The 142,306-nt window shown below is 45.1% G+C and overlaps 6 protein-coding genes and 1 long non-coding RNA gene across 14 annotated transcripts; 4 read left to right on the top strand and 3 right to left on the bottom strand.

Moving 5' to 3' along the window:
• The first annotated feature begins 427 nt into the window (after positions 1-427).
• GSC2 (goosecoid homeobox 2) lies at positions 428-4,567 on the top strand. Of its 2 annotated transcripts, none has more exons than XM_033174661.1 (3): positions 428-803; positions 3,562-3,812; positions 4,271-4,567. In XM_033174661.1, exons 1-3 carry the CDS (start codon positions 488-490, stop codon positions 4,373-4,375), a joined length of 672 nt encoding a protein of 223 aa, XP_033030552.1. In that variant the 5' UTR covers positions 428-487; the 3' UTR covers positions 4,376-4,567. The 2 variants fall into 2 exon arrangements, with proteins under 2 accessions (XP_033030552.1, XP_033030553.1); XM_033174662.1 differs by having other exon boundaries at positions 3,565-3,812.
• A 4,982-nt stretch (positions 4,568-9,549) lies between these two features.
• Positions 9,550-18,969, top strand: ESS2 (ess-2 splicing factor homolog). The gene is made up of 10 exons (XM_033174840.1): positions 9,550-9,812; positions 10,713-10,881; positions 11,412-11,507; positions 11,754-11,923; positions 12,396-12,516; positions 12,961-13,094; positions 14,741-14,843; positions 15,339-15,448; positions 17,209-17,324; positions 17,818-18,969. The coding sequence occupies exons 1-10, from the start codon at positions 9,663-9,665 to the stop codon at positions 18,101-18,103; spliced, it is 1,455 nt and encodes a 484-aa protein (XP_033030731.1). The 5' UTR covers positions 9,550-9,662; the 3' UTR covers positions 18,104-18,969.
• Positions 18,970-24,903: 5,934 nt separating this feature from the next.
• Positions 24,904-26,101, bottom strand: TSSK2 (testis specific serine kinase 2). Its single transcript, XM_033136104.1, has one exon. The coding sequence runs from the start codon at positions 26,056-26,058 to the stop codon at positions 24,904-24,906; it is 1,155 nt and encodes a 384-aa protein (XP_032991995.1). The 5' UTR covers positions 26,059-26,101.
• Positions 26,102-33,593: 7,492 nt separating this feature from the next.
• On the bottom strand, positions 33,594-35,065 carry LOC117061773 (testis-specific serine/threonine-protein kinase 1-like). Its single transcript, XM_033174730.1, has one exon. It carries the CDS (start codon positions 34,914-34,916, stop codon positions 33,906-33,908), a length of 1,011 nt encoding a protein of 336 aa, XP_033030621.1. The 5' UTR covers positions 34,917-35,065; the 3' UTR covers positions 33,594-33,905.
• Positions 35,066-35,110: 45 nt separating this feature from the next.
• LOC117039303 lies at positions 35,111-36,901 on the top strand. Its single transcript, XR_004425742.1, has 3 exons — positions 35,111-35,165; positions 36,661-36,767; positions 36,872-36,901. It is a non-coding gene; the product is annotated as an uncharacterized LOC117039303 (long non-coding RNA).
• A 4,007-nt stretch (positions 36,902-40,908) lies between these two features.
• LOC117061792 (testis-specific serine/threonine-protein kinase 2-like) lies at positions 40,909-41,952 on the bottom strand. The gene has a single exon (XM_033174763.1). The coding sequence runs from the start codon at positions 41,872-41,874 to the stop codon at positions 41,035-41,037; it is 840 nt and encodes a 279-aa protein (XP_033030654.1). The 5' UTR covers positions 41,875-41,952; the 3' UTR covers positions 40,909-41,034.
• A 10,871-nt stretch (positions 41,953-52,823) lies between these two features.
• Positions 52,824-106,280, top strand: DGCR2 (DiGeorge syndrome critical region gene 2). 7 transcript variants are annotated; one of them, XM_033174189.1, is made up of 11 exons: positions 52,825-53,172; positions 73,268-73,300; positions 83,802-83,924; positions 89,455-89,580; positions 90,130-90,349; positions 91,230-91,306; positions 93,876-94,052; positions 95,258-95,461; positions 104,010-104,162; positions 104,975-105,211; positions 106,003-106,280. In XM_033174189.1, the coding sequence occupies exons 1-11, from the start codon at positions 53,094-53,096 to the stop codon at positions 106,242-106,244; spliced, it is 1,671 nt and encodes a 556-aa protein (XP_033030080.1). In that variant the 5' UTR covers positions 52,825-53,093; the 3' UTR covers positions 106,245-106,280. The 7 variants fall into 7 exon arrangements, with proteins under 7 accessions (XP_033030086.1, XP_033030080.1, XP_033030081.1 ...); XM_033174190.1 differs by having other exon boundaries at positions 90,139-90,349; XM_033174193.1 differs by lacking the exon at positions 83,802-83,924.
• The last annotated feature ends 36,026 nt before the right edge of the window (positions 106,281-142,306 follow it).

Raw genomic sequence — 142,306 nt, forward strand, 5'->3', positions numbered from 1 at the left:
CTTGAGATAGAGAAATCAGATTTCCTTCCAGAGTCATTTCTGTAGGATTAGCTAAATCTTAGATCCACACTAACCCTTCACAAAGCTGTCAAGATTAGTTAGAATTTATTTTATTCCAGCAGGGGGTTTATGGTTTCCTTTCCAAGAAGGATTATATAGATATATACGTATATATTTAGGGTGCCGTAGGTTACCAAGCAGCTCGCTTAGGTGGGGAGACAGGGGGTTGGTTCTGGGATATATATGCATGTGATCTTGTTTGTCTGCGAGCATATATAATAAAAAAAATGGCCCAGGAGGTTGGATAAGAAGCTGAGCTCCCCCCCGACACACACACACACACACACAACCCTCCAAGAAGCCAAAACGTTAGTTCTGCTCCATATTTTCCCTTTGTCGCCGTTTTGAAAACTAGTTTCTTGGTTCCATTCCCAAAAAGTCAGCTCTCTCTCTTGCAGGACGGCGTGGCTGAGGTCCCTTGAGCAGGATGTCTTCCGAAGCTCCTTCAGGCATAGTAGACCTTGGGAAGAGGACCCTCAAGAAACCGTGCTCCTTCACAATTGAGAACATCCTCTCCGGCTCGGCTGAGCGAAGACCCCCTGTCCTCCTCCCGTTCTGCTTCCGAGGGATCTTGGACTGTGAGCCCAAGGGGCTGTGCTCTCTGGGGGGAATGGCCGCTGGCCCCCTGCAGCAGCAGGAGGAGGAGGAGGTGGAAGAGGCAGAGGTGGATGCTGTGCCTTGCGGCTGCTGCTGCTGTGTTCATAGCGGTCCCTACTCCTGGCAGGACGCTGCAAACTGGCTCAGTGAGTATCCCTGTTCGCTTGCCATCAAAGCCTGAAGCTGGCTGCTGCAGGGAGCTGTCAGCCGAACTTTGGTCTTTGTGTTGAGCTTCGCAGCTGCGCGCGGGATTCATTTGCCCTACTCTGTATAGTGTAAAGGGGAGGGGGAGAGAAGTTTGGGAGAGGGTCATTGGGTCAGCTAAGGATGTGGGAGAAATTCCATTCAGTTTGCGTTTCAAGTCGCAGCTCCGCAATGTGCAGCTTTCCGAAACTATACCCAAACAGGAATGCAGCGACCCTTTGAAATTTGCACTTGGCAGGAGAACTGCGTTGTAAAATGGATAGAAGTGTGTTTATTTATATAACAGCTCCCAGAGTCCCTGGGAAAGGGGATCGATCATTAAACCACGGTGGGAGTTGTAGCTCTGCTGATGACTCCCAGCACCCTTCACAAACGACAGCTCCCAGGATTCTTTGGGGAAAGTCATCACGCAAGGGTGCTTCACATGTACAGTGCAGATGGGACCTTTGAGTCGTGGGTAAAGGGAGAGACAAAGGTAAGCTGGCTTATCCATCACACACATGGGGTGTAAATGGCCTGTGCATTTTAGAGCTCTTGGTCACTCAAGACCCCTCCTCTACTTCAGTTAATGCTGTTTCCTGCAGTTCACAACTTTTCTTTTTCCCTACTTTAAATGTTATCACGAATCCGCTGCAGGCTGACATAAAGGGGATATCGCAATCAGATAAAATCATTCAAACCTTTCCCTCTTCTCTCCGGTAAAACTGACAAGGTTGGAAACCTCTCACAAATAACCGATTTGTCAGCCTCACTGGAGGGCAGAGGAAGGGTGGTTGTGAAAATGACAATATAACCCGCCAGGGAGAAGCTGTTTTGGGCAAAAGTGAGACCAAAATGTGTAGAATTTACTGGGAGAGGGGAAAGTTGGGTGGAAAATGCTCTCTAGGTACAGTGTACCTTTTCACCTGTTTGTTGAGCTTTCCGTCCCAATTTGTTAGCAGGGAGACTAGATGATGTTGCCTGATTAATAAGCATTCATTCTGATTTGTTTACAGAGAGGTTAGATGTTGTGTTGTTATCCCACACTTTCCAGTGCATTTCTCTCTCACTTTCCGTATCACAAATACTCTAATCTCTTGGGGAAAGTAGGTTTGTTGTGCAAGACCTCCCAATCAACTATAAATAAGCAACCGACATTTGCTGGTATGAGATTAAATCTCCCACCTGAAAACAGCAACAGCCTGGAGGCACCCAGTATCTGGTAATGAAGAGAAACTGCAGCTCATTTTTGAGGCAATATCTACCAAGTAGAATATAGATATAAAAGGGGTGCAATGTGGTCCCATAGATACAAACATATTGCTGTACACAGATATTGTAGTGTAGTAGTACTAACAATATCTTCCCCTGGAAAATCTTAAAGAAGTTATGAAGGTGTGTAGCAAGATATCAGGCTATAAAATAATTGATGATAAATCAGAATGGCTTGGGGTAAATATCACAAACAATTAAAAAAAAGATCTTATGGAAGCAAGGAAAATTGCATGGATAAATGAGCAAAATGGAAAATATTTAGGAATATGGGTTGTGAACCACTTAGATGAAATAATAAGGACTGGTTGTCAAAATCTGTATATAGAAGTAGAAAAGGAACTGGGATCATTACATACATCATGGTACGGGTGATTATAGACCTTGAAGGTGTAAGTATTACTGAGAAACTGCAATTAAGCTGCATGGGAAGATACATCAAACAGAATTTGGGTTCTGTAAACGTTTTAGGGTGCTGGCTAACTCCAGCAGGGATGGGAAACTGGTTGTCCTCCAGATATTGATGAACAACAGTTCACATTTGCCCCAGCCAGTATGGCCAGTAGCCAGGGATGATGGGAGATGCAGTCCAAAAACATTTGAAAAGTCAAAGGTTCCCAAGCGCCACCCTAGATATCTGAAATGTGGGTTGGTGGGCTCCACCTCTCTTTTGGGGAGTTTTTAAGCTTAACTTTCCTATTTGCAAGTGTTACAAAATGCCAATAAACCACCCCAGGGAACTCCTTCCAAAGGGAATCAAGGCCAGGCAAGCACAGGGCCTCTGCCATGTCTGGCATAACACGATGGACCAGGTCATTAAACAAAAACATGTTTTGCTTTTTGCATAAAAGGCAGAGGCGTAGGAAGGGGAGTGCGATGGAGGCGGACTGCCCTGGGTGTCATCACTGAGGGGGGTGACATTTGGCGCGCCACCCGCCCGCAACTCCCAAGACGTTGGGAGAAGTGGGGAGCTGCGCCACTTTGCCAGCCACCTTCCCCCCCTTCTCCCTTCGTTTTGACAGCTCAGGGGAGGCTTGGGAGACATGGGCAGGTGGTGCACCATTGCCCCGCATTCCCAGGCTGCTGGAGGAGGCTGGCAGGCAGGCAGGGAGAGGAAGGAAGGAGGCAGGCGAGCAAAGAAGCAGAAGGGGTAAGGAAGGAGAGAAACAAAAGCTCCCTCAACTCAGGACCCAAACCCTGGAACGTACCGGAGGAGAGGTGGGATGTGAGAACAAAGTTAGGGGGGGAGTTTTAAGTGCTTATGCTGACAATGTTAAGTAAATAAAACAGAAAATACTTGCAACTGTAAGTATCTTATTTTTCCTTTTTTAAAAATAATTTCAATTTGTGTGGGGGAGGTGACAAAAAAATTTCCGCACCAGGTACCACCTGGCCTTGCTACGCCTCTGATAAAAGGCAAACCTGCTGAAACCCAAACTTTCCCTTTAGCAGACGCAAGGTTTCCCTGGCCCATGCGGGTTTTCCATCCCGTCGGCAGGCCGTGCAAGAACCCTCGCGGGAGCCAGAGCGAGCTGCAAGCTTTCCACCAGATTCAGCGCCGGACCCGTCGCCACCGCACCATCTTCACTGACGACCAGCTGCAGGCCCTGGAAGCCCTCTTCCACCAGAACCAGTACCCAGATGTCATTACCAGAGAACACCTGGCTAACCGGATTCACCTGAAGGAAGAGAGAGTGGAGGTAAGCACAGTGGTACCTTGGTTTACGAATTTAATCCGTTCTGTAAATCCGTTCTTAAACCAAAGAGTTCTTAAACCAAGGCATGCTTTCCCATAGCAGCAGGGGACTCAATTTACAAATGGAACACACTCAACGGGAAGCGAAACATGTCTGCTTCCAAGGCATAGAGTGGGTGGGGTAGAAATAATAAATTATTATTATTATTATTATTATTATTATTATTATTATTATTATTATTATTATTATTTAACCTAGGTTCATCAGTTTCAGTGAGTCTACTCTGAGTAGTGCTAACATTCGCTATGGCCCATTGAAATTAATGAACCTAGGTTAGTTGTGCCCGTTCACTCTAATACTGGATAAAACCCATAGTATCTTTTAAAGAGGAAAATCATGTGTCGGATTGTGGACCAATTTTTCCTCTCTTTGTTGTGGGGGCACTTTTATGAAACACACAGGTTTGGTTTAAGAATCGGCGAGCCAAGTGGCGGCATCAAAAGAGAGCTTCGGCTTCGGCGCTCGTCCTTCAAGGTGCCAAGAAGTCTTCTGAGGGAAACTGCTGATGACTGGGAATGAAGGCTGGATTTGGCAAGTGCTGAAGGTCCCATTGGCTTCTGCGCATCTCGGCGGGAGAGAGGGAGGAGAAACGGAACAGCGATACGAAACGGGGAGGAATCGTCATGATTTATTAAGAGGAGAAAGAAGAGATGGTATATTTTCAAGGAGGGGCGGAATATAATGTGTTCAACCCACTGTAACAAAAAATTAATAAAATAAATGATCCCTAAGACATGTTTGATCTTTTAAAGCTTAAAGTAAGGGTGCGACTTAGAGCTCCTTCTGCTTTGGATGCAGAAGTCCCAGGTTCAACCCCTGACACCTGTCTGAAATCCTGGAGAGCAGCAGCTGCCTGCCAGTGTAATCAATGCTGAGCTGAATGGGCCAATATCTGACTCCATATAAAGCAACCTCTCCTGTTTCGATTTAATTCAGCCCTTTGTTTTGAGCCAAAAGGTTCAATCCCATGCATCTCCAGGTAGGGTTGCAAGTGACCAAACAGCACTGGGCAGTCATACCGACCAGCCATTTTAATTTCCCACAATGCCCCAGGAGTGAGGCTACATCGGGGCATTGTGGGAAACAAAAAGGGCAGCTCATTGCAGAACTCCGGTACTGCTAGGGTCCAGTGTCAGAGGAGGGGCCTATAAGTAAGAGCTTGGCCCAGGGTCCCATCTATCTGAAGTCCACCCAATGCCAGATATCAAACTTGGGGACCTTCTGTGTGCAGATTGTGTGCTTTGCCACTAAGCCATGACCCCTCCCCACCTTTTAAAGTATAGTGGTACCTTGGTTCTCAAACTTAATCCATTCCAGAAGTCTGTTCTAAACCCAAAGCGTTCCAAAACCAATGAGTGGTTTCCCATGGAAAATAATACAAAATGGATTGATCCATTCCAGACTTTTAAGAACAACCCCTAAAACAGCAATTTAACATGAATTCTACTAACGAGACCATTGATCCATAAAATGAAAGCACTAAACAATATACTGTACTAGAAAATAAATAAAACAGTATTGTAGATGATAATTTTTTTTCCTTAGCTGCACTGAGGATAGTCATTGTTTGGATGGGGGGCTTTTATCCATTTCCGCAGTCACACAATCAATCAATCAATCAATCAATCAGTAGCTGAACCTGGTTCCACGAAGTCACAAAAACAAATTAATTGAGAAAGCCTCAAAAGCAGAAACGCAAAATAAATAACAAAAACAAAAGCGCCAAACTTAATCAGTTCTGGAAGTCCGTTTGACTTCTGAAATGTTCAGAAACCAAGGCACAGCTTCTGATTGGTGCAGGTGCCCCGGAAACAATAGCTGACAGCTGCATTGGACATTCAGCTTTCGAAAAATGTTCGGAAGCTGGAACACTTACTTCCGGGTTTTCGTTGTTTGGGAACCAAGGCGTTTGAGAACCAAGGTACCAATGTACATGAAGTGGGACCTACATATCTCCTTCTGCCATCAGATGCCCAATCCCTGATTTGGGAATGGTCTTTTAAGAGAGGCCCCATGGAACATGTGTACTCCGTATCCACGGGGCCTCTTTTAAAGGACTCACACTGTACATGGGGTAGAGAAGAACATAGGAAGCTGCCTTATACTCAGTGCCAGATTTACATATTATTGCTAAAAACTGGCAGTGATCTACCCCCTTTTTGGGGGGTTTAGGTCAAAGTTGCTGAGCTTTTTTTAGGGAGGCAAGCCCTGCTTTTGGGGTTCAGCCGTTTTTATGGGCTGCAGGGCTAAAATGTTGGGCTTTTTTAGGGGAGCCAAAGTTGTTGAGCTTCTTTGGGGGGAGCCAGTGGTCTACCAGTGATCTACCAGAGACGTCCAGTGATCTACCAGTAGATCACAATCTACCTGTTGGTCGTGCCTGAGCTATAGCTTAGGGCCAATTCTTCTTCTTCTTCTTCTTCTTCTTCTTCTTCTTCTTCTTCGCATTCTCCTCTTTGCAGAAGTATGACTACTGGGCCAAGCAAAAGGCATTCCTGTTACGTGTATGAAGCCCTTACATGTTCACCTTAAATGTTCACTTGCCTGCTTCGATCTGCTGAACTGGCACTATTGCAGGTGCTACAGGTTGCTCACCCTGAAGTAAGCAGGAGTATTCTGATAAATGACAGACAAATAGAGTTCAAGGGAAATCACCTTCATTTGATAAGTTATGGTCCCCAGTCCAGGCGGACTGAGGCAAAGTATGCAGCTCAGTCCAGGCTTTTATACATTTCGAAAGTGTCAGGGAACTGTCCCCAGCGCAGCACAAGGTGGTGGAAGGGCTCTCAGGATGCTACAGAGAGCCCCGATCTACAGAGAGACTCTGGGATATTGCACACGGTGACTTGCGATGTCGATCACACACAGTCTGCAGTCCGCAGTCCGCTGGCAGTGGGAGTGCAGTATGGGCATGCCTTTAGGTTGACATCTTATATTACAAATATGACATTTCCAAAGTACTGAAAGCTATTTACAAAAGACAGACTTAATGTCTTCCCTTCTGCAGTGCTGGATGGCAGAATGAGACGAGTTCCTTACCAGGACAGACTATGCTTGTGTGACCAAGACATTGACTCTATAAAACATATTTTGCTGCACTGTGTGAAATTTGAACAAACCAGGGCTGAAATGATATTATCAGAGGCTTACTATGTCAGCTTCCTACTGGAAGACCGGACAAATGACAGAACATTAGCAGTGGCGAAGTTTCTATCGGTGGCGGCAAGAACCAATAATCCCTATTCCAAAGTCTGTACAAAATGCTTATGTAACCTGAAGGCGGGCTGTCGAAATTGGGCACTGTTTTTAATGAATTGTTGGGTCGCTGGACCGTAATAAAGATTGTTGTTGTCACATTTTAAAAAGGTTACTGTAGTGGTAGAAAAGGTTCAGAAAAGGGCAACCAAATTCCATCTAGGGCTTGGAGCTACTTCCCTATGGGGATAAGTTACAGCATTTGGGACTTTTCAGTTTAGAGAAAAGATCTGCAAGAGGTGACCTGATAGAAGTTTATACAGTTCTGCTTTGCTTGGAGAAAGTGGATATCCTTTCCTCTCCCATGACGCGGAAGTCGTGAATATCCCATGAAGCTGGATGTTGGAAGATTCGGGACATACAGGTAAAACTAAAAAAATTAAAATATCGTGGAAAAGTCCATTTATGTAAGCAATTGTTTTCATTAGCTACTGGAGTTTAATATATGAGATAGACTCATGACATGCAAAGCGAGATATGTCAAGCCTTTATTTGTTATAATTGTGATGATTATGTCGTACAACTAACGAAAACCCCAAAGTTGAGATTGTTAATTTGGGGTTCTCATCAGCTGTACGCCATAATCATCACAATTATAACAAATAAAGGCTTGACATATCTTGCTTTGCATGTCATGAGTCTATCTCATATATTAGTTTCACCTTTTAAGTTGAATTACTGAAACAAATGAACCTTTCCACGATATTCTAATTTTTCGAGTTTCACCTGTATATGAATCAGCACATCGTTCATGCAGCACATACCGTATTTTCTGGCGTATAAGACTACTGCGTGTATAAGACGACCCCCAACTTTTCCAGTTAAAATAAGGAGTTTGAGATATACTCGACCGCAAATTCTCCACCCAGCGTATAAGACGACCCCCGACTTTTGAGAAGATTTTCCTGGATGAAAAAGTAGTCTTACATGCCAGAATATACAGTAGTTACTCTCACTCCCACAGGAGGCAGGGATGGCCGTCAATTTGCATGGCCTTGAAAGAGGATTGGACAAATTCAGGCAGGATGAGGCTATCAGTAGTGACTGCCCAGGATGGCTAGGTTCTTCGCAAAGTGTCAAATTAGCTCATTACAAACATGATCCACGTGAACACAAACATTGAAATATCTACTTCGGCTTCCTTGTCTTTCTTTCCATATTGTGTAGAGACGTGGTGGCAGGGAGATAATTTATTTTGGTTTGCATTTTAATGAGAGGATCCCAAATTTGCATGTCCCAATGCAAATGCATGAATCAAAACTCTGCTCTCCTTTGAAATCTGCACTTCTCCAAATCTAACAATGCAGTTCTTGAACCGCAGATGTAAAGAACATGAACATTCGTGGAAAAATAAATACAGAAATAAATTTTATAAAGAGGAGGCTGTCTGCAATCGTGCCTATACTACACTAAACTGTTTACAAAATACATCTATTAGGAGAAACAAGCATGAAAATACATTTGAATTTTCAGACAGACGGAAGAAGAATTCAAGACGAATAAAAGAAAGCACTTCAAGCAGCACAGTTAAGCTGTGGAACTGGCTCCCAGGAAGAAGGCTGTGGCGTTCACCCCTATAGGTTCTCCAAGGGTTAACTTGGCAGGGAGGAGCTCGGCCAATGGGAGCTCTCCAGGCAATTAGAGTGTGGAAGGATGGCAGTTAGAGAGGATAGAAAAGGCAGTTAGAGGTTAGAAGTGAGACAGTTGAGTTGAGTTAGGGAAGGATAGAGAGAGGGAGATAGAGCCAATGAGCAGAGCTAGAGCAGGTTTAATACTAAACAGGAGGCATTAGGGATAGTTATTGGAATACTGGGTTGAGAGTTGAAATATACTTATCTGAATAACCATACAGTTATACTAAACATTTCACCAAGTCATTTGAAACCATTACGCTTTGTACAACAATAAAGAAACTTATGTTTTATTTTACCAAAATCTGAATCTGAAGTAAGTTATTCATTTGCCAGAGTGAATATACTGGCTGGTGGCAGCGGAGATACCATATGTCGTTGGGGCAGTTACCAATAGACCGTTAAACGTCCGGGGGATCAATCAGGGTGAGGGGTGTGGCCTGGGGAGATTTTAGAGGACTGGACAGAGAGACTTGGAGGGCCACATTGGATCCCAATTGGACTCCAAGTGGCGCCAATGGAAGAGATACTCCAACCCTGCAATGCCGACCAGCTGAACCTCGGCTTCCAAACAGACCCGGAAGCTGCATTTGTTTGGAAACACCTAACGGCTTACACTTCTATGGCGACGGATGGAGCGAGGCGTCGTTTCCTGACTAGGCGATTTCCCCTCTCACAGAGACTACAAATCCCGAAGGCCTTTGCGGTTCTCCACGCCCTTTACCCTGCAGTGGGGAGGAAAAAAGGAGGTGGGATCTAGCCGCCCCGCTTCCGGGCGTCGGGGGTCGCTGTTTCCGGAAGTGAAGGCGCGTCGCTCCGTCCGGGCCTCTGCGTGCGAAGGACCCCCCGGCTGCGTTGCTAAGGGCGACCGAGGCGCCGTTGCTGGGATTTTCTGGGCCTGGCGGGAGAGATGGGCGAGCCGGGCCCCGCCGCCGCCGCCTCGGCCAGAGCGCTGGTGCCTGTCCCGGCCGAGGCGGGCGCCGTGGCTGTGGTGAAGGAGGCGGCCCAGGAGGCCCCCAAGAGCAGCAAGAGGGTCCTGGACGAGGAGAGCTACATCCAGGCGAGCGAGGGGAATGGGAGCGGGGGGTCTGGCGGGGTGGGGGGTCCGGTGGGAGGGGGGGTCTGCCGGGGCCTTTCCTCGTCCTTGGTTTTTGGAGAGACAGTTGTGCGGGGTGGTATTGTTTATTTATTTATTGTAGTGTGGGTTATTGGGGTTTTTTCATTTTTATCATGTATTTTGTGGTTCTATATATTGATTTTATTCTGTGAACTGCCCAGAGACCCCTGGGTGTAGTGCAGTATGTGTGTGTGTGTGTGTGTGTGTGTGTGTATGTATGTGTGTGTGTGTGTGTGTATATATATATATATATATATATATATATATATATATATATATATATTAATACATACATACCGGTACACTAGAGGGCAGTAAGGAAGGCAGCATTGCAGAGCAACCAACAAACTTGGACCTTCAGGTGTTGGCTTGCTTTAGAAGCAATATCCTGCACATATTTCTTTAGAAGATAAATAAGTAAATGTGGGTGATGCCAACAGACAGACCTTATAAAGTTGTAAGTCTGCTCGTCATGATGGCTGTTTTCTGTATCCACTGGTGACGACGGTTACATTAATTTAGGCCAGCTGAGTTTTGGATCAAAACATTTTTTTTCTTGGGGTGCAAAACAAGGCATTTATTTATTGATTTTATTTAATTTATATGCTGTCCTATACCTGCAGGTCTCAGGGTGGTTTCTTGAGTACCTTGTAAGATGGAATACATTGCTAAGGTGTCACAGCACAGGGTTGAAGGTTTGACAGGCCTGGGCCAGCAAGCTGCTTTACTTAAGCTAAATTTCTGAGGATCCTGCCACGCAGACCACAAAATTATATTATGTGTTCCTTAATTTTTTTTATTTTCCTCCTACCCTGAAACATTGTTAATTTGGTGTTTTAACAGAGTTTGGAGAAAATAATCCAAAGGGATTTTTTCCCCGACGTTGAGAAATTGCGTGCTCAGAAGGACTATCTAGATGCTGAAGAAAGTGGTGATTTGGAGAAAATGAGACAGATAGCCATCAAATTTGGCTCTTCCTTGGGGAGAACTTCCAAAGACACCCCTGCACCGTGTAAGGATTTATTTGGATCTTTGGATTATTGGTGTTGATGTTTATTGTATAGTTTTGAACATGTTCCTTTGTCATTTTGGGGGTGTCTTTATGATTTGCAAAGAATACCCAGTAGAGCAAATTTATACGCATCGCCAAAACCTGCACATAATGCTGCTGAATACTTTTTGGGTTGTTTTGCTTTTTTTTTTTTTTTTGGTTTTCATTTCATTCTTTTCTGTTTCTTGAAATAGTTAGAGGCAGCATTTATGGAACCTTTGGCCCTACAAGTGTTGCTGACCTACAGCTCCCATCAGCAAGTGTGGCCAGGGGTGATGGGATTTGTAGTTCAGCAACATCTGGTGGTCCAAAGGTTCCCTACACGTGATATATGATATCCCCCTTTTATCCTGTGAGGTAATTAGGTGGATGGGGGATGTGCTAATCAAGTACACACTCTGTACTTTGTGGCTCAGTGGATATTTCAACCGGAGCCTTGTCGGAACAATACATTCCTAAATCATTGCTTTTTCAAAAACACTTTTGAACAGATGTTACTCCAGCCACGTTTGAAACACCTGAGGTTCATCCCGGTGACCCCTCCACATTGAATAAACCCAAGCTCCCAGTAAAAACTACAGAGGAAGGTAAGAAATTCTCATTTTGCTTGTTTGGGTTGTTCTATAAGTTGCTGTTTGGTTTCAGGGCTGAGGATGTGAAACAATTCCTTCTGGCATCCCTAGTATTAAAAATTGGGAGCAGCTGCAGTTTGGTGACACAAGAGCACATGGTTTACATGCAAAAGCATGGGGAAATCCATCCTTTGAAGGACTGAGGCAGGACTTCCAAGTCTTATCTGTGTGTGTCCCCCCCCCCCCCCGGGCTTCCTACAGGTGAAACGGAGGAAGAAGAGAGCAAAGATGCTCTGCCCAGCCTGGACAGCTTCTTGGCAAAACACACCAGCGAGGATAACGCTTCCTTTGAGCAGATCATGGATGTGGCAGAAGAGAAGGAGAGAGCCAGGCATTCATGGCTCTATGATGCAGAAGAGGAATTTGCCCAGGTGCAGGAAAGAGCTTTGTGTATCTCCATTATTTAAATAGCTCCATGTAGGAGACTGATCTTCCCTTGGTAAGAGAGGACCACCAACACAGCCCTCCCTTAAGACTTTTAGATTGCGTTCTCTTCTGAAATGATCACCTATTTCCCTGAAGCATATGCAGCAAACTCACTCTAGCTAAGCAATCTGGTCATGGTCAAGTGCTTGGGGCCTGTAGATGAACCGGTATGTGCCATACACACAGTCTTGACTTCTAGTGGAAAAAAATGGGATTGAGCCCTGTTTCGACACAAAGCGATACACAAAGTAATAAAGTAACAAAGTAAGGCATGCATTCTCCACACTGAAAAGTAAGATACTAATTATATACCGGTACTCCCCAAGTAAATTGCAGGCCCACTGAATTTGCACCTTTTCACTCTTATGTGCTACCGTTTGTGCCCATCACTGAAGATCTTTGTCAAATCTGTTTCAGCGGCACCAGGAGCAGATGGCACTTCCGTCAGCAGAAGAGCAGCAGGCCCTGGCGAATGGGAAAGCTGGGGTGGAGACATGGGAGTACAAGGCTAAGAATTCCCTCATGTATTACCCACCAGGTGAGCTCAGTGATGTCGCAGGAGTCTCCAGCAAATGGAGACGGCCAAATGGACCGATAGCTGTAAGTGTGTGTTTGTATGTGCACACACACACCGGCAAGATTCCCTGCAGCTTCTTCCCTGTGTGTCTTCTCATCTTTCAGTACCTTTTCAAAATTAATCATTTTGTTGGGCCTAATTGATCATTGCTGCCTTTGAGGTGCTCCTTCTGAGTTCTAATATTATGGGGTGTGTGTGTTGGAATATTGATTCATTCCCTGCACCACTGAGAGATGAGCATGAAAGTGTAATTATGAGAAAACGCATCCTTGGTTCTTCTATTTGAGTTTTCATTCTTAACTTACGGGAGTACATTTTTCTTTTAAAAATTGCAAATGGCAAGACTTTTGTTTACAGCTTTGATATCAGGTCTTCGGTCTGATGCTAATGTTCTGCCTTTTCCAGGTGTTCCTGAAGAGGAGAATGTGTTTAAAAAGCCACGGGAAATTGTCCACAGAAACACCCGTTTCCTGAAGGATCCGTTCAGCCAAGCCTTGAGCAAATCCCAGCTCCAACAGGCAGCAGCACTCAATGCTCAGGTTGGAGAGCTGATTTAACTTTCCCACATCCACTTTATTTGAAATTGGCATATTTTCCACATTTCCTCTACTTACAGATGGATACATATAAAATTATATATTCCACCCCCCCCCCAATACATGCAGCTGAGGGAAAATTCTACCCTTACTAGCTTTAAGCAGAGCATCTTTAAAGTCCTTCAATTGATTAAATGCAATTTTAAATAGGAAAGAGGGCTGGTGAGTTCCAGTGGAGAGAGCCTCTTGCAGAAGACTTTGCTGTTCTCTGTTTATATTGACCGTCAGTGGTTGCATTTGCATTTTGCAGAAAACCATGGTGAATGAACAGGAGGGAACCACAGCAAGCCATGGATGCAAACACCTTTGCTCCTTGTTCAGCTGGGAGGATGACTTTGGAAGCTTTTTCTCCTCCCCTATTAATCACAGCTTGCCATATCACCCAGACAGGGGATCATGATCAGTTGCAAAACAGCTTCAGATGTGGGTGTTGAAGGTGACTGGATTAAAAACTATTGTATTGTGTTTAATGCCTTTCTATACTGCTCAATGCCTTTCTATACTGCCTTGTCGTGGCGAAGGGGCTTGAATTACTCAGGGAAGCTATGAGCTATGCCGTGCAGGGCCACCCAAGATGGACAGGTCATAGTGGAGAGTTTGGACCAAACGTGATCCACCTGGAGGAGGAACTGGCAACCCACTCCAGTATCCCTGCCAAGAAAACTCCATGGACAAAGTGAAGGATAGGCGTGCCTGGCGTGCTCTGGTCCATGGGGTCACGAAGAGTCGGACACGACTGAACGACTGAACAACAACATACTGCTCAACTGTTGGCCTTTGCCAGCGATGTACATAAAAATTAACCATGCTGAGAATAACTCAATAAAAACCGTAAAACCAAACAGAAACGCAAACACTACCTTTTAATGCCTGCTTGAATAAGAAAGCCTCTGTCGTGCATCTTAAGTTCAGCAGGGAGGGCACCTGTCTAATTCACTTTGGAGGGAGTTGCAAGGCTTATGAGCCGAGTAATTCAGCCACAGGGGACCTCCAGCTGAGACTCCCCCAAGGATTTTAGTGATTAGACAGGGATAAAAAGGATCAGTCTGTTCTTAACGTATCCTGGACTAAGTTGCTAAAGGGCCTCGTAGATGAATACAAGAACCTCAAATCTGGCTCAGGAACATTAAACCACAATTCCTTGTCTGGATGACAGAAAAGGCTAGGTTTAAGTAAAACCTATGAGTAAAAGCTTTTGAAGTCCCTCTGCCAGCCAACCAGAAGGGGAGTGTGTGATCCGAAGGATTGTTGTGGATCTTCCTTGCTTATGTGCAGCGTGCTAAATCTTGGTTTAGCATCAGGTGCCAATATGACCAGTGAAGTATATTGCCAAACATTATATAATACGTAATCAAATGATCAAGTATCAGTTTTATTTTTACTGAAGGTAGGGAGCGGGGAGCTTCGTGCATGATCTGCCTTAGAGGAGTTAAAGAGCGAGACCCTATGTACTAGATGGCTCAGGATTAAGTGGTATAAATATTTAAAACAATTTTTTAAAAAAGATTATAGAATGTTAAGCAAGCTTTCTGAATCTGTGTAAGCAATTGTTACCAAACTTTTCTTTTTTTTTCCTTTGCGAAATCTAGTACAAGCAGGGTAAAGTCGGTCCTGATGGGAAGGAGCTCATACCCCAGGAATCTCCAAAGGTCAATGGATATGGATTTGTGGCCACGCCCTCCCCAGCTCCCGGTAAGAAGAGGCCGGGGGGGGGGGGTGGAATACCGAGATAGCCCCCCCCCCGCCAAGTCCACAAAACCTTGTTCGTTGGGAAAGGGCAGTTTCAGCCACAGGAGCTAATTCTGCAGGGTTATGGGGAAGAAAGCATAGCTTTCTAACAGGCTGAAGCAAGGGGATGGCTCATGGAGTAAATAATTACATTGTGATTCCTGGCATTGGCTAGTAATACTGAGCACATAGTGGAGAGAGTGTTTGTGGGCAGTCAGCTGGGGTATGGAGAGGAAAGGGTGCCTGTCCCTTTAACTCTTTATTACTGACCCACTTAGCTAGGGTCAGGCTGCATAGCGATTGGGGAACCACGATTCCCCCCCCCCAAAAAAGGAAGGTCTTGTGGATTTAATTGAAGGCCACCACAACCACACTTTAAGCTATAACTGGCAATATTTAAGCAAATAGCCTGCTATCAGTCCATCTCATTAGACTTAACTTCTGAAACTCTATTTATAGGTGTGAACGACTCCCCTCTTATGACGTGGGGTGAGATTGAAAGCACCCCTTTGAGGTTAGAAGGCTCAGACACACCGTATGTAGACAGGACCCCTGGACCAGCCTTCAAGGTATTTAAAGGGCGAGTTTCTCAGAACATTGTTTGCTGTGCAAACTGAGTGGAGCCTGGCTGCACAAATGAGGTTGTGGCTTTCGACTGGGGGGGGGGAGTTGGCTCAAATAGGATGTCAGGTACTGCAGTTGCCACTTGGGCACCAGAAACATCTGTTCTAGCCTTGGGCATATTAAAGCCCAGAGCTGTGTGCACCAGTAGCCAGCGGGAACAAAGTGACAAAGGCAGTGGGGAATTAACTCGTGGGTCTTCTCCTGTTGCCCACTTCCTATGGTGAAGGTAAGGGAATCTTGGTGCCTGGTGTTTCTTTTCCCTGTTTCAATCCCATCACCCACTGCAGAGCCATCTGGGCCCAAAGGCTTTAGAGCTCTTCTGCTGCCTTTGCAGTACACCTGCATTTGCTGTGATAAGTGGGTGAAAAGGTGAAGAAGAAATGAGTGTCTCTTAGCAGTCAAAATTGCATGCAGTGGGAGGGCACTGATGGACAGCAGTTATTATTAAAGCTATTCAGCACATCCAAGTTTAGAGATCCGTGTCTCATCTTTGCACTTGAAGTGTCTTTTCTGTAAAAAACAAACAAAAAAAAACCCACCAGTATACTTCTTGCAAAAGCAAAGCAGCTCTAAGAAGGTGGCTTAGATAGAGGGTGTTTCAGTTTTATACTCTTGGGTATTTTTTCAGTTAGGTGAGAAGGGTTATGTGTGCAGCTTTCTGTTTCCACTTCAGGGCGACGTATCAAGTTCTCTCACCACCATGTACTTGCCCAGTTGCCTGGGAGGTAGGTCAGGCTGAGAGATGGTGACTAACCTCAGATCACCCAGTGAGCTTTGTCTCATACCTGGAATTATAACCCAGGTCTCTCTGAACCAATTCATTACTCTGAGATCCATTACACTGAGAGCCAGTGTGGCGTAGTGGTTAAGAGTGGTAGACTCGTAATCTGTGAACCGGGTTCATGTCTCTGCTCCTCCACATGCAGCTGCTGGGTGACCTTGGGCTAGTCACACTTCTCTGAAGTCTCAGCCCCACTCACCTCACAGAGTGTTTGTTGTGGGGGAGGAAGGGAAAGGAGAATGTTAGCCGCTTTGAGACTCCTTACGGTAGTGATAAAGCGGGATATCAAATCCAAACTCTTCTTCTTCTAGCCCAGGGGTAGCTGACATGCCCTCTGGATGGTGGATTCCAATTCCCATAAGTCCTAAAAGCATAACTCAGTAGTTGAGGATGATGGGAGTTGTAGTCAGGCAGCATCTAGAGAGCCACAGGTTCCCCTACCCCAGCCCTACACTCTAAGGCAGGGGTCAGCAAACTTTTTCAGCAGGGGGCTGGTCCACTGTTCCTCATACCTTGTGGGGGGCCGGACTATATTTTGGGAAAAAATATGAAGAAATTCCTATGCTCCACAAATAACCCAGAGATGCATTTTAAATAAAAGGACACATTCTACTCATGTAAAAACACGCTGATTCCCAGACCATCCGCGGGCCGCATTTAGAAGTTTGGGGACCCCTGCTCTAAGGTCTTTTACTGCCCTAGTTTGAGTAGCACTGTTGAAGAGTTTGGAGCACATGGTGTAGAGCTTCTGTGTTTGCCCTGGACATGTTCAATGCAGGGATGGGAAGTGGAATCCAATAACATCCATAGGTTCCCCACCTCTGGCTACATTGCTTTCATAGCAAAAGCACAAGTGAGCAATGAACCTATGGCTGGAAAGATGAGTTTCTCATGTAGCACTGGTAATTCCTGCTCTTTTCCCAGATCCTGGAGCCTGGTCGCAGAGAGAGGCTAGGGCTTAAGATGGCCAACGAGGCAGCTGCCAAGAACCGAGCAAAAAAGCAGGAAGCTTTAAGAAGAGTCACGGAGAACCTCGCCAGGTGAGACTTTGCTAAAATCAGGGGCCTCTTTCCCAAAAATCTAATTGCAGCATTCAAGAGGAAAAACACACTGGGGGGGAGAATAGGAAGACTTGGCATTTTTAGAGCGCCAGAATGGCTGACCTGAATTTTGGCTGTTGGTTTTTAGAAGCAAAGAAATTGGATGTCGTAGCTTAGTGGTAGATACTGAATGCTCTGCTTCATCTGTTCTTCAGATACCTTTTTGGTAGCCAGGGCTATGTCTGGGAGGTAAACAATCCTCTTTTCTGGGTACTGTGTGAATTGTAGCTCTGTGAGGGGAATAGGGGTCTCCTAACAGCCCTCAGCAGCCTCTAGAGGAAGCCATGACTGTTTAAAGCGGTGCCACGATGCTTTTACATGGATATTGCAGATAGAGCCTTACCTAGTCACAACCAAACAATGCAAGTTGTCTCTTAGCTAAAATTATTATTATTATTATTTTAAAAAACCCATGTGTTTCTTCTTCTTCTAGTCTTACTCCCAAAGGACTAAACCCAGCGATGTCACCAGCCATGCAGCGCTTAGTAAACAGGACTGCCAGCAAATTCACAGACAAAGCCCTCAGAGCCAGCTACACCCCATCCCCTGCGCACCTGAGCACACCTGGCTACAAGACCCCGGCAGGTGGGCCGCAGACACCAACTGTCACCCCAACTTCCAGGACAGCGTCTCAAACACCAGGGACTCAGGACCCCACCTCAATCACAGACAATCTGCTGCAGCTGCCTAAAAGACGCAAAGCCTCGGATTTTTTCTGAGGAACGGCATCTCTCTCTCTCTCCTCTGCAGGGCCCTGCGTAGCAGAGTATGTGGATATAGCTGACAAAATAAACACAATAGTGACAAGAAGGGCTGCCCAGATTTTCAGGATTGCTTCTACCCTCCAATCCTGTGTTGCTGCTGCACTTTTGTCAGCTGCAAGGAGTAGCAAATGTAGAAGAAGCCTTTTTTGGCCAGGCATCAGGTTTGATCTTTGTTGCCTTCTGTGCTACATGAGCCCAGGACCCAAGGAAAGAAAGACTGTAGCCGAAATAATGTACGTGACACGAGCCTTTCTAAAGCATTTTGAGCGGTTTTACAAAGGGGGCCTTGTTGGTTGCGTTTAGGTGCCTCTGATTCTGTCCGTGCAGGCGTATGTTTTTATTTATTGAACACAGAAAGCCTTTGGATAAAGACTCAGCACGAATGTGAAATAGCGGGTATGCCTGCGGCTCTCAGCATCACTGCTAGAAAAATTCTGATGAATATATGGGAGCCACTTTCCAGCTTTACATTATTCATCCAGGGAATGACTTTCAGGCTGCTTCTCAGTGACATGTGGCATTTGGCAGATGTGGAGAATTGGTATTTCTGCTTGGGAGGGCCAGAGCTTTTGCTCTCAGATGCCTACAGGAAGCCTGACTTTGGTTATGGGATGTGTAAGTGTGATATCCCCCAAAGCTGGAAAAGGTTGGCTTTATTTTAAAAAATAGTAATTTATTTTTGTATATTTTGCTCTTCTACCAACAGTATCCACACTTGGTAAAGCATATAGTATATAATCAATAAAAAGTACATGTACAACTGAAGAACTATGTGTAAAAGTAATAAGAACAGAAAACCTAAATAAAAAAGCCAACAGCAACCGAGGTAAAACATGTTGCAAGTTAAAACTGGGAGCAGTATTAGGAAGTGTTAATATATTGAATCTTCAGGGAAATGTGCTTTCAGTTCTAGTGAAAAGCTCACAAAGTGGGACCCTGATTAATTTTGGGATTGGCAAAGCATTCCAGAGACCGGTTATTGCTGTAGCCTTCAAATGTCATTGGACTCCAGCCCCCAGCATCCTTGACCATTGGATATCCTGGCTGGGGCTGATGGGAGTTGGAATCTTAACAACATCTGGAAGGCCCCAGGTTGGCCATCCCTCTACTACAGGGTGGGCTTTCCAGGCAATGGAGTTCTGGCCTTAGAAAGCCATTCAGTTAGTCTCTCTCGGAACCAATAAGTCATTGTGTGTTAATGATTTCAGGTGTGCAGAGATGGGTGGCGCTCAGAATTCACTGCACCACTTGTCTATATCAGAAGAACATAAGGGCTAGCTGGATCAGGCCAGTGAGCCGTCTAGTCAGCATCCTGTTCTGGAAAACCTACAAACAGAACCCGCTGAAGAAATACAACCTGTGCCGTTAATAATGGTAGTGCAGCCCGTACAGCACATAGGCAACAATTATTCACACAATAAATATTTTTGTCCAAAGACAATTTTTCACCATTTATCAAGTTTGTGTAAATAAGACAATTACTTACAATGTGCCATGAAAACTTAAAGGTAAAGGTAAAGAGACCCCTGACCACTAGGTCCAGTCGTGTCCGATTCTGGGGTTGCGGCGCTCATCTCCCTCTATAGGCCGAGGGAGCCGGCGTTTGTCCACAGACAGCTTCCGGGTCATGTGGCCAGCATGACAAAGCCACTTCTGGCGAACCAGAGCAGCGCACGGAAACGCCGTTTACCTTCCCGCCGGAGCGGTCCCTATTTATCTACTTGCACTTTGATGTGCTTTCGAACTGCTAGGTGTGCAGGAGCTGGGACCGAGCAACGGGAGCTCACCCCGTGGCAGGGATTCGAACCGCTGACCTTCTGATCAGCAAGCCCTAGACTCTGTGGTTTAACCCACAGCGCCACCTGGGTCCCTTTTCATGAAAACTTATAAGCTGTCTAAAATGAAGTGAACTGGCAATATCAAATTTTACTGAGTTCTTACAACTTATTGATTCAATTTTTCTTTTTTAAGTAAGTTCAAGAAGAAGGTAGGTAAGTTCAACGATGTTCCCGATAGTTGTGAAGTGCAGGTGGAAGACAGGGTGCCAGCTTTCTATCCCTGTTTCGCCCTAGCAGTCCATAAGGTTGAAGAGCTGCTATTTCACCCCCGACAGGGCCAATTTGTTGGGGTTGGCGGATAGCCTACTCCCTGAGCAGAGTTTTCTGGACTTCCTCAGTAGTCTCGAGCCATTAATGTATCTATTAGTGATAAACGTAGTTATAGAAACAATTTCTTGGCTTAAGCATAAAGAACTGAATAGCTTGGCTTAAGCCAAGAAATTGTGTCTATAACTAAATTTAGCACTAATAGATACATTAATGGCTCGAGACTACTGAGGAAGCCCAGAATACTGTGCTCAGAGAGTAGGCTATCCACCAACCCCAACAAACTTGATAAATGGTGAAAATTTGTATTTCAACAAAAATATTTATTGTGTGAATAATTGTTGCCTATGTGCTGTATGGGTTGCACTACAAACATGACCTGAGCACAAGAGCACTCTCTCTTCTGGTTTTTAGCAACTGGAATTCTAAAGCATTTCTGCTTTCAACTGTGGAGGAAGAGCATAGCTATCATGTCTTATTAGCCCTGATGAATTTCTCTACTATTCTAAAGTCATTTGTCAGTGGCCATCACTGCCATAACTGCCTCTTGTGGGAGCAAGTTCCATAGTTTTATCTATGCACTGCGTGAAAAACTTTCTTTTATGCGTTGTGAATTTTCTAACTGTTGAGTTTCTTTGCCTTAAGAGTTCTAGTGCTATGAGAGAGGGAGAAAAACTCTTCTCTATCCATTTTCTCCATGCCGTGCATCGTTTTATAAACTTCGGTCATGTCACCTCTTAACTTGCCTCTTTCCTAAACTCAAAAGTCCTAAATGCTGCAACTTATCCAGAGGTTTAATGAAAGTTGCCATGACTCTATAGTGCAAGGGTTACCAACAACATTCAAATCTCATTTTTCCCTACTTGTGTGAGCAGGTTTTTACTCCTGTAAAATAAAATCAGGCAGAGATTAGTTAGGGTATTGTACATTAAATCATAATAGCAAGGTCAAGGTATCTCTGATCTGTCACTTACTGACTTTGTTTTGTTAGACAGCACCAGAAGAGGGGAGACTTGAGAATATATAACATTTCCAGGATGATTCTTAATACCATCTTAGCAAAAGACAAATATTGGGGGGCCACCAGGAGCCCATTTTTTTTTAACCAAGAAACCTATGGCATGGATAGGAAAAGCTGTGGCCCTCTGTACATTCTTGGACTCCAGCTCTCATCATCTCTGATCATTGGACTTGCTGGTTGCAGTTGATGGGTGTTGGAGTCCATTAGTATTTAGAGGACCACAGCTTCCCCATTCTTTTCTGATAGGCTTATTCTCACTGGAGGAATGCCTATGAAAAATTGTTGCAGGAAACGAGTCGGTTGGGACTTCTTGAGTCAAATGCACACTGTTCTTGCATTTCCGCTGTACAACTTTTTCACATGTATTTCTTCCTGTAGACCAGTGGTGGAGGAAGTAAGTATCAGTAAGCAAGGCATTGCAAAATCAACTTTCTCAACTATTACTGGACGTCAGAATATATATATAAAAAAAACCAAGTTGTGTCTGTGCTTAGAAAACCCCGACAAAAACAATAAGCAAACTTCACTGTTTCACTGTCCAGTTGCAGATGTTATTATGACTATATTCATGCCTTAACGTTTAAGCACTATGATACCACTTTAAATAGTCACAGCCCCCCCCCCGAAAGAATTATGGGACCTGTAGTTAGTTAAGGGAGCTGAGAGTTGTTAGGAGACTACTGTGTTCACAATTCCCAGAGTGTACCTGTGAAAATGAATTGACTATTGAACCACTCGACTGTAGCTCTGAGAGGGGAACCGGGTTGTATAGGCAGGTTTGTTCTGTTTTCAAAAAACAATGTGTATTATTGACAGGAGGGAAAGCAAAGCTCTTATTTCCCCTACAAACTATAGGCCCAAATGTGCTAGGTAAACCTATGTCATGTCCACACCACAAACTTAAGCCGTTCTAACAATCAATGCAGAACCTGGGGTCCTCTAGATCAAGTTTTTGGGCTCCCACCCCCATCAGCTGTAGCCAGCATGGCCAATGGTCAGGGATAATCATTGTGGCTAAGCAACATCTGGAAGACCCGACTGCCCACCTCTTTGGCACAGCATCCTTTGGGGAAAGTGGCACTTTAGTTGGCTTGGCTTGGTGTGGAGGGGAGCTGAATCTGCAACACAGTAAGCTCCAAACCTATATCTAAATAACCAGGTGAATTTCAGGTAGCTTAGCAGGGAATGGTTATTCCAGTCTTTTTCTGGTTTGTAAGGCTCTCTACCAGAAATTGTACAGTGGTACCTTGGGGACGTGGGTGGCGCTGTGGTTTAAGCTACAGAGCCTAGGGCTTGCTGATCAGAAGGTCGGCGGTTCGAATCCCTGCGACAGGGTGAGCTCCCGTTGCTCGATCCCAGCTCCTGCCCACCTAGCAGTTCGAAAGCACGTCAAAGTGCAAGTAGATAAATAGGTACCGCTCCAACGGGAAGGTAAACGGCGTTTCTGTGCGCTGCTCTGTTTCGCCAGAAGCGGCTTTGTCATGCTGACCACATGACCCGGAAGCTGTACGCCAGCTCCCTTGGCCAATAAAGTGAGATGAGCGCCACAACCCCAGAGTTGGACATGACTGGACCTAATGGTCAGGGGTCCCTTTACCTTTACCTTTACCTTGGTTCTCAAAAGCCTTGGTACTTGAACAACTTGGAACCCAAACACTGCAAACCCAGAAGTAAGTGTTCCGGTTTGCGAACTTCTGGAAGCTGAACATGCTCCGTTTTGAGTGCCGCACTTTTTTTTTGAGTGTTACACAGAGGTCTGTCTGTTTTTGCTATTTATTTTGCATTTTTGTTTTTGCGGTTTTTTTTGGTTCGTTTTTGCGACTGTGTGGAACCCAGTTCAGCTACTGATTGATTGACTGATTGATTGATTGTGTGACTGAAGTACATTGTTTATTACTTTCATTTTATGGATCAATGGTCTCGTTAGATAGTAAAATCCATGTTAAGTTGCTGTTTTAGGGGTTCTTTTTAAAAGTATGGAATGGATTAATCCATTTTGCATTACTTTCTATAGGAAAGCACACCTTGGTTTTGGAACGCTTTGGTTTTAGAACGGATTAAGTTTGAGAACCAAGGTACCACTGTATCAAGGAACCGATTGCTTCTTACAATTTGGAGTTGCCCGTTGACATCTAGCATTATTTGTTTTGCAGAGAGAGAAATGTAGGCAAATTACATAAATATGTCCTTTTCTTTGTTTGGTCTGGGTTGAGTCAAGCAAGCCCTTTTACAGAAGAAGAAGAAGAAGAGTTTGGATTTGATATCCCGCTTTTCACTACCCGAAGGAGTCTCAAAGTGGCTCACATTCTCCTTTCCCTTCCTCCCCCACAACAAACACTGTGAGGTGAGTGGGGCTGAGAGACTTCAGGGAAGTGTGACTGGCCCAAGGTCACCCTGCAGCTGCATGTGGAGGAGCGGGGAAGCGAACCCGGTTCACCAGATTACGAGTCCACCGCTCTTAACCACTACACCACACAGGCTCACAAAGCCCCCATACACACTATATGTTAAAGCCATGCCACATTGCCACACACACTTTGAACTCCCATGACTTCCCCCCAAAATTCTGGGAACTGTGTTCTGTTAATGGAGCTGAGAGTTAGGAAACCTTATTTCCCTCCCAGGGCTACAATTATTATTTTTTGTTGTTTATTTATTATTTATTCCCTGGGCAGACAGACTGACCGTGAAACCACTTTGAGAATTGTAGTTCTGGGAATCTGGGTCTCCTAACAACTCTCTGCACCCTTAACAATCCACAGTTCCCAGAATTCTTTGGGGGAAGCCATGACAGTATAAAGTGTTGCAGGGGTGCAGGTGGGGCCTAAAAGCTGGAGTGGGTTTCAAGAAGGACCTTGAGACTCTCTTTGCAACTGCCTGCCTCTCTTTAGTGAGGCCTCGCCCCTTACTTGGAGAGCGTAAAACCTTGTATTTCCAAAGGTAAAGGTAAAGGGACCCCTGACCATCAGGTCCAGTCGTGTCCGACTCTGGGGTTGCGGCGCTCATCTTGCTCTATAGGCCAAGGGAGCCGGCGTTTGTCTGCAGACAGCTTCCGGGTCATGTGGCCAGCATGACAAAGCCGCTTCTGGCAAACCAGAGCAGCGCACGGAAACGCCGTTTACCTTCCCGCTGGAGCGGTCCCTATTTATCTACTTGCACTTTGACATGCTTTTGAACTGCTAGGTGGGCAGGAGCTGGGACCGAGCAACGGGAGCTCACCCCGTGGCAGGGATTCGAACTGCCGACCTTCTGATCAGCAAGCCCTAGACTCTGTGGTTTAACCCACAGCGCCACCTGGGTCCTTATTTTCAAAGGTACATAAGCTTAATTCCAAGGTGATTAAAAACACTACCCATTTTGATTCATAGGCAGTGGGCAATTACAGTAAAATATTTATCAAGGTATAAAATATTTAATAATATTTTGTCCTTTTATAGGTATTGATATATATAAGTATAAAAGTGCTTATAAAGAAACCTCTTTACTTTCTTTTCATTTAGTCTGCTTTTCTGATTGCTTCTTCCACTAATCTCTTATCTTCTCCCGACCCCGAAACCACCTTGTCCATTTGGGCTACCTGAGTGGATTTGGGTTGCCTGAGTGGATGGGCATCTGCTGGTCCAGGTGTATCAGATTTCCGTGTTCTCAAACTGAGGCATTACTACTACATCATCTGCCAGGTTGTCTGTCTTCACGTTTTCCCCCAGTCTCCCCGCTTCTTCTACTATCTCCAGCCGGGAATGTGCCACCTGTTTGGACTCTGATTTGCTGCTTACTTGCACTTCACTTTTGTGATTTGGCTTGTGATCACACTCAGTCCGGGAACTCTCCCCGTTTTTCACGACAGAAGTCGTCGAGACGCACTTGGGTTTCGGGGGCTGCATCCACACGTGGCTCAAAACGTCGTCGATGTGGAGCCGCCGGGCGACGTCCGGTTGGAGCATGCGGTAGATGAGGTCTTTGCATTCCATGGTCAGGTTTTTCGACTTGGGGAAGTGTACCCGGTGCTCCTTCTGCAGCCTCAGCATCTTCCGAATGTTGGAGTCGTCGTAAGGCATGGAGCCGCAGACCATGATGTACAGAATGACGCCTAGGCTCCACATATCGTAGATCTTGGGTTCGTAGGGGATGCCTTGCAGCACCTCTGGGGCGGCATAAGCAGCAGAACCGCAGAAGGTTTTGCTGTGGATAATTTTGCCGTCTTCATCGCGTGTCAAGCGTTTGGAGAAGCCAAAGTCTGAAAGCTTGATGTGATAATCCTTGTCCAGAAGCAGATTTTCACATTTCAAGTCCCGGTGGACGATGTCAGAATCGTGGCAGTATTTTATAGCGGCACATAGCTGGCGGAACATCTTCCTCGCAATGTCTTCGGGCATCGCCCCTTTGCTCTTGATGAACTCCAACAAATCCCCCTGGACTCCCAACTCCATCACGATGTAGACTTTGCCGTCCGACGTCTCGAAGATCTCATAGGTTTTTATGATGGAACGGTGGTTCACTTTGGCTAAGATGTCTATTTCCCTCGGAAGGAACCTTTCCAGAAAGTCCAGCGGAGCTTTCTTCCTGTCTATGATTTTTACTGCTACGTCAAATTTCAGCCGTTCGGAGAAGGCCGACTTCACCTTGGCGTAAGAGCCTTCTCCTAAATTTGATCCCATGATGTAGCCTCTTTTTTTAAGGACGGCAGCATCGTCCATTATGCTATAGACAGACGCAAAGATAAGTTTGGTCACGTTGTTGGCGTACTCTTCCAGCCACTTACTGGGTATTCCATCGTTGGTCATTGGAGGGTTGCCTGGTTCTGGGAAGTTGCATGATATAGAACTCTGAGCATTGTTTATCGGGTGATGTCTCCATGTGATGTCACAACTAGCATTAAGCAGCTAGCAGCCCATGATATAATAGTCAAGATCAACCTCAGAGAGAGACAAATGATCTTTGGAGAGGGAACATTATAGGTCCTTTAAAAACAAACAAACTTTGTCTTTGTTCTTGTTTGAGTTTTTTTAGCCTGATAGCGAAAGAAGGCAATTGTCTTGTATGGAAAGAGTTTGGAGATTTGCAGATTAGTTGTTGTTGTTCAGTCGTTCAGTCGTGTCCGACTCTTCGTGACCCCATGGACCAGAGCACACCAGGCACGCCTATCCTTCACTGCCTCCCGCAGTTTGGCCAAACTCATGTTAGTAGCTTCGAGAACACTGTCCAACCATCTCATCCTCTGTCGTCCCCTTCTCCTTGTGCCCTCCATCTTTCCCAACATCAGGGTCTTTTCCAGGGAGTCTTCTCTTCTCATGAGGTGGCCAAAGTACTGGAGCCTCAACTTCAGGATCTGTCCTTCTAGTGAGCACTCAGGGCCGATTTCCTTGAGAATGGATAGGTTTGATCTTCATGCAGTCCATGGGACTCTCAAGAGTCTCCTCCAGCACCATAATTCAAAAAGCATCAATTCTTCGGCGATCAGCCTTCTTGATGGTCCAGCTCTCACTTCCGTACATTACTACTGGGAAAACCATAGCTTTAACTATACGGACCTTTGTCGGCAAGGTGATGTCTTTGCTTTTTAAGATGCTGTCTAGGTTTGTCATTGCTTTTCTCCCAAGAAGCAGGCGTCTTCTAATTTCGTGACTGCTGTCACCATCTGCAGTGATCATGGAACCCAAGAAAGTGAAATCTCTCACTGCCTCCATTTCTTCACCTTCACCATACTATCAAGCAACCCTCAAATTAATATGTGTAGGGGAATTTTACCCCACTCCACAGTGTTCAAATGTTGAATTAGCTTATCATAAGTGTGTTTTAAATTGCTGATGAAAGCTAAAAGCCACAAAAGGAATCCATGGAACACACCCAGACTGGGTACAGAAAACTTCACTGGACTTTGAAGGGTCCTTTATTTATTTCCCTGTAGCAAATACAGTAGTTAAACGTGAAATTTCCAGAAAATGGATGAGGTAAGTTGTCCTCGCTAAGTCAGCTTCTGAACAGATTCCCACAATGCGTTGGGGTTGCAGAGGTATCAGGTGACATCATTTTTAAAATTCTGCATCTCGTCAAATATGACAGCAGAAGTCAAATGCCGTGTTTTGAGGTGACAGAAATCAAGTTACCGGTACATGTTAAGATGACCATTGTGTAGATTAAAATTAAGCAGTGTTTTTCAGACTACCAGACTTGTGTAAAAAGCATGAATTAACAGCGTTTAAAGACCATTGCTAACTTTCAGGAAAGATCCCTGCAGAAAAAAACAATAAAAATCTCAGGAAACAGAACCAAACAGACCCTGCATAGTCCTTCGCCTTTGGTTTTCACTTCTTCATATTGTGGCACTTTCACAATGTTCTTAGCTCAAGAAAATTAAACAGCCATTTTTTTTTGTGCCAAACCCACAGATTCAGCCTCTCTGGTTGTGGTCAGAATTTCTAAACTCCCACCCCAGTCCCAAAACCGTTCCTGTAGCTGTACGCAGGATTTCAAGGCACAATTCCAGGAGCACACCTGCCATCTTGCTGGCATCCTGGGTGTCCCCATCATATTTCTCCCTCCTGGCCTAGTCCACTTCATCCCCTGTCCCATATCAAAGTCCTGCCCCCCCCCCCAGTGTGTGTGTGTGTGGGGAAACCACCTTCTGAACCAGTTGGCTCGGGACGGCCCCCCCCCAGGGGCGTAGCAAGGTAAATTGGTACCCAGGGGCAAAAAATTTTTGTCACCCCCCCTCCCTCCCTCCCCGGCTGAAGTCGGGCTCAGGGTGGCTAACATCAGATACATAACATTGGTATAAAATCAAACAATAATTAAATTACCTCCTAAAAACATCTCAAAATCAAATTAAAGTCTAATTAGATGGCTTTACACAGGGTTAGGGTTGGGAGCAGTAAGTGCTCCACTGAACTGAAATTTCAGCCTTCACGACATAGGAAAACAGCCAAGTAAACGGCTATTTTGGTGGAGGAGGGTCAAGCTATTAACCGATATGCATGAAATTTCATATATAGCTATATAATCCCTAGTATAGTAAGTTAAGACCTTCGGAGCAGGCATTAAAAAAAAAAATTCCAAAAAAAAAAATTGTTCCTTGATAATTTGTCACCCCCTCCATTATGGAACATGGGTCAGCCCACCCCCTTGCTACGCCCCCCCCCCTGGAGGAGGCCAGAAAGGTCGTGTCCCATTGGTGTAATGACGGTTGCTCTCGCTGTTCTTCTGATTGGAAATGTGGTGGTGATGGTGGGGGTACAAAAATTGAGGTCCCAGAAGGGTCAGGGAAGGGGTAGGGGAGTGAGCAATGGCTCTTATTTTCATTTGAGGAATGCTGGAGGCTATGGGCTTGCCAACTATGATGGAAGTTCGGTTGTGTGAATCTGCTGGTGCTGAGACTCAGGTAGGCGACGAAAGGGCCGTCTCCTTCCAAAAGCACCTTTTTGCTTCTCAGTATTGTGGTTCTTTGGTTTCCCCCTGGCCCTCAACTTTGGGAGTTAAGCGGGTGGAAATTTGGGGAAAGGCTGCTCTCCATTATTGCCACTGTGTCCCCAGAGCCTAGGTAGAATCTAGACCCATCTAAAAAAACGCTGCGAAAATGTTTTTAAAAAAGTTTTGGAAAAATATGTTGAATTTGCCATAAGCTCGCCATCGCCATGAAGTGTCACGTTTCAATAATGCACTTAAAACACTCTTAAGACATTATTATTTGCAGCTGTATAGCTTCCATTTTGTCATTTTTTATGTTGTCAACCCCATGACCTTCCGAGGAAGGGCAGCATATAAATCTAATAAAAGAAGAATGTCTATATGAATATAAACATATGTACAGACACATGTGCACACACATTTCTGGGTCTTCATATATGCCTGTGAGGTTTGCCCATTTTGTTTGTTTGCAGGTCACTTTGCTAAATTTAATCATCTATATACAGGGCCGTCTCATCCATAGGGGCTAGTGGCGCAGTGCGCCAGGGCGCTGGACCCCCCAGGGGCACCCGTGCGAGTCCGCCGGCATACCGGGCGCCCCCCTCCCCAACCCGCCCCCGTGGGCGGGCTGGCGGCCGGGCGCTCGCACGCCAGCAGCGCAACCGCTGCCGCCCATGCCGCTCCTGGGCGGGCTGCGAGCTGTCCGCCCTCGCCTCCCGTCCCGGGAGCACTGGAAGGGCGCGCAGAGCCCCGTGCCGCTCCAGCGCCACGCCCCTCATCCCCCGCTCGCCCACCCCCCCTCCCGAGGGGCGGCAAGCACGGGAGAGAGGCGGCACGCTGGGGGCGCCGGAGGGATCGCTGCGCCATGGCGGCCTATCTCCCTAAGACATATAGCATTACATACAAATTCATTGCATTATTTGCTTGCTATAAGAATAAATAAGTAATCCAATCATAACGTAATCACATATATAGGTATAGATAGATACATGCACCTTTTATTTTCATTTGCAGAACCTTGTGATTAATGTTCGGTGTGCTTTTGTAACTTTTGACGTGTGTTATTTCATTTCATTTTTGTTGCGATTAGCCTGAACCTTTTCATTCTTGTCAGCGGCCATTGGGGAAAGCGCGCCAATTTCGCCCTCCCTGAGGGAAAACCGGTGGAGGCGCGTGAAGGCAAGAGGGGCTCCGGCCCCTCCCACCCCCCTTGCAGCTGTATAGCTAAGTCCCTAGTCTGATAGGTTCCAGGCACGGATCACTACCAGTTTTAAGTCCACCATAGGCACATTTGGATTTTTGAGGGAGAACTCTGGACACTGCTCCTCTCTCCTCTCTGCTGGACCAGCTCCCTCCTGCAGAGAAAAAGAGAGCATGTGTACATGCACATGTACACACATGTTTGACTTTTGTGAGTGAACTGGGTTAAAGCCAGTTCTGGTAGTATTAACCTGAGCCTTAAAAAGCACATAGAGCTGAGACAGGAAATGGGGAAGAGGGGCACTCTTCCAACTTCCTCCTTGGCTCTGTGTACTTCCCAAGGGAGAGAAAAGTAGCCACTCTCACCAGTTCTTGACCAAGGGAACCATGAATGGAGGGAGGCTTTGTGAGTACGAGCGGAAGATCTCAAGGATGCCGTTGTGCCCACAGCCAATATGCTGGCAACTTTTGCACCAAGCTGCGCTGTGGTCTAAACCACTGAGCCTCTTGGGCTTGCCGATCGGAAGGTCGGCGGTTCGAATCCCCGCGACGGGGTGAGCTCCCGTTGCTCGGTCCCAGCTCCTGCCAACCTAGCAGTTCGAAAGTGCATCAGAGTGCAAGTAAATAAATAGGTACCACTCCGGCAGGAAGGTAAACGGCGTTTCTGTGCGCTGCTCTGGTTTCGCCAGAAGCGGCTTAGTTATGCTGGCCACATGACCCAGAAAAACTGTCTACGGACAAACGTCGGCTCCCTCGGCCTATAGAGCGAGATGAGCACCACAACCCCAGAGGCGTTCGCAACTGGACTTAACTGTCAGGGACCTTTACCTTTACCTTAAGACCTTTCTACTTGCCCTAGCTTTTAACTGACCAGCAGGTGATAACAATCACTGAAGGTGGGGTATGGTTTTTTCTTTGTAAAAAAATGAAATAAGTATGTTAGCTGAGAAAGCCGCTTTGAAGAGGCAAAATCCCTTGTCTGTTCCCTACGCCCATCCTAGACAGAGCACAGTGTTGTACCCAGCATGCAGATGCTGAAATCCAGCATCGCCTGAGCTATGCGAGTGCAGCTTTATCTCAATTGCAGTGCAGAGTATTTGGGTTTCCGGCTTGTGTCACGAGTCAATGGCGGTTGCTCCTTGCAGCCCTCTGCGGGCAGCAGGGAGGTTCAGGCAGGGGAAAGCCAGGGTTTATGAGCCAAAAATCCTGGCAAGGCTCCCCAGTGGGGTCTGGGTAGCTCACTGCATCCGGCTGTGCCGCTTAAGCTCGTGTCTGCCAACTTGAAAGGCAGAGTGGGTGTGACCTGGGAGTGTGTCCCTGCCATGGATGATCCTCCATCTCTGGCATGATTTGTGCTTGGTTTCTCCTTAATTTGGAATATTGGCATTAATCAAGAGGCGCTCCTGGACTGACATATGCCAATGAGCTGCAATCAATCAGCTATTGAATGAACTGGGCTTGGTTCATAGCTGTCAAGTTTTACCTTTTCTCATGAGGAAGCCTATTCAGCATAATGGAATTTCCCTTAAAATAAGGGAGAACTTGACAGCTATGGCTTGGTTCTTTGAAGGCATCTGAATGTTTTATTTTTAAGCTTGAGAATCCTTACAACAGCTGGGAAAGGAAAGAGGAGGACAAGGTGCTTTGTGCTTTCAAAGGGTTTTCCAAAAAACCCTTTTAAATAAAATCCATTCAACCTCAGTTGAAAAATGAAAGAGACGTGTGTAGCCATTGTTATGTTATTCTGCCTGTTACTGCAGAAAAGAGGGGGGAGGCTTTTGATTTATGCTCAACAAGGAATTTAACAAGGTTTTAGTATGCCCTCCCCCCTCGACTGAGGTTGCATGGATTTTATTTTAAATTATTTTTGGATCAGACCAGGAGTGTGATGGAGCGATGCAGAGCAAGAAGAATGAACGGCTGCTGAATAGATCTGGCAAGAGGCCGAACTTGAGAAAAGATTTTGTTTTTAACTGTGTGCCGAGGAAGAACTCCAGAGTGGAGCTTTAATGGCGGAGACTGGACATGTACTCTGTGAGTTATTTATGGCCGCAGCCTGTACACTAGTCGGTGAACAGCAGAAGGGATGCAATGTGACCTTGTAACATCCAGATAAACACTGCAAAGAACTGAACAATGGAAGATAGTCATTAATTCTCCCAGCACACCAGGTCTGAAACAACAATGTTTATGAAGGATTACACATGTGTAGTGGATTTTATACTTATAAGATGTAACAGGTGCTGTTTGTAAGGAGGAAAGTGCGGTCCGTCAATCTTTGTTATGTCAAGAATAACGTAACAAAGATTGACAGATGACAACTGAACACTAAGTAAGAAATGATGCAGCTGTGGGAGGAGACGATTGACATATGTTTGCAACAGGAGCAGGAAACCTAATTTTAAGAAATTGTATTAAATTAATTTAGTTAGATTTGTAATACTTTGGAAAATTAATAAAAATAATTGACATGCAGAGTGTATGAAGAATGGGACATTCGCAGGGAAACCAAAATGCTTGTTTACAAACTATTCTACTACCAACCTTACTGTATGCTTGTGAAACATGGACCACTTACAATAAACGCCATGTCCAACTCCTCGAAAGATACCATCAACAGTGTCTTCGGAAAAAATTACACATCACTTGGGAAGACAGGCAAACTAATGCCGGTGTACTGGAAGAAGCAAAGATCAGCAGTTTCGAAGCAATGACTCTTCAACATCAACTTCGTTGGACTGGTCATGTTGTTTGGATGTTCCAAAGCAACAACTATTCTGAACTTAAAAATGGAAATGTAATGCTGGTGGTCAACAAAAGTATTTTGGGGACTGTAGTTTTAATAGGAGGTTCTAGGCCAACCCCTTCCTGACTCATGAAGGGGAGTGCATCAGAATCCCCTGTTAAACTAGAGGGGGGAACCCCATTATTTTAGCAGGGATTACTATGCTGAATCAGGAATGGGGGTTAATATCTAAGCAGGATTTAACCCCTGCTCATCAACTGACAAGCGGGGGTTAAACCCTGCTCTGTTTGGCTGCATGCTCCTGGTCCTTCCAGAGAACAGGCATGTGCAACAGGATTTTATCTTGCCTTCCTGATGTCACACGAGCCACATCCACTGAGGAGCAGGTGGGCATGGTTTTGGGAAAACTGGCCGGAAGCAGTTGAAATCACCCCTGATTTAGCTGAAATTCCTGCACATGCTAAGTAAGGAATCCATTTAAAAACAAAACACAGAGGGAGAGAGTTTAAGATTATAGTTTTACTGGATCTGGATTTTCTATAACCTTAATTTCACTGGGACTGATTTCTTACGTGGAACTTCAGCACAGACACCTTATGTGTGTGTACCTTTCGTGGCAGAAGTTGCCATCACAGACGCAGACTGTTCAAAGGGTTTGCAGCTGGTCATCATTGCAGAAAAAACTGGTGCTACAGCAGGCAGGTCTCTTTGAAGCTATATTTTAGATCTCACGAGTAGTAGGTACCAACCTGGAAGGTATATCAGGCCAAGACTAATCGGGACATGGCAAAAGTCACATCTATGCCACCCATTTTGAAAACACTCTTATGCCACTTCTACCGTCATGGCTCCTCTCCACCCTAAAGGATCCTGGGAACTGTTGTTGGGTAAGGGTGCTGACCTCACGGAGCTGAAATCCCCGGCATCCTTAGCAAACGACAGTTACCAGGATCCTCTGTGATTGCTGCATGGTGCGGTTGTTTACAGAGGATTAAAAAGGGGTGAGAAAAATCTATTCCCTCTCCACCCAACGTTGTGCATCTTGCAAATGTCGAGAGGTGCAGATGTTGTTGGCTCCTGTGGCTTCCAAGACTGAAAAATCTGAAAGGACTTGATGTTGACCAAGAAAAGAAAAGAAAAGAAAATTCCTCCCAAATTGTTTTTATCTCTTTCCAAAAAAAGTTTTCAGGATGTAGTCTTTAAAGAGGTCTCTGGAACTGGCGGTGCTACAGAAACCCACTGTTCTATTCACCTTTGCTTGTCGCTAGGTCGCTGGATTTTTCAAAGACAAGTCCTTTGCATCTTGTCAGAGAGGACATCCAAGTCAGCATGCCTTTCCTCTTGGAGAATTTGCTCATTGTCCGAAGGCTCTGGCCCTGACGACTCCTTCCCAAACATGGTCCTTATCTGATTATGGTGGTGGGAGCATTCCCCCGACTTCATAAGTGTGGTGTCTGAAGAGGATCTCTGGTCCTGCATCCACACATGCATTAAAATCTCATCGATGCAGAGTCGGCGGGAGACGTCAGGTTGGAGCATGCGGTAAATGAGATCTTTGCATTCGACCGACAGCACTTTGGACCGGGGGAAGTGTACCCGGTGCTCCTTCTGCAGCTTGAGCATTTTCTTGATGTTCGAGTCGTCGTAAGGCATCGAGCCACACACCATGATGAACAGGACCACCCCCAGGCTCCATATGTCGTAAACCTTCGGCTGGTAAGGAATGCCTTGCAGTACTTCAGGGGCTGCATAGGCCGCCGAACCGCAGAAAGTCTTGCTGAGGACCACCCTGCCATCTTCGTCGCGGGCGACTCTCTTGGAAAAGCCAAAGTCCGTCAGTTTGATGTTGAACTCTTTGTCCAGAAGAAGGTTCTCGCATTTCAAGTCCCGGTGGACAATGTCCAGGTCGTGGCAGTACTTGATGGCGCTGGCGAGCTGGTAGAACATCTTGCGGGCAACGTCTTCCGGAATGGCTCCTCTCCTCTTGATGAACTCCAGCAAGTCTCCTTGCACGCCCAATTCAGTCACGATGTAGACTTTGCCGTCGGAGGTCTCAAAGATCTCATAGGTCTTGATAATGGCGTGGTGCTTCACCCTCGCCAGCATCTCTATCTCTCTGGGGAGGAATCTCTCCAAGAAGTCCCGAGGAGCCTTCCTCTTGTCGATGATCTTGACGGCCACGTTGCACTTCAACCGGTCCGAGTAGGCCGATTTCACCTTGGCGTAAGACCCTTCTCCGAGGTTGATCCCCATGATGTAGCCTCTCTTTTTAAGAACTTCAGCATCCTCCATAGTCCTGGAGGCAGACCCTAAGCAATATGTTCAAGTTGGCTGAGCATCCCGTATCCTGCCCCCCTCCGATTCACGCACATTCCAGGATGGTCATCTGAAATGGCCTTGGGCTCCCCTTCCTAGGATGTTGCAGGAGAAGCCTCAACATTCTTTTGTGATGTCACAATGCGGAGCTGTCGTTGGTGCTGACAAACCATGCACTCTATGGCTTATGTCAGAGCTAAGTCATTCGGGACGCCAAGGGTTCAGGTAACATTCCCTCATGTCATCTGAAAGTACGGGCTTATTGTCTATTGATTTTCTTATTTGATGTACAGTATTCATATCCCGCCTTTCTCCCAAACTGAAATTCACGGCAGCTTGCAACTTTATAAAACATCAATATATAGAACCCTAAGCCATAAAAATAAACTCATCCACCCCAAATAGAACTGGCAATTAAAATGCTGTTTCCCCAGACAGGGAATTCCACAATATGGGGGCAGCTACAGAAAAGACTCTTGTCTCTTGTCACAAGCAGCTGTGCTTCTGAGGTGCTTACCTGAGGATCTTAACACCCAGGCAGGCTTATATAGGGAGGTATGATATTTCAGGTAGCCTGGGAGCCTTCAAAAGGGTTGTCCTTTTTGCAAAAAGACCAACAACCCACTGTGTATTATAGACAGGAGGGATAGCAAAGCTCCATGCTACATTTCCCCCACAAAACTATAGGTCTGGAGTAAACTTAGGGCACATACTTCTTCCAAAGGCAATGCTGGGAATTGTAACGCTGGGAGGGGAATGGTGTGTGTGTCTCCTAACAACTCTCAGCACCCTGAACAAAAGGCAGGGCCCAGAATTCTTTGCAGGAAACTGTGGATGTTTAAAGCGGTATGATACCACTTTAAATACAGTGCAGATGGGGCCCAGGACTAACACTGGATCTACTAAATATTTTGGAGAGTGGTTGGTCTGTCTGTCTGTCCACCTGTTTGTTTGTTGCCTATCTGCCTCTTGAGAAATCATCACTAAACTTGGCACAAGGGGTCCTGAGGTGGCGGTGGCAGTTAGCAGTGGCATTTGGATGCCGGGTGCCATCTCAAGAGGGTGGACCAAAATACTGTATGACTGTAAAGGGACTTGGCCCTTTTTGGCATAGATTTGGCCGCCTCTCGGGATATCATTACAAAACCTAGCATGCGGGTTCCCAAAGGGCATGGGAGAATGTGGTCTTTGCCTACGCTTGGATTCCAGGCGCCATTTTGATTCAAGATGGCGGACCAAAATGTAACTTAGCCCATTATTTGGTGTGATGGGTCCACACACACACAAATTAAACTATCCATTTTTAAAAGCATTTTTTTTTTTGTTTCTACAAATTCCCGGGCACTCCCAGCTAGTTCTTAATTAGGGCAGAGCTATGGGTCGCAAGGAACATGGGACTGATGTCAAGGCTGGTAGCCCCACGTCACACCGCTGACTCTTCCTCCTTGTCGATCCGGCCCACTCACAATACACAAAAACTTTTGAAGAAATGGAATACAGTAAAGGACACACACTTAGAAATAACAGCCCTCCCTTCCCCTGTCTTCAGGTACCCTTGAATCAAGGAGAACACAGTCAATGGAACGTGCCTTGCTTACAGATGATGTGCTGTGTCTCTCCAGTGGTGTCACTGCACCTTGGTAAAACATCAAAGCTTTGATAAACAAGGAAGTTTGGAGGCGATTCTTATTAATAAGGGCCACTATTCCATTCATCGCAGAAGGCTCTTGGGAGATGATTCCTTTGAAGGAAAAAACCCACCCGCCCTGGTTGAAGAGGAGGACTGCTCTGCCTCTGATGGATGGCGCCAGATCTTTCCCGCCAAAGGTGACATTTCTTCTCCATTAAGTTTTGGGAAGATCTTTCAGAAGAACCTTGAATCAAATTTAGAGCTGTACTGAAACCCACTCTCTTGTTTTATTTTTTAAAAGATTTTAAACATCTTTACTGAACGTTGGAAAAGTACATAATTATATGTGCACTAAATGTGGTGAGACGTAAATAAAAGAGAAAGAAAAAGGGAAACAGAACCTGTGCAGAAGGGAAAATAAAGAGGGGAGGGGGGAACCCCCAAACTGTATACTACAGAACCTAGGGCTTGCTGATCAGAAGGTCGGTGGTTTGAATCCCTGTGACGGGGTGAGCTCCCATTGCTCAGTCCCAGCTCCTGCCCACCTAGCAGTCCGAAAGCACATCAAAGTGCAAGTAGATAAATAGGTACTGCTCCGGTGGGAAGGTAAACGGCATTTCCGTGTGCTGCTCTGGTTCGCCAGAAGCGGCTTTGTCATGCTGGCCACATGACCCGGAAGCTGTACGCTGGCCCCCTCAACCAGTAACGCGAGATGAGCGCCGCAACCCCAGAGTCGGACAAGACTGGACCTAATGGTCAGGGGTCCCTTTACCTTCACCAGATCTTAACCTATTATAGTATTTGTAAGAATGGATTCCAAATATCACTGAATTTGTCCAAAGCAAGTCTGCGTTTATATGCAAGTTGTTCATAAATTGCGAGTTTGTGTAAGTCTTCAATCCAATCATAGAAGGGAGCCGCATTTTTATTTTTCCGATTAACCCCTATCAGTTGTTTTGCTGTGGTAAGGGCACAGAGAGTCCCCTCGTATTGTCCTTTTGTAAGGTTCCATGAGCTGGGTATATAATTCAAGAGGATATTTTGCTCTGTAAATGTAAGGTTGTTCTCTGTTTACACACACACACACACACACACACACACACCATAATAAAATAAGTCCAGACCTGTCAAAAAAAGAGGAAGCAGCAGCGTGGAATAGTGGTTAGAGCGTTAAGAGATGCACACACCCTTTTCAAGCCCCCAACCAAAGCTATGCATGGGACCAAGTGACTTTGGAACGGCCAATGTCTCAGAGCCAAACTTATAAAATGGTGGGGGAAGCCATGCCTTGAGATCACGACAGAAAAGCGAATGTGGTAATCAAATATGCTTTTTAGTTCCCAGGTGTTTCTTGACACCCTGGCAAGGTGATTTCTGCATTTCAGGGCTAGGGCTTGGTGATCCTTGGGAGACCCCTTCCAACTCTTTAATTCTACAAAAGATTTATTTATTTATTTATTTATCCTCCCCTCCCCCCTATATTTGTACTTCTGCTGTTTCATTTACTTAAAGGTAAAGGTAAAGGGACCCTGACCATTGGATCCAGTCGTATCCGACTCTGGGGTTGCGGCGCTCATCTCGCTTTACTGGCCGAGAGAGCCGGCATACAGTTTCCGGGTCATGCGAACCAGAGCAGTGCACAGAAACGCTGTTTACCTTCCTGTTGGAGTGGTACCTATTTATCTACTTGCACTTTTACGTGCTTTCGAAATGCTAGGTGGGCAGGAGCTGGGACCAAGAAACGGGAGCTCACCCCGTCACGGGGATTCGAACCGCCGACCTTCTGATCGGCAAGCCCTAGGCTCTGTGGTTTAACCCACAGCACCACCCGCATTCTTAGGATACGTTTAATGATTTCATAACATGTGATTCAGCCCTAAGCCTCTGTGCCTGGCCCCTTGGAACCCTCCCCAGGCGACACTCCTCTCTCCAGGCTGCAACCCCTCACCGCTACTGCTTAAAAACCCCAGGTGGCTTTGCTCAGCTGGAAATGTGTCCTTGAACTCTGATGACAGTTCTTGGTCTGTTGGATGGAGGACAGAGAAGGGTTTGCGGAGAAACTTGCCTACAGTACGAACGGGGGTTGGGGTGGGGATGCCTCCACTGCTTTGGCCTGAGACTCTGAAGAGCTGCTGCCAGTCAGAGCGGACAATATAGGGCTAGGTAGGCTAAGTACCTGACCTTGGATAAAGCAACTTTCTATGTGTGCTATGTAGCTTGGACTACTGCAATGCGCTCTACCTTTGAAGGTGACCCGGAATGCGGCAGCTAGAGTGGAGACTGGGAATGGCCACCGAGATAACACCAGTCCTGAAAGACCTACATTGGCTCCCAGTATGTTTCCGAGCGCAATTCAAAGGTTGGCGCTGACCTTTAAAGCCCTAAATGGCCCAGTATACCTGTAGGAGCGTCTCCACCCCCATCGTTCAGCCCAGACACTGAGGTCCAGCTCCGAGGGCCTTCAGGTGGTTCCCTCACTGTGAGAAGTGAGGTTAGAGGGAACCAGGCAGAGGGCCTTCTCGGTGGTGTCACCCACCCTGTGGAATGCCCTCCCGTCAGATGTCAAGGAAATAACTACCTGAATTTTGGAAGACATCTGAAGGCAGCCCTGTATTGGGAAGTTTTTAATGTTTGATGTTTTGTCGTATTTTTAATATTCTGTTGGAAGCAGCCCAGAGTGGCTGGGGAAACCCAGCCAGATGGGCGGGGTATAAATAATTATGTATGTATGTATGTACGTACGTACATACCTGGAAACTGGCTATTCGCAACATACTTGTTCCTTGTTTCCTGGCTAAGCATGGGGTGGCTGTCTCTCAAAGTCTATAGTAGAGGTAGGGAAGATTTCTCAACCCAAGGGCCATGTTCCCTTCTGCGAAACCTTCTGAGGGCCACATTATGCCGGTGGTGGGCAGGGCCAGAGGGACAAGTGGGTGGAGGAACAAATGCACATTTTTTTGCTTCTGTCATCACACTGTTGCCCTTCTATAACAAGGCAAGGAGGAAGATAGAGACCAAACTAGACGGAGTTGGCTCTGATGCCACCTACTGGCGACCTCCCTGCCTGCTGCCCCACATGTCCCAATGGGCACCAGCCACCACTAAATGGGTTTACTTATTTAGCTAACGTTTTTATACTGCTTGATTGTAATTTGCTGGCCTTTGACACTTAAGGTGCATATTTTCCACCCAATTTTGTGATTGCATTTTATTTTTTTGCAACAGTAATAGTAATAATAATAATAATAATAATAATAATAATAATAATAATAATAATATATTATTATTATTATTATTTATACCCCGCCCATCTGGCTGGGTCTCCCTGGCCACTCTGGGCGGCCTCCAACAAATATTAAAATACAATACAAAGTCACAGATTAAAAGCTTCCCTAAACAGGGCTGCCTTCAGGTATTTTCTAAATGACAGGTAATTGTTTATCTCTCTGACCCCTGATGGGAGGGCGTTCCACAGGGCGGGCGCCACTACCGAGAAGGCCCTCTGCCTGGTTCCCTGTAGCTTTGCTTCTCGCAGTGAGGGAACCGCCAGAAGGCCCTCGGTGCTGGATCTCAGTGTCCGGGTTGAACGGTGGGGGTGGAGACGCTCCTTCAGGTATACAGGACCGAGGCCGTTTAAAACGGTAAGTTTTAAAGCTGTTTTTAAAGTTGCATTTTAAATTGTGGAATCCTGCCCCAGGATCTTAGGGTGAAGTGCAGGGAATAAATTAGTAATGTTATTGTTACCCAAATCTGACTTCGATAAGATTAAGTGGGACATTCAGATTAACAGAAAAGGGTCAGCTAAAAATTATGGTAGTAGAAAGTTTAAAAAGGAAAGAAGGACGACCTTCGAGCATATAATAGCTCACAACCGTTCAGACCAGATGGTCTGAAAGGACTAGAATAGTTTAATCCACAGCCCATCTACCTGGCTGCAGTTGGTGGAGGGAAGGGAGAAGTGGAAAGCCCCCACTCCTTTTTCAGAGCTGTTTCCATTGGCTCTGTTGGAACCAGCTGCATCATATGAAAGCAGCACCCCCCCCCCCGTTAGCTTTGCTGGAACCCACTGCTATTAATTCTTACCCTCTCACGGAACAGCCTCCATTCTACCCGATCAATAGCTTAACTTCATTCTGTAACGCTAATGAAAGAGTTGGTAGCTGAATGTGCTCGTTTTTCTTCTACCCTCCCCATTCCCCTTTCCTTTGAAGCCTTATATGTTAGTACGCCAGCTGTTGTTTCCGGTGTGCTTTAGGAGAAAGCTGGTATAAGCAGGAATGTAAATAATGAAAACCTAAGTAGACATGCACCAAGTAAACAAACAAACAAACAAACAACCATGTAAACCATATCCTGATCTCATAAGGAGAGCAGTGCAGTGGAGCTTACGGAAAAGGAATTCACATTTACTGTACTCTGCAAAAGCAAGATCGTTCATGTTTCCCCTTTACCAGCTAGCTACTGTTACAAGATGCGGGCCTTCAGGCGCTTCCCTTGCACCCAGGGGTGGTTCAAAACATCTTCGATCCGTAGTCGGTGAGAAACGTCGGGCTGCAGCATGCGGAAAATAAGGTCTTTGCATTCCATGCTCAGGGAGTCTGGGAAGAGCACTCTGTGTTCCTTCTGCAGCCGCAGCATCCTCTTGACATTGGAGTCATCGTAGGGCATGTACCCAGAGACCATGACATACAGGATGACGCCCAAGCTCCACATGTCATAAATTTTGGGGTGGTAAGGGATGCCTTGGATGACTTCCGGAGCTGCATAAGCTGCAGAGCCACAGAAAGTCTGGCTGGGGATGATTTTCCCATTCCCGTCCCGGAAGCACCGCTTGGAAAACCCGAAATCCGACAGTTTGACGTTCATCTCTTTGTCCAGGAGGACGTTGTCACATTTCAGGTCCCTGTGGACCACGTCTAAATCGTGGCAATATTTGACGGCGCAGCACAGCTGGCGGAACATCCGGCAGGCTACCTCCTCTGGCAGACCATGGTTGCTCTTGATGAACTCTAAGAGGTCTCCCTGCACACAGAGCTCCATCACTATGTAAACCTTGCCGGACGTCTCAAAGATCTCGTAGATTTTGACGATGGAGCAGTGGTTCACCGTCGACAAGATATCCAACTCCCGGGGGAGGAATTTTTCCAGGAACTCGTTTGGGACTTTCCTCCGGTCTGTGATTTTCACGGCCACGTTGAATTTCAGACGCTCCGAGTAGGCGGATTTCACTTTGGCAAAGGAACTCTCTCCCAGAGTACGCCCCAAAATATAACCTTTCTTCTTAAGCACAGCTGCATCATCCATGACGCAAAGGGTGGGGACACCCACCTCCCATCTGAGTGTAATTTAGCGGTGCATTCCTTCCGGCTGTTTGATGGTCATCGTTGGGGTGGGAGATTGGGGATGCTGCCTGGTTTCTCAAGCACTGTTTTGAATACCTGATGTCATCAGCTGAGGTCATAAGGAGCATGAATATGTGACTCAGGGACTTAAATGAAAATTGTACACTATCGTTGCCCATTGGCAGCCTCAAACAATCCCAGCTAATTCCATGGGGCAGAATGTGCCTGCTGGATCAGACCAAAGGCCCATCTAGGACAGTATCCTATCTCCCATAGTGACCAACTGGATGCCTTTTGGAAGCCCAGAGGCAGCTATAGGTAACTCTAGATAATAAGCGTGTAAGATTTCCAATGCAGACTTGTATTTGTCACAATCAGCGTTGTATCCATTCTGCTGCAGTTTTGTTTCCACCAAATACTATGTGTCTCATCTCACTACCTGCTATTTAATGTAATGGATGCTATTAACATTGATTTTAATGTAAAGTCTTGGGTTTATATAGAACAATTCCACCCTTTTGAGGCTAGAGTGCAAACCAAACAACATTTTAGTACAGTGGTACCTTGGTTCTCAAACTTAATCCATTCCGCAGGTCCGTTCCAAAACCAAAGCGTTCCAAAACCAAGGCACATAGGAAGTAGTGCAAAATGGATTAATCCATTCCAGACTTTTAAAAACAACCCCTAAAACAGCAATTTAACATGGGTTTTACTATCTAACGAAACCATTGATCCATAAAATGAAAGCAATAAACAATGTACTGCAGTCACACAATCAGTCAATCAATCAATCAGTAGCTGAACTGGGTTCCACACAGTCGCAAAAACAAAAAAGCCGCAAAAACGAAAACGCAAAATAAATAGCAAAAGCAGACAGACCTCATCGCAACACGCAAAACGGAAGTGTGGCACTCAAAACGGAGCATGTTCGGCTTCCAAAAAAAGTTCACAAACCAGAACACTTGCTTCTGGGTTTTCAGTGTTGGGGTTTCAAGTTATTTGAGTACCAAGGCATTTGAGAACCAAGGTATCAGTGTATCCCTTTTTGGTATCTCCTGTCCACATATGTGGGGAGGGCTGGTCTTGCTATGGATAGAGAAGCAGATTGAGTGGATGTAAGAAATGAAATAACACAACAGGATGTTATCCCTCATCCCTGTACCTTTGCTGGAAATCCAAGCTAGAGGTAAAGGAACCCCTGACCATTCGGTCCAGTCGCGGACGACTCTGGGGTTGCGGTGCTCATCTCGCTCTACTGGCCGAGGGAGCTGGCGTACAGCTTCCGGGTCATGTGGCCAGCATGACTAAGCCGCTTTTGGCGAACCAGAGCAGCGCACGGAAATGCCGTTTACCTATTTATCTACTTGCACTTTGTCGTGCTTTCGAACTGCTAGGTTGGCAGGAGCTGGGACCGAGCAACGGGAGCTCACCCCATCGCGGGGATTCAAACCGCCGACCTTCTGATCAGCAAGCCCTAGGGCCTAGGCTCTGTGGTTTAACCCACAGCGCCACCCGCGTCCCTTTTTCCAATTTACCTGTTTCCATTTCTCATATGTGAGAGAACATCCCTACTTTTTCCAATTATAATTGAAGGGACGGTGTGGTGGAAATGGACTCAGAAGAATGTAAGAGCCTGTTGGATCTGGCCAGTGGCCCATCTCATCCAGGATCCTTTTTTCACAGTGGCCAACCAGATGCCTGTGGGAAGCCCATAAGCAGGATTCAAACACAAGAGCCCTCTCCCCTCCAGTGGGATCTAGTAGCTGGTATTCAGAAGCATTGCTGCCTCCAACTGTGGAGACAGAGCATAGCCATAATGACCTATGACCTATTGAAAGCCCTCTCCTCCATGAATCGGTTGAACCCTCTTCTAAAGCCACCCAGCTTGGAGGCCATCACTGCCTTGATTGGCTCTACACCGAGGAGGACCCAATCCAATATCTCAAGGACAATAATGCTTGTTGTTACCAAATGAGAATAGCCAAACCAAATCTGCCCAGCTGCAGAATACTTTGCGTGACGATCAATCGTGATTTAGGACATCAGGAAGTTCTCCGATGCCTTTGTAACTCGCGCGGATACAAATTCTCTTTGAAGGCCATGCATTGTGCTTTTCAGTAGAGAGTTTTCTTCTTCCTCCTCTTTTCTACAAAGGGGACGGATTTATGCTTTGTTTCCTTCTTACAATCGCCTTCTTACTGAGGTTGTGGAAACCACGTGGTTGTGGTGGTGGGGAGAATGTTGTATAGTTACATATCTCCTTGGCTCAGGGGTTGCATAACTCCATACCTTCCAACATTTCTCCAATGAAAACATGGACGTCCTAAGCATAGTTCTCAACTTTTCCCTTTTTTTAAAGGGAAATTCCCTTATTCCGAATAGGATTCCTCGCAAGAAAAGGGAAAAGTTGATAGCTATGGTCCTAAGCCTAAGGAAAAGCAGGACATTCTGGGATCAAATCAGAAACTGGGAGAGCTTCTGTAAATCTGGGACTGCCCCTGGAAAATAGGGACACTTGGAGGGTCTGCTATTTCTACAATGGAGCCTCAGCAGGGTCCCTGTCGGCAGTGCCCTAGAGCTGCCCAATCAGCATGAAAGGGAAGTTTTTTAGCCACTGAGAAGAAGCTTCTTCACCCTTTGTGCTGACTGGAGCCAATCGAAGTGAACGGAGGTGAGTCATCCACCGACAACTGGCTCCTAGGACCACTCTGGAGAAGGTGATAGGGAAGAACGCCGAGGAGCTGTTCTGCATGCTCCAAGGTTGATACTGAAAACACAATTTAAAGAGAATGCTGTGCAAATTCCATTTACATATGATGGAACTTCAAGGAAAGCCGCTCTGAAAGAAGATATTGGGGCATGCCAAAATCATTTGCCTACGTAAAGGTAAAGGTAAAGGACCCCTGGATGGTTACGTCCAGTCAAAGGCGACTATGGGGTTGTGACGCTCATCTCACTTTTCAGGCCAAGGGAGCCGGTGTTTGTCCACAGACAGCTTTCCAGCAGGACTAAACTGCTTCTGGCGCAACGGGACACTGTGACAGAAACCAGAGCGCACAGAAACACTGTTTACCTTCCCGCCGGAGTGGTACCTATTTATCTACTTGCATGGGCGTGCTTTTGAATTGCTAGGTTGGCAGGAGCTGGGACAGAGCAACCTACTTGCACACAGAAAATAGGAGAACTAGCCGAAAGGCAACACATGGAGATGTGTGTTGATAGTTGCAATGCTGTCCCAATCTATCTATGCAATGTGAGTAAACAGTTAAAACAACAACAACAACAACAATTTATTATTTATACCCCGCCCATCTGGCTGGGTTTCCCCGGCCACTTTGGGCGGCTTCCAACAGAATGTTAAAATACAATATTAAACATTAAAAGCTTCTCTAAACAGGGCTGCTTTCAGATGTCTCCTAAAAGTCTGGTAGTTGGTTTTCTCTTTGACATCTGATGGGAGGGTGGTCCACAGGGCGGGTGCCACCAAGGAGAAGGCCCTCCGCCTGGTTCCCTGTAACTTGGCTTCTCGTAGCGAGGGAACCGCCAGAAGGCCCTCGGCACTGGACCTCAGGTTCCAGGCAGAACGATGGGGGTGGAGACGCTCCTTCACCTCCAAACACATCCCCCCACCTGGTCTCCTGTGCTTTACTGGCTTTTTGCCAATAACCAGGTGTCGCTCCCCTTCATCGGGCTGTGGGAAGATCTGCAGAAACCACAGCATGAGCAGGTGTCAGCCATACGTCTGCGAAATGCAAAAAGCAAACAACCGCTTTGTCAACCTTTGCCTCAAAGTAGACGCTTGATTCAAAAGGCAGGCAATGCAAACTGGGAGAACATCTGTGGATGCCTCTACACTCTCTTTCTCTCTCTCTCTGACTCTGTTTCTCTCTCATAAGAACATAAGAGGAGCTCTGCTGGATCAGGCCTCTGGTTCATCCCGTCCAATATCCTTGTTCTCATGGGGGCCAACCAGATGCCTGTGGGATGAGTCTTTTAATTAAGTTTGGTTTGTCCGGTCTGGATTGTCTCTGGTAAATTCCCCCTTTCTTTCCCTCATAGAATAAGAGTAACACAACACAGTCTTCTTGAAAAACATCAATAAAGTTTGGCTCACATTCAGTTCATAGGAATCTGAAGGCAGGCTTTATATTGTGCTTACAGTTACATTTGTAGAGAAAAGAAGCCTGAGCTAGGTCTCAGAATTTCTACTTGTGGCCTCCATCTATATATATAAAATCGTAAAAGGTGTGTGTTTGTGCTGTACCACCTTTCTCTGCAACCGCCTGACCGATTCCATTCAAATTTGGAAACAACGTTCCATGGGCATATGGGAAGGATCTTACATAGTTAGATTGCAAAAATAATACACCTAACCCAGGTAAAAATTGGATTTTGTGTCAAAAACACAGCGCCCTCCAGTGGACGGAACGCAGCATAACACACTAAAAACGTCTCAAACCCCTCCTCCTCCTGTTACTACGTCACTACCTCCAGCCAATAGAGGGGCACGACGCTCACAAATGCCGCTGCTGTCTCCGGCGGCAGCTGTAGACCCACGCAGGCAGGAACAACCGTTTGTGCGGTTGGCGGCCATGGCTCCATCGGGTGGGGAGGAAAAGCGAGGCGAAACGTCGCTTCCGCCATCTGCAGTGTTACCTCGGCCACCTACAGAGCCAGGACGGGCGGAAACGGCACTCTCAAACCTTTCAAGTTTCCGACGCTGCCTCCACTTACAAAACAGCCAGGGCGGGCAGAAACGAAACTTACCATCATTTGCAGCAGCGGCAGTAGCAGCTGTACAGTCAGCCGGATAAGAAGCAGTTTCCGACGACGCCTCCACTCAGGGCCGTCTTAAAGGGATCGGGCGCCCTGGTGCGACGATCCCTCGGCGCCCCCGGTGGGCCGCCTCTCCGCCCACCTCCCTTCCGCACTGGCCGCCCCTCGGGAGGGGGGGTGGGCGAGCGGGAGATGAGGGGCGTGGCGCTGCAAGCCGGCCGCCCTCCGGAGCCCCAGCTGGAGCGCTGGGAAGGGCGCACAAAGCCCCGCGCCGCTCCAGCGCCAAGTCCCTCATCCCCTGAGGGGTGGCCAGCGCGGGAGGGAGGTGGGCGAGCGGGGGATGAGGGGCGTGGCGCTGGAGCGGCGCGGGGCTTTGCGCGCCCTTCCCAGCGCTCCAGTGGGCAGCCGGCTTGCAACTTGCCCGCCGGCGGGCCGGGCGCGGGTTGGGGAGGGGCACCTGGCATGCCGGCGGGCTCGCGGGGGTGCCCTGGGGGCCCTGGCGCCCTGGTGCACCGCGCCACCCAGCCCCTATGACGAGACGGCCCTGCCTCCACTAACAAGGCGGTCGTAGCGCCTGCGGAGTCGGCCGCAAAGAAAACTTTGGTAATTTCTGGGACTCTGTCTCCAGTGAGAGGAGAGTCTGGACGCACGGAAATGAAATGACCACCATTTATGGCAGCGCCTAAAGCATCTGCAGAGCCGGTAAGGAAACCACGCATACTCAACTTCAACAAGAAAATGTGTTGGTAAGCCTACACTTCCACTTTTGCACTGCACCTCCCTTTCCCAGTTCACCAAATCAGCCACAGCAACGCGTGGCCGGGCCAGCTAGTCCTCGATAAAAAGGACCCATCTACCTGGTCACACACAGGGGAGGAGGCTCCAGAGCAGTGTTTTTTCAACCAGTGTTCCGCGGCACACTAGTGTGCCGCGAGATGTTGCCTGGTGTGCCGTGGGAAAAATTGAAAAATTCAAGAGAATTACTTTATATATAGTCAATATAGGCACAGAGTTAAATTTTTTAACATTTTCTAATGGTGGTGTGCCTCGTGATTTTTTTCATGAAACAAGTGTGCCTTTGCCCAAAAAAGGTTGAAAAACACTGCTCCAGAGCATGTATGACAGGAAGTGCCTCCCCTGTGTGTCCAATCTAGGCACTGTGGTCTAAACCACTGAACCTCTTGGGCTTGCCAATCGGAAGGTCGGCGGTTCGAATCCCCGTGACAGGGCGAGCTCCCGTTGCTGTGTCCCACTCCCAGCTCTTCCAAACTAACAGTTTGAAAGCATGCCTGTGCAAGTAGATAAATACAGTAGGTACCACTGCAGTGGGAAGGTAGATGACGTTTCTGTGCGCTCTGGTTTCTGCCACAGTGTACTGTTGCGCCAGAAGCGGTTTGGTCATGCTGGCCAGGTGACCCGGAAAGCTGTCTGTGGACAACGCCGGCTCCCTTGGCCTGAAAGCGGGATGAGCGTCGCAACCCCATAGTCGCCTTTGACTGGACTTAACCATCCACGGGTCTTTTACATTTTACCGTATTCTAGGTAACAGGAAAATGTTGTACATTGACTGCTCCAGGAATCCATCCCACAACTCTCATTGGGAGCAGATTCCAGAGTTAACTCTGTGCTGTGTGATAAAGGAAATTGTTTGTTATTGAGCATTTCATTATCTGGATAGCTCAGTGGGATAGAGCGAAGTGCTGAGGATGTCAAGGTTGCAGGTTCTGTCCCTCCAAGGGGCACCTGCATATTTCCTTCATTGCTGGGGGTTGGACTGGACGATCCTCACGGTCCCTTCCAATTCTACGAAATGTATACCTGAAGGAGCGTCTCCAACCCCATCGTTCTGCCCGGACACTGAGGTCCAGCTCCGAGGGCCTTCTGGGGGTTCACTCGCTGCGAGAAGCCAAGTTACAGGGAACCAGGCAGAGGGCCTTCTCGGTAGTGGCACCCGCCCTGTGGAACGCCCTCCCACCAGATGTCAAAGAGAAAAACAACCTTTTTTCCTGTCTTTTAGAAGACATCTGAGGGCAGCCCTGTTTAGGGAAGCTTTTAATGTTTGACGGACTATTTATTTTAATATTTTGTTGGAAGCCGCCCAGAGTGGCTGGGGAGGCCCAGCCAGATGTGTGGGGTATACATAAATTATAATTATAATTATGTGTGCAAGGTTATTGGATTAGGCACTGCAAAGGATTCTGGGGCACATCTCTTGGACCTCATGCTGTTTCATTGGCAGCAGTGGAATTATTGCCATTTGCAGTAACTGCTCGTAGCGGAAAGGATGTGGCTCAGCGGTAGAACATCTGCTTTGCATGCAGAAGGTCCCAGGTTCAATCCCTGGCTTTCACAGGTGGCGGGGGGGGGGGGGAAGAACTTTGGTAATATGGTTCCCTGACAAGGACAAAATTTGGCACCCCTCCCCTAAACATTTATTATTTTTCACAATCATTCTTTGATACAGTTGCTTTTTTCATGGATCTTCTAGTAGGTACCTGTGTAAATATAGGTTGTTGTTATTTTGCACTGCCCTAAATCTGGGGCTGCAGCTGGAGCTGAAATCCTAGAGACTGCTGGTTGGTGAAGAAAATACTAGGCTAGATCTTTGAGTCTTTATAAGATAGCTTCCTATGTACAGCCAGGCTGCCCCAGGGCATATATATATATATATATATATATATATATATATATATATTGTTTTATCCAACTACATTATACTCAGTAATGGTTCTATTTCCTATAATGACAGTGGGTCTACTCTGAGTAGGGCTGTCATTGGACACAACCCATATATTTTAAGAGCTGGGAGCTGTTTTCACAGCATTAAGCATGGGAAACTGTACAAAGTTTGGGTCAATTAATTTATATCAATCATATGGAAATAAGCAATGGATATCCCCCCCCCCCCCGTGGGAAGATCAAGGAATCCAGCTACGAGTTGCAGAAAGCAACAACTGGAAAACGTAACCGCGTTTTATGTTTAAATTGTAATTTGTTTTGTATTGTTTTTGCTTTGTTTTGCAGTAGGCTTGCTGCCCTGGGCACAATATAGATCAGACTTTTTGCGAAAAGGAAATGGGGAAACGCCCTGCAAAGTGTGCAGTAACACTGGCTTTGACGCAACATTGTCTAACCCCCCCTCCCACAAATCAGGGTGAATGCCCAACAAATAAAACATGCCATCTGGAAGAGCCCCGGGGTTCTGTGAAGTCCTTGGATGTTGTGAGCACGTGTTTGTAGAATTTCACAACCTCTCACCCCTGGTGCTTTGCCTCTTGCAACCATCACCCATCCATCGCATACACAGATTAAAAGCACTTTCCTCTCCCAGAGTTTCCAGCAACTGGTATTAAAGAAGCATTACAGCTTCCAACTATGGAGGCAGAGCATAGCCATTGTGGCTTCTAGCCGCAGACCGCCTTTCCCTCCATGGATCTGTCTAACCATCTTTGAAAGCCATCCAAATTGGTGACAGATGCTACTTCATGTGGGATTGAGTTCCATAGCTCAACTATGTGGCCCCCTGGAAGGTGGCCTACAATAGAATGCGGCCCTCAGGCTGGAATCTAATCACTGTAGCAGACCATCTTTCTTTATTTCATGCTGCTTGATTGTAAAAAGCCTCAAAGCATTTACCAAAAGAATAAAACAATAAAATTGTTGTAACATGGGGATCGTGATTCAGCAAGTGATTTCAGCTCTGACATAGCAGGCAGAAGACAGCTTCTTCATGTAACACTCTTTATTCAGACAAACAAGACTGGGGAACTGAGGAGAGGGATGCTACATTTATAGGGACAGAAAGACTGGCTAGAAAGGATACATTTTGGAGGGGACAATCTCAAGCAATCACAAAGCTGCCTTTTGGTGGGAACCAATAAGACTGAGGATCCAAATGCAGCAACTTGAATGGACCAATAGTAGCTGTTCCTTCTGGTACAGGATGGCAATTACTACCCCCTATTGTGAATACAGACAATAATAATACAGATATTATAACCCTTGAATCAATACACAACAAAAATTAACAGTAAAAACTGTCGAAAACAGCCAGTTAAAAGTATTTAAGAATGAAATCAACCATAAACTATAAAGGCACACGTCAACATTCAAGATATATGGGGAGGCTTGTCTACACAAAAAAATGTTATTAAGCAGGTGCTCTAAGAAGAGTGCAGTGAAAGGCAGCTGCCTGATGTCAGTGATTAGATCATGGGTGGCACTGTGGGTTAAACCACAGAGCCTAGGGCTTGCCGATCAGGTTGGCAGTTTGAATCCCTGCAACCGGGTGAGCTCCTGTTATTTGGTCCCAGCTCCTGCCATTTGGTCCCAGCTCCTGCCATTTGGTCCCAGCTCCTGCCAACCTAGCAGTTTGAAAGCACGTCAAAGTGCAAGTAGATAAATAGGTACCGCTCCGGCGGGAAAGTAAACGGCGTTTCCATGTGCTGCTCTGGTTAGCCAGAAGCGGCTTAGTCATACTGGCCACATGACCCGGAAGCTGCACACCGGCTCCCTCGGCCAATAAAGTGAGATGAGCGCCGCAACCCCAGAGTCGTCCGCGACTGGACCGAATGGTCAGGGGTCCCTTTACCTTTACGGCAAACTAAGGCCCGGGGGCCGGATCTGGCCCAATCACCTTCTAAATCTTGCCTGCGGATGGTCCAGGAATCAGCATATTTCTAAATGAGTAGAATATGTCCTTTTATTTAAAATGCTTATCTGGGTTATTTGTGGGGCATAGGAATTCATTCATTTCCCCCCCTTCAAGATGGAGTCCGGCCCCCCACAAGGTCTGAGGGACAGTGGACTGGCCCCCTGCTGAAAAAGTTTGCTGACCCCTGGATTAGATTGTCAGACTAGGAACTAGGAGACTAGAGTTCAAATCCCCACACCGCCATGAAGCTCACTGGGTGACCTTGGGCCGGTCACTCTCTCTCAGCCTAACCTACCTTGCAGGGTAGTTGTGGGATTAAATGGGGAGGGGCATCATCATATGTTGCTGTTCAATCGTTCAGTCGTCTCCGACTCTTCGTGACCCCATGGACCAGAGCACGCCAGGCACGCCTATCCTTCACTGCCATATACCCACCACTTAAAAAAAATAATAATCATATACCCAGCACTTAAAAAAAAACACCTTCTTTTTTTCAGTTGAAATAAATAAATATAACATTATATAAGGCATCCACACAACATGACCAGTCCAACGAAGTTGATGTTGAAGAATCATCACTTCGGCACTCTTAATCTTTGCTTCTTCCAGTACACTGGCATTAGTTCACTTGTATTCTCAAGTGATGTGTAAATTTTTTCAGAGGCGAAACAAAATAGAAAATTCTTTCCAGTAGCACCTTAGAGACCAACTGAGTTTGTTCTTGGTATGAGCTTTCGTGTGCATGCACATGAAAGCTCATACCAAGAACAAACTCAGTTGGTCTCTAAGGTGCTACTGGAAAGAATTTTCTATTTTGTTTCGACTATGGCAGACCAACACGGCTACCCACCTGTAACTTTTTTCAGAGGCACAGTTGATGGAATCTTTCAAGGAGTTGGAGATGGCGTTTATTATGTGGTCTGTGTTTCACAAGCATACAGTAAGGTTGGTAGTACAATATCTTTGTAAACGAGCATTTTGGTTTCCCTGCGAATGTCCCGCTCCCACTCTGCACTTCAATTATTTTTTATTAATTTTCCAAATTATTACAAATCCAACCAAATTACTTTAATACAATTTCTGTCTTCCAAAGTGATGTGTAATTTTTTTTGGAGATACCATTGTTGGAATATTTCGAGGAGTTGGAGAGATGGCGTTTATAAGTGGTCCAAACAACCCCACCCCAGCATACCTGGAAGGGATTAATCCCCACTGAACTCAAAGGCGTATTGCATATGCTTTGCAAACTCAGCGACGCGCGCTCGCTCGCTCGCGCATGCGTGCGTGCGTACGTATGGGTGGAGCCTCCTCGCCTCTCTACTCCGCCCCCCCCCGCCTCCTGAGGTTTGTTCACAGCCAGGAGAACTCCGCGCCCCTCATTACCCTACGCGCCTATGCAGATAGCTCCGCCTCTGGTGCCCCGCCTCCGCCTCCCTATTGGCTGCGAGGCCCGCGGCGGCGAAGGAGGGAGAGGGGGCGGTGCGTCAGGAGGAGCAGGGGAGACGCGGCCGCCATCTTGTGCGTGCAGCGATAGCCAGTCAGCCGAGCCAGGCGGGCTGAACGGCCCCTGCGCCTTGGCGAGCTCGCTGGATTCCACCCCCTCCCCGCCTCCCGCTTCGCTCCCGGGGCTGTGACGGAGAAGCGGAGGCCGCCTCCGACGCCTTTTGTTTTTCTTTTTCCTTTCCCCTCACCGCCCCCCTCCCGCGGGGGGGTTTACGTTGCTGCGCTGGGGGAGGATGAACGGAGGATAAATGGTGCCCAAGGCAGACAGCGGCACCTTCCTCCTCCTCTTCCTCCTGGTACTTAGCATCACCGAGCCGTTGCGGCCAGGTACGGGGGCCGGGAAGGGACATGTGGGGAAGCGGGGGGCCCGGGGAGGGGGTTTTTGAGGGGGAAGTGCGCGCGCGCAAGGGTTAAAGGGGTGGTGGACCCCATTTGCAGGTGGGGGGCGGATCTGAGATGGGACCTTAAGGGGAGATTTCAAGCCCCCTTGTGCAGGAGTTCGGATGTTGCTAAAGATCCTCTAGGTGGTTTCCCTACCAGTACCTATGCATTTTATAAATAAGGGGAGGGGCCCCACTTGTAGGTAGGGGGGATCTGAGATGGGACCTTAAGGGGAGATTTCAAGCCCCCTTGTGCAGGAGTTTGGATGTTGCTAAGGAGCCCCCAGGTGGCTTCCCTATCTGCACCATTGCATTTTATAAATAAGGGGAGGGGTCCCACTTGCAGGTGGAGGGTGCTCTGGGATGCCACTTTATGAAGAGATTTCAAGCCCCCTTGCGTAGGAGGTTGCGGGTTGCCAAGGAGCCCCCAGGTGGTTTCCCTACCAGCACCTGCACATTTTATAAATATACAAGAGAGGGGGGGATTTAGGATACTGGGATGAGGAGAGTGTCTTGAGGGTTTGGCTTTTAAAATGGGAGATGGAGGTGGAGAGAGAGCTCTGCCAGAGGGTGGGGGGCTGTGGCCCCACCTCCAGTCGGGGTGGTGGGTGGTGGTGGTAGTGGTGACGATGGCGGCTCTGGCATGCATGCAACCTTGGGGCCTTCCACCTTCTTGCACTGGAGTTTGGGAGTTCAGAAAGGAGCACCTCTTCCCAGGTGGTTTCCCTATATAGCACCTGTGTGATTTTATAAGTAAGGGGATGTTTAGGGTGTGGGTTGTCTTTGAGGATCTGTGTATGCAATGGGAGACTGAGTTCTGAGGTATTGTGTTAGTGTAGAGGGGGATGGGTTTCCCCCTCCCTCATTGGAGTGGTGACAGTAGGGAACCCCTGGTGGTTCCCCAAGAATGTATCTGGGGTGATAGGGTATCTCATTGAAAAAGGGCTGCAATAGGCCTTTGCAGTCAATAATTAAGATCTGAGAGGATAAGGGGCAGTAGGATCTGGAGATGTGTTACTACCTAGAATGAGGTGCGCGCACATTTGTACAGCCGCAATCGGTGGTAAGATATGGAATTCAGATCTAGTCAGGAATTGTGATGCAGTGAGATCAGGAAGGGGTCCAAAAATGTCAGAGGGAGCTTAGTATATGGCACCAAGAAATGATGGGGTTGGGAGAACATGATGACTCCTGTGGTTTACACTGGCATTAAAATCAAAACAAAAAACAAGCAGGTTGGGAAGAGAGAAATGATGGCACAGCCTAAAGTAAAAAGAGGAAGAGGAAAATAGTCACCTGTATGGAAGGAAATGGAAATTAATGGGGTTTCAGGGGCTTGGGAAGGAAATGGGTGAAATGATGTGAGAAAACCTCTGAGCCTATGCACTTGGGGCATACTGGTATGTGCAAGATAGGAAAAGAAAAAATGATTTCCCAGTGGCATGTTGTAGTGCTGAATGATAGGACAAAATAATCCTGTCCTAGTTGCAGTGTCATTTTCTTATTAAGCCCTGCTGAACAGAAGGTGATCTCCACTTTGGAAACTTCCACTGGACCTGGCTGATGGGGGTGGCAGTATCTAGGACCCCTTTCAGTACTTCACCTGTTGCGGGGCTGAGGGAAAAGCAGGATGCTTTCCACAGATTTTTCCTTTCAGTACTTGTTCCCCCCAAGATTTGTCTGCAGTTTGCAACGCAAGCCGAAATTTAGAAGTGTAGTTCTGCAGGTAAGTCAGGAGGAGGATATCTAACTCAGTGTTTTTCAACCTTTTTTGGGCAAAGGCACACTTGTTTCATGAAAAAAATCACGAGGCACACCACCATTAGAAAATGTTAAAAAAATTAACTCTGTGCCTATATTGACTATATATAAAGTAATTCTCTTGAATTTTTCAATTTTTCCCACGGCACACCAGGCAACATCTCGCGGCACACTAGTGTGCCGCGGAACAGTGGTTGAAAAACACTGATCTAACTGGCCATACATGGAGTAGACCCATTGAAATTAGCAGGCTGAAGTTCATTAATTTCAACAGGTCTACTCTAAAGAAGAATGTTGGATAATCACCCTTGGGTAGGAAAAAGGCCTGCTTTGTCTACCTGTCACTGTATATAGAAGCTACTTGGCAAAGGAATAATGGTGAGCGCATTGAGAACAGAGGGCTTTGTCTTCTGGTGGAGTTTTAATTGACTGATGGGACCTGTTTCTGTTGTTCTGTTTCATTTTTCTGTAGTGCAATTTGGCATTCTACATAGCTCTCAGAAAAATGCGGCTGTTAAGTTCACCCCCCCCCACCAAAAAATTTGTACTAGCTGCGGAGAAAATTATAATGTATGGATGAAATTAATGGTGGGCCTTTGCTTCTTGCTAAGTTACATTTATTTGGAAGGAATCCTTATCGAGAAACAATCTGCAGAGGATATGATTTAGTATTTTCAAAGTAATGTGACTTTGTTACATAAGCGGTCATTGTATGTGTGTGGTTGGGAGGAACTCCAGATGATATAGTCTTTTCAGAACTTGAACTTTTTTTTAAGTTAATCTTCTTCATGAAAATGGTTTTGCCATGTTATATAACCTCACTGCATGCAGAATTTAAGAATATTGCTGAGAACCTGAATGATGATCTCATATACAGCCTAGTTGTGGCTTGTTTGCTTAATTGCTGATGCAATATAGCATTATGGAGCATAACATTTAAGATTTATTCACAACATTAAAAACCTTTAGAACATGCACCAGTCTTTAGGTGGTTTGCTTTGGTAGAGGCTTGTTGCCGCAATATTATCAAGTTTTTTATAGTGTGTTCTTTGCTCTCTTTTTGTTTTCTAATAAGTTTTAAATTTGGCTGTAAAATACACTGAGCTGACAAGTGGAGCTTTTGTTGCTTGGAGCAATAATTTCTTAAAATTATCTGCTACATCTTTTCTATCCTACAATTTGAGATTATATCTGCATGTGGAAAGTGGAACTTTGAACTAGCAAAACTGCACGTATATGAGGGAGAACCATTCTTGCAGCTGAAGAGGCAAGCTAGTTTTTAAATAGGCAGTTGGTTTGCTTCTTCAGCGGTAGGAGAGGTGAAAACACTAAAGCAACTTTTGCCTGCTCTCAGGGGTTTATCCATGTGCAGCATATATCTTTGTTAGATCATGGCCTGGGTCCTTAATTAGTATGTGTGAGTGATTTTAATGCTGATAAAATTGTTATTTAAATATAACTAGTGAAATGAAATGGAATATGTCGGTCTGTTGCCTTTTAAACATGGTAATACCTAAAGGAAGCAGCAGCAAAAGCAAAGTCTTCTTTCATGAGTTTTCTGTAATTTATTATTTTCTCTGCTGCTTTGCTGCTTCCTAATAAACAGATTCTGTTATAAGTGGTTCTCTCTTCCCCCACCCCTCCTTTAAAGTACTTGTTATCAGCTTGGGTAGCTGTACAAATTGAGACCTTTTCCTCTGATCTGAGGATCTTATGATTTCAAGAGCATGTTCCTGCAAATCGTACTTGGTGTTTTATTGTAGATACAGCATCAGCTTTATTGTATAGCCATATCACAGAGACCTAGGGCTTTTAAATTTTCTGGAGGAATTTCTTTTTACATTGCTTGGTCAGTGGTATCTTAACTTGGTAGCTTCTTGTTTCCTATTAAAATAAAGAGTCACCTTTTTTGTTACTGATGATAGCTGTTACCGGTAGTTTTTTTAGTTTGCCATTTTAAGTGAAGGCTAAGGTCCTCCATATGATGAAGTTGAGGGGTTGGTATGTGCTCTCTGTATGGTTCTATTTAAAGCAGGGAAGGGGAACCAATCTTCCTTCAGATGCTGTCCATTGGCTATGCTACATAGTGCAGCTGGAGTCCAATGATAAAATCTAGAGGACCATGCATTCCGTATCCCTAATTTAAAGCCTTTAGTTCCACAGCATGGCAAAAATACTGCATCTTGCCACTGTATAAAATGAGTTGTGTTGCTCTGCTGTCACATTGAAGGCAGGACTCCTGTATTATTGCCACATCATGCTGTTCAAAAACAAATTGTCCAGCCTCTTCAAAACTTGATTGTTACCCAGTTGTTGGTTTGCAGCTAACTTCTTTATGAACGACTTAAGTGTTCCATTTTGCAGAATTGAGAGTTGTCTATGCCCTTTCAGGTATCACTGTAGTGTAATAATTGAGTTTTCCCTACTGGGTTACACTGTGGTCCATTTTCTCACATGTTGGTGGCCCTTATTATTATTATTTTATTTGTATCCCGCCCATCTGGCTAGGTCCCCCAAGCCACTCTGGGCGGCTTCCAACAAATATTAAAATACATTAAAATGTCAGGCTCCAAGCAAATCACACTAGTGCAAACCTCCCTTTTCATTGTGTTCCAAACCAAGGTTTGCAATTATTCTAGTTTTTGTTTTGTTTTGTTCCATGCCACAAGGTGTGCTGGCCTATCTTGTGTGTGCTTTGCAAGTTTTTGGTTTTCAGCATAGCTGATTCAACCACACTGAGTCAGCCCATTAATTCTTCTAGCCCAGAACTCTTGACTAGCAGTGGCTCCACAAGGACTGGGTTGCCAAGGCCCCATTCTGTTACCTAACACCACAGAGTTACTAGTCCTTGTGGTGGGTGGTGCTGTCTTCCATGCTCCAATTTCTTATCTGTCTCCAGCTGATTGCTCACATCCTTTTTTCCTTGAAACCATGTGCACCTTTGAGGATGCTGCTTCCCAGAGAGCAAAGGAGGACAGGACTCCTTGGAGTGCCTGCCATACAGGAACTAACTATTAACGAGGGAGTGATGGGTAGGGTAATCATAATTAACATGCCGTCTTGAGCAGGTATGGCAGCACTTTGTGGGATCTCACCCTGAGCCCCAGAACAATGATGTTGCGGGTGTACATCAGCATGTTTCTCCTGGGAATGCCATGGCAATGTTTACATTTCTGTAAGCATGGCCCAAGGCCAGTGGCAAAGCCTTGAATTTGGATGCAGAAGGTCCCAAGTTCAATCCACAGTGGCATCTCCAGATAGTGTTGGGAGAGAACCCTGCCTGAAACTCCTGAAGTGCTGCTGCCAGTCAGTGTAGACAGTGCTGAGCTTGACATACCTGTGGTTTGACTCAGTCTAAGGCAGCTTCCTATGTTCCATATAGGCCTGAGCTTCAGTACCTTGAAATTAAGTTTTACTCCTTCTTCCTCCTTTTGCCTGCATGACACCCCATAATCTGCTATTTCACATCCACCCCCTTACTAGCAGCTCCTTTCAAGAGGACATTTTTTCCTTGCATCTAAAAAAATAAATCTCTCCCAGCTTGCCTGCTTAAATTGTCCCTTTTCATTCCATCCAGAATTCTATTCCTGAGCTGAGCCCTGATATGTATTTACAGCCCCAGGTACAGAATGTACCCTCTTCTTTCCCTCCATCAAAAAATGTCCATTCCAGGTCCCCCCCCCCCACGCTTTTTATTTGCTAAACACAGATGCAGCCAAGTTTCTCTCAAAAACACAAGCTTTTGAGGAAGAACAGGAGCTGCTTGGTAAGAACTTTGGTTTCCTGTTCTGTTGTTGCTCAGTGGCTGGGAGAAGGAAGTCAGCAGCTACTCTTTGGCTGTGTTGCAGGTCATGGTATGTGAAGAACCTTGACTTAGCAAACCATACTGTGAACGGCCAGTGCACAGCCCAGTGTTTCTGCTTTGCTTCTCCCTTGGCTCAAGTGAGTAAAAACAAACCAAGAAGATGATAGCTTAGCATTATGGCTTAAGCCCAGGTCTGTGGCTTTTTTTACCTTAACAAACCAGGATTTGTTCTTGGTATGAGCTTTCGTGTGCATGCACACTTCTTCAGATACCGAAAGCTCATACCGAGAACAAACTTAGTTGGTCTCTAAGGTGCTACTGGAAGGAATTTTTTATTTTATTTTGTTTTGACTATGGCAGGCCAACACGGCTACCTACCTGTAACTGAAACCAGGATTTGTAAGCCAACAACAAACAATTGTTTAAGGTTGGCTAGCCATCCTGTTTTATAGGCATAACATGAAGTTATCTCCTTCCTGGTTTGTTTACCAGCTCATCACAGGTAGGGGCTTCATGCAGGCAGTGTTTGAAACTCACAGCGTGAGCGGTTTCTAAGCTCTGGGTGCAGTACTGCACCTAAGTTTTCAGATTAAATCTGCAGAGTGGAAGGAAAGGAGAACCCCCTTAAACCTAAGCTGTGGGAGCAACAACAGAATGTCTAGGCACACTTTTTCATAACAAGAATACAGAGCTGGAAATGAATGAACTGCAGCTAAAATATTTTCACATAGTCCGTCTCCTGCCCACCCCCCTAATATTCTTAAGAGGGTCTCTTCTCCAGTCTTCAGAGAGTAGCTGGAAGTGGGGATGCAGAAAAAAAAACCAATGGGAGTTTCGAACACTGTGAACAGGGACATTTTCACTCACGCTGCCCTCTTTTGCTCTTATATATTTGATGACAGTAGGTAGGTGAGAAATTGGGAAGTGATTGAGGGAGACCCAGGCGAGAGCTGGGAGATAAGGCTGCCACAATGTGTGCAAGGTAATTGTGGTGAGCTTCTGTGGAATGTCCTTTGGGAATAACAACCCCCGTTCCCAATTTTGTGTGCTGCCATTTTAATTTTTTATTGGAGATTATTCTCTCCCCTGTTCAGTTTTGAGCTGTTTTATTGTGTTGGCTTATTTGTACCGTTTTCGTATGGATTTATTTTCTGTACCTACTGACATTATGATTGGTTCTAATTTTTCTTAATATGTATTTTAATTGTTACATTTATTATGGTTCATTTCGTATGTTGTGAGCCACTTTGTGCACCATTGTGGAAAAGTGGCATCCTAATAAACAGACGATGATGAGGATAATAGCAGGGGGGTGCCCCATCTCCCATCTTTCTCTGAAACTTCACCGCCACAAACATAATTTTAAAAATACTGACCTTCTGCCCAGCTAGTTGAGCTTTGCTGAGCTTTTCCCAGTGAGTGACTCTCCATTTCAGCGACCTGCAGCTTGGAGCTTGCCAGCCCTAAGGGATAGATTGAGACTGTTTGTCTTGTTCCTAGTACTTCCTTCAGGAAGTGCCTTTGAGATAACATTTAAAACTATATACCCGTAATTAGAGAAGCAGCAGTACTTCCCTCGCTTGATGTTATGAGGCCAAAGATGCAGGAAAGTGCTACAAAGGTGCTTAGAAGTAAGCTGTATTCCAAAATATTTGGAAAACCAAGGGGCAGTTACTGAAGGCCATGTAATTAGAATGCTTTCTCCCCTTCCGCCCCTTAAATTCAGATTTCTTATGGGGTTTTCTAGAGAGAATAATTTTTCTAGAGTGAAGATTTTTTTTTAATTAAAGGACTATATTATTAAGGTTTCTGTGTTGCTTTATGTTCCCATTATGGCTACTATGTAATGCGTAATACTGTTCTCAAATCTTTCTGAATGTAATAGTTGCTGTGCAGCATGAGGCTTAGGTCTGAACTTGTATCCTGTGACTTTGTTTCTGCCAGTCAAGTAATCCCTTTTAGCTTTTCAGTAAATCTGTGCTAGTCTTGTTCCCATATTACTATATGCTTATATTTACTCCCCCTGGGATTGGTGCCCTCCTTATTCTCCCCTGTTATGCAGAGGTACCAGACGTACAGAACAGACTTGTGTGCGTGGGTCTCCATTTGACTTGATGGCTACGAATGCGGGATCCCCACATTCAGCAGCTACTGTTTAGTTGTAGGAGTTCCTTTTATACAAATGGAGCTGTGTGCAAATCACTCATGCTTGGGATTGGCAGTGTTGACACTGCTGCTTGCTTGCTTTGGATATGCAGACTTAATCCAGGTTCCCTTTTCTCCTTATCCCTGTAGGAAGCTGCCTTTTATTGAGGCAAGCCATTGTCTAGCTCAGCATTGCCTACATGGACTGGCACTAGTGGTTCAGAATTTCAGACAGTAGTTCTCTCCCTGGTTTAAAGAGCCATTTGGTGCCCAGCTTATATATCTAAGTTTCTAACACTGGTTGCCCTCTGCCTCCATGGTCAGAGGCAGTAATGCTTCTGAATACCAGTTGTTTGAAATGGCAGGAGGTGAGAGTGCTAGGCCCCAAATGACTCTTGTGTATGTTGCAGCCTTTTAGCTTTGCTGTTTAGAATATGGTTTTATCCGTGTCTATTTGTCTCTGCCAGCTGAAGATAACCCTGTGGTGGCGCACATGCTCCGTGTCTGCCGAAAGGTGCAGGGTCAATCCCTCGCTTCTTCTGCCTGAAGCTTTGGAAAGCTGTTGGCAATCAGTGTGGAGGAGGCAGTATTGAGCAGTGGACAGAACAGTGGTCTCTATTTAAGAGAGCTTTGCAATTTTCCTGTACAGGCATACCTTTGGTTACATCTGCAGGTTGCGTTTTTGTGCGTTGCGAACGCAGCAAACCCGGAAGCAAACCCGTTTCGCCGCATGCGCAGAAGCGCGATATCGCCGCTCGGGATGCGGACTTTTCGTGTCCGCAACCTGAGGTACCACTGTATCTGATCCAGTGATTTCTCTGGTCCATGAAAACATGCCACAGTGTATCCTTTACTCTTTAAAGGTGCCACAAGAATTTTATTGGTGTATTTTGAGGATGACCTCCATTTCTTATGCTAATTGACTTTAGCTAGTTTCTGTAATTGTTGAAGGTTCTAGTTGTAAGAGTAATACGGCTTGAGAACACTAAAAAGTTTGAAAGCCTGAAATGAGCACGGCAAGTCACCTTTCACCATAGAATTTCAATGTTGGAAGGAATCCTAAGGGTCATCTAATTCTACTCCCTGCAATGCAGTTGGATTGTGTAGAAATTTGATTCAGGTTATTGTAGCTCAGGGCAATTGTAGTGCTTTAATATTTTTCAGAAACCTGTTACTGGTCAGTGAGGATTTTAACACAGGCTAGCTTTTTAGAATATTAATCTTATCAACAGTCAGTAAGACCAGCAGACTGTTATGTAGGGTCACTGGGCATTTTTAGCAGGCTCTTAACCAAAGTTTCTTAATAGCTTCTCCCCACAACATGGAATAATCAAGGTTACTTGGAGGAAATTTAATATTGTTAAAATCTTGTGTCTCGGCTAATCAACATTAACTACGAGGCTTACCACTGCTGGTATAATTAAAAATTGATTTGAATCTTGTTTTCTCATTAACTGGGATATACTTTGATTCCCATTTAATGGAGTTGTACAGTGTAAGATATGCAGGGGCACCACAAGCACTGACTTATTTTATTGGCCATCTCTTATGTGTGGTTGCAACCATTCTCCTGCAGGTTCTGGGGTGCTCAGAAGGATTGGGAGATGGTCAGGGCTGTCTGTCATAAATTTAGATGTTGAAGCATCAATATGATTTTCTACTGCTGTTTCTTATATCTTCTACATTTTTTAAAGCAGATGAGACCTGTGGGGTAGAATCTGTGGAGTGCCAGAGGTTAGGGGGCATTTGCTTGTGCTGGCAGCAAATATGTGGATTCTTGCAGACACATACTCAACTAGGAACTGCAGTGGCTTTCTTCTTCATCCTTTTAAATTATCTAAACTTGCCTTCTATAATCCTTCTATAAACTTACTTGAAGAATTATAGTCACAGAATTGTAGAGCTGGAAGTAGTCCAACCCCCTGCAATGCAGGAATCTTTCGCCCAATGTGGGGCTCGAACCCACTACGAACCTGAGGTTCTCATACTCTACCAATAGATTAACTGTTGTATGTAGGAAATCGAAAGTCAGTAGAAGCCAAATTGGGCTAGGTTTGCCTAGTTGTGGAAGGGAATGCTCCCTTGAAGAATGCCATCCTACTTTCCCATTTTGTGGGACTTTGGAAAATGCCAAATTTAGCTTTGAAGTGGTGGGATTCTAAATTGGAAGAAGAGGATCTTCTATCACCTGAAGATGTGACTTAATTCCCTGAGGTAATGTTCCTCCATCTGCTATGTAAAGCAATTCAGTTTGGCTTCTGTTGACTTTTTGCCTAGCGTACTACCTGAAATTAACCCCCCCTCCTAATATAAAGGACTCCCTCAGTTCTCTTGATTCCTGTTTCCCACCTACCAAGAAACCATTCTGTTTCGCCTGGGGCTGGAGACATGCTTGGGTAATAGCCAGGCCTTGGTTTTTTTCAGAGATGAGGAATCAGCCATTGCTAAGCTGCTTGTTCCCAGCAGACATTTACTGCAAATTGATAGGTAAAGGTAAAGGGAACCCTGACTGTTAGGTCCAGTTGTGGACGACTTAGGGGTTGCGGCGCTCATCTTGCTTTATTTGCCGAGGGAGCCGGTACAGCTTCCAGGTCATGTGGCCAGAATGACTAAGCCGCTTCTGGCAAACCAGAGCAGTGTACGGAAACGCCGTTTACCTTAACTTTTAGATGTTGTTGTTGTTCAGTCGTTCAGTCGTGTCCGACTCTTCGTGACCCCATGGACCAGAGCACGCCAGGCACGCCTATCCTTCACTGCCTCTCGCAGTTTGGCCAAACTCATGTTAGTAGCTTCGAGAACACTGTCTAACCATCTCATCCTCTGTCGTCCCCTTCTCCTTGTGCCCTCCATCTTTCCCAACATCAGGGTCTTTTCTAGGGAGTCTTCTCTTCTCATGAGGTGGCCAAAGTACTGGAGCCTCAACTTCAGCATCTAAAAAAACCTTTTTTGAATGTCTGCTTCTTCCACTCCTATTCCACCTTCTTTCCCCATTCTATCTTGGACCTGTGGACCACATGACCATGGCTTCAACATCAGCAAAATCTCCCCCCCCCCGGCATTCCTTTGTTTATCATCTAACCCAAGGGTAGGCAAACTATGGCCTGGGGGCCGGATCCGGCCCAATCGCCTTCTAAATCTAGTCCACGGACGGTCTGGGAATCGGTGTCTTTTTACATGAGTAGAATGTGTACTTTTATTTAAAATGCATCTCTGGGTTATTTGTGGTACATAGGAATTTGTTCATTCCCCCCCCTTCAAAATATAGTCCGGCCCCCCAAAAGGTCTGAGGGACGGTGGACTGGCCTCCTGCTGAAAAAGTTTGCTGGCCCCTGATCTAACCTGATGTTGTTTCCTGAACAGTTTTATGGACACCCCCCCCCCGTTGTTTCAGAAAGATGGTCACCTAATGAATGGTTGCAATATCAGTCAAATTGGGCGGTTTCAAAATGGTAACTATCTTAATTCCAGGTGACTTACCCTAGGAATCATATGTAGTAATTATCTGACTCCATACAGACATTATTCTAAACTGGTTTTGGCTCACATGCTCCTTCCTTCCTCCTGGTTCTGGTTAGAAGCAAACCATAGTTTGGTGATGCATCCAGATGTGTAAACCTTGACTTGCTGAAGCCATAGTTCACCCAGAAACAAAGATCACAAGTCGCTGTTTCCAGGGAAGTTGTAGTTTACTGCATTTGGATGCATTGACAAAACATGGTGTTATACTGGTGGACAACGATGACGGAAGTGAAATAAGATTTGCTGTTGTTCATTATTGATTATGAATGCAGCCCTGCTGCTTTCTAAAGTGGGGTAGATAGTATAGTTAATTAAAGTACACATAATAATTCAACAAGCCAAATGAGATTTAGTGCACTGGAAAAGTTCCTGATTCAATTCTTTCTTTTCTGGGGAAACCACATAGCTGTCTACTAAAAGTAGCTCATCGAATAGGGACATGAAGAATTTTGTGTCAGCTAATTACAGAATCTTTTTAGGATCCAGTAGCTGGTGCTGAACCCTGAAGTGAAAGGAAAAGAACATTTAATACTATTTTTGGCAACATTATTTGCTTCTGTTGCACTTTTTTTGTACACTAGAATCTTATTAAACTTTATCCCATTGCCTGATTTGACGCGACAGCATAGCAGAAATGCCCAACCAATTTCTACATGTGGCAAAAGATGTGAATTTGTGAATCCAGAATAAAGCAAATTCAAGCTTCAAGGAAAGTATTTCACATCTTTCTCTAAGTGACATGTTGCTTTCTTCATATTTATTTACCTACTTTATTTATATAGCTGCCCCATAGCAGAAGTACTCTAGGAAGGCAGGATGGTGTATTGCAGTGTTTTTCAACCACTGTTCCGCGGCACACTAGTGTGCCACGAGATGTTGCCTGGTGTGCCGTGGGAAAAAATGTGTTTATTTGATTCCTATTCAAGAGAATTACTTTATATATAGTCACTATAGGCACAGAGTTAATTTTTTTAACATTTTCTAATGGTGGTGTGCCTCGTGATTTTTTTCATAAAACAAGTGTGCCCTTGCCCAAAAAAGGTTGAAAAACACTGGTGTATTGGTTAGAGTGTCAGACTAGGACCTGGGAGACCAGCATTCAAATCCGCACTTAGTCATGAAGCTCACTGTTTGATCTTGGGCCAGTTGCATCCTCTTAAACCTACCTCACAGGGTCGTTGTAGGGATTAACTGAACCATGTATTCCTTGGAGCAAATGATGAGAAATAAATGCAAAAGATAAGCTCTTCTGCTAACCTGCTTAAGGAAGCTGGACGGGAAAGCCAGATGGAGATGTCTGTTACCAGCTGGCTCCACATGGCAGTGTTCAAAATTAACCAGGTGCCAGGCATGTTTTGAGACTGGCATGGGTCCAATGGCAACCATGTGCAGATCTCTGGATGCTAGGTTGACGAATCGGGAAGGCAAAAGGTCACTTAGAGAAGGATCTGAAACATTTTCCTTGAAGCTTGAATTTGTTTTATTCTGGGTTGTATTATTTGATGTTTTAACGTAAACTGCTTTGAGTTTTGTTCTTTAAAATATGGTCGTAGTTGGACCCACGCCAGTCGCAAAACGTGCTTGGAGAATTTCGAATATGGCTGTCCCCATATAGTGTTCCTTTTGCAATCCAACTTGGATCAGGCCGTGGCTCAGCAGCTGAAGACAAGTGAGCTAGATAGGCAAGTGGTCTGATTCAGTATAAACCCGCTTCCTAAGAAACGTCTAAGCAAATGCCAGTGAAGGATTGCAGCGAGCCTCAGCCGCATTGTGAGAGGCTCTGTGCAAATGTAATTAAATGATTCGTCATAGATGTCAAAGAGCTGCTCCCTGTGAAGTGGTCCTGAGTGTATTGGCTGTTGTGTTCCAAGTGCGAAACGGGCCCTGGCTGAGCAGACTTGGATGGCTGCCTGGGCAGCTTTGTTGTGACCACCCACACTGCGGATCTTGATTGGCCCAGGAGGCACGTCTTAACCTGGCATCATTTCCTCTCATTCTCTCAAGTAGTGATAGAAGAAGGCACACACCATTCTTTTTGTGTTTTTTAGTCTATAATGAAGCTGGTCTCGCTCCTAGTGCCAAGCACATTTGGCTACGAAGTGGTATTATCCTGTAGAGCAGAGGTGGGAAACTTTTTCAGCTTGGGATCTACGTTCCCATTTGGGCAACCTTGGGGCCACATGCCAGGGAGAAATGGGGGGGGGGAGCAAAGAATGTACAATTGATCTCTTCACGGTAGGTGGTTTCTGCATAATCATGCACCACTCTCCATCCTCCATATCGGCAAACAAGAGGCATGATCAACAAGGTATTCCAGCCTGTTAAAAACATTCAGTGACAAAGCAGGGCAGCGAGGGATGTGGCCTGGGGAGAGTTCTGAGGGCCGCATAGGCCTGGACCTGGGGCTCGCCACCCCTAAGCTGAAACCAAGGATGATGAATGCTGGACCTAAGCTTCCTCTGTGCTTGAACAGTAGCAGCATGCCTGGGCAGGGGAGCATGTGAATATTTTGCAGCTTCCTTTTTTTATTGGAATCTGGGTTTCCCCAATCTTGGATAGCCTGCAAGAGCAAGAAAACTTGGCTGAGATCATGCATGTTATTTTTGTCGTTCCCCCATTCCCCAAGCGCTGAGTCTGCAAGTGAAGCTGAAGCTCCTTGATTTCCGCTGAGCATCAACAGTTTTTAAGGGTCAGCAACTCCATTTATTTAATTAATGAAAAAGGCTATAAAATGTATGCGGTTTGATTCACGTTACGGCAAATGTGCATAATCTAGCTGAGGCGCACTCAACCTGGTACTCTCCTGGTGCTTTGGACTGTAATTTCTATCGCCTGCCTGCCTAGCTGTGCTGACTGAGACTGATGGGAACTGAAGTCCAAAACATCTGGAGGGCACCAAGTTGGGGATGGCTGAGCTAGTATATTTTGAATAGCGGGAGACTTTCAGTGGTGCAGTGTTCTTTTGGCAATGTTTATATCAGTGCATGTAAATTCTTACCGTATCTTACCGAAGGATATTTCATTAGGCTCAGGGGTTGTGTCTACAAATGGTCCTGTGCTAGTGTTTACTACTTTCATTGATAAAGCAATGTAGGAGAGCATTGTATGCACAACTGTTTTAAAATACTAATATGAATATTTATTAAATAAGGTATAAACCTAAGTAGACCAGTAAGCCATTAAACATACCAAATATCTTAGGCTCATTCAAAGCAAAGATGTGATCAAATGGGTAACATGCCATCTATACTTCTGGCTATTATGCTCTTTAATATCACAGAGTCCAAATATATCCATATATTCATATATATCTATATATATATATCTATATCTATCTATCTATCTATCTATATATCTATATATCTATATATCTATATCTATATCTATATATAGATATATAGATATATGGCTGTCATGCAGTCCCTGTTGGAGGATTTATAGCACTGCATCACAATACTGGATCTGCATGACATTAGGGATGGCAGAGGGTTGGTCATCTGAGCAATAAGAGGCACAGCGCCTGCTTAGCGTTAATATATCTATGTATGTGTTTCATTTTCTTATGAGCAATGCGTCTGCATTAGTGAAAAGGCAGGATGGTTCATTCAGCTGATTTTGGACATACAGTTCAGAAATGGGTGGAAGTTAATACTACAGAATATCTAATTTGTCTGGTGTGACCACTTCCATCCAGTGTATTATGTTGAGGCAGGGCATATGTACCACTGGAGCCTCCACGAGCCTGAATTTGTACTGCACATATATACATATTATGAACATCAGCACAATCATATTATTAGAATATGTTTACTAATAGGGCTGCTTCTCAGAGAAATCCCACTCTGTTTCATTTAGTTGATTGATCCATTTTACATAGGTGTAAAACCAATAGCTTTGAAGCCAAACTAATTGAGTCCTTCATAGGTAGTGTTAGTAGTTTGTGCTCATTTGACTTTTTCTTGTGCTAGCACTTTGCTTATGACTTTTTCCTTGTTTACTTGCCATCATGAGGTAATAGTTCTTCTGCAATGCAAAGTAAGTAGTTCATTTACAGAACTGCACCAATATTTTGGAAGGAAGAGAAGTATTTGAGCCAGATTTCTGCATTGTGTAATCTGCAGCTCTGTTTAGGCATTTGGGTTTTCTTGCTTTCCTTCATATTTTGGAAGAACATGAGGTGCTTGGAAAATATACCCCTCTTTTCAGCATTTGAAAAAAAGGTCTCTTTGTTTTCAAACGCACCATATCTTCAGCAGAGGGGGAGGCCTGAGGAATTTAGAACCACCAGGGATTCGGTTCACTCACTTTAAAAAATGTCCTTGCCAGTCCTGATGTTCAGCCAAAATGACCCATTTCTTTAGCTTATTGTGTTGATCTTACTGGCACAGCATCTGGCCTCTTCTGAACAAAGGGCAAAATTGCAAATGCTCAGTTTGGGAACTAGAGACTAGCAAGGATAAAGGTGAAGCTGGGGCAGACCCAGGTTCATTTGCAGCTCTTCAAATTGCTCGGGGCTGTGCTCCTCAAACTGCCCTCGCAAAATAAGCCCCATTCAGGATTTCTTCCAGCTGATATGGGTGCATTAGTTGTTTAAAATCCAAAAAGAGGCTGCTGGATCAGGCCAGTGGCCCATCTACTCCAGCATCCTGTTCTCACCGTGGCCAGCCAGGTGTCTATGGGAAGCCTAAAAGCAGGACCTGAGTGCAACACAACTCTCCCCACTTGCTTCCCCCCCCCCCACTTTCTCCATACAACACATGATTTTATATACTTTCATCATGCTGCTTTTCACTTGCCTTTCCTCTAAACAGCACTATTTCGGGGGATATTGCAGGGCACAAGACCGGCAGAATATTTCTGATTCCTGCCTACTGAAACAGAGTGGTCAATATTGACCTCCTCCCCTCAGTGGTTGTTGGGCTGTTACAGGGAGTGAATAAAATTCTTATGGGTGGAAAGGGCACCCATGAAAAAGGAGGGGTGAAAAATAAGTTTGTGAGCTACAGTGAAAAATATATAATGAGGGGCTATGGGCCTCAGAAATAAAGGGCGTGTACAGAGTACACATCTCTTGCCAATGAGAAACCTCCATGTTTAATAATAAGATGCTTCCACAATACTAAAGTATTCCCTGTATCTTAATGATTCTTAGTAATGGTTAGAGATGTAAAATTTCCAGAAATTTTTAAAGCTCGGGAAAAAAACGTTTTTTCCCTGTTCCTCCCCCCCCCGAAAAAAACGGAAATTTTTGGAAAAATTGAAAAAAATGCTACATTAGCACTTCTTTTTTCTTTTCCAGATTGAAAGTCATTCTGTTACTTTAGAAATATAAAATATAACTATGGACAATTTTAATGGGCATAAAATTATCACAACTATCATATTAAAATATAGTGTATCCAAACAATTATTACAAACAGTATTTACTTTTTAAATAATATTTATATGTATTTGTAACAAATGGAGCAACAATCTCCTGAACTGGTTACTAGTTTATGTAGAACAAAAAAAAAAAAAAAAAACTCCACAAAACAATTTCAAAAAATCCAGAAGTAACAATTATATTTCCTCTCCACAGTATTTAAAAAACAAATTCTCATAAAAAGAACTGAAGATGGAAGTGGGACTAAATTTCAATGAATGGGCATGAAATTTAATCAGAATCATTTTCTGAGCTGTAATTAAGTATATACTTTCAGGCCCTTTTTGTTGCTCTATATTTTCTTCCAGTGCTTTGAGGCCTAGTGAAGAGGAACAGAACCAATGCATACCACACACATGCAAAAACAAAACTGAAACCTTTTTCTTTTCTGGTGACAACAGCACCTCCTAAAGGAAGAAATGTATCTTGTTCTTGCATTGGAGAGTTCAGTTTGTAACCTATGACTTGCTTGTTCTCACAGAAATTAGAATAATCTGATACCATACATATTTTTTAGAAACGATTTATAAAATATTTGAACCCCTTATCTTAAAAATGTTGTATTCATCATGTTAAAATAAAACATTCCATAATCTATTTTTTTCAATTTTCCCAATTTTTCGGGAAAAAACAAAAAAGGCTTTAGGAAAAAACCAGGAAAAAACCGGTGTCCCCCCCCCAAATTTTTCCGTTTTTTTCCAGACCTTCACATCTCTAGTAATGGTGATTGATGATCTTTCTTGACTTCATTTTCCTTTCCGAAATTTTTTTGTTGGGGTCAATGATAACTTTATAAGCTCATCAAGGGGTCGGTGAACTCAAAAGGTTTGGAAAACCTGTGCTAAATATTGCAGAGGCAGAGATAAGTGTGCTGAAGGGCGCTTATTAGAAGTGATCTTCGCCGACAATGTCTGGTCACTGATGTTGCCTCCACATGATTCGATCACCATTCTTGCCACATTGCAGTCATTCAGCAAGACCGCTGATCCTCACGAGAGGCTTATTATGGGGATGCCGAAAAAAATTGCTTTTATCATCCCGCTTTCAGCTCATTTTTCTCTGGATCTAACCCTGTGGATGATTAGAAACATTTTTTTTCCTAAGGTGGCAACATCACTGTTTATTTTAAAGCAACTAATATGGTGAAATTGCGTAAGGAAACTTGCAGAAGCAAAGCACGATCTTGCATAATTGTCTGGTCCCAAAGTATTCCGACCAGGGGGTGCCGTACCTGCAACACTGTCTGTGTTGTTCTCTATTCTGTATGAACATAAAACATAACTTCCTCCATAAACATAAATTATGTGTGTTGGAGCCTAGCCAACCATTCTGTAGTTAACCTGTATTAGAACTCTTGTATGGTGGCACAGCTGCAGTGGTTGAATGCTGCTCTGAGGACACGATTTGGCAAGATCGACGGAGTACAACAGTCCCCTTCACCCAATCTGAACATCATCTCTCCCCCCTGTCCCAGTACAGCCGATCAAAGAGTCTTGCTATCCAATGTCTGGGACTCCTACAAATGTTCTCTGTGTTCTCCTCTTAAATTTCTTTGAAGATATGACTTTATACAGTCAGAAGGATTACCAGCATAGCCTTAATTTTTAAAATAATATGTTGTGAGTTTCGTCATGCGCATTTAAGAGCAGATGAAAAGGGTGCAATAAGACATGGCTTGTCTGCCTTTAATTTAAACTGCTTGAAGTGTAACCTGCCGGGATGTAGAGACTTGGATCTGTTTTCTTTGTGCCACTTGTTAGCATGTAAGCATATTTAAGGTGTGCACATATTGTGGACTCCAAATGTTCCAAGTGTTTCTCAGCAATCCTCGCAACAGCTATTTAAGATAGAACAATATTACCCCTGTGATGCAGATGTGAGGGCTAAAAAAAAAAAAAGTAGCTTACATTTAGTGAGTTTATTGGTTGGGGGAAAGCTGCACTGGAGAACAATGGCTATTGGCTATGTTGGAACATAAAAGTCAATATACTTCTGAATTCCAGTTGGGAAAAGCGGTTTCCTCCATATGTTGCTGAGGTTTTCCTGATGTTATCCTGGGAAGCAGGATGCTCTCACCCACTGTGTTACACCACCACTTGACCTGGAACCAACCAGGTGTTTGCTTGTTTATTTGAGAATATGGCCCATCCAATATTCTTTTCAAAGGCATGCTGGGCAAAAGGGTACATTCAGATATAGACCCAATGGTCCCCAACCTGTAGCACTGATCAGTGTTCAAAATTCACCAGGCACGTTTGGCTACTGGCACAGGTCCAATTGCGACCATGTGGAGATTGCTGGGCACCAGGTTGGCAACCACAGCTTAGAAACCTCTGCCTTAGTCCATAGTTAATACCATTTCCATTTCCACTGTGTGTGTTTCTCCTTCTTGCATACTAGAACAAGTGAATTGTTGTAAGAGCAAGCTACGGTCAAACAATGTAGTTGAGATCACACAATCATAGAATCATGGAATTGTATCATTTGACCCCAAGGGTCATCTAGTCCAACCCCCTGGCGAACAGACATTCCGTGGTGATGACCATGACTTAGGTTTAAGGTGGTACCTGGCGCCTAGCTTATATATTGAGTTTCTAACACCGGCATGGATGTGGGACTTGAAATGTGGCTAAAACAACAGCCCAGTTTGCACATCACTGTAAACCATGGTTAATGGCTTAGTGTGAACATGCTGCTCTCCCCCACTTTGCTGCTGCTCGCCAGCATATGTGTGTGTGTGTGTGGGGGGGGGGAATAAATCACAATCCCTGATTGAGCATTTTGTCTGACTTGGGATCATGGGTTCTGTTGTTTCAAACAAACCATGATCTGTAGTCAAGGTTTACTCTTGGCTTACTGATCATGGTTTGTCTGGGCAAAGCATACACTGATGAAACATAACAATAAGCCAGGGATTGTGGATCCCTCCCCAGTTGCGGGAAGGAGCAAAGTGAGCGAAATTGGTCTGCTCGTGGTAAACTATTAAAGGTGGCTTACAGCGATGTATGAATGAGGCTAGTAATGTACTAATGCAGGTAATTGTCAGAGTGCATTGTTGAGCTGTGTGGTGGTGGTTAGTTGAATATGCCCACACACTCTTTCCAACATGACCTTTCCTTTGGAAGGTCTGCATTGTGCTCATGAAATACATTTGACTCTATGCTTTAGCAGGTATGTGTACCTTGTTGAAGTAAATTAGTTTCATGCCTCCATCCATATTTCATTTGACTTTATGCTTTACCAGGTATGTGTAGGCCTACCTTGTTGAAGTAGATTAGTTTCATGCCTCCATCCATATTTCATTTTTTAAGGGGCAGTTGACCTCTCTGATATTGGTACATTTAAGTCTCCTATTCTTTTGTAAGTTTTCTTTTACATTTCAACCTGCAGGTGCAAGACTAGCTCTGGCAAGACTTCTTTCAGGTGAGTGTTTGATGTGGACGGATTGTTGACAGGATCAGATAACCTAACCAAATGGTGTTTACAGCTTTTGAATTTAATAATTTTGTGCCATGCTTTTCTTTTTGATGCCCAGTGTGTTCTGCATATTACATTCTAGCAGTAGGACACAGGATCCACTAATAAACTAAATTGGTACAGTAGATTCAGGACGAAGTATTTTATGCAATATGTAATTAGCTTATGGAACAGCAGAGTAGAATAGATAGCTCTGAAAGACAAACAGGCAAATACCTGGAAGGTGGGTCTGATTACAGCTGTTGACCATGATAGCTAAATGAAACCTCCAGCTTCAGAGGCAATAGAACTCTGAATGCTAGTTGGTGGGGAGGCTGTTCATTCAAGCCCTGCTGGTGGACTTCTCAGATACGTATGATTGGCTACTGTGGCCAGCAGATAGGTAGACTAGGAGGAGAAGTTTGGTCTGCATTTGCTTGCTTCCCTCTCTATTCCTCTCCTGCTGCTGTACAGTGGTACCCCGGGTTGCGTACGTAATTGGTTCAAGGTTACAGTTCGTAACCCGAAAAGTATGCAACCCGAACAAGCACGCGAAAAACCCGGAAGTAGCTGTTTGCGCATGCACAAACGCAGAATGCTTCTGCGCATCTGTGCGTTGTGTGCGCTCCGGGTTGCGCTTCCAGGTTACCGGAGTTTGTAACCCGAAAAGTACGTAACCCGGAGCGTACATAACCCGAGGTACGACTGTATTGTGTCTATTACAATGCAAGCATGTGGGCAGGGACTGTTTTGTGATGTACTTCCTGCCACACTACTTAATTTTTTTAGATGCCTTTATAAATGATGATCAAGCAGGACTCTTATGTTATTGAGGCAGTTGATCCAAAGCAGGTGTGACCCTGTAGATGTTGCTGAATTACAACTCCCATAAGCCTCAGCAAGCATAGCCAGTGGCCAGGGATGATGGGAGTTGTAGTTCAGCGGCATCTGCAGGCCCAGAGGACTCCCCACACCTGCTTCAAAAGATTCTCCAAATTCAGGAGTGACACTTGTGGTGCAGGGATGAGTGGACTTTGTGGAAAGGGCTCCCCTGATCATTCTGCTGAGTGCACGGAAGGCGTCTCCTAGGTATTTGCATCCCAGCCATTTTATTTCCATGCGTCATATCTTTTTCTTAAAGGAAATCTTGAAAGCCTTGATGCATTTCATTAAATTTGGTGCAGAAAACTCTTTGTAGAACTTCTCATATGCCATTTCTGTTACTTTATTTAGCTTTTTTTTTATATGTTGGAAGAACTCGAATCTGCCTCAAACTCTTTAAGAAAGCCCTTGAATCGCACAATGCAGGCTTGACATTTTGCTTGACACAGCTTGCTATACTGTCAAGATGTCTTTCATTTAAAAAAAAAACCAACCTGCCGACATATGAGGGCTGCTGAAAAGCCTCTGCTATGAATCCATACTCCTTGAGCTCATCCCATCAGTTGCCAAATATGACATGGTAGCTGTTGGAAATCCAGCCCAAAGATGTGAGAAGCTTTCATGGTTATGCTAACTCCCTCAGACTTGTCCAGTAGTTTTAACTTAATATGGTTGCTTAATAGTCATGCTATTAGGATTTGGAAGCTTTTCCTCTGCTGAAGGATTTGCTTGGAGAGCTTGAAGTGGTTCAGCTAATGCTTACACTTCAACTTGCCCTGTTTCTTTCATGCAAGTAAGCGCATGAGCACGACCACTGTCAGTGTCACAAACTCAGATATATAAGCTAGGTGCCAAATGGCTCCTTAAATCAGGGTTACCATTGCCAAAACAGAATGCCTGGTTGCCATTTTTGGACCAGGCAGCTCAAAAGTCGTATTTTTCATTGTGACCTTTTGATTCCTGAAATTCATTCTGATTGTGCAGATAAAATATAACTGATACAGTGGTAACACTTCTGGTTACAAACGCTTCAGGTAGCTGCTCCAGGCTGTGAACTTTGCCCCAGGATGCAAATGGAAGTTGCACGCCTGCGGTGTTGTAGCAGCAGGAGGCCCCATTAGTGAAAGCGTGGCTCAGGATAAGAACGGTTTGAGCTTAAGAACGGACCTCCAGAACAAATTAATTCCTTAACCAGAGGTACCACTGTAGAATTCTACATCCTGTGTTGCTAGTGTGTGAAAACAGTCAAGATCCAAGGATCCCCAGGCATGCACCTCCAGATGGTGGAGACAGTGACTGATAGCCAGGTGCAAAATGCGCCTGACGCTTGGCTAATTTCGAACGCTGCTTCGAAATCTATATGTTTTTAATGGGGCATCCCAGACTTTGATCTAGTGTTGGCATGGGGGAGGGAGCAGGTTTCCTGTGCCTTTAGTGGCTGCATGGCAGGCGTAAATACAATAGGCTAAGCCTTTTATAGTATGGACATACAGTTATGGGAAAAGCTTCACCATGGCTGTATTGTCTAATTTTGTGTTATGCCATGCCTCTGCTCCCCATGGGAGGCAGCTCTGTTGTATTTCGCCATGCCTCCTCGGCAATCTGCAGCACTCGTTCAAAATTCAAAATGTGCCCACTGGTCCAAAAAATTTGACAACCCCTGGTCTACAGCCTGCTGCAGTTTCTTATACTGCAGCTGCTAACTGTTAATGTCCTACTGTAGGGACAGTCACATTTTTTGGCATAAGAACATGCACTCGCCCAGCTTCAGAATTGGTAGAACTCATTCCAGTTTTTTATCAGTGTGAACATAAAGGAAGTGTGGTACACCACCGGCAGTGAACAATAGGGGCGAGGGGGCAGGGTCTTAGGAGTCCTTTCTGGTGTGCTGATTGTTGTGATAAAAGCCTATCCTAGTTCTCATCTGTGAAACGCTGGAGGGCTTGCTTGAAGCGTCCAGCTCTCTGCTTTCCTTTTAATCTCCCATTGGTTCTGCAGTGGCTGCATTGCAGTGCATGTTTTGATCTCAAGCAGTAGAGGCATGAACAGACTGTGCAAAGCTGAAGAGAACAGTGGTCAAGGGGTTGGGATCTAGGGATGTCTCAAAGAATCATAGAATAGTAGAGCTGGAAGGGATCATCTAGTCCAGGATTCTGCAGTGCAGGAATCTCAACTAGATCATACATGACAGATGGCTATCCAACCTTTGCTTAAAAACCTCCAGGGAAGCAGAGTCCACAACCTTTCAAGGATGTCTGTGCCACTGTTGAACATCTCTTACTGTCAGAAAGTTTTTCCTGATGTTTAGTTTGAAACTCCTTTCTTGTAACTTGAATCCATTGGTTTGGGTCCTACCCTCAAGAGCCGGAGAAAACAAGCTTGCTCCATCTTCCATGTGACAGCCTTTTAGATATTTGAAGATGGCTATCATATCTCAGTCTCTTCATTTCCAGGCTGAACATACCCAGCTATCTCTTCTGTCCCTCATAAGGGTTTACCTTATGGTTTCCAGATCCTTGATCATCTTGGTTGCCCTCCTTTGCACACGTTCCAGCTTGTCAGTATCCTTGAATTGTGCCACCCAGAACTAGACACAGTATTCTAGGTGTGATCTGACCAAGGCAGAATAGAGTGGGACTGTTACTTCCTTTGATCATGACACTATACTGCTGTTGATGCTGCATCACACTGTTGACTGATGATAAGCTTGTGGTCTACTAAGACCCCTAGATCCTTTTCACATGGTGTCCCCTATCTTATTTGTGCAGCTGATTCTTCCTGCCTAAGTGTAGGACCTTACATTTGTCTCTGTTGTCGATGGTAACAGCTTTGGTCTGTTTTGTCTGGTTGCTCCTGGATTACAAACTGTGCTTGGGAAGTTCTTTTTCATCATTTGAATGGAAAGGTGGTGACTGTTTTTCATGGTTGGGATTCCTCAGGTAAGCTCTCAGATGTGAAGAGATGGACATGAATGTCGTTGTCTTGAGTTGTGGATCAGGATAGCTGAGAACATAAACATATTACTTGCCCTGTGTGTAGTCCTTTTCATGGCATTCTCTAGGTCAATTTGCAGATGTACTTTTGCTTATTTAATACATGAAATGCCACTTTTTCCTCCAAGGATCTCAGGGTGGTGTACATGATTCTTCCCTCCTTATTTTGTCGTCACAACAACCCTGTGAGTTGGTTAGGCTGAGAGACAGGAACTGGCCCGACATGACCCAGTGAACTTCATTGCTGAGTGGGAATTCAAACCCTGGTCTCCCAGGTCATTGCCCAACACTATTAACCATAACACAACAGCTCTCATTGTCCCTGACCATTGACTTAACCAGCTGGGGTTGATGGGAGTTGTAGTCCAACATATGGGGACCTGGAAGTGCTTGCTTTTAGAACTGTGTAAGAGGCTTGGCAAAGGCTGCCTTCTGGTCATGTAGTTCTGTCACCTTAGGGTGGACCTTCAAATACTTTTTAGGAAGATCAGTACTTCCAAGACTTTGCCCTATGGTCTTTGTATACAGTCATGACCTGTTGAATTCAGTGCGACTTGTGTGTGTGTGTTCATATGCATATTTAACCACCCCCACCTGGTGCCCTCCAGATGTTTTGGACTACAACCTGCACCAGTCCAAGCCAGCACGATGTGTTGCTGAAACTGATGGGAGGTTCAGTGCAAACATCTGGAGGGCACCAAATTGGGAAAGGCTGACATATAGGACCTGGTCACATGTAGAACGTATGTTGAACTACTAAAGATTTCTTTGAGACAAACGGTCTTCACATCTTACATGCTCATCATGCATAAACTTCATTGTGGAATAATGCTTAACAGTTGGCTGTGTTGCTAACAACTTTAGCCTCCTAACAATGTCCCATCGCATCAAAATGCTTGCATTGTCAGATACTTAGCAAAGGACTGCAGCTGTTATTTCCTTTAAAAAGTCTTATTTCAAACAAAAGTAATACTTAGCTGGCTTCTGTGCTGCTAGAAACCCCAAACCAATAGCTGCTGAATGTAATGAGCTGTTCGTGGTAGGCTGGCAATCACATCATGTAAATGTTTATTCTTTGCTCTACATGGCTAAAAGGGAGAGATTGAAGAATACATGAATAAGATTATATGGCCAGTCCTGAGATGCAGCAGCTCTGAAAAAGAGAGCAGCTGCTTCATCCTAAAAATGTGAGCTGGCTTCTTGATCTGAAGCCCTGGGATGATTAAGTGAAACAGCATTTTGTGCATTTATTCGGTGTTGCATCAAGTCTTTGGGACACATTCTACTTTGTTTTTCACTTGGGCATGAATTCCAGAGCACGTACAGAGTCCACGCATGTGCTTCCATGAAAGGCTGCACATGCATGCTTAAATTGCTTTCCTTGGAGAAGTGCATCAAACTGACAGCTGTAACCGGGACTCTGCTTCCGATTATTTCTCCAGGACAAACTGCATTTTAAAATAAAGTTTGCGTACCATTCTCAAATGTGCTGGTGCATCATATCTGTTTTGTATTTTGGTAGTTAGTTCAAAATCTAGAATGCAAAATGTAGATGCCCCATTGAAGTTTTGCTAGAGCTCCCATTATCTTCACTGGTTGCCTGTTCCTTTCTGCTCCCAGTTCGAAGTGCTGTTTTTGACTTTTGAGGCTCTGAATTGATATGGGGCCACAGTATCTGAAGGGTATGTACCTGCCTGTTCTATGAGCTAATCTACAGTGGCTCTGTGTTGAGTATCCTCACCAACTGAGCAGTGTTAGAAACTGAGATATGAAAGCTAGGACCTGAATGGCAGCTTAAACCTAGGATATGGGCGGAACAACGAATGTAGGTATGGCAGGTTGCTATAAAGGGCCTTCTTAGCAGTGGCACCCTGTTTATGAAATGCTCTTCTCAGAGAGGTTCTCCTGGTGCCTTCGTCAGTGACGTTTTGTTCGCAAACAAAGCCATTTGTATTCTCCCAGACCTTTAAAATCTCATTGTTTAGCCTCTGAATTTACTCTTGGAAATGACTAAAAGTTGTATATTGCTGCTTAGGTTTATTAGGCCCCTTTTAGCTCTACTCTGATGGTGACTTTCCATTGTCTCAAGCAGAGGATCTCTCCTGGTACTCCTGCTTCCTGAGATCCTTTTAACTGGAGATGCTGGGGATTAAACTTGGGGCCTTCTTGTACTTAGAGCAACTTGCTGTACCACTGAGTTGTCAGTCAACAGAGCCCCTGTCCACTTCTATGTATTTCTTTGAGATGAGAGATGACTTAAATAACAATAGTTATTATATATGAAGTGCCTACTGATAGATAGCCATTGTGCAACAATTGCGCCAAAAAGGACAAGCCCTTTCATTTACATTTGTCAGACAAATGAAGGAGTGGCAGGGAGCAGAAGTTAAAGGCTATGGCATGGGTAGGCAAACTAAGGCCCGGGGCCCGGATCTGGCCCAATCGCCTTCTAAATCTGGCCCGTGGACGGTCCGGGAATCAGCGTGTTTTTATATGAGTAGAATGTGTCCTTTTATTTAAAATGCATCTCTGGGTTATTTCTGGGGCATAGGAATTGGTTCATTGTCCCCCCCCCCCCAAATAGTCCAGCCCCCCACAAGGTCTGAGGGACAGTGGACTGGCCCCCTGCTGAAAACGTTTGCTGACTCCTGGGCTATGGAGAGATGGTTTTAGACACTAGCCTGGTTCACACATGATGTTGAACAGAAGGTTTAAAAATGCATGCACCTTTCTTGTTGTGACACAAGACACTTTTAGTTTGAATTTCGAGTTTCTGTACTGTTAGCATCCTAAGTTACAGACATGGAGATGAGTGACCACAGAGCCTATAAACCCAAGTAGTAAGATGCCCTAGTTTAGAAGCCCCCCCCCCTTTAACCCACAAGATGGCGATGATGGGAGTTTGATCGTGGATTGCGTGTTCTTGAGTTCTGGTGATAATCTATATAGCAGCCATCTTTCCTTCATCTTGTGAAGTGTGTTTATACAGAACCCAAACTCTGAGTTTGGCATTCCAACTTTCCTTTGCTTCTGGATGGGTATGACTTTTAGCTTTGCCCAATTGTGCTATTTTTCTTTCGCTGTTGTTGCTGGCATTCGTCTGTCTTGAGAGACAGTGGAATGCTCCTTGGGGAACCGGAGAATCGCAACGCCTGCTGGGGCTGCAAAGACCTGTAACTCATAACTGTTGCCTCCTGTATTGTTTTTGCTGAAGCGACCTCCCTGGGGGACAAGCCTGGGCAGTGTATCTGCAGGTCTTGGGCTGCCTAGACAAGATCCACTTCTAGGCCTCGCTGGTGTGGTCCAAAGGAAAGCAGAGCAATACATCTTTGACTATGATAATTATAATAATATGAAAACAAAACAAGCATGCACCCGCAAATGAGTCAAAGGTTTTCTGGCAGTGTTGTAACCTTGCATTGTTGTCTATAGCAGTCTGGCAGGTCTGAGTTCTTAGCTGTCTTTGTGACCTCAATGTTCATCCCGAGTAGGCGGTGTGTCAGGCAAGGAAGGCCTATTTTTATTCCCACCCTCTTTCTTGAGCTGCTTTCCTGCTCCTTAACAGAGAGCCTTTCATGCTATCATGAAACTTATTTATTTCTCTTATTACCTATTTTATGTGTGGGTACCCTCTGTTCTGATTGCCTCCTAAGTGAGTTTGACCTGTCTTTTTGCACGCGACCTTGAAGCAAAGCAAATTTTGTAAATCACTTTTTAACTCTGAAGGAAACGCAACAGTAAGAATAACTAGTGTGTGTTAAAATAGGGTTTTTAAAAATTCTGCTTTGACTTGTAAACATAGGATTGCATGCATTGAAAGCAAGGACTCCTTAAGCTCGAACATTTCCAGGATGTCAGACTGATTCTGCCTTTGATATTAATGCCAATTTAGGAAACACCTAGTTCACTTCGGAGGAGAATAACATTTAATGTTTTTAAGTGTCAAAGTACTGGCAGATACTTGCTGCAAGCCTTAACTGATTTGAACTGTAATGAGATGGACTTTTCCTGCTGTGCTGCAAAGGTGATCTTGTCAAGGTTAATGACTGTCTGCCAATTGAATGGTCACATAAGTCTGTCTGCTATGGCATCCCTTTCTCTGCTGTCCTCACAGGTTCAGGTTCATAGTGGACATTGAGAGCTTTTTGATAATTCAATAAGAGGACTCTAAACTTGATTAACCTCTAGATATTTAAATTGTACTTGCAGCATTTTCAATTTCAGGAATTTATAGCTGCTCTATATTTTTATTGAGCCATTCTACCTGCTTTTGTCTCAGAATATTTGGCAAGGAGAGAAGTCTAGCAATGGCTAATATATATGGGAAACTCTTGATACCAAGGGCAGGTTTATTTAACTTTTTTTCAGGAATGACTCATTGGTTTTAAGGGTACAGTATTTGTAACTGAAATATTGATGCTGACTGCCACTTTCTTTCCAGAAATCTGGAGCTCCCCCCCCTCCCCAGCCTCACAGTATGATAGAAATTACTTTATTTGTTTGGCAATGGCAACATTTCCTTTCTCTCACTTGATTTATTCAGGGGTGGGGAACCTGTGGCCTGCAGAATGTTGCCAAACTGCAACCTCAGCTTCCTGACCATAGGCTGTGATGAAGCTGATTGAAGCTGTAGTTCAAAACATCGGGTGGAGGACCACGCCCCCCCCCAACTCCTGCTTTAGAGAATTCCCCACTCCAGAAGATTGCATTCCGGAATGGGGTTTGGCAGGTAGATCTGCCCTGGAAGGTGTGCAGAGACCTAGTGTTGAGTAGTGTGGGAGAGACAGCATTCAGCAGTGCACATGCTACCTTGTAGAGATCCAAATGCTCCCCAAGATTGTGCACTGAGCATGTGCAGTTTTTAGAACCTGTTCAATGGATCTTTTCCATGAGGCTGGTGTGCACAGCGCAAACCCACTTTGTTGGTTCAGTTCATAGGAAGCTGCCTTATGCAACTTAGTCCATCTAGCTCAGTATTGTCCACAGTGAGGACTACCAGGAGATGCCAGGGACTGAACCCTGAGATCTTCTGCATGCAAAACAATTTCCCTGCCAATGAGCTACAGCTTTCCTAGATGAACTGCTAGGCTTGCGTAACTTTTGATCCAGGCTGATAAGCAGTTTCAGTCCTCTGATTACTAACATTTGACTTGTTAACACTCTGCACTGAACATAGGTATAAGATAGCTCTATGCAGGCACTTGTCTTAGTGTGAAAGAGTGTGCACTTGATTTGCATAACTCATCTATTCTATACCCAGATATATAGAATGTACACTTGTTGAACTTTACTTTTGAATAACAGTATGAGGGTACTGCTGAACTATTTGTATACACAGGTACATAAATTGTACATTCATAGAATTGTATAGTTCGAAGGGACCCAAGGGTCATCTAATTCAACCCCCATTGGTTTAATTAATATATTAGCACCCATATTTTGCCTTGCTGGGCCTTTTAAGGATGTCTTACCTGTGCTGCCATGTTTTTGTTGCCTTTGTTGTATGTACCGTGTTTCTCCTAAAATAAGACACCGTCTTATATTTCCCCCCCCTCAACAAAACACAGTATGGCTTATTTTCAGGGGATGTCTTATTTTAACCGCGTCGCATCGGTACGCTGCATAGCCACGCCTCTCCAGGCTGTTTTAATGGGAGGTGCTGCGTCACTATGGCTTATTTTTGGGGTATGGCTTATTTTCGGGGAACGGCTTATATTTCGCAAATGCATGGAAATCCTGCTATGGCTTATTTTATGGCTATGTCTTATTTTAGGAGAAACACGGTATCTAGTTTAGACTAAACTTTTTGCCTCCTGTTACCTTGCCTGAAAAATCCATACTATAAAAGCTGGCAAGCTTTTGATCACCCCACATGCCCTGCAAAGGGTGTGTCTTCTGACACTTGCAAAATGGGTAATTTGAACAGACGCTTTCAGTCACACTGGTAAGGTAGCTTTTGTGAGCTGTAGTTCCAAGAATACTTGCGGAAAGTAAGTAGGACCTTGTTGCAAGCAAAGACTTCACTCAGGGCTCTGCAGTTTTTGAGCAGCTACAGCTCAGCTATAGTTTTTTTTTAATAAAAAATATTTATATTTTATTGAAGTGAGCTACAACCCAGCTATAGCGGAGGAGGAGGTCCAGGTTCATACATACCACTAAGCTTGTGGTTAACAGTAAGGGTTATAAACAAACTGTAGACCTTGGTTAATGCGTGAACCTTTATCATAGTTTATAAATTGCTGAGTTTACACATAACACTAAGCCATTAAACCCTGGTTTAGCGTTATGTGCAAACCAGACCATGATGCACATCAGCCCTAGGTCTCCAGAGTGTTTATTTATTTCAGTGAAGTCACGCTTGCTTTTCAGCTATATTAAAAACAACCACCAACTGGTAAAACTTCCTTCTGGTCATTGTATATCATGTCTTGTCCACTATATTCACCCTAGAAAACTCATAAACAACTGTAAGGGGTTAAGCTTTTTGTACTTGTACAGTGGGGATATTAGCCCGACGTTTCCTAGTAGATCTATTATTTTAAGCAATTGTTCTCGTTTGAAACCTTCAGCTTCCTCCTCCTTGTGTTTTGCAGAACTGCGCTGCATCCCAGGGCAATTCGCTTGTCGCAGTGGCTCCATCCAGTGCATCCCATTGAACTGGCAGTGTGATGGATGGCCCACCTGTGAGGATGAGAGTGACGAAGTTGACTGCCCAAGTAAGTGCACCTAAAAAAGAAGAAGAAAGAATTGTATGCAGTGATGGTTGGTGATCATTAGTACTGGTTGCGGGTGGGGGAGGCAGGTAAAGTGGGATATATACTGAATAAATAGTAATGATGATGATGATGAATAAGAAGTTTGGTGGCTGAGGACAGGCTCAGGTTGGTGGGGCAGTGCCCTAATTCACTGGCTTTCACTGATTGCTTGTATGTGGGGCGGCCCTTAAAGATGACTTGAAAACTTCAGTTGCTCCAAAATGGAGCAGCCAGATTACAGGCTGGGGTTTCGTTTAGATCTCATATAAAACCCTGTTGTAAAACAGCTGCACCGGTTCCCAGTTCTTTTCTGGGTCAATTTAAGGTGCTTCTGTTAGTGTTTAAAGCCCTAAATGACTCAGGCCCCAAATAGCTGAAAGACTTGCCTCCTTCGCTACACATCCTCTTGGCTGCTGAGATGAGCAGAAAGAGGCTCCCTTGGCAGTTCCTCTGTCCTCAGAATTTCAGTGGGTGGTGGCCCAGGAGAGGCCAGTTCTCTGTTGCGGCCTCTGAGCTGTGACTCCCCACAGAGATGTGCCTGGCATCTTCACTTTAGAGCTTTTGGTAAATGCTGAAGATGCGCCTCTTTACTCTGGCTCTGACACTCTGGGCATATATTTTTAGGACCCACCTTGTGACTGTAAGCTGTTATAATCTAATACTGTGTTTAATAATAATAATAATAATAATAATAGTAATAATAATGATGATGTACCACACCATCAGGAAAGTTTTATGGCACTTACTACATTTTTGCAAGTAAATTCTTGTTAGGAAATTTTGTCTGAGAATTCCTGTTGCAACTTCATTTCTTCTCAGAGGCTGAAGTTTAATTTCCCCCTTTACTGCTATTTGTGGGCTGTATTTCAGGGTTTACCCGAACACATTGGTGCCCTTTTATGGGGGCTTTCTATCCAATTAGTCTGTACACGTCTGAAAAAGCTAGAGTCATAACTCTATTTTTCAGTTACAGGTAGGTAGCTGTGTTGGTCTGCCATAGTCAAAACAAAATAAAAAATAAATAAATTCCTTCCAGTAGTTCTGTTTCAGTGTGTCTGAAGAAGCGTGCATGCACACGAAAGCTCATACCAAGAACAAACTTAGTTGGTCTCTAAGGTGCTACTGGAAGGAATTTTTTTTAATTTTAATTTTGTTTTCACTTTTGAATGGCATGCTTTTCAGATTTCACACGGAAACACCTTTGGATGAGTCATGTTTAATATCAAGTGTGATGCCTCTTAACGTGTGGATGCATCATTATTTTTTGAAGCTGGCTTCTTCCGAAGTTGGAAATTCAGAATCCTTGGAAGAGAGAGAATATGCAGTGTGGAGTTCAGTATAATCAAAGTGCCTGGCAAGATTACATAAGAGAGATACTTTTTTATCATCTGTGGACAGTTGCCAGCTATTTTCCTGTCTTCACCATTTGTGTTCAGTACAGATGGAGAGCTCTGCTTGTCTTGACAGTCCTAATTCATAACATAGCAGCTGTTTCTAGGCATTTTGATTTAAAACAACTCTGCTATGTATATGCCTACATAAGCGAATCTGAGCACAGCAGGCCAGGAATAGGGAGATTCTGCTATGTGATGGTAGGAAGGCAGCTTGCATTGGGTAGAGAAGCTGAGAGTTTGGCGCCTAGCTTATATATCTGAGTTTCTAACCCTGGGTGTCAGGTATGCAATCTAAGGGGCTGTAAAGCCATAATGTCTGTACTGTAGGGATAAAAAATGTCAAGACAGTTACACCCATTCCATTTCCACAAATTTGGGGGGGGGTCTTAAATGTGTCTTGGTGGGAATCATTACTTCCTCCATTCCAGTGGAGGGAGCTTAACCCACATGGCATGTGAGCAGCAGACAGAACGGTTAAGGCATTCTGAGTGCATACTCATTATTTGCCAGCTTTATATCACTGTCACACACACACACACACCCGGCAAAAAAGAGACTCCTTCTGCTCACTGTACAAATTTTATTTTTAACAACCAAATTCTGTTAAAATCCAGCTTAACTTTAAGCCCCCGACACTCAAAACATTTTCTTTTTCTTAACATCAAACTCAAATAACTAGGAGCATCTGTAGCTCAGCAGTTTTGTATCTTTGATCTTTTGCTCAAAAAGGGGATGAAGTCACTGGCTGCTGCTAACTTGCCTGTGTGCTCGAAATTACTGGGAAGATTTGCATAGCATGTATTCACAGCTCCTTTTCTTTTGCTGTAAGTCTTAGTCACATGAAATAATGTCCCTCTGGGTCTTTTTTTGGAGATCGGCAGATTTTACCAGTTCAAATAGCAGTAGTATCAGCGTCACAACACCTAGAGCCTTGTGTATTATTGCCGTGGCTGTTTAAGTTTCTTGTCCAACTTTATGAACACAGTAAATGGAAATTGTTTCTTCTTCCCCCTATTTATTTACTCGGTGCCAAATCAAATGCTTCCCTCCCCAGACATTCAGTCTTGGTGGCTCTGAATACTTTGCAGAGGTTTAATGGCTGTTTTTGTTTTTGTTTTTGTTTTTTTTAAAAAGTAGCACCACAATGAAAATGTTATAGCTCAATACAATCTTGTGCAGTTACTGTGTACTAGTTTTTTATAAATGTTTTAAGGCACTTTGGCTCTTTCCTAGTGAGAAAGTCCTCTCCCTGGCAGCCACTCGCTTTGTTTCAGAAAGCAGGGACACTGAACTGGGTCTCCAGTGAAGCTCTTTAAGATGTCATCTCTCCGTGGAAACTTAAGCAGAGATAGATGAGTTGTCTTTCACTTTCCTGGCAGTCTTAAGCTCCCCTCCATGACCCCTTCTTTTGCAATTTCACATTTTTCTGACAGCCCTATTATCAATTTCTTTTCTGCTGTAGGGGGCAAAGGGCAAGTAAGCTGGCCGTGCACAAAGTGAGTGAATGTGTTGTAGTGCTGACAAAACATTTGCAGATTTTGCGTCCGTGCAAGAGGTCAAAGAGCTGTGACTCCAGCTTTTGCTGACTGTTCCATGAACTCTTCGAAGTGTGATCCCCTTTGCCCTCCTGGCCAAAGAACTTTCAGAGGAGAACAGCAGAGCTGTAATTCCACACAGTGAATGTAAACAGCTCTGCACAACAACAACAACAACTAATAATAATAATAATAATAATAAATAATTTACTTATACCCCGCCCATCTGGCTGGGTTTCCCCAGCCACTCTGGGCGGCTTCCAACAGAATATTAAAATACAATAATCTATTAAACATTAAAAGCTTCCCTAAACCATGTCTTAACCACCCTGTTTCTTAATGCTTTCCATTTTGGCTCAGTCAGTAGAGCATGGGACTGGAGCACAACATTCCACAAAAGATTTCTATTATCGCAGAGGGTTTGACTAGATGACCCTCGTTGTCCCTTCCAACACTACAGTTGATCTACAGTTGATTCTATTAACTGTTAATCCTGGAAGGCTTTTTGTGCTCAAAGAAACAACAGGGGTTGCATCCTACTAAATTTGAGTAGAGCCACTGAAGTGGGCATAGGTTGGTCAACTCTGCTACTTTCAGTGGGTCTGTTTTGAGTATGGTAAATGTAAAGGACCCCAGGATGGCTAGGTCCAGTTGAATTCAATTTAGGAGTTCAGCGCTAATCTTACTTTCAGGCCGTGGGAGCTGGTGTTTGTCCACAGACAGCTTTTTTGGGTCATGTGGCCAGCATGACTAAACACTGTTTACCTTCCCACCGCAGCAGTACCTATTTATCTATTCACACCGGGATGCTTTCAAACTGCTAGTTTGGCAGGAGCTGGGACAGAGCAACAGGAGCTCACCTTGTTGTGTGTATTTGAACTGCCGACCTTGCAACTGGCAAGCCTGAGTCTTGATGGTTTAGACCAGTGTTTTTCAACCACTGTTCCGCGGCACACTAGTGTGCCGTGAGATGTTGCCTGGTGTTCCGTGGGAAAAATTTGAAAGATTTGTGTTTATTTGATTCCTATTCAAGAGAATTACTTTATATATAGTCAATATAGGCACAGAGTTAATTTTTTTAAACATTTTCTAATGGTGGTGTGCCTTGTGATTTTTTTCATGAAACAAGTGTGCCTTTGCCCAAAAAAGGTTGAAAAACACTGGTTTAGACCACAGCGCTACCCGCGTCCCTGCACCTGCGTCCGTCAGTATGGCTAACACTGGGTACAACCCTGCATCATTTTCAAATCATCATACGTGTGTCTGTGCTGATTTGCGAGTGGATGTGGCTACCACTTTCAGGTTGGCAGAGTCTGGCAGCAAATGGCAGCAAGGGGTAAATCAGATCAGATCTTTATTGTCCATGACCCATGTTAAGGAAGGTTTGAAAGGTCATCAGTGTCTCTGCCCCATGAACTACTTGAGAGAGCACGTTCCACTGGAGATTGCTGGGTGCCAGGTTGGTGACCACAGCTTAAATACCTCTGCCTTAGTTAATACCATTTCCATTTCCACTCTGCGTGTTTCTCCTTGCACACTGGGAGAAGTGAATTGTTGTACAGTGGTACCTCGCAAGACGAATGCCTCGCGCAACGAAAAACTTGCTAGACGAAAGGGTTTTGCGGTTTTTTAGGTGACTCGCAAGACGAATTTTTCTATGGTCGTGCTTCGCAATACGAAAACGTTTTGCGATCCCCCCCAATGCATTCCTATGGGAAACCGTGCTTCGCAAGATGAAATTTTCACAATACGAAATGACTCGCGGAACGAATTAATTTCGTCTTGGTGAGGCACCACTGTAAGAGCAAGCTATAGTCGAGCAGTGTAGTTGAGATAATAGAATCGTAGAATTGTAGCACTGGAAGGATGTAAATAGTCATCTAGTCCAACCCTTTGGCGAATAGACATTCTGCTGTAGTGGCTGTAACCAAGATTTAAGGTGCCATTTGGGGCTTAGCTTCTATAACTGCATCAACTGACAATTTTACGGTCATGTAATGACCATCAGGGTATTTTGGGGAGGTCTCAAAACTGACTCATTTGTACCAGCAATCTGCTAGGTATCTAGGTCCCAATTTGTTCGAGCTTTAATGACGACAACAAAACCTCGATTTTTGCCTGGTAGCTAATAGAGAACCAGCACAAATCTTTCAACACGGTTGTAACATGTGTAAACCTGGGTGTCCCACAAAATCACCCCTGCAGTTGCGTTTTGCACTAGCTGTGGCTTCTGAACCAGGCACAAGGATTGCCTCATACGTAGTAAGTATATTACAGTAACCTAAATTATGAGGTAGCCAATCTATGCCGGGGCAAGGCTGTTGGGAGGACCACAGGATTATGGGTTCCCCACACCTGCCATAACACTCTTTTTGGAAATTTCGGTCTGTTCTCTGTAGCCTAAGAATCTTCCATTTGCCTGTGCTCACTTGGAGCGGTCTTTGCCCGTTTGAATGTTGGGAAGGATTTATGACTATTTCCCTTTCAGCAGCTGAATGAAAAAAAAGAAAAAGCTAATGGTTTTCACACTGTCACTAAGAATGGGCTGTGTCTCACTTTTAGATTTTACTGGGGACCAGCGCACTTACCACGGGAAGGATAATGTGGATTCCAGGCACAATCGCGGAAGAGGAGGGGACACGACCCGCTTCCACACCGTCAATGTGGCACAGCCAGTGCGGTTCAGCAGTAAGTTGCAGACTTGGAAGCAGGGCTGAAATTCCCCCTAAGTTGCCAGCTGCCAGCTGCAGGTCTAGGGACATGCTTCTTAAAAGTGCTTCCGTGTGCGCAAAGTATCTTATATTAAAGCTCCCTAATGTCCCTTGGCGATTTAGTCTGAGCTGTTTCTGTGATCAGATTCTCTTAACATTTAGAATAAAGTATAACGCAGGAATGGGGAACCTCAGGCCAGGCAGCTCTGTCTGGCTTTTGAGATTCTCCCTAGGCCGCACCACTTCTGTTCCATGCCCTGGCTGGGTTGTATTCTTGAACTGTCATGATGCCTCTTGCTTGCCTGTGTGGGGAAATGTGGGTGTTTCTTTCTCGAAGCCCCTAATTTTTTTGTGGCTGGATTCTAGTGTTCTGTACAAAGGCAGGAGACACATCAATTGCATGAGAAAAATTGTAGACATGTGGGCTTTCCACCCAGTGAGGACTGGGCTGATGCTAATGTTTTCAGAAGTGATGAATCAGGTTGAGATCCTAACTGGGGGGGATTGTTTCCCTTCTCTCCTTTATGTTTCCTAGGGAAGTGCCCGTCAGAATGGCATCACTACGAGGGCACGGCCAGCTGCTACAGAGTGTACTTAAGTGGCGAGAACTACTGGGACGCCGTCCAGACCTGTCAGAGGGTGAATGGATCCCTGGCCACTTTTACAACTGACCAGGAGCTCAAGTTTATCTTGCAGCAGGAGTGGGACTCGCAAGATAAGGCCTTTGGGAGGAAAGACCAGAGTAGGTGAGTGAGCATGCATGGAAGAACTGAATTCCCACTGGCAACACATGGGTGATTATGGGTGGATATGTTAAGGATAAATATAGGACATGCTACATTACACTATGTGAAGATCCAAACTAGTATGGAATCCATGCCTTAATGCAGGTATCGAGAAATCTAGATGCTCATTGACGGGGGGTGGGGGATTGGATGGGTGCACCATTTTAATTCTTGTTTCTTTATATACATTGCGTTCTTGAAAATAAACAAACTAGGGTGTGGGTGTGTGGGTGTTTGATATATATATTTGATCTTCATATATACATAAAAATGTAAGGTTGTCATCACGCAGTCCCCATTGCAGGATTTGTATTAGCACATCACATTCCTGGATTTGCGTGAAGGAGTGGGGTTGGGAAAGTGGAAAATGAGCTGAATAGTTTCATGGAAGGGGAAGCTCTAGGGAGTTAATGTGCTGGGAGGGGAGGGGGAATGGCAGGGGGCTGGACAAACTACAATCGCCTGGATTCTTTGGGGGGAAGCCATGACTGTTATAAGTGATGTGATAGCTCCTTTAAATGCATAACACTAATGGGGCCTTAAATCACTCTTCCCAGTCTATGTGATGGGAAGAGATTGCGTTGCAAAATACTGGATTTGAAGGTTTAACTGAGATTCACAGCAACATTAACATGGCTCTGGTGTTCCTTAGCCTTTGCAAGGATTGTACATGTTAGTGACAGTTAGCTTTCTGCTTGTCTAAATAGGAAACCTCAGAAAAGAGAAGAGCTTATTAACCATGCTTAGGAGCTTTTCAACTTACCTTTAAGGATTTAGCTTTTTTGCATAATTGGTTTTTTTCTCCCTAGAGTTTACAAAGCTTACACATTTCTGATTGTAGGTTCTGGGTTGGATACCAGTATGTCATCACAAACAGAAATCATTCTCTGGAAGGTCATTGGGAGGTTGCTTACAAAGGTAAGACCCAAGAAATGAGAGATGAGCTCTTGTGCCGCTTGGCTAAGAATTGATGCCATCTAAAGCATGTGTTTGTGTTGCTGTTGCTGTTGTTAATGTTATTAATGATGGCTTTCTAGTTGCTTGTTGCCCAAAGGTCTCCAAATGACATAGAAGACATTTAATATAAATAATTACATTATCCAAAACAACAATCCCCATAATAGCCATAGGAAGTTTGGGCAGCACACTATTAACAAAACAACACCATCTCCCTCTAAACAAAAGGCCCATGAAAACAGCTAAGTCTTTACATGGTCTTGTAAAGTTATCAGAGAAGGTGCCAGGTGGATTTTTTGCTGCTAACCACATCTTACAGAAGTTTTCACAGTTCTTGAGTGCCTTTCTGCACCACCCAGTCCTCCTCTCCAAACCTAGCCTCAAGAAAATATTTCGGCCAGTCTCTTTGGATTTATGGGGACCTAATACACGGGTGGCACTGTGGGTTAAACCACAGATCCTAGGGCTTGCTGATCAGAAGGTCGGCAGTTTGAATCCCCACGATGGGGTGAGTTCCCGTTGCTTGGTCCCAGTTCCTGCCCAGCTAGCAGTTTGAAAGTACGTCAAAGTGCAAGTAGATAAATAGGTACCGCTCCAGCGGGAAGGTAAACAGCGTTTCCGTGCGCTGCTGTGGTTCACCAGAAGCGGCTTAGTCATTCTGGCCACATGACCCGGAAGCTGTATGCCGGCTCCCTCGGCCAGTAATGCAAGATGAACGCTGCAGCCCCAGAGTCGGATACGACTGGACCTAATGGTAACGGGTCCCTTTACCTTTAATACAACTTTGTATTTTAGTGTGGTTGGTGGTCTAAGCATCAGCACAGTGATAAGGAAATCTGATCAAGTATTTAAAGCCTTTGTTTAACAAAGGCTGGCATAATGTTTTTTGGGGTAATCCTGCTTTCCTCCCAAAGCTAGCAATAATAATACTGCCATCTGGCGGCAGAACTGCTGAAAGCAATTGGCTTTTGATTGGTTGTTTAAATGCTAATCTATAAAAGGAGCAAAAAGCAAAAGGGATTGCTCAACAGTTGACAATTATGTGACATGTTTGAATGAGGAAATCATTTTGTGTGAAAGAAATTGCTTGCCTGTCCTAACACATGAGAAATCAAAGCTTCTACTAGTCAGAAGTTTTGGCATTTAGGAATCAGAACTGATGGATTCAAACTACAAGAAATGAGATTCTCACTAAACATTAGGAAGACTTTTCTGATGGGAAGAGCTGTTTGACAGTGGAATGAACTCCCTTGGAAGGTGATGGACTCTCCTTCATTTGAGGTTTTTAAGTAGACAACCGTCTGTCAGGGATTCTTTAGCAGTGGTACCTGCATTTCGGGGGGGGGGGGTTGGACTAGATGTCCCTTGGGGTCCCTTCCAACTACAATTCTATGATTCTACATCAGTGTATACCCTTCTTTAAAGGTTCCCTTTCCTGTACTCCAGCTTTGTAAACTTGGAGGTTGCACAGTGTTCAGCCAGCCTATTTTATTTATGCAAGAGTTTCTGCATTCCCATTTAAGTGTTACTTGGGGTGCTTTCTGACAGTTTTGAAAACACAATATCATCCTAAAACAGGCATGTTCAAAGTCTGTTTCGGGGGCCTAATGTGGCCCTCCGGTCAGTTTAATCCGGCCCCTGTGACAGTTTATTTCCTGGGGTAAAATCCTAAAAAAAAACTCACCAACTTCAATCCTAAAAAAAAAGGTCAACAACTTTGGTTGGCTCTTTGGTCAGATACAAGAAAATAAAATACCATGGAACCATAAACTGCCCTGTAAGGCCTCCCACCGCCAGTGCCCTTCCACCATTTGGATTCTGTTCTTAGACCGAGGTAAAGTTCGCAAACCAGAACACTACTTCCGGCTTTGTGGAGTTCGTAAACCGCTCATTTATAAACAGGGCTGTTCTTAAACCGAGGTACCACTGTATATGTCCCTCTTTGAGTGCTAATCCACTGGATTTATACTTCCCTTAACCTGCTTTGGCCTTCTTTGGAAAGAAATGCAATTAAAAAAAAAAGATGTATGCTGTTTGAATTTAAAGAGCAAGGACTCTATGAGCAGGAGCCTGGTTTTGCACACTTTGAGAATAAAGTCAATGTTTGCAACACCTTCTTTTAACATCAAAGGTAAAGGTACCCCTGACCATTAGGTCCAGTTGCGGACGACTCTGGGGTTGCGGTGCTCATCTCGCTCTATAGGCCAAGGGAGCCGGTGTTTGTCCGCAGACAGCTTCCGGGTCATGTGGCCAGCATGACTAAGCCGCTTCTGGCGAACCAGAGCAGCGCATGGAAACGCCCCTGAATTTCTTTGGAATAGAAATATAGCCACAATAGCTTGAAATTAGCCTTCTGACATCTCTAAAACCTATAACGTAGCAAGCTACCCAAGCATACAGAGTAGAGCATTGGTACATCGCATGAATGACTTTCTTTTTAAAAATGTTCTAAGAGGCAGCAAAGCCGAATTTGTCCACAGGCTCTTCAGCAACAACTTTCTTCTAGTTATGATGCATTTTGTCATTTCAGGTTCATCAGAAGTATTTTTGCCCCCCAACCCTACCTTCAGTACGTCCGTGTCGGAAAACGAAAACATCCTTTGCGCCCAGTTCCAATGTTCCCACTTCCCGACCCTGCGGCACCGCGGTTTTCACAGCTGGTATGCTGAAAACTGCTATGAGAAGTCTTCATTCCTCTGCAAAAGAAGTGAGTCATCCGTTCTGGGTTACACACAAGCTCTTATAAGCACACAGGAACAGTTACACACTCAAAAGAGCCTCAGGGATGCTCACTTGCACTGCAGCAGGGGACAGAGAGGCTGAGGCCACCAAGCGAGCTGTATTGTGGTACAGACCAGGATCAGGTCGCCCTACTCTTAGGACCACAGCTGTATTTCCTACCACTGCTCTGTAATGGCATTTGGCACGGTAGGAGCTGTCGTGGTAGTTGCAGCGGCAGGGGCAAGAACTGCATTTCCCCCACTTCACAAAAGGCTGCGGGCTGAAGTGCTTGGAAAAGCAATTGGTATCAGGGTGGATTTGATTTAAATCATGAGTCAGTAAGAATTTATTCAAATCATTTTTTTTCACAGAGAGAATCATTATTGCTGGTATATTCTTAATATTTACAACCAGATGAAGGTTTCACTTTTGGAATAATAAATTTTCAGAGTAGTTTTTACAGTTATATAAAAAAATCACTGATTTGGTTATACTATTAGAAATACATAGATAATGATGAAATTATTGTGAGTTAACTGTTTATATTTAGACAACTTTTCTGCTTAATAACAATGTAAACAATTTATTTGACTAAAACAATAACATTGTAGCCTATGTATCCATGTTTGTTAACTGATGTGGTTAAACATTTTTTTTTAAAAAAAACTTAAGGCTGAGTTTTAGCACACATGGAAAGCTTAAAACAAATTCTCATTTCCTGATGAAAATAGAAAACTATCTTTAGAAATATTTTTCCTCCAAAAGCATTTTATTTTAAAAAATCCAATTTAAATAAAAAAACAAACCAGATTTAAATTAAAAAAATCTGTTGTTGTTGTTGGTTTTTTTTTTAATACCATTGGTTTTTATCTACCCTAATTGGTATTAAAAGCCTCACACCTGTTTCTTTGCCTTTAAAGATTTTTGTCAGGGTGGGCAACCTTTTCCAGCCCAGTATTTCTTTCTGGGCAGCCTTCTGGCGTGGTTGGTGGAGGGGACATGCCAGTTGTGGTCAGGGTGAAAGCAAAAGGGTAGTCAAAGGATGCATGCAAACTTAACCCTTTATACAGTAGGCTAGGTTCTGTGCAGACCCACACTGCTCTGCTCTCTGTCCAGGAAAGCGAGGTGCATTTTACTGTCCATCAGCGAGGGAAGGTGGGAGCTAATGTGTGTGTGCCTTTACTGTTTCAGGTCAAACCTGTGTAGATATAAAAGACAACATTGTCGACGAAGGCTACTATTTCACCCCGAAAGGAGATGACCCCTGCCTGAGTTGCACTTGCCACAATGGCGAGCCAGAGATGTGTGTGGCGGCCCTATGTGAGCGGCCTCAGGGCTGCCAGCAGTATCGGAAAGACCCCAAGGAGTGCTGCAAGTTTACTTGTTTAGATCCTGGTAAGAGCTGCTTCTTCTTCTTTTTTCAAGTTCATTCATTTGGTTTTTTTAAATTAATGTTTTAGAATCGTATATTCAACATACACCATAAAAACAAGATTCCAAGAACTGGAAAAGTAATAATGTCCCCACCAAAGCAGACTGGCTAGCTAAAATGATTGAATACTTATTGCTAAATTAACAGGGAGAGTTAGAGGGGACTACCTTTCAGAAAGTTAATAAGGAATGGACTGTCTTTGAGGAATATCTCAAAAATTATGTGGAGAAGGTAGATCTCCTGACAGATGTTGAATGAATCTAGGAAATAGAGAGAATACAATGAAATTAATTTGGAAAATATTAGGAAGAATAGAATATTTAAAATTGAATGCTCACAGATCAATAAAATATAAACCACCACAGTGAGAATGGTTGGAAGTCAATTCACAGATGGTGTGTTTTTGTTGGGTAGGTATATAGGTAATATATGTTAGGTAGAAAGGTGGGTATGGTATTGTTTAACATGTTATAACAAATATAACAACAACAACAACAACAACATATTTTTTTAAAAAAAACCAAGATTCCAAAGAATCTCTTGGACTTCCCCCTCCTCCCCTTGTGGGTCCTGACGTTAGTCCTTTCCTCCTGCATCTTTTATAATCAGATCTTTTACTGTATTTTTCGCTCCATAAGATGCACTTTTTTCCTCCTAAAAAGTAGGAGGAAATATCTGTGCGTCTTATGGAGCGAATGGTGGTCCCTGGAGCCGAATTGCCCAGGGGCCAAAAGAGGATTGTGCTTTTTATTTTACAAAGAGAAAAGAGGGTGTTGAAAGGCCCCCGCTCAGCAGCTGATCAGCAAGAGATCGGGAGAGAGATAAGAGTCCCGGCTCCCTTTCAGCCCCGCCCCCTTACCCAGGCCTCCATTGTTGAATGTTCTGCAGAGGGAGGTTGTTTGTTTCCCCAGCGACCTGTGACTGGCTGATTAGATTATCTGTCTGGAAACTAGAAACTGCTCCCTTTCCTTAATAAGCTGTAGAAATGTGAGTTGAACCCCATTAAAACGGGACTTTTCCTCTTTGCTTTTCCCCCTTTGCAGAAGAAGCTGTGCTTTTCCCCCTTTGCAAAAAGCTGCACAAATCTGAGCTGATCCTAAAAAAAAAACCAGGGCTTTTCCCTTTGCAAAAAAAGCTGCACAAATTTGAGCTGATCCTAAAAAACAACAACAACAGGGTTTTTAGAGGAGGAAAACCAGAAAAATATTTTTCTTTTTCTTTCCTCCTCTAAAAATGAGGTGTGCCCTATGGTCTGGTGCGCTCTATGGAGCGAAAAATAGGGTACATTTCCATTATTTCCAAAGTTCACTATTAAACTACAAGTGTTATTCCAATCCTACTAACAATTTTAGCTGTTTACAATGGTTTTTAAGATAAATTACTATTTCCCCCCATTCCTTACTAAAAATTTGGTCTTCCTGATTTCTGATTCTTCCCGTCTTTTTTTTTGCCATTTTGGCATAATCCACCAACTTAATCTGCCATTCTTCTCTGGTTGGGACTTTCCATCTCTGGGCCAATAACATCCGTGCAACTGTGGTTGCATACATAAAGAGTTTTTCTTTTTTCAAACCAACATATTAACTTGACCTTCTCCGCTGCCACAATTGTTGTCCTTGAATATGTCTCTCCATCACTCGGTGAAAAGGCTACCTTTTTGAGAAGCAATGTACTCCCCTCCCCATGATACTAATTCCTAATTAATGTTCATTAGGAAAACCTGAATAATGTCTTGCTAGGTGGAATGTGTCGTGGAAATCAAATCGCAGGACTGACTTCCTCAAACGTAGCGGAATATTACACAAAAGCTGAAAGCAATATTTCAACATGTTACTGGAATAGTAGTTTATCCTTAAAGCTCCCAGCCAGCAAATACAAAGCTCCCTGTTGTTGAAAATTCATCTCCAGGAAGAGATCAGGTTGACGTGCTAGAAACCTCTCACCTGGCCCAAGAAGGGAACCCAGATGCAGCCTCAGGAAAGGAAAGGAAAGCAGAGTCGGATGTGAGGGCGATCTGGCTGCGACATCTGTCACCCCATTGATCGCCAGGGTTGATTCGGCTGATCTGGCTGGCTAGGCGGGTGTCCCCTTCCTCCCTCACCGCTCCATGTGCGTCCCTCCCGAAGCTGCGCGCTCGGTGGAAGAGGACGACCATCCCAGATAGAAGGAGTGTACTGTTCTTCGGTCAAGGGTATACGATAGCTGCGCTCCCCTGCTAGAACCTCCAAACAAGCTCAAGGAAAGCAGAGTCACCTCCCTAGAGACCGTTTGGAGCTGAGGCCCATTGGCAGAGGCAACCCAAAAGAGCACAAGGTCCCATCAATCACGGCTGACCCTACTGCTAGAATCATGGAATTGGCTATAGAGCAAAGATGGCTTCTGCCTGGTACCTGGTTCATGTTATTGCTCTTGATTGAATTTCCATGCTTAGCGTAAACAATCCATACCCGCTGCCTTGCAGGACATCTTTGGGAGAAGAAAAGGCTAAGGAGTAAACCCTGCACAAATCCAGAGTGGAGTCCTTAAGATGGTTGGATGGCCCCTTGTACGTCTCCTTCTGGCAACTCCTGCAGCCAAGCTGGTGCCAAATGTACAGTGGTACTTTGGGTTACGAACTTAATTCATTGCAGAGGTCTGTTCTTAACCTGAAACGGTTCTTAACCTAAGAGGTACCACTTTAGCTAATGGGATCTCCCGCTGCCTCCGCCGTGCAATTTCTGTTCTCATCCTGACATAAAGTTCTTAACCCGAGGTACTACTTCCAGGTTAGCGGAGCCTGTAACCCGAAGTGTTTGTAACCTGAGCTACTGCCGTATTGCTTTCCTTTCCTTTGGACCACATCAGCAATATTGAGAGGGGGATCTAGTCTTCCATAAACACTGCCCAGGCTTGTGCTGCAAATGGTGCTGCAAATGCAGCAGACAAACACTTGATGATTATTCTCTTAGAAATAACAGCCCTCACATTTGGAGAACTGTTCAGAGTAACCATTGCTATGTTCCCTTTGTTCTAGCCCTCTTGGATCAGTATTTTATCTGTGGGAAATGTGCTGGTAAAACTCCCACCTAATTAACACGGTTCTTGCTAAACATGAACAGTTGCTCCTGCTGTTAGAATTACCGTATTTTTCGGGACAATAGGGATTTTGAAAAAGAGTGGGAACCCTTTATATTATATTTGCAGAAACAAAGAAAGAATATTGACTTGATGGTAGGATAAACATTCACAACTTTATGGATAGGGAACAAATAATGTAATAAAAGGGATAATATGATATTTGTAGAAAATAGCAGAATATCATAATGAGGATAATAAATCAGAAATGGAAGTTGAGGGAAGTCCAAAGGGAGGGAGGGAGAGACGTTATGTAGACTCTGTTATAAGTATATTTGTAATGAGAAAAAAGAAAATATTTTTTTTATTAAAAAGAACATATTTTTTCTGTGTATAAGACGCCCCCCCCCCCCCTGTATAAAACGACCCCTATTTTTTGAGCCTAAAATTAAGAAATAAATAATTGCAACATTCCGTGTATAAGACGACCCCCAATTTTAAACTTGAAAAATTTGGGGGGGGGGGGGGAAATATAGTCTTATACACGGAAAAAAATATTTTATCAGGCAGGGATAATAAAAAAAAGATGGCCAAGCTGCATGAGAGGGATCAGTAGAACCTCTGGTCAAGGCTGGAAGATTGGGAATCAAATATACTTTATATTATTGTGGCTGCCACCATATGTATCGTTGGCTCCAGTGAAAGTTGTGCAAAAATGTTCTAACATGTGGACCCTCGGACTGTGTCAGTAAAGCAAAATACCTGCTACGTAAGTTGAATCTAAAGGGTTGACCAGCTATTTCAGTAACATGTTGAAATACTGCTTTGAGCTTTTTGTAATATTCCACTATCTTTGAAGGAAGTTAGCCTCTGTACATTGCATTACGATTCCTTTATAAATGCACACTCTGTACCATGTTCTGAGGCCTCGCTGGCACTCGTGTCAGAGGCCTCTCCCAGGTACCTGGAATAAAGAGAAGCATCAGGCATGAAACAAACGTTGTCCTGTGGTTTGATTTGTGCAACAAAGATAGGTTGCTACCTCCACAGACAGAGGTAGTCCGAATGCCAGCTTTTGGAAACAGCAAGTGTGGAGAGGGCTGCTGCCCTCGCATCCTCCCTATATGCTTCTTTTTGGGCTTCCAGAAGGCTCTTCTTATGTTCCTACCTGGAATCCTCCCCCCCCCCCAAAAAATGGATAAGCTTTGGAGCAGAAAAAGACCCTTAATGTGTTAGTAGCCATGTGTGCTTGTTCCAGCTCTGCTGCAAATTTCAGATTGCCTCTGTTCAAATGCAACAAGTGAGCTCTTCAAGCCTTGATTTAAACTTGCAGCTTCGTGCCTCCTCCCTTCCTCCCTTCCCTTGCACACTGTAACTTGAATCTTCTGTGGTTTATCAAACCGCAGTTTCCCCTTGCATCAAGTCTGAAAAGCTGTGGTCTGACTAGAAGCCAGGGCCAGAAATCGTTAGCTGTTCCCTTGCATAAGGGGCATTCAGCATTGCCTTCTTGCATGTGAGTATTTGTGAATTAGGGTACCTGCCCAACGTCGGTATCAGAAAGTGGGCAGGGAGGAGTGGTCAGTTCTGCAACAAAATGTTGCAGTGTAGCCTTGCCACTTAGGAAGGAGTGCTCCAGTTTGAGGTACCTGCCTGCCAGCCGTGCAATCCTTCAGGATCTCATCAGTTGTAAGAAGCTTGTGTTTCCCAATCCACCTCTCTTCCCCCTTTCGTCTTCCAAATGATACTCAACATTCTGTGGCTAGTGAACATGTGTGCTTCAGTGGTCTCTAGGCATGCTGATCCCTCCCTCTTATTTCTTGGTTGCTCTGTTCTGGCTGCAATCCTGTTGCCACTCACCTACTAGAATGGAAATGATGTGGATACATGACTTCTTCTTAAAATCGCATCCAGCCGATGATCATTATAACAGCATAATGAATCCCATGTGGATCAGCCAGGATTCCCCTGCTGGGTGTGGGCAGGTAGAAAGGTGATTGGGCCAAAAGGGCATTTGCAGGCACCGCCAGTCAGCGGATCGGCTGCACCTGCAAAAGTCGCCATACAGCAGTTTGCAAGCCCTGGCAATCAGCTGATCAGCAGAGCTTGCACAATGTTATTCCTTTGGCTGCACATTTTGATTTCAGACACTGCGGTCACCTGACATGATTGTGATGTCAGGTGACTGGCAGGCAGGCAAACTTGCTTACCTGTCAAACTTGGCCAGTGAGGGATATGAAAAGCTAAGGATCTCACTCACCAGTCGGATCTAGTTTCCTACTCTTGGTTTAAGAGCTGCTGCGTTATAACCAAGGACTTGGACCAGCCTGAGTCAGCCTTGTTTCTTTTAAGGAAACGGAAGGGTATTTGCATCACTGGAAAGTCGCAAATGTGCTAAGGAGCCTGCTGAATTGGGTTAAGCCAGGGAGGTGTGGTGGGAACATATTTACCATGGGCATCCAGGTGTGGGTACCTCTCATGCCTTGCGAAAACCACCACCACCCACTGTTCACTTTTCTATTATATGTGATGCCATCATTACTTGAAATGCCCATCAGTGCTGCAAGTAGCCAGCAGATGGTGCTGCTGCTGCTGTTTGGTTTTGTTTCCTTGAAATTGACGGAAACAGTTGGTTGAAATTTCCTTGCCTAAGAATTGGAAACTCTGTATTTGCCCCCTCCCTCAGCCAAAGAGGGAATAGTTTTTGACCAAACTGGAGATATGACCCTCTCCCAAACCTTGTGGCATGAACCTATTTGGACTTCTACACTTTGGGATTGCCTGGAAAATGAATCGGCTCTTGGCTGTTGTGAAATGTATTTGGATTCTTGGAACGCACGTGAGAGGTTGTTCTCAACTATTTATAAAGTTCCTGTCCTTGTGCTTAATGCTTGTGGCAGGTTACTTTTTAGCCAAGGTGGCCAGAAATGTGAGCAGCATTATGCATTGTTGCATTAATGTGCCTGTGAGGGGACCAGATGTCAGGTTCTTTCAGTGCTTAGTTCAGGTGTGCGGGAGCCTTTGGCTGTCCCGGATGCTGTCGAACTGCAGCTGTCATCAGCCCCAGCTAGCATGGCCGAAGGCCAGGGATGCTGGAGGTTGTAGTTCAACAGCATCTGGAGGGCCAAAGGTTCCCCCAACACCTGCCTGAATTGAAATTCTCTTTGTGGGCAAGCCCCCTGCCCCTACGGTTTGTGAAAAGTCCTGAATGCTGTCTGTCTGAACAGCAGGGTGATAACCGGGCAGTAGGGATGACTTAGACCAGTGAAACTGGACCTGAAACTGTTGTTTTCTGTTTATACTCCTTTTTCAGCCAGCCACACTCTTTCCCAGAGTGCTCCATTTTATTCCCTCTTCCTCCTGGTTTCCTGTTAACAATTGGTCAATATTCTATTCTCACTGAGGATGCTGAAGGCCCCCCCCAGTGATTTTGCAAATGTGGTTCCCTGGAGACTGCTGATGCACCTCACGCCAGTCATTTATTCAATTAAATATTTTTAATCCGCACTTGGATAAAGTATATTGAGGCAGCTAACAATACAAAAAATATAATAAAACTAGTCTGCAAGCATCTACAAAACATTAAAATCATATATAAAACATCAGATGCTGCTTGTTTCAAAGGAGAAATTCACATTGTGAAGGCCTGTGTAAAACAGCTGCATATGTGTGGTGCTGTTTGGGCTTTATAAGGATCTAAACTCAGAAAATGAGTTTGCTCTTAGTAAATTGGTTGAAAACAACCTTATCGGTGGCTAAATTCCTCTTCCTGGCGCTCAAGTGTCGGAAGCGTAAAATCGAATGCCTTGATGTGGGTTATCTGTATGAGGTTCAGTAGTGTTGTCCTATTTTATTTGTGTACCCCTCTGATGTTTTTAGTTTTATAATTTTGTATTGAGAAATGTTTTTCTTTCTGACTATCAGTCGAATAAAGGGTATGTATGTATGTATGTATGTATGTATGTATGTATGTATGTATTTGGAAACAAAAACATTTATATTAAGCTTTTCAATTATTTTTCCATCACCCCTTGTTATGAGGCACGACATGCTCTTCCTGTTTCTTGGTTAGCTTCAGAAGAGAGGCTCTTGAATCAGGTTACAGTATGTTTCATGACAAGAAGCAGTAATGCTAGAATAACGGGTCATATGCCAATCCAATTTATGGGCATTGGTGGTTTCTCAATTGTTCCCCCTTGTCTTGTTGCAAACTTAGGATCTTAACACTTATTACATTTTTGCTTTCCAAATGCTTTGTATCTAAGTGGATTTGCTTGTATTGGAAAACAGATTAGTGACTAGCTAATTTTGTTTTGCAGTGGGAGCAATATGAAAAGGAAAGTAGTTTTTAGCTGACAGTGCCTTTCTCAGAACAGAGGGCTTCTCAGCTGATGCAATTATAGGGAAGTGTTTTCTCACGTGGATTGTTAATTTTGAGGAATCACAGTCATTAAAGCTACATCTATTCTTGGCTTGCTTATTGCACAACCATGATGTGTATGTGGTCCTCTCGCTCCTCATTTACTCCCCATACAGCAACCCTATGAGGTAGGTTAAGCTGAGAGGCAGTGATGGGGCTGAGGTCACCCAGTGAGTTTCATGACTGAGTGGGGATTTGAACTCTGGTCTTCCAGGTCCTAGTTCAACACTCTTTAACCACTACACTCCACTGACTCTCAAGTCAAGAGGTTTGATTCCCCCAGAGCATAGCTTCCATTAGGAAAACCAGCATGCATCTCAGCACTCCTGGCCAGATTTCTAATGCATGGAGAGGACTCAGTTCTGCGTCTGCACCCTAAATTTGAAAGGTGCTTTAAAAGCATAGTGGGGGCATTGAAATATATTTTTGGAAGAGGATTAACACCATTTTGAGGAGTCTCCATTAGAAGCAGCCTGCAGGTCCAGGCCACAATGTCTACCAAGAATTGTGTGAAGAGCTTGTTTGACTCAGCGGGCCAGATCTTCATGTTCCCCCATCCCAGCAGGTCAACTTTTACAGGTCCCAACCCACCCACCTGTCAATCACCCGTCATTGTGCCATCAGGCGATTGACAGGTGGGGGTTGTCTTATCAACATGTCGAGGTTGCCTGTTGGGATAGAGGATGTCCAGCAGAAAGTTGTGCGGGGAGCTCAGTTCTGCTTTTTGCAGCCCCCTCTCTTGCCTGCCCCACATCAGATGGCACATACGACCTCAGGTGGGTGAGGTTTCACATGGACCGATTGGTGAGGCCCGGCAGGCCAAGTTTGGCTCAGAGGCTGAAGGTCCACCACCAAACATCTAGACACGTTCTTGCTCTATCTCCCCTTCCTCTTCCACAGTTTTCCGGGAAGTTCTTTTTTGGTTGGTTCCTCCTGCCGAATGGCCAGAAAAGAACTTGGTTGGAAATGAACCGCACACCACTGATTTTTTTTTTTGGCCGCAACGTAACCGGATCTCTGCTTTTGATTCCTCCATGCAGATGGCAACAGCTTGTTTGACTCCATGGCGAGCGGCATGCGCCTCATCGTGAGCTGCATCTCCTCCTTCCTCATCTTGTCCCTGCTCCTCTTCATGGTCCACCGGCTACGGCAGCGGCGCAGGGAGCGCATCGAGTCTCTGATCGGAGCAAACCGTAAGTCCCCCGGCTCTGCTTGATCTGGAAGCCCCCGAGTTGTGGAACTCTCCTTTGCAACAAGGGTGCGCCTGGCACCTTCATTAAAGTCATTGCTGTTGTATGCTAAATATGCGCCCTTTTAACCCTAGCTTAGGGTGTTGTTGCAGTGTTAGCAAGTAGTCCAGCAACATCAGAGGTTCCCACTATTGCCATAAGAAATCTGAAGATAAAACGAGAAAGTTAGAGAAGGCACGATAGATGCAGCCTACTCTTGTGACCATATTTTCACTCATTCTTGGAATTTATGGTGAAGGGTGGGTAAGAAATTCAATTAATAATAATTTTAAAAATCACTTACGTGCAGCTTTCAGCTGCTGGTTTTTTTTTTTTTTTTTTTTAAAACATGGCTCTCTTTGACCCAGTGCAGGTTTGGAAACCTTCTAGCCCTCTAGATACTGCTGAACTTGCAGCCTTACTCAGAGTTAGACCCATCAAACTTAAAGGACATGGCTTGGATCAATTAGATTCAACGGATCTACTGCGCTGAGTCAGGGCTAGCAATGTATATGACTCGCTGCTTTAAGGACCAAGCTTTTTGCTTTAATTAGTTTTTATTAACAATTTCCTTGTGTTCAAAACAAGCAAACAAAGAAAAGTACATATAGTAGTCTCCATAGTCTCCACTTTCAGTTCGCAGAGCTTTTGGGTTTCAAGTTAGGCTTACCCTTTGCAGAACGAATGACCTACTTGGCGAGAGGTAGTGGCAGAATAATAAGGCATTTTGGGTTTTTCGTGTGTGTTTTTCTCCTGACTCCCCTCTCCCCCAATAGTGCACCACTTCAACTTGGGTCGCAGGATGCCCGGTTTCGATTACGGCCCCGATGGCTTTGGGACTGGACTTACGCCACTCCACCTTTCCGATGACGGGGAAGGTGGGGCATTTCATTTCCACGACCCTCCTCCTCCCTACACGGCGTACAAATACCCAGATATCCAGCACCCCGATGACCCACCTCCGCCGTACGAAGCTTCCATTAACCCAGACAGCATTCTTTGTTCTCCCCCAGGTACATCATTGGGATGTTGTCCTTTGAGTATCGTTGCCCTGCGGGATGCTATACCAGTAGAGCACATTGTGCACTCGGAAGATGCCAGGTTCAATTCATGGCATCTCTAGGTTAGGGCTGGGAGAGAGCATTTCCTGAAATCCTAGAGGTCCGCTGTTGGTCAGCTTAGTCCAGGGACATGGCACTCTCCAAGTGATTTGTACTGCAATTCCCATCCGCTTCAGGTAGCATGGCCAGTGGAATTCTGCTCCAAAGAATCGGTGGTGGCCATGTCCAAGTAGCTGATGATGATTATGCTGCTGCTGCTGCTGCTGCTGCTGCTGCTGCTGCTGATAATAATAATAATAATAATAATATTTGTATCGCTCCCACCTCCCAGCCACTCTCTGGGCGGCTTCTAGCATATACAGAAACATAATAAAACACAAAACATTAAAAACTTCCCTATTCATGGCTGCCTTCAGATGTCTTCTAATAGTTGTGCAGTTCTTCATCTCCTTGACATCTGATGGGAGGGCATTCCACAGGGTGGGCGCCACTACCGAGAAACCCCTCTGCCTGCTTCCCTGTAACTTCACTTCTCGCAGGGAGGGAACTGCCAGAAAGTCCTCAGAGCTGGACCTCAGTGTCTGGGCTGAGTGTTGGGGGTGGAGATGCTCATTCAGGTATACTGGGTTGAGCCCGTTTGGGGCTTCAAAGGTCAGCTCCGACACTTCGAATTGTGCCCTGAAACGTACTCAAGAGTGCTGCCTCTGACTTGTCGATTCCTCCTTGCCTTTTCCATTTTCCAGGTGGAATCCATTCCCAGACAGGCCAGAGCAACCAGCTGTCTCTCGGAAACGGCGACGCATCTCCGCCGCTGACAGAGGAATCTCTTCCTCCTTCGGTCGGTCCTTCTCCAGCAGAGCTGGAAGACTCTGTTGACAGCAGCACCCTCCTCGTACCTCCCGACACGCCCTTAAGTGAAAGTCCGCCGGCAGAGACACTTTCAGGCAGCCTCCACAGTCACTGTTCCCTGAATACCATTGTATAAAGGAAAATTGGGGGGCGGGAGGGGATTGGAAAAAAATATCTTACTGCCGGTCAGAAATAAATTTTTGAGCAACTGTTTGCACACCAGATGTACAGACGGACACTAATGGACCGAACTTCAGAAATAAGCTCTGCTCCTTGTTTTTCTTTCTCTTATTTAGGACACTACTTTTATGTTCTAGGAAATCATGCGTCTTGGCTGTTGCTGTCGTTTTCTAGCCTGGTTGGGTTGCCCTCTTTAAATTTTATTTTATTTTTTTAAAAAAAGGATTATGGAAGCTGCACCTTTCTTGCTAACGATGGAAAGAATGCAGAGGATGTTCTTTTTTTCTTCTTCTCTTGAACGACAACATCCCAACTCTTTGTTCGCAAGGAGGAAGAAAAAGCATGGATCGCTTTTTTGCCCCATGGCCTCTTTCCACCTCCCTCGTGAATCACGGGAAACCACGAGCTGTACATTGGATGGAGACGTTTCTTGAATTTTGTGGGACTACAGGAGCTTGGAAACTCGGAAGCGGTTACAGAGAGCCTGCCTGCTGGAGAATCTCTTTTGTTGCCCTGAAACGTTCCCCGCCCGCAACTCAAACCTTTCCCCCTTGAGCACATAAGATTGGATTTTGGTGCTGCTTGTTGGGTTTCCCTTTGAACAGAAGGCAGAACCGCAACCCCACCACCCTCCCGGCAGATAGAAACATGAGCCAAAGAAAAGAGGCAGGTAGACGTGGACATGCAGCTTTTGATTTGTCATGTTCCTTTCAACACACTGCCTTGGAGGAGGGACTGTGAGGTTTAAAAATGGGTTTGATGGATACTTGGCTGTTTCCTCGACGTAGCGCAGTGAGATCCAAATGTTTTGGGGGGGGCGGCGGGAAGGGCAATGGAGACGGTTTGCAAACACCTGCTTCCTTCTCTTTGAAACTGCAAGTCTTGTACTGTTCTCTTTTAAACTCTGTGACCCGCAAACGCAATGGCTTCTAACAGGCATTGTGCGTTTTTAAGGATCTGGGTTTGGGGGATGAAATGGTGCCAGTAACTCCATAAAGCTTCAATGAATTGGTCCAGTGTCATCAGGTTCCACCCCGCCCCCCTCCACTTTTATTTAATTGTGGGTTTTCATTAGGATTACTTAGATCAATGTTGATTTTACACCACTGGGGGGGAGGTTGATCATTGAAGCCTTAAAGTATCATTAAAAAATAAGGCAACCCTAGAGAACGATAGCAGGTTTTTGGGGTGATGGTGGAGTTTAGCACAGCAATGCATATTGTGCCCGGCCAATAGCCACTGTTGTCGTAAGTGGGATTGGGATTGAAAGAGTCGCTAGGCAGGTGGCTGAGTTTCTTCTTTCCTTTTCCCCCTTCCCACCTTCCCCCCTGGTCCCCAGCGCTTCACAAAAGCCGTCGCGAGTGAACGTTGCTAGAATTCATAACGAACCCGAGTCGGAAGATGCGTTTTGTACAGTTTAGGTCATGACGCTCGGGGTGTTATTCCTGAACGTTCCCCTGAGAAGTTTTGTTTCCAGTTTGAAAGGCAAGGTGCTTTTCGTTCCAGAGAGCTTGTAAATACCGAGGAGGTTTCCGAATTGAGCCGAGAGGTCCCCTCTCGTCGCTAGCCAGTTTCCTTTTGGAGAGTCTGGCCAGGCAAGGAGGTGGTAATCTCCCATCTTTCATTGATGTGTTCCTCTTACCTTATGAAAGGCAGGAAGCCTGGAGGGACAGGAAAGGAACATGGTGTGTGTGTGTGTGTGTGTGTGTGTGTGTGTGTGTGTTACTTTCCCACTTGCTGACCAGGCTAGTTCAGGCCCCAACTTGTCAGGGTGCCTTTCCATTGCACTGGGTGTATTTCCATATGCAATATTTTGCAGGGGGGTGTTCTATTTTTCTACACTAGGATTTGTGATAGTAACCACCACGTGGGCTGCGTTTAAAGGAAGAGGATATGCTTCATTATGCAGAAGGTCCCAATCCCCGACATCTCTGGGTAGGGCTGGGGAAAAGGAGCCCTCTCTGAATCCCTGGATAGTTGCTGGCCGGTTGGGAGCCGATGGTACCCACTCGGCATGCCATTTGCCCGAGTCTGTATAGGACAGCTGCGAAAAGCCCTTGAAAACAATCAGCACAAGCCGATGGAAGACAATTTGCAGCACGGCAATCACGGTCCTGTCCAAGCATGTTAGATAATCATTGATATGAGGATCCCCTTTCCTCGAGGAGCATTGCAGACACAGCCCTTCTGGCGGCATAGAATAGGCTCATACAGTTACCCTCCTTCAGAGCACAGCAGTGCTCTGTGGATTGCCACAGGGGCGTGAAACTGCAAGGAAACCCATCCTGTAGTAGGATTCTGTGTAACAAGCATTAATAGATTGGCAGAACGGGTCCCCCCTCTCCTCCCTACGCTGGCCGCTCGTGTGTGATGGCCGAGCCAGACCCGATGGCCACTGCAAGGCATGGCTTCAAATGCGCTGTCCTCCGAATGGTTGCAGAAGTTGCCTCGCAGCCGAGGAAAATCTGGTTCCTGGATTTTCTGCACACACACACCCAGGATGTAGTGCTGGACAAGAGGGAGTGTCTTCCTTTATTGAGAGGACTTGCAGCTCCTTCTGCCTCTCAGCTGCGAGTCCGGGTGTAGCTGGACTGCTGTGGCCACAGGTACGTGTTCTGAGTTGGATGGTGCTGAGCGTTTCTGAAGTAGGAGAAATAAAAGCGGGTTTTGTGCGTTTTTAGCACACTCATGAGTTTTATACATTGTATGTACCGGTTTCTTGAGTTTTGTACATGTGTGAGAGTGAGTGTTGAGGGTGCTGAGTATACCTGCATGTACTGCAGCTTGCGATCTTAAGCAAAGCAGAGCAGCATGTGATAGGAACTGGTTCTCTCCCCCCCCCCCCCGCCCCCCGGCTGCAGAGCTGGCCCTTGCATTCCTTCTGCAGCAGGTGGGTCTGGGCCTAAGAGCGAAGTAAGATGCCCATTCCCTGTAGTCCTTCAATAGCAGAGCTCAGCTGGGTGAACCCAAGTGCTTGAACTGATCGTCACATGCAGCCAGTCCTCAGTGTGTTATTGCTAGGAACTGCCCGTGCTTTGCAGTGGGTCGGTGGAAGGTAATACACAAAGCTCTTAAGAGTGTCCCTTTGGAGGCTTCTGCCCCTTTCCCAAGTGCCGGTGTTTATTTGCTTTATTAGCCTGTGGAGATCTTTTAATTTTCTTCCTGCGTTGCTTCTTGGGGCGTTGCCAGAAAGACTAGCCTGGAGAGCAGAAGACTGAGAGGGTGATAGGAGAGCCACCTTCAGATATCTGAAGGGCTGGCACATGGAAGGTGGAGTGAGCTTGTTTTTCTGTTGCTCTGGAGAAGAGGACTCAAACTCATGGATTCAAATGGCAGGAAAGGAGATTCCGGCAGAACGTTAGGAGGAACTTTTTAAGGATGAGATCTGACAATGGAATAGACTGCCTTGGGAGATGGTGGGCTCCCCTCCTTTGGAGGTTTTGAAACAGAGTTTGGATGGCTGTCTGTCAGGGATTCTTTAGCTGTGATTCCTGCATTGCAGGGGGTTGGGCTAGATGACTCCTGGGGGTCCCTTCCAACTGCAGTTCTATAAGGCCTAATGCAGGTGTCATAGTAAACTGCAGAACCAATCAGTAGTTCTTGTGTTGGGGTACATATCCCCCCCTCAGTACTACAGGTTTCTGCATCTTGCAAATAGCCCAATTGTTTTTTGTTGTTGTCTATTTTTAATACTGTTTCCCCCCATTTTTTAAAAAGGCGATGTCAGCAGTAAAGGTTCTGCATATCTTTCCACAAATTATGTCTGATTGAGGCTATTGATCTTTAACTCGGATATCAGAGCATAAATGTCTTTAGCGGTTAATCTTGTAGCCACAGGTTCCATGTTGACCAATTGCTTGGGAGTGGTGCAGGATGAAGAGCAGAAACAAACACACCAACAACAAACCTTTTAAAAAGCCAAACTCTTTAATTTGAGACAAATAGGCCCCTGCTATGAATTTCAGTTTATTAAAACAAAGTCTATTTTGGTTTTTTGGTTTTGCACTTGAAATGGCACATCCCTCTGCTTACAAGCTGCCCTTTGCAAACCCTCTTTTCCTTTCTCTTGGGGGGCGTACGTGCGGTTTGTGCACGAAGGTATTTGTGTGTGTGTGTGTGTGTGTGTGTGTGTGTCCCCAATTCAACGTACACAAAACAATAGTCTTACTTTGGTCTGGAGGGAAGAAACCTCTCATCGGTTCTGGGGAACCAGATGTTGTTCTTCAAACATTGCATGTTTGGACATAGGCTTGGTTGACTTCCAGTTCATGTCTCCTCCCACCCCCAGTTCATGTCTCCTCCCACCCCCAGGCGTGGGTCTTGTGTTTGAAAGGGACGATTGTGTTAGGTTTCTGTACATGCCGCTCCCAATACAGCGAGCCGGGAAGGCAGCCTCCCGGAAACCTTTGCTGCGCAGCGTCAATTTCAACAGGGCGGCATGCGGTTGTGGAGATGGGGAAGAGAGGCAGGAAAGAGCACTTAATAGACTGTGTGTCCTTGGCCAAATTAAACCCCAGCTTACGTGAAGAAATGAAGGCAAGCCAGCAGCAGCAGATGGGTTCAGAGATGGATTCTGTTCCCCAGTTTTAAGGGGATTTCTCCTCGTAGGCACGAAGAGCCAGTTCACACTGGTTAAATTTCAGCCCCTCTCATCTTCTTATTATGGGGAAACACCAAGGGGGGAGGTCTCTTAACTCTGGGTAGACCCAAGCTTTGCTTGTGAAAGATCCAAGTCTCAACCCCTGACATCTCCAGGTTGCATTATGGAAGACTCCAGAGAGCTGCTGCCAGCCAGTGTAGACCGCAGGTGGGAATCCTGTAGTCTCAACATGAGTTGGGCTCCATGAACATCTGGAGGTCCTCGGGTCTTCTCCTCCCTCTCCACCTCCCCCAGTGTAGACAATTTGTGAACCAGACGGACCAATGATTTGATGCAGCGCAAGGAAGCTTTATGTGTTCGAATCTCTTATTGTCACGCTTCTTTTTCTGATGGCTGGATGCTAGACTTGCTGTTTGCTTGGGGACATGCGTAGGCTACAAGGCAACAAATGAGACACTGCTTATTAGCTCCTCAGAAAATCACTTTTAGCCAAGGCTGTGTGTCTGCAGGACCTCCCCCCCCCCACCCTGTGTTGTTGATTTGTGATTGGATGTAACCGTGGCTGTGTGTGCGTGTTGGAAAAAAAAAGATTTTGATATTCCATGAAAATACTATGTAGAAAAGAAATTTGATACTGTAATAGTTCGGTCCCTGTGACATTTTTTTTAAAGTTTTAATGTTTTGATTTATTATTATTATTTTATTTTTTAGGAGAAAAAGAGGGTGGGATGGGATGACACTAATCTTTTATTTTTCTCAAGATGCTGTGAGAGACATTTCATCCAAATGCCAAATAAATCGTGTTCTGTAAAGAGGACCCTGTCTCTGTGTTTGTGTGTGTGTGTGTGTGTGTGTGTGTGTGTGTGTGTGCGCCTCTCTCTCCCCTAAAGGGAGGCAGTGGACCTCCCTAACTTTTTGGGGTTCCCATAGTGTTTGTGGGATATTTTTAAAGATCATATTTGCCGGGGCTTCCTGCTCCTGCTTGCTTCAACCCCACCCCATCCCTTTACACCCCATCACTGCCTGGTTCCTTTAAGGCAGGGGTCCCCAAACTAAGACCCGGGGGCTGGATGTGGCCCAATTGCCTTCTAAATCTGGCCTGCGGACAGTCTGGGAATCAGCATGTTTTTACATGAGTAGAATGTGTGCTTTTATTTAAAATGCATCTCTGGGTTATTTGTGGGGCATAGGAATTCGTTCATATTTTTTTTTCAAAATATAGTCTGGCCCCCCACAAGGTCTGAGGGACAGTGGACCGGCCCCCTGCTGAAAAAGTTTGCTGACCCCTGCTTTAAGGCCCCCCCCATCCTCACGGCTCCTCTGTGTCCGTCCGTCACTGCTATTCTTTAAAACCACTGTTATAAAACCTGCCTTCTCTCCCTGTCTCTGACTGAATGCTAATCCAGGATCCTAGTGAGGCACTGCAAACCCTGCAGTTTGTGTATCTGTCTATTTATCTTGCATTTCATCCATCATGAAATTCACAGTGGCGAACCCTGCATTCCCATCAGGCCACTGACCTCTCCCAAACCTGCTAAAGCAGCAGTGAGGTTATTACATCAAGTAATGAGGCTTGTTTATAATATTCACTTAACCTTAAGATATCAATGACTTCCCTTCCTCTCTTTCCATGGTTCATTTTGCTCAACATAAACCCCTGCATATCTTACATAAACTAAACCATTCAGTATTCCATTATTACATCCATCAAAACTTAATTACGCTGTTGAATTTATATTAATGCTGCCCACGTTTTCAAGTAAACACAGTTTTCCTCCATATATTCAATAAACATTTTCCAATCTTCTCTAAAAGTATGCTCTTCTCTTATTCTGTAAGTTAAGTCTTCAATCTGCGCATATTCCATCAGTTTAAATTGCCAATCTTCTTTAGTCTGGACTTCGCTCTTTTTACATTTGGGGGCTAACAAAACACGGGCCGCAGTAGTGGCACATGTAAACAGCCTTTTCCGACACTTGGGAATTTCCATCTGCATTATCCCCAACGAAAAGAACTCTGTTTTTTTTTTGGGGGGGGGGGGAAACACTGATCCTCAACCTACGCTGCCTTGTTGGAGAAGAATAGGCTAAGCAGTAAACCCTACATACATCCAGAGTGGAGTCCTAAGACAGATGGATGGTGCCCTGTACGCCTCCTCCCAGCAACTCCTGCAGCCAAGCTTCGGATCGCTCTGCTTTGGATCACATCAAGGCCGGGGGAACGGGGGGGGGGGGTCCTTGCCAAGGCAGCTCAGGACCTCCAGACACACTGCCCAGGTGTGTACCCCGGGAGGTGGCTCCGGTGCTGCTAATTCAGCAGTTTGACTTCACCCCTGGAGCATAGCTGTCAACTTTTCCCCCTTTAAAGGGAAATTCCCTTATTCCGAATAGGATTCCTCGCAAGAAAAGGGAAAAGCTATGTCCTGGAGGCACGCTCCCATTTCTTGAGGCAAGATAGATGCCAGCAACCTCCGCTGTCGAAGGAAGTGTGCCTCTCTGAGTAGCAGTTGCCAGAAACTGCAGGAGCGGAGAGTGCCTTTGCACTCTTGTCCTGGCAGGCTTCTTGCAGGCATCTGGTTGGCCACTGAGGACAGGATGCTGGACTAGGTGAGCCAAGGGCCTGATCCAACTGAGCTCTTAGCATTTGTATCACCGGAGACAAGAAAAAGTGTATATGGACCAGACAGGAGCAGCAGCAAGATAGGGTGTGAAGATTTGCCCATGATTAACTGATCAAAGGGGGTTTAGAAAAACTTAACTATTCATTCTTACTCGTAGGACGCGTTTGAAAAAGCAGAAGGGACCATGGCTAGCTAGTCTAGAGCTTTCACAGGTAGAAGATCCCAGGTTCAATCCTTGGTATCTAAAAGGGTAGCAGGTGATGGGAAAGATTAATCTTCCTGAGACCAGGAGTCGAAACAAAATAGAAAATTCTTTCCAGTAGCACCTTAGAGACCAACTGAGTTTGTTCTTGGTATGACCTTTTGTGTGCATGCACACTTTTCGTGCATGCACACGAAAGCTCATACCAAGAACAAACTCAGTTGGTCTCTAAGGTGCTACTGGAAAGAATTTTCTATTTTGTTTCGACTATGGCAGACCAACACGGCTACCCACCTGTAACTGAGACACGGAGATATACTTTACCGAGTAGACCATAAATGTGGTTGCATTCTGTTCTGAAGCTTCTTATGTTCCTATAAATGGGGCTGGAACCCGTTCTTGGATTCCCTGCATCCCACTTGCCAAAAAAAAACCCTGTGCCATATAACCAACGATGTTTGGAGGGAAGCAGGATTGTTGCCAGCTGGGTATTTCCTTGTTTCTTATGTGTTTCATAAAAGATTTGGTTGCATTGTTCAATTTTGCTACCATGGAGAGTTCCTGCAGTACCTTTTCCTCTCCTGCAGAGGGCAGTAGCTGCAAGCACAGTTGTTCCTATCTCCAACTAAGAGCATAAAGCTATTCAGACACATTGTCTTAAACCACTGATACTGGTTTTCAGATGGCAGAAAGGCCATGAAATTAAATTGAACAATGTTTAAAGCCCTTGTGAACTAGTTAGCTGCAGAATAATTTGCATTCTGGGTTTTTATTGTTGCACATAAGTGCCTGCCTTGCTTTCCTCTAAAGCACAATTTTTTATTCTTTTTTGAAGGAAGATAAAAAAAGACTCTCCCTTTCAGATGAAGTTTTCAATGTGGCCACCTTAACAAAAGACTCGGACTCTAGCAATTGACATTAAAATCGATGAACATTTTTTTTTGCACCGCCAGCTAAAAACAGAAGTAAAAGCCGCAATGAAATAAGAGATGGTTGCAATGACATTATCCATTAAAAGCCTGGCAAAGATATCTTAGATAAAACTGAAGATATTTAGTGGATAAGTAATATCACATAACCCTGATATTGTATTCCGGTGATGTAGGGGCAAGGAACAATTTTGACTGTAAACGGGCGGTTGTATTTTTTTTTTTTTTTTAAAAAAAACCCTATTCAGAGTAGACCCATTGAGATTACTTGGAGCCATTCATTTTGGTGGGTGTACTCGTGAGTATAGATTGGCTAAATACAACCCATAGAGTTGGTTACATGTAGAACTGGCATTGTTCCAGGTGCTGCAGAATACCTTTTCTGCATCTGTAAAAGTGGCTGGGGAAACCCAGCCAGATGGGTGGGGTATAAATTTATTATTATTTAATATTAATATTATAATACAAAAAAATTTGTGCGATGGCACTTTTACTCTTTGGAACTCGCTGCTTCTTGGCACAGGTTCCTTTGCTATATATTTTCCAGCTGCTGCTGAAAACATTTTTCTATAGGTATACCTATGTAGAACGTTGAGGTGTTTGAATCGGTTTTTAGTTTATTGATTTAAAATATATTTTAGATATTTCCCAGTACCTGTTTTTAACAGCCCTTTACTGATAACTCAACATTGTACTACAGCCAACATGTTTTTATAAAGAAACAACAATCAAGCAGTATATACATTTCATTAAATAAATGCAACATCTCTTCGTAGCTACCAGGCTCCAGGATTTGTGCTGCAGTGAACTGGACAGTCCAAAACCCTCATAGGTTTCACTGGCTTAATAAGAAATAACTTGTGCGTGTAAATCAACCTTTGCCAACCTAAAAACATAAGGAGAGCCCAGCTGGATCAGGCTAATGTCCCATCTGGTCCAGCATCCTGTTCTCACTATGGTCCACCACCAGATAGATGCCTTTTGGGAGCCAGCAAACGGGACCCGAGTTCAAAATACGTTTTGAACTACAACCTTTCTCATGCAGAACTCTGCCACTGATCTATGGAATCCATACCAAATATTCACATGCTGTAGCTCTGCACACGGCACTGGGCTGTTTTCTTCTCCACACTGTCACAAACATTTGTTTTTGTTTTGGATGTTTGTGGAGGCATAAATCGCCCGATCTGCCTCAGATTGTAGAGCCAATTCCAGTCTTTGTCCCATCTGTTCTGGGTTTCAGGATTTCTATAGTTCAACTGACTGATTACAGTGATTTGTTAACGCACGATTCAGAGAAGGTACATGTGCACGAAACAGAAAAAGGGCCAAGATGGAAGTATTTAAATAAAAATGCAATCGGTTGACCTGGATATTCGGAGCAGAAAGGAAACAGGCTCTGGTCCTCATCCATTAGCTGCTGCAGCAAAAGATGCTGAGAGATTTACCACTTGCCTTCCAGGAAGAGTATCGCAGTAGGAGGAAGATTACCAGTAGCTTGGCCACAGCCACCAGCCAGAGAAAGCTTCCTTCCCCACCTTCCTTGCAAGAGAGAAAGCTCAGCTCCAGTTGCTCTGGGATTGCAGAGTTGATGTGGTGTTGCACGCTCTCACCCCATGCAGTTTAAGAGGCTAAGGCGGCTTCTCTCCCCGTCCCTTTGGAAGCACATGGCAAGGAGAAGACCAGCTGGGCCCCCATCCCATCGGCCACAGAAGGAGCAGCAGCAGGGAGCTTGCTTTCACTGTGTGTGTGTGTGTGTGTGTGTGTGTGTGGACACTTGGCACTACTCTGACTTCAGTTTCTGCGGAGCAGAAAGGAATCATTCTCTGGCCTCTTGCATCAGTCTCTGCACTTAGGGTACCCGGGTCTCAGGGGCGTACCCAGGATCAAAACTAGGGGGGGGGGAAGCCATGGTCGTTCAGGTTCAAAAACAAAAACAGAACCCCCCCCCCAAACAGAAAGCCCCAAATGGCTGAAAAACTCAGTTTCCCAGGATCCTCAGTCCTCGCGAAGGAACTGCTCACCATGCAAGGGAACTCAGTTTCCCAAGCTCCCTTGTAACAATGAATCCCGGCAAATTCAGAAACTTTTCCTCTCTTGCCAGCACGATGTAGCGTGGATACAAAAAGCAGGCAGACGAGGAAGGATGAGAACCCAGGCTAAGACCATGGTCAGCCCTCGGATTCGCCCCCTGACACTGCCCAAGTCTCAGTGTGCATCCCCATTTGACCAAGCAGGCTGCAGGCTAGGATCCGGTCTCTGGTAGGCATGCCAGCTCTTATGTCGGCATGAGGGAGGGGAAAACAGCCGGCGCAACATACACACACACACACACACACACACACACACACACACACACACACACAGTGGCCAACTGTGCCTCGGCAAGAGGGCAAGAGCTCAATTGTTACTGAGATTTTGGGAGGGGGAGAAAGACCAGTCGTTGAGCTTTTATTCAGGAGGAGAGCTTTTTTTTTTCCTTTTAGGCTGCCGATAACAATTTAATTTTGTTTTGCTTCTGGGGGGAGCAGCTGCCCCCTGCCCCCCCTCCCGGGTACGCCCATGCCGGGTCTTGTGGGTTTGGGGTTTCCATGTAAGAGCCTGCTGCATCAGGCCAATGGCTCACCTAGTCCAGTATCCTGTTATCCCAGTGGCTGACCAGATGCCCATGGGAAACCAGCAAGCAGGATTTGAGCACCAGACTGCACTCCCTTTCCTTAATTTCCAGCAGTTGGTACCCCGAAGGATTGCTGCAGAGCATAGCTATCACGACTAGTAGCCAGTGATAGCTTTATCCTCCACGACTTTGCCCCGCCCTCTTTTAAAGCCATCCAAGCGGGTGGGCATCACGGCCTCCTGTGGAAGTGAGTTTCATAGGTGAACTATGCATATAAAGCAGTCGAGGTTATTGCTTGAAGTATTGCAGTTGATCGCAATCCGTCTTGAGAACAGTTTGATTGGGAGGCACTGTTAAATCTTTCCAAATAAACAATTAAAAGCAGCCTGCTAGTCTTTCTTCTTCTTCTTTTCCTTTTAAAAGAACTGAACGATCAAAGCCAACTGCAGTTGAGATGACGAGCGGCCCTTTAAACAAATCCAAAATCCCAGGACAAAACAGTTACAGGTGGGTAGCTGTGTTGGTCTGCCATAGTCAAAACAAAATCGAAAATTCTTTCTAGTAGCACCTTAGAGACCAACTGAGTTTGTTCCTGGTATGAGCTTTCGTGTGCATGCACACGAAAGCTCATACCAGGAACAAACTCAGTTGGTCTCTAAGGTGCTACTAGAAAGAATTTTCGATTTTGTTTTGACCAGGACAAAACAGTTCCTTCTGCAGGATCCTTTCTGCTGCTTCTCTGAGCTGCTCTGGCTGATACCATCACACTGTCTTGCAGGAACCCAGAGATGTCATCATGGCCAGCTGGCAGAGCAAAGCGGTCCTATGAATCCCTGGGTTCGAAGGCGGCCACCAGCTCCATCCTGCCTCTGCAGTTAACACACAGGCTTGTGTGTGTGTGTGTGTGTGTGTGTGTGTGTGTGTGTGTGTGTGATGCTCACCATTTGCATTCTGACGCAGATACATTCTTTGGGGAGTTTGCCAAAACGCCTCTGCATAGGTTCCGTCTGGGGGAAAAACAACCACACTGCTCCAGGGGTTTTTGTACATCCCCAAAGAGCATCGCATTATTAGAACACCAGGGAGCAATTGTTGGATCAGATCCACAGCCCATTGGAACATCTGGATTAGGCCAATGGCCCCTCTGGTCCAACATGCTGAATCAGAAGAATAGCATTTCAAGGTTGGTTTTATAGGCTGCTGTTTTGTGTTTTGAATTTCTGATGCCTGCATCCTGTCGAGTGGCAGATCTACGTTTTTAGGGCCCTGAAGCTTGAACTGTTGTGGGGCTCCCTTTGCAACCAGCAACCGTTGTTATCTTTTCCCATTTACAGCAACCTTCACGATGTATGAGCCACTGACTCTCAAAACTCTGAGAATGTTGAAATACGTACAGCAAAAAAATAACAACGATCAATTTGAGTTGTGGGGCTCAAATTAGGTCTACCAGGCCCAATTTTTTAAAGCAACGTGGACTGAAATTGCTTCTGGGGGCCCTTCAGGATTAGGGTCCCTGAAGCTTAAACTATTAGTTTCATAGTAGATCTGCTCCCCCCAACCCCCCTACTGTTGGCACTTTTGTTTTGAAAGGTTTCCAAATAAGAAATGCTCTTAATTTTGTTCCGACCCCTCCTCCTGTTGCTGTTTTCTGCTGCCTCCTGGCTGCTTAGAACAATGCATTTGTTGCTTCCACATCCCAGAATAGGCACATCTCATATGCTGTCAATAAGGAGATGACCGAGAGAGAGACACAGGTGGCTCTGCTCTCCCCACACACTTCTGAGCCGCATCCTCCCTCCTGAAGGGAAAAACTGAAGTCTGAAACCATAGAGAGCTGCTGCCTGTCAGTGTAGGGCATCTTGAACTTGATGGAGCAATATTTTCATAAGTCTCGTCCAGATGGACCAGTGGTCTGAACTGGTAGAAGGCAACCTGTGCTTCATCTCTCAGAGCTCAGCTTCAACTGTGTCTCCCCTTAGAGTCAAAGCTGTCAACTTTCCCTTTTTTTTGCAATGGGAAACGGCGCTGGAATAAGGGAATTTCCCGCAAAAAAGGGAAAGTTGACAGCTATGCTTAGAGTTGGCAAAGCATCACCAGTAATCCCCTTTCTGTACAGCTCAGGTGGCTTGGATGGGTCTGCCGTCACATGCCTGAGCAGACTGGCTAATTCTGTGCTTAAGAAAGGCTCAGAGATATTCCCACAATCCACCTGGCTTGCATATGCAGGGATTTCCATCTCGTGCCAATACTTCTTGGCCTGTGTTCAGGTGGTTTTTCTTTCTTTTTCTTTTTAAAAGATGCCTTGGAAATATTATTTTACTGCTGACAGGTGGGGTCCTGCTCAAGGCTTACATGAAACTGAAGAACTCGCCCCCCCGCCCCATTCACATCCAACTCCCTCCCTCTTTCCCTTTCCTCCGCTCTGTTCTGTTTGAATTTGTAAGCTCCTCAGGGCAGAGGCCCCCCATCATCTCGATTTGTTGAAAAGTGCCGTGCACTTTGGGTGAGGAAGTTAAAAAACAGCAGCGATGCCAAAGCAGCTCCTGCAGTCTGCTTTTCCATCATCATGTCTGTTTGTTTTGTCAGGGAAAAATGTAGGGAGAGCTTCTGGCACCTGCTGTTACTCCAACTGTTCAGCTGTGGGTTTAGAGGGGGACCCCCTCCAAAAAAACTGTGTTCTCCGCCAGGGCCAGGCAACACCTTTCAGCAGGGGCGTAGCAAGCCTCTGCGCTGCCCAGGGTGGCGGCGGCACAGAGGCACCCCCATGTGGGAGGGGCACGACGCGTGCGCCGTGACATCATGACGTCACGACGCACATGGATGCCGCTGAAAGGGAAAAAGGGAAGCTTCCCCTTTTCCACGGCTTTTTTCCGGCGCAAGGGGTGGGCTAGCAAGGAGGGGGCATCACGCTTGTCCCTGGAATGACGCCCCCTCCTTGCTGGCCCACCCCCCGCCGAAAAAAAGCGACGGAAAAGGGAAAAAAGGGAAGCAGAGCAGGGGCTTGAACACGCCTGCTCTGCTTCCCTCCCCCCCCCCGTGGTTTTTTTCCGGCAGGGGGTGGGCCAGCAAGGAGGTGGCGTCATGCCAGGGACAAGCGTGACACCCCCTCCTCGCTGGCCTGCCCCTCGGGCTGGAAAAAACCGCTGGGAGGGGGGGGAAAGCAACATGCCCCCGTTTGGGGCCAGCGGGCCGGGGTGGGGGTGGGCTGGCCAAAGTGTCACCCCCCCTCCCCTGGAACCCAGGGCGGGACGCCCCCCGCCCCCCTTGCTACGCCCCTGCCTTTCAGACAAACTTGGTTGTGTGCCCACAAGCACAGAACAGAAACACATTGTCACAAAAAGTTGCGTGCGTGTGTTTGATTTGATGGTGATTTGATGGTGTTTCCTCCTTGGCAGGGGGTTGGACTAGATGGCCCTTGTGGTCTCTTCCAACTCTATGATTCTATGCTTGGGATTTGATGCAAGTGAGCACATTTCTTTACAGCCACCATCAGGCATCACATAAATTCTGATGTTTTTGCATTGCTGCCAATAACAGATTCAGCAAGGTCTTTATTTATATGTGTGTACAGTGGTACCTCAGGTTACATACGCTTCAGGTTACAGACTCCGCTAACCCAGAAATAACGCTTCAGGTTAAGAACTTTGCTTCAGGATAAGAACAGAAATCGTGCTTTGGCGGCGCAGCGGCAGCGGGAGGCCCCATTAGCTAAAGTGGTGCTTCAAGGTTAAGAAGTGTTTCAGGTTTAAACAAGGAACGGAAGGTGTTTAAAGGATATTTGCAAAATTATATTGAAAAATCAGATCTCCTATTAGAATAAACAAGTTCCGTTATAAATACTGGAATACCAAATAATATGGATAACAATGTGTAACGGAAAAAAGAAGCAGAAAGTTAGTTTAATAGTGTGTGAAAGAAAGTAATAGAAATTGAAAGAAATTGCAACTGAGTAGATTGGAAGTCTAGCACAGCACAGGGTGGGGTGAGAGGTGAGGGATGGCGGTGGGAAAAGGAAGTATGTGTGAAATTGTGTGTGTGATGAATAAGGATTGTATGAATGTATGTTTGTTTGCAATATGTATGTATAAATGTATTAATGATCTCAATAAAACTTAATATATATATATATATATATATATATATATATATATATATATATATATATATATATATATATATATATGAGAACAGTTTCAGGTTAAGAACGGACCTCCAGAACGAATTAAGTTCTTAACCCAAGGTACCACTGTATTTACTAACTTGTGACTAGCGACGGGCCAATGGCCCTGGCCTCAATTTAGGCAGAGTAGGGATGGACAAAAGTTGTTTCTTCTTTCCTCTCCAGTTCTCATTTTCTAGTTTCCAGATCTCCATATTTGTGCATCAGCCTGCAATTTATTTATCTGAAGGCCCCGTGGAAATTCACCAGCATTTTTGTGTGTGTGTGTGTGCAAATAATCCAGTCTTGCGCCGAGTTCTCCTCATTTCTGCATCACTTTGTGATTTATTTATTTTTTAAAAAATAAGAAAGTCTTCATGAAAATTTGTTAGCCTTTCAGCACAAATTTCTCCAAATATTTTTGAATTGCAATCCGCCCCCCTCACCCATTATTGCAAGGAAATGCATTTTATACATTTTCACCAAGATGTGCATTTTTATGAACATCTCCTTAATGCACTAATTTTTGCACACATTATGCATATATGCCTGCATTGCCAGATTTGGAGAAGGGTGCATTTCAAAAAATCAGCTCCATTTGGGTTGGTGTGTTGCTTTGGAAATTGCAAAGTGGGTAGAAAAGAGTTCACTCTCTCCCCCCCTCCAATTTCAGTGTTTAGTTCTGAGCGCCATTCTTTTTTGGTTACGCAAGTGACCCCCCACAGATAGGTAAGAGGGAAATGTCCGCAGACTCAGGGAGATGCTGAGATTTGCAGAAGCCCCAGAAGTCTCCAGGAGATAACAAAAAATATCTTACTAATGGGGAAGGGAACCTGACCCCCCCCCCCAGCCAACGTGTGCCGCAGAATGCTATTATTTTTATTGATTCGATTTATATACTGCCCTTCATCGCAAGATCTTGAGACAGTTGACAGGATGAAAATAGCAGGTAAAAACACAAGGAAACAGTTAAAAGAACAACCCTCCTCCCTCCGAAAAAACACATTTAGAAGGCTGTAGAATGACTCTCTGGAAAAGTTACAGGTAGGTAGCCGTGTTGGTCTGTCGAGGTCGAAACAAAATTTAGAAAGCTTATACCAAGAACAAATTTAGTTGGTCTCTAAGGTGCTACTGGAAGGAATTTTTTTATTCTCTGGGAAAGGTGAGTGTAAAGGCAGATCTAGGGGAGTGTGACTGGTTTGGTCATGCCTGGCATGGAGCATCTGGGGTGCTGCCAGTAGCTTAGCATTGGGGGGGGGCTGCAGAGGCAGTTGCCCCATGTGCAAAATTGTTTGTGGGTGCAAAAATTTAACACCTGGTGCTACCTTGATATAGCTGTGTGCTTCTGTTGCTGGACACCTTTGAAAATGGCTTCTCCATGCAAACCAGGAAGTGACCTCTCCAGACAACGGAATGGCTCTTCTTTTCTTATCTCTGTGGACGTCATGAGGTGGTTGAATGCACATGCATACTCCATCCGTTTCCCTCACTCCCACCCGCCCCAACTCTTGGCCCTGGGCACTGGCAACGCACGCTATGCCACTGGGTGCTATAGCAGGCACCGCAACTATGCCATACAATGGAAGGCGAGATGCAGGGGTGAGGGGATACCATATTTTGGCTTTCTGCAGGGTGCCACTGAAATTTGAGATGCCAAGGTCTGCCACAGGTGGGTTTGGAGGACATGGGAAGTGGCCTTGCACTGAGTCAGACCATTGGTTCATATAGCGTAGTATTGTCTCCATTGAAGAGCAGTAACTCCCAGGGATTTCGTACAGGGGACATTTCCCAGCCCTGCTTGGAGATCAAACCTGGGATGTTCTGCATGCAAAACAACTGATTTACCATTGGGACGCAAGCGGCGCTGTGGTCTAAACCACTGAGCCTAGGGCTTGCTGATCAGAAGGTTGGTGGTTCGAATCCCCGCGACGGCGTGAGCTCCCGTTGCTCGGTCCCAGCTCCTGCCAACCTAGCAGTTTGAAAGCACGTCAGTGTGCAAGTAGATAAATAGGTACCACTCTAGTGGGAAGGTAAACAGCGTTTCCGTGCGCTGCTCTGGTTTGCCAGAAGCGGCTTAGTCATGCTGGCCACATGACCCAGAAACTGTACACTGGTCTGCGACTGGACCTAATGGTCAGGGGTCCTTTTACCTTTACCATTGAGGTACAGGCACATATAAGCAAGAGCAAAAAGGAGAGTTGAGATCATGTAGGTGACTCTTTTTTATTGTAGGCAGAGGTGTGCTCCAGGCATGAGGGCAGGAAGGTGAAACACATAAATTCTGGGCACGATTATTGTGTCCTCTGGGCCAGACGTTTCCCTCCGTCTTGTGCCTGAGTCACTCTTTAAGTTGCTGCACGAACCTCGCTGCCAACACTGCATTTAATATCGTCTCAGGCTGCATCAGCCAGGAGCCTCTTTCAAGGCAATCATATTAGGGATTGGGAACTTTTGTGCCAAAGCAGTGAATGTCCTCATTTGCAAAGATCCGGCCCTGCAGAGCCCAGGCAGGCTCCCCGAATTTCTGTGATGCACAAGAGAGCTAGAGGCAGCCTGTCTTGACTTGCCAAGTTGCCAAAATATTACCCCCCCCCCCTTTTCAGTGTTGTCTTAAAAAAGGAGAGATGCTCTGATTTTCCAGCCAGTTTAGCTGTGAGCAGGGAAGGAGATGGTGTGGACCCCTGGCTAGAGAATTTGGCTTGGGTCTGGAGCACCCCACGACTTCAAGTCTCATTTTGACCAGTGCAAATTTCAGAGGGTAGGAGCACCACTGCCTTGGGTGTAGCCAAGGCCGGGGGGGGGGTTGCAGCTGCCTCCCCCCATCAAGGAAAACAATAGAAATACTAAACTAACTGACCAATCATGTTGGTTCTGCCTCCCCCTCAACAAATTTCTGCCACCACTAATAAAAATCCTGGCTACACCCATGATTGCTGCTATTCGTCCATCTCCAAAGGTGCAATCCACATCCTGTGAATGACAAACCTCTCATTGATTTTCTCTTAAAAAAAAAAATGCTACATGAAGCCAAGAACAGCAGAAAAAAAGAGAGAAAGCCCTTAACCAACAGACATAAAATTCACATCTCGGATTGATCGATCAGTTATATTCCTGGCTTTCAGAATGCGTGTGCCTAATGTGTGTGTGACTAAACCGAAAATTGGATTTATCTAAATTGTGGTTTAAAATTTGGGCCACCAGAAGCAAAGAGAGAGGGGAGAAAACCAGCGGTCAATTTCAGGGGTGCAAACTTTCTTCTGTAGGTGGCGGATATCTTATAACCATTGATCTTGTTTCTGTTGGGAAAGATGTCCTGCTTATATGAAGGCGTATGTTTGATATGTTTGAATTAGGATTGGTACATTCTTCTTGTTAATCTGAGCTGAAATTTCTTTCAGTTATATTTGTGTATAGATGTCTGTGTGTATATGTGCATATTTGTGTGTGTGTGTTTATAAAATGGGCAGGGGAATAATGGCGATTCTTTCTCAATTCTGTCTGAAGGTATCAACATGATTCTCCTCAAATGACAGATACGTGGCAGGAGCAATCCCCGAATGTGGCATACTGGACGCAACGTTGCTTAAGAGGTTAAAGAAGGGGGAAATGGATTTCTCAGTTTAAAAAGAGTTTTGAAACCCAAGGGCAAGCCTGAAAGGAAATTTCAGGGCCCTCCTAAGTAGAAAACTCGAACGTCCCACTTAAAAGGAAGTTGTTTTGTATGGAGTCTGACCATTGCTCCATTCAGCTCAGTGATGTCTCCACTGTCTGGCAGCATCTCTCCAGGTTCTACCTGGGGATAGAATCATTGAATTGTAGAGTTGGAAGGGACCCCAAGGTGCGACGAACCTCCACTCCAGACTCTCCCCTCGTTACTAAGTGAATTTTTAATCAGGTGTTCTGGGTCAAATTACAATGCACCCCACCTGTCCCTCTGAGGTCCGTCTGTTATTTCAATCCCCTTTTATCTATAATCTGGGGATCTCTTAGTAACGGGAGTTTTCCTGTCCAGCGGCCGTGTCCGGTTATATCCTCTGCTCTGGGCTTCAGGGGTTAACCTCTCCTTTGCCTACAGTTCGGGGTCTCTCCTTATTAGATCCCCTCACTATACCAGTTAGCTAAGCCCTCTTAGCAACTCTGTGGCAATACCAGGGTTTCCGCCCGCTAGCCCCTCCTGAGGGAACTCCAAGACACAAACTATCCCCCTTCAGGTTAGTTTTGTCCTTTCCCTGAGTTCACCTCCTCAAGAGCCTATATAACTCGCTGGACCAAATGAACGACGATATTTTCTTAGCTCAACAATAAGAGGTCTTTATTTCTTACAGAACATAACGGTTTCAGTAATGGTTCATAAGCTTGGTTTCATAACAGTGTAAACTCTTTCTTTCAGCAACATATACACATCTTCAACGATCCTAACCTAACCTGGCCCCACACCCTCCTTCTTCCAGTCACCGCTCTCCCCACACTAACGGCTGCTCCCTCCTTTTAAAGAGCGGAAGGTCCCGCCTCCCAAGGGGTATCTGCCACTCAAACTGGGGTGCCCATTAACTCCTAAAACACTGTGGGTTTCTGAACATCCCTTAACTTAGATCTGATTCATTACATCTAGTCCAACCCCCTGCAATGCAGGAATCTCAACTAAAGCATCCATGACAGATGGCCATCCAACCTCTGCTTTAAAAACTCCAAGGAAGGAGAGTCCCCCGAGGGAGACTGTTCCACTGTCAAGCAGCTCTTACTGCCAGAGAGTTTTTCCGTATGTTTAGTCGGAATCTCCTTTCTTGCAACTTGAAGCCATTGGGTCGAGTCTTACCCTCCAGAGCAAGTTGAAAACAATTCCCTAGATCAAGTTGTTGGATTTTGCCAAAATGGCTTAAAATGACCGGAAGAATCAGAAATCAGGAAGACCAAATTTTTAACGGAGAAGTAAAAGATTTGGATTGTTATAAAAGATGTGGGAGGAAGTGTAGGGGAACCCACAAAGGGGAGGAGAGAAGTCCAAGGGATTCCTCGGAATCTCGCATTTTATGTTGCATGTTGGGTATGTGACTGTAAAGTTTGAATCTGAAAAACCAAATAAATTAATTTAAGATAAGAAAAGACGCTTGTTCCCTCTTCCATGTGACAGCCCTTGAGATATCAGAAGATACCAGAGGGAGGAGAAGGTGCAAGAAGAGTGGAAGGAATTTAAAGAATATTTGAAACAATGTGAAAAATTAGATATTTGAAAGTGAAATCGGTGAACATAATAGGCGTTAGCAGTACAATGTTAGGTTAAAATAGTACATAAGAAGTTAAGATTGTGTTTTCCTTTTATGCTTTGTATTATGGTTATGAATAAGTTGATAGAGATAAGATGATAGATTAGGATTAAGAATAATTGTAAAATAAGAGTTAAAGTAGTTACAAAGTTACTACAGTAAAATTGAACTGAACGCAGAAGAGAGGACGTGAGGAAGTCCCTTAAATAAGATTTGAAATAAGGTTATAATAATTAAATTGGTGTGTTCCTGTGGTAGGTGGGTTGTCAGGTAATGTATTTGTTTCTTTTGTTTGTTTTTTGTATTTTGTAGTTTGTATGTTTTTTTGTAGTATGTATTATTTGCTTTGTCTGTTTTGTGTTGAAATACCAATAAATTTCTTATATATATCTATATCTATAAAGAGATATCAGAAGATAGTTATCATGTCTCCTCAGTCTCAGTTTTTGGGGATTGAACCTGGGACCTTCTGCATACAGTAATAATAATAATAATAATAATAATAATAATAATAATAATAGACCCTGTCCATTTGACTGCATTTCCCCAGCCACTCTGGATGCCAAAGCAGAAGCTGTGCGCCTCAGCTATGGCCCCAGATAAGAACGATTGATCCCACTGCAGTGAAACTTCATTGGGACTAAAAGTTTGTGAGACAGAGCATCAAGCCGAGCATTGGGCTAGTTGGCTGTGATTGCGACCATCTGTTCAGTCAGGTAGTTGAGGGTTAATTGCCCTGGAAAGAAGGCTTTTGTCTCACTCTTGGGGCAGCTGCAAAAATCGCCTGCCCCCACCACTATCCAACACAATCGGCCATTGAGCGCAGAAGAACAGGGAATCCAGAGCAGGGCCATGGAGCTGGGAGGAGTTCTGAGTACTCAAAACTGGGCTGTTCTCTTCCACCTCTGCAATCCTGCCAACTGCCACAAAGATCAGCTATGCTAGCAAATGTCCCCGGTAAGGGAAATTCGTCTGTGCTTGCATTTTCATGTGGTTCTACCTTTAATTTGGCCTTCCTGGAACCAAAAGGGGTGCACAAGCATATGTACTTTACGGAAAATTGCGCATAAAAATGCGTATGAGTTTAGTAAAAGTAGCATGTGAAAGAGCATTGCATTGCAGATAAGAGCTTGCAAAGGTGTATCTGTTAGGTGCATGGATGGTGGAGAAGTTTGACCAAGGTCTCATTTGAAGCTGAAACTTATCAAATCTTCACTTTCTGAAAAGAAAATGAGAACTGGATCAGAGCTATCTATCCCTTGAAAATTGAACTCATCGGAATTTAGCTATGGAGTAATCCAACCGAACAATGTTCACCAAAATGCGTACATTAGGGGAAAGCTTGCCTAAAAATGAACATATTGGTGAAAATAACACAGGCACAAACATATTCTGTTAGGGAAAGTTGCTTTAAAAATGTGTATGGTAGTCAAAACTGCATATGAAAATGTGTGTGTGTCAGAAGAAATTCACACTTAAATGCCGATGAATTTTCAGGAGGATTTTTCACCCCCCCCCTAATTGCTTCAAAATGGGGAGAACTGAATTTACGACTGGGAAAATGAGAAATGGAAAGAACTGAAATTGACAGAGCCCTCCATCGGTACTGGGAGATGAGGATCTATGCCGCAGAGCCAAAAAAGTTTCCTCACTCGTGTCTTAGAATTTGGGCATGTTTATCTGGGAGCTACTATGTTCCCTGCTGTGACTCTTACAGTGGTTATTCAGTGCTTAGGCTAAGACAGGGCGGGATGAGGCCCTAAGCTACTGAAGGTAATGGGGCCCTTTATATGTCCAGCTGTCCTTTGTCAACAACAAATTGTTGCTGTTTTTTTGTGTTGGATATATGCTATATGGTAATTTATGGACCTAATAGGTATCTAAAGCCTTTTGCACATAACAAAATATGTATATTATCAAATTAATTGTTGAACTGAAATGCAACCAGTCCATGCAGAATGTAGGCACCCTATATATAGAAATGAGCAAACTATCTGACTTTTAGAAGACATCTGAACGCATCCTTATTTAGGGAAGTTTTTAATGTGTAATAATTTAATGTATTTTTAATCTTTGTTGGAAGCCACCCAGAAACCCACCCAGATGGGCAGGGTACAAATATATTATTATTATTATTATTATTATTATTATTATTATTATTATTATTATTATTATTATTTACAGATATATTGCAAACAGATAAAGACATGAGCAGGATTACTGTAATAACCTGCAATTTCATAAGTGTATATTTAAAGTAGATAATGAAATGAGCAAATTGAATGAATTTGGTTATGCAGAAGATTAAACCACAGAGCCTAGGGCTTGCTGATCAGAAGGTCGGCGGTTCGAATCCCCGCGACGGGATGAGCTCCTGTTGCTCGGTCCCAGCTCCTGCGCACCTAGCAGTTCGAAAGCACGTCCAAGTGCAAGTAGATAAATAGGTAACGCTCTGGCGGGAAGGCAAATGGCGTTTCCATGCGCTGCTCTGGTTTGCCAGAAGCGGCTTAGTCATGCTGGCCACATGACCTGGAAGCTGTACGCCGGCTCCCTCGGCCAGTAACGCCAGATGAGCGCTGCAACCCCAGAGTCTTCCGGGACTGGACCTAATGGTCAGGGTTCCCTTTACCTAAATAAATAAGTAAATTTAAGGAACCGCAGAAAGAGGGGGGGGGAGTTAAACTTTGAAATGTTGAATTGATTGTAAAACGAATGAAATGTATAAACTTGAAAAGTATAAATAAAGACTTAAAAGAAGAGGAGGAGGAGGAGGAGGAGGAGGAGGAGGAGGAGGAGTGGTACAGGTCCCACAAGGTAGATTCAATGTGGGACTCTGAGGCTCCTGAAAGGTTGTGGTTCGGGTTTCAGCCCTCTGCCATTTATGATCTTAAGCATGGAGCATCGATCTCCTGTCATTTCATGGCTCAATGAATTGCGCCCAAGTGCTGAGGCAAGCTAATTTGGTAGGTGGATGCAGAACTCAGCGTTTTGAGATTTTCAGCTTCCTTAAAATAGTAATAATTGCAAGCTTTTAGTGCTTCTAGTATGTGGCAAAGTCTCAGAATCCAGAACTGGGACTGATCAGGATACCAAGTGTTCTTTGTTGCCCCAACCACTTGTTTACTGTCAGAAGGAAAATTAATATGTATTTTACCTGGTATTTGAATGATTGGTATTAATAATTATATTATAAATTGGCATTGTCATAATGAGGCTATTATTGGATTGTAATTGAAAAATAATAAAAATCATTATTAATTGTGCAAAATGGGCAGATATTTGCACATTGTCTTTGAGTTTTCAAAGAGAATACCGATGTAGAATCTGATTTTTCTTGGGGTTTTTTTTTTTATTTTGCTTTTAGCTCACAGCCCTCCTATTACATTGTAAATCATGTTGCATGTATTGATCAATGACAATAACGGCTGCATGCACCCGATAAATGTTGCTTACCATTTCTCAAAAATGACACTGAGGCCATGTGACTTCTCTTAAGACATAACAATGCAGAGAATGGGCTCTCACCAATATGGTGTTGTTCAACTGTACAATAGGCTATGTGTACAGGTATATTCCACACCCTACAAGTTACAGTCATAGTCTGAGAATCTGATTCCCCCCGCATCTTTAAAATATGAAGTAGCTAGCCCTCATGGTGGAGGAGAGGCCATGTTTGAAATGCCTTCACTATCCTTCCTGATCTGGATTCCCTTCTGCCTCCTCTTCTTTGTCCAAAATTCCAAGTGCTTTGAATTAACGACTTGTTTTAAAAGCCAGTGCGCTAGGCAGAACAAAGCAATAATAAATTAAAGCCTCTGTGGTTTATTTAACAAAATGCATATACCACTTGATTGTAGTAAAACCTCCAAACAGTTTACAAGAAATGCTAAAGCCATCAATGAAAACAGTTAACAACAGTTGAAAACGTGTAATTAAAAGTAACAGTAAAAAGAAGATTAAAACACCCTCAACATCTACATGTCTGGATAGGGTTGTGCCCAAACATAAAAGTTTTAAGCAGGCGCTCACAAGAGTGCAGCCAAGTCCTGGGTTCAAATCTCCCCATGTTTTCACATCTTGCCTCTGCTAGGCCTGCATCGTCATTCCATCTATTAACTTCTGCTGCCATGGGAAGAACAGAATATGCAGGGAGCTCTGAACAGGAGTGCTCCATGCTGCAGTATTTTGATGTAGGACCCATTTGTTGGGATAAGACGACAACCCTGTAGGGTAGGTCGGAAAGGGTTCCTTATGTGGGTGGGCAACCTATGTCCCTTGGTTTAATTTCGTGGCACTAGAGAGTTGGGTAAAATGGAGGAAAAGAGGGTCGGATAAAGGGAGAAATTGGGTGCACACAGACACACATTTCCCCCTCTAACCTAAGGAGACTATTGTTTTTAAATCAAGCTTTCAAAATAAGGACTGATGAAGAGCCCTGTTGGGTCTGGCAAATGGCCCATCTAGTCTACCATCTTGTTATTGCAGCGGCCAGCCAGGTGCCTCCAGGATGCCTGCAGGAATGGCTCTGATGACTGTTGGGGCACCAAGCTGGGGAAGGATACTGTACTTTTCTGACTATAAAACGACCCCAATTTTGGGGGGCCCTTATTTTTGTGGGGAGATGGCACAGAGTTGTTGAGCTTTTTAGGTGGAGGATTGCCCAGAGTTGTTGGGCGGAGGATTGCCCACCCAACTGCTGGAGCGTCACCCAATCAACACCACCCATTGACACAGCAACCAATAGCATGCACAATAGCCGCTGACAGCCTTGGCCGCAACCAATCAAGCGCCCACCCTATGCACTACCCATGTATAAGACGAACCCAACTTTTTAGCATGGTTTTTACAGAAAAAACCACATATGTGTTTGTGTTTGTGTGTGTGTGTGTGTGTGTGTGTGCGCGCATATCCAACATAAAAATATATATATTCCAAGGAATCTCCTGGACTTCCTTCCTCCCCTTTGTGGATGCTACCGTTAATCGATTATTTCCTCCTTCATCTTTTACGATAATCCAAACCTTTTACCTCTCCATTGTGTCCAAAATTCACCATTAAGCTGCAAGCGTTATTCCAATCCTGTTAACGATTTTAACTGTTTACAATGGTTTTTAAGGTAAGTTATAAATCCCCCCCCCCATTCCTTATTAAAATTCTGGTCTTCCTGATTTCTGATTCTTCCAGTAATTTTTTGGCATTTCGGCACAATCCATCAACTTGATCTGCCACTCTTCTCTGGGAGGGACTTTATCTTCTTCCCATCTCTCGGCCAGTAACATCCGTGCAGCCGTGGTCCCATACATAAGTAGTCTTTTCTGCTGCCTTGGGATTTCGGCACCTAGAATTCCTACAAGGAAGGCTTCAGTAAGGCATGTCTTATATAGAATGACTAAAACGGTAGTGCCAATAAAGAAATAAGTAAGTAAAAATGTACTATTGAATAGACGGCAAACACCTGTTTGCTTATCTTCAGTAAGTTGCAGGGGGCATGTGAGGGATCCTATTCCCTCCCCTTCAATACTTCCCCAACAGTGACACTCCCTAGGTTTCACTGACAACTAGGATGAATCCTTCAGTGTTCATATGGGAGTTGTCTCTGGGGTACCTCAGGGCTCTACGTTTGAAAACCTCTTGCCACCTATGGGATCTCCCTACCAGGGTTCCCAACTACTGCAGTTTGCCTTCCCTTTAGGCCAGTGTTTTTCAACCTTTTTTGGGCAAAGGCACACTTGTTTCATGAAAAAAATCACGAGGCACACCACCATTAGAAAATGTTAAAAAATTTAACTCTGTGCCTATATTGACTATATATAAAGTAATTCTCTTGAATTTTTCAATTTTTCCCACGGCACACCAGGCAACATCTCGCGGCACACTAGTGTGCCGCGGAACAGTGGTTGAAAAACACTGCTTTAGGCAAATAAGTGGCACACTTGGCTTCACTGTCCAGCCCTCTGTATGACAGGAGAATAAGCAAACAGTTTCTTCTTCCTCAGGAAAGCTTTGTTCTCTCCTCTTAGTCACACCTCTTAAGGTACTGATACACTGCCAGAGTCAACGAACGTTTAAACACATTTAACTTTATTAGGTAACTTGAAAACATGGATGTCTCGGGTTATTACTGGTACAAATCTTCTTCTCATGTAATTCAGCTTTGTTATAATATTTCCCGCATCCCTTTAGCAATGGTAATGACCTTTTCTCCCATTCCCCAAAGCCTAACCTCGCATTTTCTCTCTCTAACCCTCCACCCTCCACCCCCCAACTGCCAACCCCCCAACTGACTTTCAACGGATGTTCCCCCTCCTTTTAGAATGCCAACTAGCTCCGCCTCCCAGGGAACGGCTACCTAACATGGGAGTGATAGGTTAACCCATGATGAACCTGAATAATCAGCAGGCATTATTCCGCCACAGGGCACACTCTGTAGCATAGATGCAAACTGTATACCTGAAGGAGAGTCTCCACCCCCATCGTTCTGCCCAGACACTGAGGTCCAGCTCCGAGGGCCTTCTGGCGGTTCCCTCACTGCGAGGCTACAGGGAACCAGGCAGAGGGCCTTCTCAGTAGTGGTGCCCGCCCTGTGGAACAGCCTCCCATCAGATGTCAAGGAAATTAATAACTATCCGACTTTTAGAAGACATCTGAAGGCAGCCCTTCAGGCTTGCTTCTTGTCAGGAGACAAAGAGTTAAGCGCTCAGCCTTGGTCTCCTTGCGATGAATATTTAACAGCAGCCGGTACAGAAGGGGCTGGAGATCCGTTCTTCCCTGGCTTCTCTTGACAGCGGTGGCTGGTGTAGAAGAAGCCTCCTCCGGTCGGGGGATTGATGCCCGGGGACTTTCCCCACAGCAGCAGGAGGAAGAAGAAGGGCGCAGAAGGCAGACCTGAGGACACTGCTTGCTGGATCTTTCCCCCCTGCCTGGGGTTTCCAGCGCATCTCATCCGTCGGGGAGTCTCCAGACTGCCAGGACCCGTCTGGCTGCAATGAGGATGCTGCGTCTTCCTGGGATAACTTTTCTCACTTTGCCTTTTGTCATTCAAGCGGGAACAGCAGGTGAGCTGGTCATTGAGAGATGCTGCTCTTTCTCTCTCCCCCCCCCCTCTTGGATGTGGTTAGGGATGGGTGCTTTAGTCAAATTTCAATTTCTCCGTTTGGTCCAGTCTTCCCTTCCGCTCTCCACGTTTTGCACATCCATTTACATTTTAAATCAAAACAAAACAAAATTCTCAGTCCCCCCGTGAGAATTCTTGTTAGTGTCAATATCCTCATTTTTCTTTGTAACCTTACCTAATGCAAACATTTTTTTTTTGTAAAGCCAGTTCCTCATACACCATTTTTTTTAAAAAAACCCAAAGATATGCATTTTAAGGCACGTTTTGCTCTAGTGTATGTGTTTTTTTTTAAAATTTATATATATACATGTTACCTGGCTGGAGAAGTGAGAATTTTGATGAGTGGCTGTGGTTTGGTTCAAATTGGGCAGAGTTTGCCTTGAATTGTGAACCAAACTGAATACTCCCCCCCCCAAATCACTAGTTGGAGGGACCCTCTCAATCTCAAAGTGTGCGTGGATTGCTGGTCGATAGTGCAGTTTAGACCAGGGTTCAGCAACCCCTTATCTCCCACCTCAACCCACCTTGATTTAGAAGAAGAAGAGTTTGGATTTGATATCCCGCTTTATCACTACCCGAAGGAGTCTCAAAGCGGCTCACATTCTCCTTTCCCTTCCTCCCCCACAACAAACACTCTGTGAGGTGAGTGGGGCTGAGAGACTTCAGAGAAGTGTGACTAGCCCAAGGTCACCCAGCAGCTGCATGTGGAGGAGTGGAGACGCGAACTCGGTTCACCAGATTACGAGTCCACCGCTCTTAACCACTACACCACACCTGTTGGTCCTTGGCCAACTCTGCTGAGGTTCCTTGGCACTTCTTGATGCTGTTGAACTGAGGCAGAGAAACCTCCCTCAAATTGAGGCCTGTCCCCCTCTGCCATATACTTCTCCATTTCACTGACGAGGGTTCTCCTTTCCAGACTGGGCTGTCATTGTTTGTCCTCGGCTGGGTGTCAATCTCGATTAAGCGCTGTGTTTTGTAATTTGCAGATGGGCTAAAAGAGAGGCATCATCCCTGTGCCAGAACTTTGAAGTCCTCTCCTCCATATTTAACAGGAATCACTGATGGGTTCTGCTGCTGTGTGTGAGAGATGGGGAGATATATATGAATAATTATCGCAGAGGGCTGATTCACGGCAGGTGGCATGCACACCTTAGCCTTGAGAATATTCAGACTGGATCTGTGGCCACATTGTAATGGCCACATGGCCGGCTGTCTCTCTTGGCACATGCTTGCATCTTTCCAGCATGTGCCCATGCTTGTGATCATGCCACCCCCGACCGAACCACTGGCAGGGTGTGTTAATGGAGGTGCTGCGAAAGGCAAAAGGCATTGGGATCCAGGCCCATGCTGGAGTCGTTGACAGTGTGCGCATGTCAATGTAAAATTTGGCCACGCATCTTGACTCCAGTGAATTTGATTCTCAGGTTGGGTGCAAATCCAGAGTGATGCAACTGCCCACACAGGGGATCAACCACAAATGCATTTTTAAGGGGGCATTTGGTGGAAGTCGATTTGGAGTCACTCTGATTTGCTGATGGGAGGCGATTTTTCCGAACCAATTTCTCAGCTATGGCGAGGGCACTCAAGGATCGCAGTATACAGAAAACTGGTAGAGAAACAAACAGAGAATAGTAATAATAAATGTGTGTTATTCTAACAGAAATGACAATGGGTTATATTCCATGTTAGTCCTACTCAGAGTAGTTCCATGTAAGCTGACGTACATGACTGCTATTATTTATTGCACTTATTAGTCACTTTTTAAAATGACCAGTAAACTTACAATATAATGCAAAAGTTTAAACTAATAGAAAACTACTGTAAAAAAATAAAAGCTAAAAACGTGCGTATGCATAAAAGGCAGTCTAACACACTCCACCTGCTCATGAGGGCCACAGCATCTAAAACATAATAATAATAATAATAATAATAATAATAATAATAATAATAATTTATACCCCACCGATCTGGCTGGGTTTCCCCAGACATTCTGGGCAGCTCCCAACAGAACATTAAAAACATTATAAAACATCAAACATTAAAAACATCCCTAAACAGGGCTGCCTTCAGATGTCTCTTCAAAATAGGATAGCTGCTTCTTTCCTTGACATCTGATGGAAGGGTGTTCCACAGGGCGAGCGCCACTACCAAGAAGGCCCTCTGCCTGGTTCCCTGTAACCTCACTTCTTACAGAAGGCCCTTGGAGCTGGACCTCAGTGTCCGGGCTGAACAATGGAGGTGGAAACGCTCCTTCAGGTATACTTCCAAGCGAAAGACCAAAAGTCTGGCTGAAAAGAAGCAGGAATCCATCACTGAAAAGGCCTGTGCTTGTTTTACCACCCTCAAAGGGAGAAGGGCCTCAGGAGATGAACTTAGGTTTACTAAAAAAAAAACCCAGCGGGAAATTCTACTCTGAGTAGAATTTAGGTGACTACAACCCAATGGAAATAGAAATAAAAAAGTTTGATTTTGGCACCCAGACATGCACACGGCTGTGCCCTTGCTAACTCCACTCACTGACCCCCTGCCCACCCCTCACATTAACCCCCTAGAGTAGTAGCAGACTTTGGGGTCCCAAATTTCAGCGGCACCCTGTGCAATGCCAAGATTTAGCGCCCTTTCCTTTCATTACATATGATGGTTGTAGTACCCCTGGTGGCACATCCAAGGCTTTGTGCCCAGTGTGATCGAAAGGGTCACATTCCCTTCAATCTGCCTCTGCCTAGAGTTCCCACACCCCATGCTAAGCCTGCTTTTCTTGGCCTCTTGAAATTTCCTCCATGAAAATCCAGGATTGTGATGTGGCACTGCCAATCCTCCAGTGGGAGCTGTGTGATGGCAACGTTACCTTTTTATGTATATAGGAAGATACAAGCAAGGGTGCAACCAAAAACTACCCATTTTAACTAAAGCATGTGCCTTGCACTAAACAAACTATTGTTGTGGTCTTAAGAATGCAGGAGGACTCCACTGAGCCTTATGTCTGTCCCTTTCCACACATACCCAACTATATTTTATTCATAATAGAACCATTGAAATGAATAGGCCTAGGTTTGTCATGGCTGGCTATTATTTTCCATGGGTCTAAACCACTGAGCCTAGGGCTTGCTGATCAGAAGGTCAACGGCAGGGGCAGAGGAAGGGGGGGGTGATGGGAGCGCACCACCCCCATTGGTGCGATCCCGGTGGGGTTCCATCGTGGCTGTTCCCCCGCCTGCGCTGGGCACCCCGCCCCCGCAGGCTGCACACCACGCCCCCAGAACGCACGCCATGCCCCCATGGGCGGCATGCTCTGCCCCCAGAATGCGCGTCACACCCCCAGAATGCGCGCCACGCCCCTGAGGGTGGTGTGCCCCACTGCCAGAACGCGCGGCCCACCGTCAGAATGCGCACCCTGCCCCTATGGGTGGTGCGCTCCACCCCAGAATGCGTGCCACACCACTGCGGGCGGCATGCCCTGCCCCAGTATGTGTACCCCGCCTCTTTGGGCGGTGCACCCCGCCCCCCCCGGACATGTGCCAGCTCCGCCCCGCCTGCTCCCCGCCCCCTGGTGCCGGAGAATGAAGCTCCGCCACTGGTCGGCGGTTTAAATCCCTGCGACAAGGTGAGCTCCCATTGTTCGGTCCCAGCTCCTCCCCACCTAGCAGTTAGAAAGCACGTTGAAGTGCAAGTAGATAAATAGGCACTGCTCCACCGGGAAGGTAAACGTCGTTTCCGTGCGCTGCTCTGGTTCTCCAGAAGCGGCTTGGCCATGCTGGCCACATGACCTGGAAGCTCTCTGCGGACAAACGCTAGCTCTCTCGGCCTATAGAGCGAGATGAGCGCAGCAACCCCAGAGTCGTCTGTGACTGGACTTAACTGTCAGGGGTACCTTTACCTTTACTCTGTGTAGGGCTATCTTTGGATATTACATGTGGAGTTACACACAAAGACACACACACACACACATGCGCGAAAGGATTAGACCCTTCCTTTCAAGAAGAAATAAACAGTTGGTTAAAAATAAAATATTTCTGGCCAAAGTACTACCCTGAGAGACCATTTCATTTCTAAATGTTATATGATCTTGGGGCCCACTCCCAGTCACCAGTCTAGCTGCAGCATTCTGGATTACCGGTAGTTGTTTTGTCTGGGTCACCTTCAAAGGCAGCCCCACGTAGAGCGCATTGCAGTAGTCCAAGTGGGAGATAACAAGAGCATGCACCACTCTGGCGAGACAGTCTGCGGGCGGGTAGGGTCTCAGCCTGCATGCCAGATGGAGCTGGTGAACAGCTGCCCTGGACACAGAATTAACCTGTGCCTCCATGGACAGCTGTGAGTCCAAAATGACTCCCAGGCTGCGCACCTGGTCCTTCAGGGGCACAGTTACCCCCTTTCAGGAGCAGGGAGTCCCCCACACCTGCCCACCCCTGTCCTCCAAAAACAGTACTTCTGTCTTGTCAGGATTCCACCTCAATCTGTTACCTGCCACCCATCCTCCAAACACCTCCAGACACTCACACAACTAGTTTGTTAAAGCTAGTTTTTTTTTAAAAGAACAACAACTCAGCAGTGCCCAATCCTCCAATGCCCCCTGGTGACCCCCAATGAGCTCTCATCCCCTTTGTCCGTCATTTTCACTTTCGGTGAATCCATTGGCTATTATCTCTGAGCTCACTGGCATCACCGGGGAGTGGATGGATGAATGAAATGAGCGTGCAGTGTTTTCCTCTGCGCGCCGTTCAATTTGTAGCTCAGCAGGGATGGCGTTGCTTCCTACCGTCAAAGACATTTGTTCTCTGCCAAGCAGGATATGAGTGTTGGGTTTTCTTTTACTTGGAGCCTATTACTTAAAAAAGGAGAAGAAGAAGAAGAAGAAGAAGAAGAAGAAGAAGAAGAAGAAGAAGAAGAAGGAGGAGGAGGAGGAGGAGGAGGAGGAGGAGGAGGAGGAGAAGGAGAGGGAGAGGGAGAGGGAGAGGGAGAGGGAGAGGGAGAGGGAGAGGGAGAGGGAGAAGGAGAAGGAGAAAGGAGAAAGGAGAAAGGAGAAAGGAGAAAAACCACCAACAATTTGAGTCAACAGGATTGGAGCTGATTCAATGTAATCTCATTGGAATTAGTGGGTATTTGCTAGGAAGGGTTTGGGTGCTCAAAAAAATAAAAACATTAGCACGGAAAAGATTCACTGCTGCAAGTGGCAACTGAGATGATTTAGCTTTGAAATTTGGGGATGAAATCAATGGTGCCTGGTAGGTTATATGTTATATGTAGACTAAATGTAATGTTGAACACTGCCCTGGGATCTTTTGATAAAGGGTGATATATAAATCAAATTAACAACACCAGCAATAGTTGCTATTTTTCTAGGAAAAGAGGTGCTGGAGCTCACCGTGAACCCTTGTTTCCTTAGAATGGCAATGGCGTCACATAAGAGGTGCTGGAGTTGAGCTCTAGTGAGCTCTGCTTGCCATAATAATAATAATAATAATAATAATAATAATAATAATAATAATAATAATAATAATAAAAACAGCTGCTCTATCATTGAGCTACGGTTCATCCCCTGAATACAGGAATCTGTCTGCTGGCAAGTCCAACCATTGATCCATCTAGCTCAGCCTCCAACAGCATTGGTGCTTACGACGCATCAGTCAAATCTCAGCCGTGGAAGAACATGTCTTATTGGGCCAATAAGAAAATTCCAATTTTGGACAGCAGATAAACACATGGTTAAATAATTGGCTTCCTTCGTTTAATCTAACTAACAGCACAATCCTAACCAGATGTACTCAGAAGCAGATCCTACTGGATATGGCGGCCGAAATGGCAAGCAAAATCATCAAGGGGGTGGTCCGACTTTCCTACGAGGGAAGATGGCAGCGCTTGGGACTTTTTAGTTTAGAGAAAAGGCAACTGGGGGAAATTACGCCTGGCGTAGAGGGAGTGGCTGGAGAAGAGTTGCACGCTGGAAGATTCAGGACATATAAAAGGAAGTACTTCTTCATGCAGCACATACTGTTGTTAAACTATGGAACTCACTGCTGCAGGAGGTAGTGATGGCCACCAACATGGATGGGTTTAAAAGAGGATCAGACAAATCCATGGAGTTCAAGGCTATCAATGGCTGCTAAACATGGTGGCCAAGTTCTCCCTCCACTGCCAGATGCATTATGCCTCTGAATGATTATCAGTTGCTTGGGAATTGCAGGTGGGCAGAGTGCTGTAGTGTTCATGTCCTGCTTGCAGAATTCTCACAGGCTTTGGGTCAGCCACTATGAGAACAGCATGCTGGGCTAGATGGGCCAGTGGCCTGATCTGGCAGGCTTGCCTTAGGTTCTTATATTCTAGTGGGATTTGGGTGGCGCTGTGGTCTAAACCACTGAGCCTCTTGGGCTTGCCGATCGGAAGGTCAGCGGTTTGAATCCCTGCGACGGGGTGAGCTCCCGTTGCTCTGTCCCAGCTCCTGCCAGCCTAGCAGTTCAAAAGCACGCCAGTGCAAGTAGATAAATAGGTACTGCTGCGGTGGGAAGCTAAATGGCATTTCCGTGTGCTCTGGTTTCCGTCACGGTGTTATGTTGCACCAGAAGCGGTTTAGTCCTGCTGGCCACATGACCCGGAAAGCTGTCTGTGGACAAACTCCAGCTTCCTCGGCCTGAAAGCAAGATGAGTGCCACAACCCAATAGTCACCTTTGACTGGACTTAACTGTCCGGGGTCCTTTCCCTTTTTTACCTTTTATATTCTAGTAGGTAGACAGGATTAGGATTGCAGTCATCATCATCAAATTCTGTCAACTCATTCTGGATAGTTTATTTTGTTTATATAGCGGAATTTTGGCCCCATCATTTCCCCCTGTTATTCGCAATGCCCAGGCTGTGAGTGCCGTTGGCTCATGTAGTGAAAACAGTAGCACGAGATGATGAGATCTGCAAACATGGGTAAACCCTCAGGTTTGCAGGAGTTCAAAAAATTATCAGGAAAACAAACCCTTAAATAAACATCGCCATGAAGATTGCATGTGCTCAAGTGCGTTTGGAGAATGCTCACTGTCTATTGGGAAGTGGAAAATGAAAATATGTGGGAGGGGGAAAATGTTGAAGCAATGATTCTTCAACATCAGCTTCGTTGGACTGGTCATGTTGTGCGGATGCCTGATTATTGTCTTCCAAAGCAACTACTCTATTCCGAACTTAAAAATGGAAAGCGTAATGCCGGTGGTCAACAAAAGAGGTTTAAAGACTCTCTCAAGGCAAATCTAAAAAAAATGTAGTATGAACACCAACAACTGATAAACACTGGCCTGTGAGCACTCCAATTGGAGAACAGCCTTTATCAAAGGTGTAATGGGTTCTGAAGATGCTCGAACTCAGGGTGAAAAGGAGAAACGAATTAAGAGGAAGGCATGTTTGGCAAACCCTCACCTTGATCAACTCCCACCCAGAAACCTCTGTCACCACTGTGGAAGGATGTGTGGATCCAGAATTGGCCTCCCCAGTCACTTACGGATTCACTGTTAAGACCGTGTTTATGGAAGACAATCTTACTCGGCTATGAGGAATTGCCAAAGAAGAAGAAGTTAGCAGATCATTTTTTATTTTGCACATGTCAGCAAGAACAACAAAGGATTTGTAGCTTCTGTGGCCCATCGGGGCTGATAGGGTGGAAGGCAGGGAAGAAACCAGCAGGGGACACCAAAACCCCCAAAACCATTTGACAGGCAGAGCCAATTACCGGAGGCAGCTAATTCTCTCTTCATCCTCCTCACTGCTGAGTCAATATTGAAAGGAGGAGGAAGAAGCTGGCAGCCAGGGCCATGCCCTGGGCTGGTTGTCAGTAAGAAGGCAGATCAGTGGAGCCTAACTGAGGGCAGACTGAGCTTGGTGGGGCAGTGCCCCATTTCTCCAGCTGTCACTGACAGGACAGCTGATATTTGTTGACTTTCTCCTTCTGAAGGGCAGTGGAGTTTGATGCCATGACCACGAGATGGTGCTCTTTGCTCCTCATCATCTTTGATTTCAACTCCACTGCCTGGCTCTGACAGTCTCAGCCATTGATAGCCCTTTCCTCCACGATTCTGTGCAATCGTCTTTTAAAGGCAACCAATCCCTCTTCCCAGAGAACTCTGGGAACTATAGTTCTGTGAGATAAATAGGGAGTTCTATCAACTCTCAGCACTCTTAGCAAACTACAGCTCCCAGAATTATTTGGGGGAAAGGCATAACTGTTTGAAGTGGTATGATACTGCATTTAATGTGTAGAGCCGGTGGGGTCTCGGACTGCATCTGATACTCTTCAATATTCTGTGTGAAGTGGAGATGATAGCACTGTTACGAGTGGTGGACCATCTTCAGTTTTGGGGGCCTCGTCAAATGTTCCATCTTCTGGAACCAGCCTTCCCAGCTGCCATCGCTTGGCCAGTCAAAGGGAAGCTCTCTACAGGCCAGTCACTATGAGAGACATACATACAGACAGACAGCCATGTGGGAATGTTGTAGATACTAGGAGAGGATATATTGATTTAATAGTATCCTTCCT

The sequence above is a fragment of the Lacerta agilis genome, chromosome 17 (genome assembly GCF_009819535.1).
Source record: "Lacerta agilis isolate rLacAgi1 chromosome 17, rLacAgi1.pri, whole genome shotgun sequence".
Lineage (NCBI taxonomy): Eukaryota > Metazoa > Chordata > Lepidosauria > Squamata > Lacertidae > Lacerta > Lacerta agilis.

Excerpts from the sequence above, each read along its gene's own strand:
- TSSK2 (XM_033136104.1), bottom strand. The coding sequence starts at position 26,058 with ATGACCAACGATGGAATACCCAGTAAGTGGCTGGAAGAGTACGCCAAC.
- GSC2 (XM_033174661.1), top strand. The coding sequence starts at position 488 with ATGTCTTCCGAAGCTCCTTCAGGCATAGTAGACCTTGGGAAGAGGACC. Across the intron at positions 804-3,561 it reads GGACGCTGCAAACTGGCTCA|CAGACGCAAGGTTTCCCTGG; the intron begins GTGAGTATCCCT and ends CTTTCCCTTTAG. Across the intron at positions 3,813-4,270 it reads TGAAGGAAGAGAGAGTGGAG|GTTTGGTTTAAGAATCGGCG; the intron begins GTAAGCACAGTG and ends TGAAACACACAG.
- ESS2 (XM_033174840.1), top strand. The coding sequence starts at position 9,663 with ATGGGCGAGCCGGGCCCCGCCGCCGCCGCCTCGGCCAGAGCGCTGGTG. Across the intron at positions 12,517-12,960 it reads CCTCATGTATTACCCACCAG|GTGTTCCTGAAGAGGAGAAT; the intron begins GTGAGCTCAGTG and ends TGCCTTTTCCAG. Across the intron at positions 14,844-15,338 it reads CACGCCCTCCCCAGCTCCCG|GTGTGAACGACTCCCCTCTT; the intron begins GTAAGAAGAGGC and ends CTCTATTTATAG.
- DGCR2 (XM_033174189.1), top strand. The coding sequence starts at position 53,094 with ATGGTGCCCAAGGCAGACAGCGGCACCTTCCTCCTCCTCTTCCTCCTG. Across the intron at positions 73,301-83,801 it reads TCTGGCAAGACTTCTTTCAG|AACTGCGCTGCATCCCAGGG; the intron begins GTGAGTGTTTGA and ends TGTGTTTTGCAG. Across the intron at positions 94,053-95,257 it reads TTCATTCCTCTGCAAAAGAA|GTCAAACCTGTGTAGATATA; the intron begins GTGAGTCATCCG and ends TTACTGTTTCAG.
- LOC117061773 (XM_033174730.1), bottom strand. The coding sequence starts at position 34,916 with ATGGAGGATGCTGAAGTTCTTAAAAAGAGAGGCTACATCATGGGGATC.
- LOC117061792 (XM_033174763.1), bottom strand. The coding sequence starts at position 41,874 with ATGGATGATGCAGCTGTGCTTAAGAAGAAAGGTTATATTTTGGGGCGT.